Genomic DNA, 130,405 nt, shown 5'->3' on the forward strand with positions numbered 1-130,405 from the left:
GTGAATATATCTTCACACATTTAGGCACCAAATATTTACAGAATCAGAAGCATCAATTATTAAATGTAGTGTGGGAAGGTATTTATTTCTAAACAATACAGAGCAGTAACCGGTGGCAAAAAATAAATCCCAAGGTAGCATTTGGTATTGCTTGTATGTAAAGAAAACATTAAATAAAAAATGTTGCTGTGGAAACAGAAAGAAAGACTCATAAAATAACATCAAAGTGACCTAGAAATTAATTGTGAGATATGTGAATATGAAATTGACCATTCAAACTTACTTGACTTTTTTTTTTTTTCTTTAATATATTTGCTAGTTTCATTCTGTTTCTACTGAATCATGGTCACATTAATAGGGATGCATGTACAGTAAATCACATGATGCATAACCTGCAAGGATGCATTTGTGCAAAATGCATGTTGATTATAGCTACCTTGATGCATTCTCGTCCTAATCTACAGCAATATCAAATCAAATCATTTTCTCGTTCGTAAGAAAGGCCAGTTCGTTCTGCTGTGTTATTGTTTTGATACTGTTACACACCAGAATGATGATAGCATATAGTATTATTGCATTCTAAACCCAGTGATGCAGCTTTTAAGAGGCAATGCACTGTATTTCCTCATATAATAGCTCGTACTTACTCAACTGCTGCGAGTACCAGGCGTTTATCTGACATCCCATCGGAGAGCATGTTTGTGTAACTGTTTGATGAAATACCATATTCCTATTATTGATTTGGAATACAATAAGACCTTAGGTGACAGAGTGTATATGTATACATTTTAAAGAAAGAAGAACAGCCTACATGTCAGCTTTGTGTTATTAGTAAGGGTGCATGATGAATATTGGGTGGATAATTATCAAAATACCAACTTTTTTTTATTTATTAAAGACTATATTGTGCTGTAGGTGGATTCCTTTCCCCCTACTCCTGTCATAAACTCCCCCCATGGCGTCGACCGTTTGGGACTTCTTCACTGTTTCAGAGGAAGATTTTCGCGTTTTGCGATCATTCCGCCAGCAGGAAAAAAATACATTGCGCTTCAACACATCAAACCTTATCAGTGAAACCCCAGAGTCGATGACGGTGTTCTGGAAGTCTACCGCCAAAGAAGCTTCCCCGAAGCCAGTACGACAAGAAAGTACTGCACTGTGGTGCATTTTTAGCTGTATCTACTACAGCTAAAAAAACAACAGATATAAAAAAAATAATCGGTATTGTTCTTGAGAAGCATGGGCCGTATTCCTAAAGATTCTTAGTGTAACCGATGTGTTATTTCAATTGTTTTAATATCACCATAAATAAATGTTTGTCCCAAATATGTACATGTATGTCCCTATATGTACCGTTTTTTAGTAGTCTTTATTTTTTTTATTTTTCATTGAATTTTTATAAAGGTAACTTTTAACACTCTGATGTCATTTCCTGTTCCTGTTGCCTTCGCGCGCTCTTCTTCAGTCACTTCCGGTCTGTCAAAGAGGTAGGCTGCCACTGTGTTTAATGTGATATTCTTTAAAAATGTGTATAAATAACCTGTATTGTGCACTATATTTTATACACATTACTTTAGTACAGCCCATGAAAGTTATGTTTGTCAAAATAATTCATCTTATGTAGTTACTTTTGTCCTTGAAGCGGTGTGTGACAAACATTTTTTTTTTTTTTTCCCCCCAACTTTTTTTTATTGGCATTTTCAAATAGACAGAAAAAAGTGCAAGTCAAAACAGTACAATTTTAAAGTCAGTAAATGATTCACACCCTTTCCCTTAAAACCCAAACCACCCACCCACCCAGGTCCCACTAACGAGGGACAAATAGCACAATTATGTAACAAGTAAGACGACAAAGACAGACACATTCTCACACACACACATATGAGGCCAGAGACAGACAGATATATATATAAAAAAAATATATATAATAATAATAATAAAATAAAATAAAAATTTATAATAATAATAGTAATATATAATAAAATAAAAATAGAATAAAATAATACTAATAAATAAAAGGGAGATTATTCCTCATCTGCGTCTGGGCATAGGTCAAGAGAGTTGACATACAGCAAAAAAGGGCTCCATGAGCTTTCAAATGCTTGAACCGAGCCTTTTAGCGAAAACCTAAGTTTTTCCAGTTTTAGATTGTAGAGAACCTCTCTAATCCAACGGCCGTGTGATGGGGGGCGAGCCAGCTTCCAATTAAACAAGATCAATCGCCTGGCCAGCAAGGTCGTAAAAGCAACAGCGCGTTTTAGTGGTACCGGGCACATGTTATCGGGGCATACGCCAAAAATGGCTGATAGTGGGTTGGGAGGAAAGTTTTGACCGTATGCTTTTCCAATTGTGTCAAAAATGTCCTCCCAAAAGGAACATAGTTTAGAGCAGGACCAGAACATATGGACGTGATCAGCCGGAGATTGTTTGCATCTATTGCAGGTATTGCTAACAGTGGGATAGATTTTGGATAGTTTTGAATTAGTGTAGTGAACTTTATGGATTACTTTGCATTGGATGAGACTATGACGGGCACATATTGAGGAGGAGTGAACCAGTTTCAGGGCCGAGTTCCAGTGTTGATCGGATATGTTGGTATTAAGATCGCTCTCCCACGAGGCTCTTATCACTGATAGAGAGTTTGGAGCAACTGAACTTAAGGAGGTATATAACACGGAGATACATTTTTTATGATTAGGGCTCAAAGATAATGTATCTATAAGAGTTTCCGGAGGACGATTTGGAAAGTGTGGGAACTGCTTCTTTACGAAGTCCTTCGCCTGAAAGAAACGAAAAAGGTGGGAGTTCGGCAAATCGTATTTGGAAGAGAGTTCAGTGAAGGATGAGAACACTCCGTCTGCATAGAGGTCTTTCACAGTGGTGATACCATCAGGGCCGGCCCGTGGCATAGGCCGTATAGGCAAATGCTAAGGGCGCCGTCCATCAGGGGGCGCCACGCCAGTGCCACAAATGTTGGAGAAAAAAAAAAAAGAAAAAAAGTTGGTACTATTATTTCTAAATACAAAAAATAATCCCACGTTAATTAAAATGCAAAGTAAAGCCTATGTAATAGAAATATTATTTGTTACAACATTACGCTAAATTGTTATGGAAAATAATAATGTAACGTTAGGTAATTACAGTACTCCCACCTTACATTCCTCAGGGACATTTGTATTAGATCTTTTAAGCAGGTGTTTTTTGTTTACATTGTTATTGCCTTCTGGTTAGCTAATGTTTGCCCAGCAGGTAATAGTCACTTTTCCACCCCTTTATATATTAGGTATAGTTGTAAGTAAAAAAAAAAGGTCAAAGACAAAGCTATTCGGTTTCTTGTGAGTAAAGTTAAAGTTAAAGTTAAAGTACCAATGATTGTCACACACACACTAGGTGTGGCGAGATTATTCTCTGCATTTGACCCATCACCCTTGATCACCCCCTGGGAGGTGAGGGGAGCAGTGGGCAGCAGCGGTGGCCGCGCCCGGGAATCATTTTGGTGATTTAACCCCCAATTCCAAACCTTGATGCTGAGTGCCAAGCAGGGAGGTAATGGGTCCCATTTTTTTATAGTCTTTGGTATGACTCGGCCGGGGTTTGAACTCACAACCTACCGATCTCAGGGCGAATACTCCAACCACTAGGCCACTGAGTATATACACTTCACTGCCGATGTGGGGGGGGGCGCCACCTAAAATCTTGCCTAGGGCGCCAGATTGGTTAGGGCCGGGCCTGGATACCATGATCGTGCCAAGTCATAAATGCGGGGTCAGTACGGGAAGGTTTAAATAATTGTTTTTTAAGTAGCGGGGTCAATATAGATGGGCCCTGAGAACCCAAGTGTTTTCGTAGCTGGTTCCATATTTTAATGGAGATTGATACAATGGTGTTTGCGCCTTCAAGTTTAAATGGGAAAGGGAGTGATGAGCATAAGCAAGAATGTAATGAGGAGTGTGGGATTGCCGTTTCAAGGGATACCCAGGCCGGGAGGGTCTGAGAACCTCCATCCATCCAGTATAGGAGTTTCTGTACATTAGCCGCCCAATAGTATTGTCTGAAATTGGGGAGAGCAAGCCCTCCTTCAGATTTGGGAGATTGTAGGACAGACTTGCGGATTCGAGCCAATCCGGCCCCCCATACAAATTTAGATATTGATTTGTCTAATTTGTCGAAAAATGATTTAGTAATAAATATGGGGATATGTTGAAAAAGGTAAAGGAATTTAGGCAGAGTGACCATCTTGATCAGATTGATCCGGCCAGCGAGAGATAATGGTAAAACAGACCAGCGGGCAAAGTTCTTCTCCATCTTTTCAATTAGAGGTAAAAAATTTGCCCGGAGCATATCAGACATAGCCGGAGTGTGACAAACATTTCTGATTTGCTCTACTCGCCTGTATGTCGTGAACAGAAAATAAAAACGCCCCACTTGGTGGTCGGCAAGGGTACTGCACCTTTTCTCTTTTATTCAGGCAGACAGGCTGCATTAGTGCAAATATTTGCTCCTAGTGGCCTAAGAAAATTCTTAGAATTATGATGTTTCCTTAGAATTAGCCCTTAAATTAATAAGTAGATCCCAGCAAAGATAAAAGCTATTCCTAAATAATCCTAGCTCTTAGGAGTGCTCCTAAGGTGAGATCTGTTTAGAGAAGGAAAGAGCATTTTTAAGCGACTTAGGAGTTCCCTAAGCAGAGGACGGAAGAGGCAAGAGAAATATTCTCCAAACACTGGATGATTGGATTCAAGATTGGATGGTGCAGGAAATAGTTTGCGGTTGATCTAATTAGAGATGCACTTACTTCTCCAACCCAACACCACAATGCAATACCACCCGAAATGAAAGCCAACCCACACTGCTTCACTTAGGCCGGTCAGCAATCACAGAAATTGATGAAAACTGAGCCAGTTTACACTTGTAAATATCAAATTGAGTTCAAATGTTGAAATACCAGCATGGCAATTAATATGAGCAAATAAATCTAACTATCACAATGTCAATAATGTCCAAGTGGGCCAAAGTTTTCACACATTGGGTAGGATCATTTTAAAGTATAGCTTACTATTCATTTAACGGATATTTTCCTTTCTGTGAAATATTATTTACATTACACAGTCTACATAAGATTATATTCTATGATTAAGTTAATTGATTTTAGGGTGTATCCTTTGCCCATTATCACCAAAGGTATATTGTTTATCTAGCTTTTAGGATCAACCAATCATAGCTTTTGAAATGTTGACTCATTCCTAGCAACAAGGTCAACCACACTTCCTCATTTAGATAGGACTTTCTGTCCATACTTCAGAGTTCTTTGAAAATACTCTAGAATCACTCCTAAGATAAGACTCCTTGCTAGGAATTTTTAGTTTAAGTTAGGAGCTCTTTGAGAGGATTCTCGGAATCTTTAGGAATACGGGCCCCAGAGGTTATCTGCTTGAAAAAAATACATTGTGCATCCCGAGTATTTAGCGTCAACATTTTAACTTTTCTCTTCCACGTTGTAGTGTTTTTTGTAAGAGTGTTTTACAGCGGGTCGTTAGAAAATGTGCTTTGGACACCCATGGTCTAGCGCAGTGTTTTTAAAACATTGTTGAGCTGCAAGCGCCCTCTCAAAGGCTGCCAAAAAATATCTACTCGGTTGTTTTGATTTTTACGAGTAAGACTGCATAGAAAAAGAGAACCATGTGTGTTCTTGTCTTACATAGGCATTGTGAATGGTAAGCAAACTTCCAGAATAAAGTGCAGTTCCCCTTTAAGTGCAAAAATTATGACTAAAATGGTGAGGCTCTATTTTCATTTGCATTTACATTTTATCGGTAGTTTAGTTAAGACACATATTATAGGGACGGCGTGGCGCAGTGGAAGAGTGGCCGTGCGCGACCCGAGGGTCCCTGGCTCAATCCCCACCTAGTACCAACCTCGTCATGTCCGTTGTGTCCTGAGCAAGACACTTCACCCTTGCTCCTGATGGGTGCTGGTTAGCGCCTTGCATGGCAGCTCCCTCCATCAGTGTGTGAATGTGTGTGTGAATGGGTAAATGTGGAAGTAGTGTCAAAGTACCTTGAAGGTAGAAAAGCGCTATACAAGTACAACCCATTTATCATTATCATTTATATTCATTAATAATTTAATTTATTTGAGTTCCTTTTTATATTTCTAATCAGCCTGACATAAGCATATTATTTGATAATCTTTGTGATTAACACATGCTTTTATAATTTATTTGACAATGTTGTTAAACTTTAAGTAGGTTAGATATCTCGTATTTTCTGCTACTTTTTTCCCATGCGTTAAATCCTGCGTCTTATAAAACAGTGCGGCTAATTTATGATTTTTCTTCGCTGACCGCCATAATGTTTTGTATTCAACAAATTGTTTTCATCGAACACTGACAGAGACACTGTAAAAGTGTGTTATTGTTTGTGCTATGGCGCCATCTTTTGGAGAAGTTTGCTCACTACAGGTGTGCGGGTTGAAAATGTACTTTTTCTTGCCTTGAATCGGAAGAATAACCGTCTACAGCGTTTCTGCTCGAAAGGATTCTATATTCATCACTCCAAACAACGTTTTTAAGTTTTACAATGTAACTGAAACAAGTCATATTTACTAAATAGTTCCATGCGTGATGTCTGGAGTGTTTTCATTTATATTTGAACGTGCTATTGTAATGTAATCAAGCTAGCGTCGTTAGCCTTGACGAATATGCTAAAACGTTCACAAGTGTCTGTGTTATTATTAACTTACAATGGCGTTTTTTTTGTATTGTTTCAGTTTTGTAAATTCACCAAAACGTCACCGTGGAGTTATTGAGTCTGTTTAGCTGATTGGAGAGCTAGCTTCCGCAGCGAGTGGGTCCATGACGATGACTTCTGTTTTGTTTGATCAGCCGTTTTACTGTCATGTGACAGGCACCGTTTGGAAACAAATAAGGTATGTAAATAAACATTTACAAAATATTTCGTACTGATATATATCTACGGCTTGTAGTCTGGTGCGGCTAATAAATGTAAACATTTATTTCCTCAAAACTCTGGTTGGTGTGTTAGCCCCGAAAATAAGGTAATTAATGAATATGATTAAAATCATGTGTAAAATTACCAATTCAGTGTTAATATTTAAGTGGGCTCCATGCGCCTCTGTTGTGGAAAAGTGGGGCCCCGAGGTCAAGAAGTTCAAGAGCCACTGGTCTCAACGTTGACACTTTGTACGAACGGTCGTTTGTTTATACAGGTGGTCCTCAAGTTCCGAACGAGTTCTATTTCTAGGTAACTCTTTCTGTGTAACTCAAATTTTAGTGCAAGTCAGAACTCATACCTAAAACAACACTGAAGTCGCTCACAGTGTAAGTGAACTCACGAAATACATCAAATGCTGTAACAAAACACTAAATACAAGAAATTAATGAAACCGCACTACAGTAAATAACATTTTTTACTAATCTTTTATCTTGGTTATGATGTCAGCCAAAGGGCTGCTTTATCATCCCCACCAGCAGCTTCACTTTGAACCTTAAGATTATTCAAATTAGCACAAGCAATAAAGTGCATAAACCATCCCTGACTTCACTTTCACTTCCTTCCCTCTTCTTTCTTTTTAAGGATTCCAACCATTTTTTATTCTTTTATCCTTCTCTCACTGGGATACAGCATTGATTCTTCTCTTCCAGCCAAAGCACTAGCAACCTTTCCATTGTAATAATGAGACACTATGCTGCTTATTTTATTACTTTCGCTTTCATTAGAGCAAAACCTTTAACAAGCTCAAGCACATCTTTATCCGTAATGATGGTCGTGACAGTCGAGCGGTGGAGAAAAAAAAGTGAGGAAAATTTTAGGACAATAAGCTTTGTACAATTTACACTTCCATGGTGATGGCTTTCTTTTTCTTTAACGCACTGACACCAGAAGTGACACAAAAAGAACACAGAACATGTTGAAATGAGGACCAACTGTATTTGAGACCGGCTATGTGGATAGATGGGCTGGTGAGTGCATTTTGTTGCAACTGTGGCAATATCCAGGTTAATACCGCCATGCTTTTATTTTGAAGCTTACTTTGCACTGAACAGGAAGTTCGTACGTCTTAAAATGATTAATGTTCTCAAACTGTGGTACGTGTACCCCTAGTGGTACACCATAGAATCACTTAATTAAAGTACAGTGATTATTCCTATATTTTAACACAATGTTACTGTTCAAATTGTGTGGAATGCTACAGTGGCCAAAAATATTAAATATACTTGTTAAATAAAACCCCTGCCTTGTTTTTATGAATAATTCGGCCTACTACGCTACTGTATTTTGATGTTGGTCATTATGGTGGTATTAGGAAAGCCAAGTTTTTTCTGAGGTGGTACTTGGTGAAAAAGGTTTGAGAACCACTAGCTTTAACCCGTTGGGTCTCAAATTGTGTGTCGACGTCAACTTAAGCGGGTACTGTTAGTACTGTGTAAACATGTAAACCCGTGTTTACATGTTATAATTACTTAAATGAATGTAACACAACTTTGGTAACCTGATGATTTTACCAGACATGATATACAGGCCGACATTGTGCTGATGCATAACACGACCAAAAACTTGATGATGAAATGTTTACCTTTTTTTTAAAAATTTATTGACAAGATGGACAAGTCACTGGCCTGTTTTCCCTGTCAACCTCACAGTGGCAGAACTCCAAGATATCATTACAACAATAACAAAACAAAAATCAGACTAGCTAAACTAAGATAACTTAAGCTTCCGACATTTTAGCAAAAAATTATTTTCGTAAAATATGCATTTTCTTCCATTTTCAGGTTTTGTCGGGACTCCTGATGACGTTTTGAGACATCTCCTACAACTGCAGCACCATAATTGTGTTGCTGAAGCAAGTCCGTTTTTTTAAATTGTTTGTAAGGGTCCCCCCTTACGACATTTTAGCATATTGGTTTTTTTTTTAAATACGCATTTTCTTCCATTTTCAGATTTTGTCGGGACTCCTGATGACGTTTTGAGACATCTCCTACAACTACAGCACCAGAATTGTGCTGCTGAAGCAAGTCCGTTTTTTTTTTTACTTTTTGTAAGGGTCCCTCCTTACGACATTTTAGCAAAAAAATGTTTCCGTAAAATATGCATTTTCTTCCATTTTCAGGTTTTGTCGGGACTCCTGATGACGTTTTGAGACATTTGATACAACTACAGAACCAGAATTGTGCTACTGAACAAGTCGGTTTTTTTGAATTTTTTGTAAGGGTCCCCCCTTACGACATTTTAGCAAAAAAATGTTTCCGTAAAATATGCATGTTCTTCCATTTTCAGGTTTTTTCGGGACTCCTGATGACGTTTTGAGACATCTACAACTACAGCACCAGAATTGTGCTGCTGAAGCAAGTCCGTTTTTTTGAATTTTTTTGTAAGGGGCCCCCCTCACGACATTTTAGCAAATTTTTTTCTTTCTTAAATATGCATTTTCTTCCATTTTCAGTTTTTGTCGGGACTCCTGATGACGTTTTGAGACATCTCCTACAACTATAGCACCAGAATTGTGCTGCTGAAGCAAGTCCGTTTTTTTAAATTTTTTGTACGACATTTTAGCAAAAATTTTTTTTCGTGAAATATGCATTTTTTTTTCCATTTTCAGGTTTTGTCGGGACTCCTAATGACGTTTTGAGACATCTCCTACAACTACAGCACCAGAATTGTGCTGGTGAAGCAAGTCCGTTTTAAAAAAATTTTTTGTAAGGGTCCCTGCTTACGACATTTTAGCAAAAAAATTGTTTCGTAAAAGATGCATTTTCTTACGATTTCAGGTTTTGTCGGGACTCCTGATGACGTTTTGAGACATCCGTACAACTAAAGCACCAGAATTGTGCTGGTGAAGTAAGTCCGTTTTTTTACATTTTTTGTAAGGGTCCCCCCTTACGACATTTTAGCAAAACATTTTTTTCTAAAAATATGCATTTTCTTGCATTTTCAGAATTTTTTGGGACTCCTGATGACGTTTTGAGACATCTCCCACAACTACAGCACCAGAATTGTGCTGCTGAAGCAAGTCAGTTTTTTTTTGTTTTTTTTGTAAGGGTACCCCCTTACAACATTTTAGCAAAAAAATTGTTTTGTAAAATATGCATTTTCTTCCATTTTCAGGTTTTGTCGGGACTCCTGATGACGTTTTGAGACATTTTATACAACTACAGCACCACAATTGTGTTGCTGTGTAGCAAGTCAGTTTTTTTTAAATTTTACGACATTTTAGCAAAAATTATTTTTCGTAAAATATGCTTTTTTCCCATTTTCAGGTTTTGTCGGGACTCCTGATGACGTTTTGAGACATCTCCTTCTACTACAGCACTAGAATTGTGCTGCTGAAGCAAGCCCGTCTTTTTGAATTTTTTGTAAGGGTCCCCCCTGACGACTTTTTAGCAAAAAATTTTCTCATGTAAAATATGCATTTTCTTCCATTTTCAGGTTTTGTCGGGACTCCTGATTACGTTTTGAGACATTTTATACAACTACAGCACCACAATTGTGTTGCTGTGTAGCAAGTCAGTTTTTTTTAATTTTACGACATTTTAGCAAAAATTATTTTTCGTAAAATATGCTTTTTTCCCATTTTCAGGTTTTGTCGGGACTCCTGATGACGTTTTGAGACATCTCCTACTACTACAGCACTAGAATTGTGCTGCTGAAGCAAGTCCGTCTTTTTGAATTTTTTGTAAGGGTCCCCCCTGACGACTTTTTAGCAAAAAAATTTCTCATGTAAAATATGCATTTTCTTCCATTTTCAGGTTTTGTCGGGACTCCTGATGACGTTTTGAGACATTTTATACAACTACAGCACCACAATTGTGTTGCTGTAGCAAGTCAGTTTTTTTTAATTTTACGACATTTTAGCAAAAATTATTTTTCGTAAAATATGCTTTTTTTTTTCCCATTTTCAGGTTTTGTCGGGACTCCTGATGACGTTTTGAGACATTTTATACAACTACAGCACCAGAAATGTGCTGCTGAAGCAAGTCCGTTTAGCAAATTTTTTTTTCCGTAAAACCTTTTTTTTCTTCCTTTTTCAGGTTGTGTCGGGACTCCTGATGACGTTTTGAGACATTTTATACAACTACAGCACCAGAAATGTGTTGCTGAAGCAGGTTTGTTTTTTTGAATTTTTCGTAAGGGTCCCCCCTTACGATTTTTTAGGAAATTTTTTTCCTGTAAACTATGCAGTTTCTTCCATTTTTAGGTTGTGTCGGGACTCCTGATGACGTTTTGAGACATTTCATACAACTACAGCACCAGAAATGTGCTGCTGAAGCTCGTCCAATTTTTTGAATTTTTCGTAAGAGTCCCCCCTTACGACATTTTAGCAAAATAATTTTTCCGTAAAATATGCATTTTCTTCCATTTTTAGGTTGTGTCGGGACTCCTGATGACGTTTTGAGACATTTTATACAACTACAGCACCAGAAATGGGCTGCTGAAGCAAGTCCGTTTTTTTGAAATTTCCGTAACGGTCTCCCCTTACGACCTTTTTAGCTAAATTATTTTTCAGTAAAACCTTTTTTTTCTTCCATTTTCAGGTTGTGTCGGGACTCCTGATGACGTTTTGAGACATTTTATACAACTACAGCACCAGAAATGGGCTGCTGAAGCTAGTCCGTATTTTTGAATTTTTCGTAAGGGTCCCCCTTTACGAAATTTTAGCAAAACATTTTTTATGTAAAATATGCATTTTCTTCCATTTTTAGGTTGTGTCGGGACTCCTGATGACGTTTTGAGACATTTTATACAACTACAGCACCAGAAATGTGCTGCTGAAGCTCGTCCGTTTTTTTAAATTCTAGCAAAAATATTTTTACGTAAAACCTTTTTTTTCTTCCATTTTCAGGTTGCATCGGGACTCCTGATGACGTTTTGAGACATTTTATACAACTACAGCACCAGAAATGTGCTGCTGAAGCTCTTACGTTTTTTTGAATTTTTCGTAATTTTACGACATTTTAGCAAAATTATTTTTCCGTAAAACATTTTTTTTCTTCCATTTTCAGGTTGCGTTGGGACTCCTGATGACGTTTTGAGACATTTTATACAACTACAGCACCAGAAATGTGCTGCTGAAGCTCGTCCATTTTTTTTTATTTTTCATAAGGGTCCCCCCTTACGACATTTTAGAAAAAAATTTTTTCCGTAAAATATGCATTTTCTTCCATTTTCAGGTTGTGTCGGGACTCCTGATAACGTTTTGAGACATTTTATACAACTACAGCCCCAGAAATGTGCTGCTGAAACTCGTCCGTTTTTTGAATTTTTCGTAAGGGTCCTCCTTCCGACATTTTAGCATACATTTTTTTTCTGTAAAATATGCATTTTCTTCCATTTTTAGGTTGTGTCGGGACTCCTGATGACGTTTTGAGACATTTTATACAACTACAGCACCAGAAATGTGCTGCTGAAGCTCGTCCGTTTTTTTAAATTCTAGTAAAAATATTTTTCCGTAAAACCTTTTTTTTCTTCCATTTTCAGGTTGCATCGGGACTCCTGATGACGTTTTGAGACATTTTATACAACTACAGCACCAGAAATGTGCTGCTGAAGCTCTAACGTTTTTTTGAATTTTTCGTAATTTTACGACATTTTAGCAAAATTATTTTTCCGTAAAACATTTTTTTTCTTCCATTTTCAGGTTGCGTTGGGACTCCTGATGACGTTTTGAGACATTTTATACAACTACAGCACCAGAAATGTGCTGCTGAAGCTCGTCCATTTTTTTTAATTTTTCATAAGGGTCCCCCCTTACGACATTTTAGAAAAAAATTTTTTCCGTAAAATATGCATTTTCTTCCATTTTCAGGTTGTGTCGGGACTCCTGATGACGTTTTGAGACATTTTATACAACTACAGCCCCAGAAATGTGCTGCTGAAACTCGTCCGTTTTTTGAATTTTTCGTAAGGGTCCTCCTTCCGACATTTTAGCATACATTTTTTTCTGTAAAATATGCATTTTCTTCCATTTTTAAGTTGTGTCGGGACTCCTGGTGACGTTTTGAGACATCTCCTACAACTACAGCATCAGAAATGAGCTGCTGAAACTCTTACGTTTTTTTGAATTTTTCGTAAGGGTCCCCCCTTACGACATTTTAGCAAAATTTTTTTTATGTAAAATATGCATTTTCTTCCTTACGACATTTTAGCAAAAAATGTTTCCGTAAAATATGCATTTTCTTCCATTTTCAGGTTGTGTTGAGACTCCTTATGACGTTTTGAGACATTTTATACAACTACAGCACCAGAAATGTGCTATTGAAAATAGTCCGTTTTTTTGAATTTTTCGTAAGGGTCCCCCCTTATGACATTTTAGCAAAACATTTTTTTCCGCAAAATATGCACTTTCTTCCATTTTCAGGTTGTGTCCGGACTCCTGATGACGTTTTAAAACATTTTATACAACTACAGCCCCAGAAATGTGCTGCTGAAACTCTTACGTTTTTTTGAATTTTTCGTAAGGGTGCACCCTTACGACATTTTAGAAAAAATTTTTTTCTGTAAAATATGCATTTTCTTCCATTTTTAGGTTGTGTCGGGACTCCTGATGACGTTTTGAGACATTTTATACAACTACAGCACCAGAAATGTGTTGCTGAAGCAGGTTTGTTTTTTTGAATTTTTCGTAAGGGTCCCCCCTTACGATTTTTTAGGAATTTTTTTTCCTGTAAACTATGCAGTTTCTTCCATTTTTAGGTTGTGTCGGGACTCCTGATGACGTTTTGAGACATTTCATACAACTACAGCACCAGAAATGTGCTGCTGAAGCTCGTCCAATTTTTTTAATTTTTCGTAAGAGTCCCCCCTTACGACATTTTAGCAAAATTATTTTTCCGTAAAATATGCATTTTCTTCCATTTTTAGGTTGTGTCGGGACTCCTGATGACGTTTTGAGACATTTTATACAACTACAGCACCAGAAATGGGCTGCTGAAGCAAGTCCGTTTTTTTGAAATTTCCGTAACGGTCTCCCCTTACGACCTTTTTAGCTAAATTATTTTTCAGTAAAACCTTTTTTTTCTTCCATTTTCAGGTTGTGTCGGGACTCCTGATGACGTTTTGAGACATTTTATACAACTACAGCACCAGAAATGGGCTGCTGAAGCTACTCCGTATTTTTGAATTTTTCGTAAGGGTCCCCCTTTACGAAATTTTAGCAAAACATTTTTTATGTAAAATATGCATTTTCTTCCATTTTTAGGTTGTGTCGGGACTCCTGATGACGTTTTGAGACATTTTATACAACTACAGCACCAGAAATGTGCTGCTGAAGCTCGTCCGTTTTTTTAAATTCTAGCAAAAATATTTTTCCGTAAAACCTTTTTTTTCTTCCATTTTCAGGTTGCATCGGGACTCCTGATGACGTTTTGAGACATTTTATACAACTACAGCACCAGAAATGTGCTGCTGAAGCTCTTACGTTTTTTTGAATTTTTCGTAATTTTACGACATTTTAGCAAAATTATTTTTCCGTAAAACATTTTTTTTCTTCCATTTTCAGGTTGCGTTGGGACTCCTGATGACGTTTTGAGACATTTTATACAACTACAGCACCAGAAATGTGCTGCTGAAGCTCGTCCATTTTTTTAAATTTTTCATAAGGGTCCCCCCTTACGACATTTTAGAAAAAAATTTTTTCCGTAAAATATGCATTTTCTTCCATTTTCAGGTTGTGTCGGGACTCCTGATGACGTTTTGAGACATTTTATACAACTACAGCCCCAGAAATGTGCTGCTGAAACTCGTCCGTTTTTTGAATTTTTCGTAAGGGTCCTCCTTCCGACATTTTAGCATACATTTTTTTCTGTAAAATATGCATTTTCTTCCATTTTTAAGTTGTGTCGGGACTCCTGGTGACGTTTTGAGACATCTCCTACAACTACAGCATCAGAAATGAGCTGCTGAAACTCTTACGTTTTTTGAATTTTTCGTAAGGGTCCCCCCTTACGACATTTTAGCAAAATTTTTTTTATGTAAAATATGCATTTTCTTCCTTACGACATTTTAGCAAAAAATGTTTCCGTAAAATATGCATTTTCTTCCATTTTCAGGTTGTGTTGAGACTCCTTATGACGTTTTGAGACATTTTATACAACTACAGCACCAGAAATGTGCTATTGAAAATAGTCCGTTTTTTTTAATTTTTCGTAAGGGTCCCCCCTTATGACATTTTAGCAAAACATTTTTTTCCGTAAAATATGCACTTTCTTCCATTTTCAGGTTGTGTCCGGACTCCTGATGACGTTTTAAAACATTTTATACAACTACAGCCCCAGAAATGTGCTGCTGAAACTCTTACGTTTTTTTGAATTTTTCGTAAGGGTGCACCCTTACGACATTTTAGCAAAAAAAAATTCCGTAAAACATGCATTTTCTTCCATTTTCTGGTTGTGTCGGGACTCCTGATGACGTTTTGAGACATTTTATACAACTACATTACCAGAAATGTGCTGCTGAAGCTAGTCCGTTTTTTTGAATTTTTTGTAAGGGTCCCCCCTTACGACATTTTAGCAAAAAAAAATTCCGTAAAACATGCATTTTCTTCCATTTTCTGGTTGTGTCGGGACTCCTGATGACGTTTTGAGACATTTTATACAACTACAGCATCAGAAATGCGCTGCTGAAGCAAGTCCGTATTTTTGAATTTTTTGTAAGGTTACCACCATACGACATTTTAGCAAAAAAAATTTCCGTAAAATATGCATTTTCTTCCATTTTCAAGTTGTGTCGGGACTCCTGATGACGTTTTGAGACATTTTATACAACTACAGCACCAGAAATGTGCTGCTGAAGCTAGTCCGTTTTTTTAAATTTTTCGTAAGGGTCCCCCCTTACGACATTTTAGCAAAAATATTTTTCCGTAAAACCTTTTTTTTCTTCCATTTTTAGGTTGTGTCGGGACTCCTGATGACGTTTTGAGACATTTTATACAACTACAGCACCAGAAATGGGCTGCTGAAGCAAGTCCGTTTTTTTGAAATTTCCGTAACGGTCTCCCCTTACGACCTTTTTAGCTAAATTATTTTTCAGTAAAACCTTTTTTTTCTTCCATTTTCAGGTTGTGTCGGGACTCCTGATGACGTTTTGAGACATTTTATACAACTACAGCACCAGAAATGGGCTGCTGAAGCTAGTCCGTATTTTTGAATTTTTTGTAAGGGTCCCCCTTTACGAAATTTTAGCAAAACATTTTTTATGTAAAATATGCATTTTCTTCCATTTTTAGGTTGTGTCGGGACTCCTGATGACGTTTTGAGACATTTTATACAACTACAGCACCAGAAATGTGCTGCTGAAGCTCGTCCGTTTTTTTAAATTCTAGCAAAATTATTTTTCCGTAAAACCTTTTTTTTCTTCCATTTTCAGGTTGCATCGGGACTCCTGATGACGTTTTGAGACATTTTATACAACTACAGCACCAGAAATGTGCTGCTGAAGCTCTTACGTTTTTTTGAATTTTTCGTAATTTTACGACATTTTAGAAAAAAAATTTTTCCGTAAAATATGCATTTTCTTCCATTTTCAGGTTGTGTCGGGACTCCTGATGACGTTTTGAGACATTTTATACAACTACAGCCCCAGAAATGTGCTGCTGAAACTCGTCCGTTTTTTGAATTTTTCGTAAGGGTCCTCCTTCCGACATTTTAGCATACATTTTTTTCTGTAAAATATGCATTTTCTTCCATTTTTAAGTTGTGTCGGGACTCCTGGTGACGTTTTGAGACATCTCCTACAACTACAGCATCAGAAATGAGCTGCTGAAACTCTTACGTTTTTTTGAATTTTTCGTAAGGGTCCCCCCTTACGACATTTTAGCAAATTTTTTTTAATGTAAAATATGCATTTTCTTCCTTACGACATTTTAGCAAAAAATGTTTCCGTAAAATATGCATTTTCTTCCATTTTCAGGTTGTGTTGAGACTCCTTATGACGTTTTGAGACATTTTATACAACTACAGCACCAGAAATGTGCTATTGAAAATAGTCCGTTTTTTTGAATTTTTCGTAAGGGTCCCCCCTTATGACATTTTAGCAAAACATTTTTTTCCGTAAAATATGCACTTTCTTCCATTTTCAGGTTGTGTCCGGACTCCTGATGACGTTTTAAAACATTTTATACAACTACAGCCCCAGAAATGTGCTGCTGAAACTCTTACGTTTTTTTGAATTTTTCGTAAGGGTGCCCCCTTACGACATTTTAGAAAAAAATTTTTTCTGTAAAATATGCATTTTCTTCCATTTTTAGGTTGTGTCGGGACTCCTGATGACGTTTTGAGACATGTTATACAACTACAGCACCAGATATGTGCTGCTGAAGCAAGTCCGTTTTTTAAATTTTTTTGTAAGGGTCCCCCTTAAAACATTTTAGCAAAAAAAAATTCTGTAAAACATGCATTTTCTTCCATTTTCTGGTTGTGTCGGGACTCCTGATGACGTTTTGAGACATTTTATACAACTACATTACCAGAAATGTGCTGCTGAAGCTAGTCCGTTTTTTTGAATTTTTTGTAAGGGTCCCCCCTTACGACATTTTAGCAAAATTTTTTTCCGTAAAACATGCATTTTCTTCCATTTTCTGGTTGTGTCGGGACTCCTGATGACGTTTTGAGACATTTTATACAACTACAGCATCAGAAATGCGCTGCTGAAGCAAGTCCGTATTTTTGAATTTTTTGTAAGGTTCCCACCATACGACATTTTAGCAAAAAAAATTTCCGTAAAATATGCATTTTCTTCCATTTTCAGGTTGTGTCGGGACTCCTGATGACGTTTTGAGACATTTTATACAACTACAGCACCAGAAATGTGCTGCTGAAGCTAGTCCGTTTTTTTAAATTTTTCGTAAGGGTCCCCCCTTACGACATTTTAGCAAAAATATTTTTCCGTAAAACCTTTTTTTTTCTTCCATTTTTAGGTTGTGTCGGGACTCCTGATGACGTTTTGAGACAAATTATACAACTACAGCACCAGAAATGTGTTGCTGAAGCAAGTCCGTTTTTTTGAATTTTTCGGAAGGGTCCCCCCTTATGATATTTTAGGAAACATTTTTTTCTGTAAAATATGCATTTTCTTCCATTTTTAGGTTGTGTCGGGACTCCTGAAGACGTTTTGAGACATTTTATACAACTACAGCACCAGAAATGTGCTGCTGAAGCTCGTCCGTTTTTTTAAATTCTTCGTAAGTGTCCCCCTTACGACATTTTAGCAAAATTATTTTTCTGTAAAACCTTTTTTTTCTTCCATGTTCAGGTTGTGTCGGGACTCCTGATGACGTTTTGAGACATTTAATACAACTACAACACCAGTAGTGGTGATGTATTACATGTGCAGTGAAGTCCACATTATTTATAAAATCAGCACGCACTAAGGAAACCATTTTGCATGTTTAAGGGAATTATAAAGCATTTAATCATGGATATAATTAAATGGTACATTAGGCTGACCATATTCTGAAATCGAATATATATATTCTGAAATATATATATATACAAATATATATATATATATACAAATATATATATATCTATAACTATATATATATATATAGATAACTAGTGTAGACACTAGCGCACTCTAGTGTCAAAAACGTTGCCTGTTCAAAATAATGTTCAGTTTCATATTTAATAGTTTATTGTTCTCATAATTTTTCAAATTCTTAAGTTAGTATTTTATTGTTTAATTAACTAAACTTTGTTTATATTTAAAGTATATTTTATTTTTAAAACTTCTAATATTTTAGATCAGGGATGTCAACACTTTTTTCCACATGACTGAGAAGTCAATAATGGGAGGGAGAGCATTTTGTCCACATTTTTGCTTTTTAAAAAATTTTTTTTTAGATAGAAATATTTGATAACACAAAACATTTTAAATGTTAGTAGACACATTAGGCACTGTATATTTGCACAAATTGTACCAGCCTGATATCCCCTCTGTATCGGATCGTAAAGAAAATCAGCTGTATCGCACACGACCAGAGCACAGGATTAGGAAGTGACTTTCCTTGCCAATACTGGATTCGAGACACCTGTGTGTGTGTTTGTTGTTGCATTGTTATTGTGTTTGTACACAGAGGACAGAAAATGGAGCACAAAGACAAGAACTTGGTGTATTTCTTTATTTGTTATTACCTTTATTGCCTTTCCATTCGCGCAAACATCGGCCTTTAACCGCAGACGTGTACAATATGTTGACATTCAACAGTCACATGACCTGATTGGTGGATGTTCACTTCCAGTTTGAAGCCAGATAATATTTACTTTACCGAGACTAATTAATGCACTGGTCCACTGTTAACGGATGTCTTTGGCATTTATATACTGTATATTTATGCACTATATATCCATATACTGTATGCCGGAGTGAATACTTGATGAAGAGTACAACAGATTTGCACATAAAAAGCTTTGACAAGGCACAAAGTCACACGACAGCTACACACTAACCTTCGCCTGCATATTACACATCGTGTCATGAATCCATACGCATGGAACACTTATTGCTAAAAACAAGACGGCACTTAGCGAAAACTAGAACAGCTTTGTATCATATCATAAATGTCAGAAATATTGCTTTTGCATAAAATGTCGAGCGTCACTAAAATACAATTTTTTTTTCTATGTCCACCACACACACGGTACAGTAACACAGACAGTAGAAAAATAGATGCAAGTAAGTGGGGTCACTATCATTATTACCCACTAACATGTTGGCTGGTGTGTGTGTGTGTGTTTGTGTGTGTTCTTGTATTTCTACCCTTCTTGAGACATCAACAAGAAAAAGTACCTTCCATATAAGGACCGGTGAACAAGTTAGGACATAAATCATGGTCCCAATACAGAAAAACATTGCAGCTAATAGACAATGTCTCGTTAGCACCCCCTGGTGGTGAAATTTATCAAAATTAGGGTGGTTTCAAAAAGGAGGGATTTTTCATATTGACTGTTGGTTTTAAAAGGTCAACATATGAAATAACAAGTGTGTGTGAAAATTTGAAGTGCGCCCCCTCTGGCCGAAATATGTAATAACAAGTGTGTGTAAGAAATTGAAATGCGCCTCCTTTGGCCAAAATTAATTAAAAATTTAAAAAAAATGTACATAGAGACATACTGTAGTAACGAAGTAAATAATGAAGATTAAAAAAAACAATTACAAAGAAAAAATTTAAAATAACTAAAAGCTTACCTTTTTATATTTGCATAGTGTGTATATATTATTAATGTTGTAAATACAAATCTTTATATATCTAGAAAGGGTGGTCCTAAAGAGGTAGGCATTTTTCGGAGGACTCAAGAAGGTAAGAAGTACAAGAATGTGTGTGTGTGTAGGTGTGTTCTTGTATTTCTACCCTTCTTGAGACATCAACAAGGAAAAGTACCTTCCATATGAGGACCGGTGAACAAGTTAGGACATAAATCATGGTCCCAATACGGAAAACTATTGCAGCTAATAGAGAATGTCTCATTCGCACCCCTGGTGGTGAAATATATCAAAATTAGGGTGGTCCCAAAAAGGAGGGACTTTTCAAATTGACTGTCGGTTTTAAAAGCGCTCCCCCCTCTGATCAACATATGAAATAACAAGTGTGTGTGTGAAAATTTGAAGTGCTCCCCCTCTGGCCGAAATATGTAATAACAAGTGTGTGTAAGAAATTGAAATGCGCCCCCTTTGGTCAAAATTAATTAAAAAAAATAAATAAATAAAAAATAATATATATATATATATATATATATATATATATATATATATCGAGACATACTGTAGTAACAAAGTAAATAATGAAGATTAAAAAAATAATTGCAAAAAAAAAAAATTGAAATAACTAAAAGCTCACCTTTTTATATTTGCATAGTGTGTATATATTATTAATGTTGTAAATACAAATCTTTATATATCTAGAAAGGGTGGTCCTAAAGAGGTAGGCATTTTTCAGAGGTCTCAAGAAGGCAAGAAGTACAAGAATGTGTGTGTGTGTGTTTTCTGGCAATGCTTACTTAATGGGGACATCACTCTGTTTACACAGTCACCTTTAGGGGACCTCTGGCGGTATGGGGACAAAAAAACAGGTCCCCTAAAGGGAAACATTTTTAAATGATAGTTAGATCCATTCTGAAGATGCCTAAGTGATTTTTTAAAATAGTAAAATAGTAGATTAAGAGATAATCAGCAAGACTGGCTAAGTAGAACAGTTTCGTATGTTCTTTATGTTCAATGTTGTTAAAATTAAAAAGTAAAAATAAAAGTTTAAATTAGTTTGTATTTTATTTCTGTGGTTTAAGGTAAGATAATATAATCCTTTATTGATCCCACAACAGGGAAATTTGGGTTACTTTGTTTAAGTGTTTCAAATATTGGTAAAAGAGAAAATTATTTTTTTTGAAAAGTGAAACATTTGTTATCATGGCATTAATAGTACTGTGATTCTGTATGGTATCCAACCTTAGTTAAAACTAATATATTTTTCCAAAAACTAAATCTGGTTTAGTGTTCCTTAGGATGACATTTTCATACAGCATGATTATAAAACATTATTGCCTTAAAGTATGATTCACATTCAGAATTTTCCATCCTTCTAGATATGGTAGTTGACAACTTCATTACTGCTAAATAGCAGTTTTCAGTAATGCCACAGAAGATGCAGGATTTGCTTTAACATTTAAGTGGTGAAACTTCCTATAAGAGGACAGCTGTAGTGCTGTATTCTGAGGATCATGTCATATTTAATTTGAACTTTTTATTTTTTATTTGATATTTTTTTAATGGTCCTCAGTAGTCACGTACAAATTTGTGCGAATTATGCAAAATTGTTTTAAATTTGGTCCCCATGAACCATATTAACTCTTTTTCCCCACGGTCCCCAGTAAGAATGATCAGCACATTACTTCATCAATCCAGAGATTTAAAGACGTGTATGAGCTAACTGGGCAGTGGCCATTTGACCTCATTTTTTTTATGCCTCCACAACCTGTAGAAAGGGTGGTCCCCACAAGTGATGATCAAAAACTTGGTCCCCATTCCAAATGATAACCAGTATGTGTGTGTGTGTGTGATTTAAAAGTGCAGCAGCAGTTGCCACAAAGATGGCTGATAGTACTGTGGAACCTCAAAAGATCGCATACCACTTCAGCAGCCTCGTTTTGTTGGGCTTCTTCTTTACATTTGTGTGGTTTCCCTCCACAAATCAAAGACCAGCCTCAATAAAGGGTGTTAAAGGCCCCTCTAATGCTGACAACATTGGCACTTGTTTCGTAGCCATGGACCTAAAAATGGTGTTTACAAGTAAAATCCGAGCCCCAAATAGACACAGTGGCCCACTTATAGCTTGAGGTCAGCCTCCTGACCTCACCTACAGAAAAGAGTGGAGGCAATTTCACATTGCATATAGTCTGTTGTTTTTGGTAGCATTTTCATCCCCAATCTGAAGGAATTATCAAATACGTCTGCCAGGTGCGTGGTTGCAGGTTGTAGCAATACAACTAAAGAAGGGGTCATTTCCAAATGATGGGAATATGAGGAAAGTGCGGACCTCTCCGGTCAAAATGGGACGGACCAAGAGAGAGGAGTTTAATTTGCAGCAATTATGTCCGTGATTTAACTTTTAAAAACGAAGGGTTTTGTCGGGGGTTTGGATGGAAAACTAATTTAAAAGGTGATCCCCAAAATCAGGAGCACCCTGGAGGGGCGAACGACTGACAAAGAGCAGACCCGGTGATCAAAAACAAGAGAAAAAGAAGATGAGCCGCTAATAGTCTATTTTGCGTCCTCTTCTACTGATGTTTCCCCCAAGATGCTTGAGGAAATGCTGAAAGAGCATGAGGGAACACATGGAAGAGCAGGAAATAATTATTCAATATTTCCTTTTTGGTCATAATAACCATATCAGTTTTAAAGTACCGTATTTTCCGGACTATAAACCGTTACTTTTTTCTGATCTTTGAACCCTGCAAGGGTGCAGCTAATCTTCGTTAACGGCTGAACTATGGAATGTGTCAGATTAATTGTATCTGAGTTATCACAGAACTTTGTGTTGCCATGAGTTCCCGGCGAGAAGACAAAATCTGTCTTTGATCCTACCAAGAAGAAGGCTTGTAAAACTCCACTGTGTAGGATGGGAAGCAACATGAAGGTGTTCTGTTTCTTTGATGTATTGTAATCCACAGAAAGATTTTGTCTTGACCCGAGAACTACAAAGTGGAGAGGAAGCAGGACCAGACTCCCCTCCAAGCGACCTTTTCTTTGAACTGTTTTGTGACAAAGACGATGGCTGTTTACGACCCCCCTCCCTTAGAAACAGCTGTTGCCATGTAATCAGGGAAAGTCCAAATAAAAGAGGAGGCGTACAATCTTTCGTCAGAGCGTGGAACACTGTACAAGGGTACAGGTGTATGCGTTTCTCCTCATTGAGACAAATTTAATTCTGTCTGTTTAATTCCTTGCTTCTTGTCTTGTTTAATAGATGTCATCAGCGTTTGAACCTGACAGAATGGATTAAGCAAATAAATCTAACAATGTACTAAAATGATCCCCTCTAAGAAAACTGTTAAAAGTGTTCACAAAGTACAAGAAACATCTTGAACCTTACTAAAAAAAGGAGAAAATCTTTATCTCAAAAAATGAAAAAAGACTTCTCTGTTTTGTTTGATCAGCCGTTTTACTGCCGTGTTATAGAGGCACCGTTTGGACACACTTATGGTATGTGAATAAATATTTACAAAATTGTTCGTGTAAATAACTAATTTCACAACGTACAGGTAAATATCTCCGCCTTATAGTCCGGTGTGTGTGAAAAACTTTTTTTTCCCCTCTGAATTTAGTGGGTGCGGCTTATGTCGGTGCTTCTTATAGTCGGAAAAATGCGGTATTTATCTACTAATTACTCAAAAACGAATTAATAATGCGCGAAATGACTGCCAGATTCATTTTAAGTCGGCTGCTAACGTGAACGGCTGGAGCTAGGTGATTATTTTACATGTTAATTAGTGGTTCTGGCAGCGTGACGCACAACCCCTGAGGGGACATGGATGGCGTAATTAATGCACACAGAAATAATGTTTGACGGCGCATGACTTATTTGGGGCTTCAATGACAAAAAATAACTGACTAGGCTATCGGTGTCCAACGTGCAGTACAGAGGCTATTTTCCGACTACAGATATATATTTTTTTATCTTTACAACATGCCTCGGACGAAACGAAACGAAAATGATGAACTTTTGACTTGTGGACGTAAATAATGCAGGCAGAGCTTGTGATGAGTCTATTTCATAAACTGCAATGCAGTCCAGCCTTTGACTCGCATTCATGGCAAGTGATTTGCATTCACATGTTCATCATGTCCTAGTTTGTATGCATTATTAACATATGTACTGTAAATTCCGGACTGTGAGCCACTACTTTTTTATTACGCTTTGAACCCTGCAGCTTATAAAATGGTGTGGCTAATTTATGGATTGTTCTTTGCTAATATTTGCGTCATCTTTCGGACGAGTTCGCTCACTGCAGTTGCTGCGGTGTGAACGTCGACAGCATCTGTTTAGTGCTTTCCACCGGAAGCATAAGTGCCGTTCCGTCGTCAGTCGTCCATAGCGTTTCTACTCAAATGGATTCTTTATTCATTACTCCAAGCAACATTTGCAAGTTTTACAATATATATAAAACTGTTCATAATTACTAAAACATCCAATGTGTGATGTCTTTAGAAGTGTTTTCATGCATATTTATACGCGCTATCGTAATGTAATCAAGCTAGCGTTGTTAGAATTAGCTAATATGCTAACATGTTTACAAGTGTCTGTGTTAGTATTATTAGCTTACAATGGCATTCTGTTTGCATTGTTGCGGTTTTGTAAATTCACCAAAACGTCATCGTGGCGTTAAGTGTGTTTAGCGGATTGGAGAGCTCGCTTCTGCAGCAAGTGGGTTGATGACAATGACTTCTGTTTTGTTTATTCAGTCGTTTTACTGCCTTTTTACAGGCAGTTATTGGAAACAATTAGGAGGTATAAACAGGTACAAAATCTTTCTGTGTAAATAACTAATTTCACATGCCGTATTTTTCGGACAATAAGTCGCAGTTTTTTTCATAGTTTGGTTGGGTGTGCGACTTATACTCAGGAGCGACTTATGTGGGAAAATATTAACACATTACCGTAAAATATCAAATAATATTATTTAGCTCATTCACGTAAGAGACTAGACGTATAAGATTTCATCGGATGTCGCGATTAGGAGTGACAGATTGTTTGGTAAACGTATAGCATGTTCTTTATGTTATAGTTATTTGAATGACTCTTACCATAATATGTTACGTTAACATACCAGGCACGTTCTCAGTTGGTTATTTATGCCTCATATAACGTACACTTATTCAGCCTGTTGTTCACTATTCTTTATTTATTTTAAATTGCCTTTCAAATGTCTATTCTTGGTGTTGGATTTTATCAAATAAATTTCCCCAAAAAATGCGACTTATACTCCAGTGCGACTTATATGTTTTTTTCCTTCTTTATTATGCATTTTCGGCAGGTGCGACTTATACTCCGAAAAATACGGTATATGGGAAAAACTTTTTTTTTTTTAAATGTTGTGGGTGTGGCTTACATACTGGTGAGCTCTATAGTCCGGAAAATACGGTACATTTAATACTTGTATATTTTTTGTGTATTGTTAAAATGAGTGGAACATTTTAGTTGGCATGGAGTCTATCTTTAGTCCCTATTATTGTGTCAGAAAGTTGTTTGTTTTTACGTAAAGGAACATGCAAAATAGTGATCTCATTGTCAAAGCAATAGGATATGGCACCACATGCAAGAACTATCATTGCGGCATTGCGGCTAATAACACATTTCTCCTAATTTCTTAAAAATCTAATAATTCAAAGGTCTTTTGAAACCAGGATTGTCATGTTTTAAAAATAAATGTATTATTCATGATGTACTTCATATTATACATAAAACTAGCTTGCTTTGTCAGCTATAAGATAAAGCTAACGCGTTGATGAGCATATATTGATGTATATTGGATCTGTTATAGCATCTAATGCCCAAAAAGCCTGGTTTACAATATAAATACCTTGTGCGTGTGCAAGCTATAAAATAGCGTATACTATTAGTGGCCGTGTTGCGTGTGATCTACTAAAACTGCATGCACAATTTAAAAGTGGTGATGACCGCCTTATTTAAATGAAGATTTTGCATGTACTATACGGGGCATCACCACGGACACTATCATTTACTGCACACTCATGTTATCATGCTCCTACCTGTGGCGCTTTGCCATCTACCACTTTTTATGGGCATTTTGGCAGCAGTGCATCTACAGTGGCACCACTTTCTTTTTTTTTTTTACCACAGGTGCATGCAAGGGAGGTTGCACTTATGTACTCAATACACAAAAAATGCATAATTCAAACGTTTTTTATAATATAGGATATATATATGTTAGTGATGTATAATCTAGTTTAAAAAAAGAATGTCATCCAAAAAATATGAAATGACACCAAAACGTATCCAATTAATTTATTTTAATCGGCTCCTTAAGTCATTCAGCAGCTATAAAATTATAAAATGATGTTGCTGAATCGACTACGTGTCTAATATTTTGTTTATTTCTGACCGTCCAAATACTGTATGTTGAAACGTAAACGTAGGTCTTTGTAGCCTAAACACTAGTTTCTCACAGTCGTGTGGAACTGTCAGTCTGCGCATCTTTTTCAGACGTGCTAAATAAAACGCAAAATAGTGCTCGCAAAACGGTGTTGATAAATCACATTACATGTGCTGTATATATGCATTTTCTCTTCCCAGTATTGTGGGCCTTTTGATGATCAGCATATATTTTGCATATTACTGAAAACAGAGACGCAAAATGGATTGCACGCCTTGTTCTGCTTACTTAACAGACGCAATCCACTTTGTACATGTTTAGTAGATCAGCTTTGTGTGCTCTATCAAGTTTGCACATGTTTTAGTACACGCAAACCGCCCAAAATGTATCAAAACGCCTCCCTGTGTTCTTAAATCTTTATGCATGTTGCCTTTGATGGAAAAGTTTTGGACACCGGGTCCTGTGTTTGGGTCTAGTATTTTGATGATTCTAAGCATTCCTGTAACTTCTTTCCAATGCACATTAATTTCACAGAGTGCATCGCAACTAACTTTACTTCTGTCAACAAAAGTAGCAAAGAGAGCACTTTCTGTGTTTGCTACCACTAACTGCAGACTTTTTCAAAGCCGTGGAGCATTATCATGTCGCACTATTGCTAAACGTTTCAAATAAAAACATAAAACAGTGACTGACAATGTCCGCTCTCACTGGGATGGTTGTATCTTTCAGCACTTGTGCTGTCCTTCAGCTGCAACATTTTGAATAATCCTCCCTCAGGTAAAAAATGCTTTGTGATTTTAGTTTTTTGCTGTGTTCCATTTGTTGAGAGCCATATATTATCAAGATGATTTTCTTGGTGCCACAACCTACTACTAAACAAGTGAGATACACTATTTGCAATACAGCAGAAGCGCCTTGTGCTTTGTTTATAACCAAAGTATTAGCAGCCCGGCTTCTTTTTCTTTATTTTATGGTGGGTCAGAATTAACGCTCTTAGCAGCTTAAGCCGGAGGAACAGTGTGAGCAAGGCAATGTGTCACGACGCCAAAAAGTAGTCCCTCTGTGTTAGCTCTTACAATAACACATTTTCAATAGCTTGGTTATTATGCAGGTAACGGCATGAAAATGGAGCGTTGTTGCCGCTTTGTGGATGTTTTATTAGACTGCTTTATAGGCGGAATATATGAACCCTAATTACGTAAAAGCAGATTTTCACTACTTAGAACGCACAGAAAAGGGAAAGACGTGTGTTCTTGTCTCACAAGGATTGTGGATGGGCAAAATTCCAAAAAACTGCAGTTCCCATTTAATTACATAAATAGATGTTAACGTCTTTAAAAAAAGAAGAAAAAAGCCTCATTGTTTTAATGTATCAGCAGTACGCTGATTAACTTCATTTCATACTTCTATGACATTTATGAGTGTTAAAATTACCTTAAAAAAAAATCACAGGGCCAGAGGTGCTGTACCATGGTAATTGCTTACTGTCACGATACTGTAGCTGTCCACGTAAAGAGAAAAACGTCAGCTAAAAGCTAAACAACTGATTTTAGGAAAACAAGACAATTCAAACCCCAAATGACCACAAGATGAGCATTTGTCATAAATAACTTTGTAATACAAAACCCTAATAATAGAAACTCGTCCCAGCTTGAAAGCCAAAACTTCCAACGGTATGAGTATCATTCCTCTACCGCTATAACTGACTGAACAAACAGCATATACACTTACATTTACAAAGTAGCATAAATAGCTACATTTTCACATGTGCAGTAAGCATCAACATATCCCCTTTACTTTGATACCAAGATCATCCATGCAGACCTGTGGATACCAGTAGGATATTTGCTTGACGTAAATATACACAAATATGTTAAGTGGTAACGCTGCTTCTTCCCACTCCATTTCAGACATAAACAAAACAAAACTATATCATACAATAAACCCTGTGTCATTTCATAGGAAAAGGTTAAAACATTGGCTTAGCGGTAAATTAAACTAGCAAAAACATGATGATAAATGTACATTAATTTCTACGGAAAAACATTTTTCATCTCTAAATAACTAACTAGCGTCAGGAAACTGCTAATGTTCGACATTTAAGGTTCCACTGTACTTGGCCAAGAAAGCATCACAGCAAAGTAAAAACGAGCTGACGTTAGCATTATTCTCTTCATTATTTTCATTAACGTTTATAATTAAAAGCATTGATTAAAACTATTGTGATACATTAATTAGGGATGCACACTACTTTTTTACCAATACAGATAAGCTGTAACCTTTCTCAATAACTAATATTTTTTTTAACATTGCAGTTTGTGCTCACCTTCAGGTGGCTGATAAGGTTTATGTGTTGAAGGGTTATGTTTTTTCCCTCCACGCGGAATGTTTGCAAAATAGCACACAAAGTACGAACGACGGCATGTTTGTTTACAGTGACCTGAGGGAACGTTTAGTAGGAGAAAAGGAGCGCTTAATTTGCTCACCCTAACCCACCTACAGCACAGCAAGAGTAATCTTGCCTCATTAGAATGTCTTTTTTTTTCTCCATTTTTACCGGTTATCGGAGCTATTTTTCTTTTGAGGTCATAATTCAGTATCTATCGTGCACCCCTAAAGACATACGGGCCAGTATTGCTGCCTTTCGAGAGACTTGTTTAGGTAAAGTTAGGTAAAATATGCTGGCAAAGTGCTTACTGGACAGTACAGACTTCATATGGCCTCTGTCGTCATCTTTTTACATCGTTATCAATGAAACAGTAGAAAAAAACATACATGCATTTATTTTTAACATACAGTATATATATTTATAGATAAAAAGATTCTGATTTTTAAAAAAAACTAATTATTTTTTTAAGCAGCGCTGTTCTGCACAAAGAGAGAACACTACAAGGTATCCTTTTTAGTTACATATGATGCAAAGTACCTCTGTTTTGTTTTGTACAGCGACAGGTAATTTCCACAATATTAGATGGCATGGATAATTCCTGAAGGGCCTGAAGTGAATGGCGCTGGTGCTGCTCACTTTTGTGTTGGAGACGTTTTTACAGTAGAGAGACTAATATCATAAAATTAACAATGACGCCAAGACTGCGGCCCATTCCTTTGGCACAAGAGATGCAAATGGTAAAAAAACAAAAAGTCGATACATGTGGATCTACGGTACATCATTACAGTTCGCCATGGCAACCGGCCAGCCTGGTGGAGCTCACCTGCTGTGCTAAAGATACACTGGCAGGTTTCGCTGTGTGTACAGTACGTTTGGCGTCCCCTCAGTTGTGCTCCGTGTTGTGCGGGAGGAGACGCCATCACAAGAAGGTCTCCACGGTGGAAGTCTCTCCTGGCGTGTCAGGGCTGATGTCCACTCGAACGCAGGCCGCCTTCTCCAGGCTGTTAACATGGGTGCAAAGCAGACGGCGGCGTGGTGGGCTTGAGCAGAGAGCAGTGCAATCCCCAACGGTTTTAGATGATTTGGAAACCAAACATTTTGACCACACAATGGATATCAAGCAACACCAAAGGGCAACCATTCTGACTTCTGAAATAACAAGTTTGCTTCCTTTATATATTGTATTAGCAATATGTATTATTTATTGCAATTTTTGGGGTTTTTTCCGTTGTATTTTACTTTGAGCTAAGTGTACACTGAACAAAAATAGAAACGCAACACTTGTTTTTGCTCTTATTTTTCATGTGTTGAACTCAAAGATCCAAAACTTTTACTGTATACACAAAGGACCTATTCCTCTCAAAATATATCAACATCTGTGTTAGTGAGCATTTCTTCTTTGCTAAGATAATCCAGTCCACCTCACAAGTGTGGAATATCAAGATGCTGATTAAACAGCATGATTATTGCACAGGTGTGCCTTAGGCTGCCCACAATTAAAAGCCACTCTGAAATGTGCAGTTTCATCACACAGCACAATGCCACAGATGTCGCAAGTTGTGAGGGAGCATGCAGTTGGCATGCTGACTGCACAAATGTCCACCAGAGCTGTTGCCCGTCAACTGAATGTTCATTTCTCTACCATAAGCCATCTCTAAAGACGTTTCAGAGAATTTGGCAGTACATCCAACCGGCCTCACAATCGCAGACCACGTGTAACTACACCAGCTCAGAACCTCCACCTCCAGCAGGTGCACCTCCATGATCATCTGAAACCAGCCACCTGGACAGCTGCTGCAACAATTGGATTGCATAACCAAAAAATGTCTGCACAAACTGTGAGAAATTGTTTTAGGGAAGCTCATCTGCATGCTTGTCTCGACCTGACTGCAGTTCGTCGTCGTAACAGACTTCAGTGGAAAAATGCTCACAATCGATGACATCTGGCACGTGTTCTCTTCATGGATGAATCTCTGTTTTCACAGTTCAGGGCAGGTGGCAGACAACGTGTGTGGCATCGTGTGGGAGAGCGGTTTGCTGATGTCAACGTTGTGATTCGAGTGGCCAATGGTAAGGGTTATGGTATGGGCAGGCGTATGTTATGGACAACGAACACAAGTGCATTTTATTGATGACATTTTGAATGCAGACATATCCTGATCCTGTGGCCCATTGTTGTGCCATTCACCCGAGACCATCACCTTATGTTGCAGCATGACGATGCACAGCCCCATGTTGCAAGGATCTGTACACAATTCCTGGAAGCTAAAAACACCCCAGTTCATGCATGGCCACCATACTCACCGGACATGTCACCCATTGAGCATGTTTGGGATGTTGTGGATCGGCGTACACGACACCGTGTTCCAGCTCTTGCAACTTTACGCAGCCATTAAAGAGAAGTGGACCGACATTCCACAGGAATCAACAACGTGGTCAACTCTATGCGAAGGAGAAGTGTTGGACTGCGTGAGGCAAATGGTGGTCACATCAGATACTGACTGCTTTTCTGACCCCCCTAGGTCCCCAATAAAGCAAAACTGCACAATTTCAGAGTGGCCTTTTATTTTGGGCAGCCTAAGGCACACCAATAATCATGCTGTTGAATCTGCATCTTGATATGCCGCACCTGTGAGGTGGGATGGATTATCTTGGCAAAGAAGAAATGCTCACTAACACAGATTTAGACAGATTTGTGACCATTATTTAAAGGAATAGGCATTTTGTGTATATAGTAAAAGTTTTAGATCTTTGAGTTCAACTCATGAAAAATGCGAGCATATCAAAAACATTGAGTTTACATTTTTGTTTAGTATAGAAAGAGCACCGCTGAAGTGGCAGCTGGTTGCATCGGCTCTGTGCTCTTGATATCTTCCATGTCCTTTTTTTCTTTAATTAATGTTTCCTTCTTGTTTTCATGTGTTTATACCTTATTTATTGTGGACTTCATTGAATCTGCACTGCACCCATATAAATTCCTATTGTGGGATAAATTACCGTAAGTATATCCTATCCTCCTATTTTATTATTGATGATAGATTACTATAGTAGGGAAGGGATTCATATGGCCCTATTCCTGGGTGGATCTCATGTGAGAGGAAGGAGGGGGGGTTATTCATTTTGCAATTCAGTCTGCTGAAAATGATGGAAGTGTCACTCCACATTAGGGATTTCCCGATCCAGGTTTTTGCACTTCCGATCCGATACCGATATTGTTTTTGCACTTCCGATCCGATACCGATACTGACCGATACTGGCCTATCCGAGCATGTATTAAAGTTTAAAGTTATTTAGCCTACTTAGTTGTCGGAATCATGTTGAAAAGGGTTTTAGTACTCTTGATAACCACTAGCCAGCTGAATTAGGAGAGTTTGAATAATACACAATGGTTGGTAACAAGAAACTGACCTGTTTATTCAAGGATAAACACAAAATAGACAAAATTATACATGACAAACAGAAATGGCATCATTGAACTAGGGCTGGGCGATAAGGCCTTTTTTTTTTAAATATTGCATTATTTTAAGGCCATATTGCGATACACGATATATATCTCCATATTTTGCCTTAGCCTTGAATGAACACTTGATGCATATAATCACAGCAGTATGATGATTCTATGTGTCTACATTAAAACATTCTTCTTCATACAGCATTAATATATGCTACTTTTAAACTTTCATGCAGAGAAGGAAATCACAACTGAAAAAATCACTATTTTTTTTCATACGGTGTTGATCTGGAAATGTTTGCCTCGGCATTTTGATGGTGTGGGCGTGTGGCACCGAATGGAGATAAGCGTCTCGACAGACGTTACAATATTTGAACAATGATGACGAAAACTGTTTTCTCTGTCGTGTCCGTGTGTCGAAAATTGTTATGCGCTTATTTTTTTTATTTGATTTTGTGCGTGGCATAGAGGCGCACCTTAGAGGGAAGGTTGCTCGCACGGCTGCGCTAGCATCACAGCTAACGTTAGCCATGCTGCTACATCTCTGCTCGGGGAGGACGTATACGTATGTGACGTATGACGTGACAGTATGTGACGTGTGTCGTGACAGTATGTGACGTTTGTCGTGACAGTATGTGACGTGTGTCGTGACAGTATGTGACGTGTGTAAGAAGGTGCGCTTGCTGTCTGTGAGAGGGAGACACAGGAAAGAGTGAGAAGAGCCTGTCGTGTAATGCCAGCAGCTAAAAGCAACTGCGTGAGAATCCACAGACCTGTGGATGTGTTGAAGGTGTGCTGGAAAATGCGGAACGGAAATTAGGGAGCAGCAGAAAAGTGGAATGTATTATTTAAATCGGTGCGTTGGAAAACACGGACCGGAGTTTTTTTATAAAACTGGATCTGGATCGGCATGTTCCCATGCCTTGCCGATATGCATTTTTTTGCAAATATCGGCGGCCGATCCGATCCAAATATCGGATCGGGACATCCCTACTCCCCATTGCAGCTGACGCTGTGGTCAAAGTTGGAATTGCAACAAAACACATTTTAAGATATTAAACACTCTGCCATTTGGCAGCTAAAATTAATAGTCTGAGCAAGGGGTGCCTTGATCAGCTGTTTTACTGCCGTGTTACAGGCACAGTTTGGAAACAATTAAGGTATGTAAATAAACATTTACAAAATCGTTTCATGTAAATATCTTATTTCACAACGCACCGGTATATATCTGCGGCTTATAGTTTGGTGCGGTTAGCTTATGAAAACATATTTTTTTCGTTCTAAAATTTAGTGGGTGTGGCTTATATACAGGATCAGCTTACAGTCTGGAAAATACCGTATTTAACACATTTTATGTCATTTTCAACTTTACGTCAACGCAAATGTGATTCAAAGGAATAGCAACACAACACCTTTTTCAAACGTAACTCACTGGTCAGTGTGCTATTTTTAGAACAGGCTCGTTGGCTACTCATATGGTCCTGGAGGGAAACATGGTGGCATTGGTGACCCCTGAGCTAGACAAAGTAGCCGGGGAGAGGGCGGTCTGGCTTTCTCTGCTGAGGCTGCTAATTATACACAGTATATGAACTAAGATAGTCGATCATAAGTTCAATTTTTTTTTTTAAACTGTGCTGAAACTGCATCTTGTCTAGTGTAACTTAGTCAACAACATGATTGAGTTTACATTGACCATTCTGTCAATGTGTGTATGGACTTAAAATTAACTGTAATACCCGTTTAATAATTATTATTACTATTCTCTATATACTTAAATACAAGCAAGGAAACTTCAACATGCAATGGATTTGTGCATTGTTTTTTGCAAGTTTAGCATGAAAAAACCCTCTCTAAATAGCATGAATAAACTAGATGAAGTCATCATAGGCTGCAAAAGTGCATATCCCATAGAAGCAACATTGTGTATCTTGATATCGCTAGGTATTGTTGGAACTAAGCATTGCTGGTGCTCAACATCACTGATCTCTGACAGCGCATTTTTGGCCATTTTATCAGAAATATTTATAAACCAGGGGGTCAGACTCACAACTCCATGCCAAAATGCAAACAATTAGAGAAGACAGACGGGTGCATAGATATTAAATCAACATTGTAATCACACAAACATGCACAGACACACTCACAGTATGGCAACATCCATGTAAAGTTTCCATATAACCGTGTGGACGTAATGTGAGTTGCATATGCGCACACTGTTAGTTACGTTTACACATTCAAAGCACTTTTAAAGTCTGCGCTTGTGACAGTTTAGGCCATGCATGGTCTGTTGAATGGAGTAAGCGTAAAATATTAGGGCACAGTTAAGTGCCTCAAATGTTCTCCTGCTACCTCTTCTTCCTGAAGGAGGCTGTGGGTCACTACTCCTACCCTGTATCTGTTCAAGATGGACATAAGAACGTTCTGACCTCTTTTTGCTCATTTCAGCCATGAAAGTACTGAGTGTGTGTGGAGGGTGGTTTAGGCTCTATTTACATTTACTATAAGACATTTTAGAAATACTCTACAGCAGTGATTCTCAAATTGTGGTACATGTACCCCTAGTGGTATGCAAGCTCCATCTAGTGGTACGCCAAAGAAGTCTATAAATATGAACTGTATATGGAGTATCATTGTTGATGTTTGTGCATTGTGTGTAATTTTACAGTGGCCCAAAATATTAAATATACTTGTTAAATAAAACCTCTGCCTTGTTTTTTAATGAATACTCAGGCCTACTACACTACAGTATTTTAATATTGGTCATTGTGGTGGTACTTGGAGAGCCAAGTGTTTTTCTGAGGTGGTACTTGGTGAAAAACGTTTGAGAACCACTGCTCTACAGTAAAGAAGGAGCACTATAATAAAGAAACACATGATAATTTACTTTTGCAGAGGGGTTTTATTTAGTGGGGTCACTCACCTCCCTGAGAGCGTCTTTTCTGGGAGGTTGAGCAGGTTTGAGTTGTCGAAGCTGACCTGCAATCCGAGCTCTTCTTGACGAAGTAGTCGAGACTCCTCTTCCTGAAACAAATAGTTTTACACTGGCATTAATTGAACAATACATTTACTATGATGCATCATATGTACCGTACAAAAACAAACATCTCACTAGTTTGCCACAAATCACTGCTATTTTATCATATTACATACCAACATGTCACATACTGATAATAAAAACATTTCCAACAGGGTGGCTGCACAAAACTGCCCTGTTATCTTTCTAAAGGCAGAAATTAGAACATATATAATTATTAAAAGATTGTGCAGATATACACTACAAAAGCTGAAATCTGTAAAAGATAAAATATCTGAAATCAAGGTCTTAAATAATACATTTTACACTTAAACCTAATAAAATTGTGTTTTGGCAAGTCACATTTTCAAAGTATTTGTAATTGTCTCTTTACATTAGATTGTATAGAGCAATACCAATGTTGTGGCTTTTTTTTTTACAGCAAATATTACCTGTCTAGTTATTACATTTGGTAATTGTCCACTTCTGTCTCATTTCGCAGTATGCATTAAGTTCAGCTTGTCCGAGAGGTATTGCCATAGTCAGAAAGTAGTCTGCTACCATTTAATTTAATGTGCCACTCTTGTCTTTTGTTGAGCCCTGCAAAGTGTTGGCCTGTAAGTATTGTACTTTCTACACATCAGCTGTCTGATCGTAATGTGCATCATAGTTGTTGTCCTGATTGTCTAATTTAGAGGTGTTAAAATTGCAAGCGAACCAGTAACATGTATTTGCTGTATCCAATATAAAATAGCATTGAGCGAACGCATTAGTTTTAATGCATTTATTTTATGTTGAATGTCAGATAAGTTATTTTTTATTTTATGTAAGTTATATTGACATACTTTGTTCCTGTATGTGGAGTTTTACATTGCTTGAAGTCAGTTAAGTGCTTCAACTGGAGTCTTGATTGACGACCTGTTACAGTATCTGGGGAATTTGAACAACCATCCAATAAAAAACAAAACATTGAGACAAAAATTGAACACCAATTTTAAAAGTACCAGCTTTGCACGCGCTTTCTTTTTCTTGTCATCTTCTTTTTTCTTCTTGCTCTCCGGCATCAAGTCATCTAGCCAGCTTAACTCTCTCTTTGTGAAAAAGAAATCTAGAAGCTTCCGGATAAAGACCAGCGCTAGAACCTGTAAAGAATTAATAGTTTTACAAGGAAGCATATTTCAGTGCAATAATACATAAATGATAAAACATCGGTGTCTAATTTGTATGGTTTGCCATGTGTATATCCTTTTTTAAAAAGGCTAAAAAAAGAGGTATAAGTTTTGTGTTAATATTAGTTATTAGTATAATCAGATAGCTTTCGTGCACTATTTTTTTATTTTTGTTTTATTACTGTCACAATGTCATGAGCCTACAAAAAAACAAAACAGTTTCTGTCTTCTAAGCACGGTTGCTATTCATGATTCCCGCTGGTCAAATGCTGGGCTGATCCCAAAGTCTTATGTATGAAATGTGTTCGGAAGCAAATGTACACGCCATACTGTCACCTAAACTATTTGTGGCAGTCCAAATGTATACAAGGTCGGCCGCAACAAATAATTGAGCATATGAGAAACACTATTTGTTGACTTAATTGGGACTTCCCTACCATCATGGGGAAGACGACCGCTGCAGCAGAGGCCTTGATGACCCAGAGAAGCACCAGACAAGTGAGCTGCACCAGTGTGAAGATATGGACTTTCCACAAAGGAACGTAGCGCAGGTAAATAAGGTCAGGCTGGTGCTTGGCAGGCATGCCAAACAGTTTGATTCTGTCAAAGAACTGTAGAGGAAATGAAGCAATGCTGAGTATAAAATATTTGAAAACGTTTGTCGTTTTAAGAAACAATACTTACTTGGATGCCTTTGAGAGAGGAGGCGCCCATGTAGAGAAAGACTCCATACAGCACTGGCATCGGAATGAACTAGAACGAGCAAAAGTCATCTAACAATGCAAGCAAATCCACGGTGGGGCTAGTCATTTTCCCCTCACCTTGAGCGCTGATGTCATGAAAACTGAGCAGCCCATGAGGACAAAGATCATGAATCCAGTGACCCGCTGCTCCCGGATACCTAGAAACTTTGGCTGTTCTCCGGGAGCAGAGCAGCCGGATTCCACTTTCAGGCTGTTGACGTGTGAAATGGAGAGGACAGTAGCAGCCACAAACCAGGGCAGGCCCATAATAGAACACACGCCCAGCATTACTGCCACGATCAGTAAGTCCAGGTGATAGCCGCAGCCTTTCTGTAGATTTAAGAGATAATTGTGTGGGACATCAAGTCTGATATTTCCAGAGCATACTGTATATAGTGCTGTGCAAACGTCTTATGCCATTATTAGATATGTGGTTTAAGCGATATTGACCATATAACACAACAAGAATGTCACACAGCAGAGCTGAAATATGGAACAAATATGTTTGCCAATCTATTTGTTAGCAGACTACTTCTTGTTAACAAAAAACACAAACATACTGGAGAGGTAGTGCCAGCGTATTTCTTAGGTTTACTTATTTTGGCTCAGTTTTTAGGCCCTTCCAATTATCTGCTTAGCACCGGAAATGGCGAGCACCAGAATCGGAGGTTTAGAGAATTGTCGAGTAACTGAACTTTTGCAGGGCAGCACGGTGGTAGAGGGGTTAGTGCGTCTGCCTCACAATACGAAGGTCCTGAGCAGTCCTGGGTTCAATCCCGGGCTCGGGATCTTTCTGTGTGGAGTTTGCATGTTCTCCCCGTGACTGCGTGGGTTCCCTCCGGGTACTCCGGCTTCCTCCCACCTCCAAAAACATGCACCTGGGGATAGGTTGATTGGCAACACTAAATGGTCCCTAGTGTGTGAACGTGAGTGTGAATATTGTCTGTCTATCTGTGTTGGCCCTGTGATGAGGTGGCGACTTGTCCAGGGCGTACCCCGCCTTCCGCCCGATTGTAGCTGAGATAGGCTCCAGCGCCCTCCGCGACCCCGAAGGGATTAAGCGGTAGAAAATGGATGGATGAACTTTTGCACCACATATACTACTACAGCGTTTTGATACTTTTTGTAGAAGATATCTACAAAGTAGTGTTCCGATCTTCACTGTGACAATCTCAACTTGACCAACTTTTGGCAGAACAACTCTTTGATGAACTTCATTTTCAACCCCTGCGTCATCAATAGCACATCTCCACATTGATGAGACTTTCATAGAAGCGATGTCAAAAGACGACAGCGGGACATAGCATTGGACATTCGGCACAGCACTTAAGGCGATCAACAGCTGTTCGGGCAAAGCCCAGATCATTTCTCTTGATTCAAGATGCACTTCATCTTTGATATCAAGAATACAGATTTGCCTTGAGTGATGTGGAATGCTAAGAAGACAATGATCGTAGCTGCTACTGTTGACTAAGTTTGTGCAAAACACACGCCCGTGGTTTCAGAACATGAAACCAAGTCCTAACTTGGAGGAATTACCCAGGATATTAAGTATTTCCGAGTAGTGGCCATGTTTTAGTAGCTGGGGAACAGCCATAACGATGACACTCGGAGGATCCTCTACCAGTGAGTACGGCAATCTATAGTAGAACACACTCAAGGTTACTAAATTGGGTAAAAGGAGTGTAAAGGTGACTATATGGGTGTATTTCATGTTTCAAGGGCTGTAATAATGTTAAAAAAAATCAGAAAGTTGTTAACCGTTTTTAAGTTCCTGGTTACAGACGAACATGCAACTCTAACCATGTTCAGTATTTCCTGTTCATGGGATTGAATAAAGAAAAGTAGTTTACATGAATGAAGAGTTTCCAGCATTCTATGATTCAAGCAATCCCGATATTATCTACAAGTCAGATTTGTGCGCGTGATTAACCTTAAGCTTGTGCTCTTTGCGGTTGATGATGACAGCAGTGATCTGTTGATCCATAAAGATGAGGATGGTGCACAGAAGGGCAGGAAGTGCCGCCACCAGCAGTGTCCACCAAGGGTTTTCTCCCAAAGGGTCCATCAGCCAGCCTCTGTTCTTTGACGTTGGCTGCACAAAAAAAAAATCAGAAGTGTGCTACATTTTGTTCAGGCAATGAGCTTGCTTAGAAATATGGTTTTATTTTGCCACACTTGGAAAAAAGACATGTTTGAAAGGATGCCTACCTCAAAACGATCAGGGACATTTAGCTTAGGGGAGGGGATCCCCATTAGGTAGTCCACCAACACCATGATCATGATAGTTATAAAGACAGCAAAGTCACTAATAGTGGATCGCACCTAGCACACACAAATAAAAAATGTGTTTTTATTAATATAGAAAAATAAACCATTGATCTGCAACAAGGTCTCAATTTGATTCACAAATACAGTGATACTTTAGTTGTCTTACACCCCACTTTTTGCATAAAAAGTTTTCCCTAGTTTTGGAGTTCTGTCTCGGTTATCGTACTGCAAAACATTACCACTAACAAACTATGGTAGTCAGTTCGTCCACGGAATCCAGTACCCAAACAAAAAATCCCAAGTGTTGGTGACTCAAGTCTTTGTGTTAAATGTTCATTTACCCATTTCAATCATCATTTAAATGTAGTTTACCTTTTTTTTCTACATGTAAAACTATGATATTTTATAATAAAATGCGTTTTGTACTGTAGTCATATTTATAGTGGTCTAGAATATATGGGGAACGCTTCACAAAATTAATGGTTCAGATGTTGTCGCTGTTTTGTTGTCACCGTTTTCTGTTTGGTGTACATTGTTGTTCTTAACACCCCAGAATAACATATATTCCATGAAACCATTACCATGTATCAGTTGTCAGTTTCAAGGCTGTTTTAAAATAAATAAAAAAATAAAAAAGAGTGCCATCCTGTCTGTACATTGAGCTTGCATTAGTGGTCTTGTCCACAATGACAAAAGCAATTGATATGTGCTGCGTATGGAAGGGTTGTCCTGACTAGCATTAACTTTGTAGTTTGTTCTCAATTGGCCATTTTGAAATTTTTTTGGGGGGGGGGAGTGAGCGGTTGAGTGATTCATGGAAAACATTCCTTCTCCTCACGCTGACAGCATTTCAGTCACATTTATCTAGACAAAAGATTTATTTTTTTATTGGTGTTATTGTTTGTTCAGATTTTTTTCGTACGATTTGGTCTTTGTTGGAACTTTTAGAACGGATTAGCAACAAAAACTGAGGTACCACTGAAATGTGTTTGTCTAGGCTACTTCAACCTCCAGCAAAAGATGGAATGCACCGATGATTTTGGTGTTAACAGTTAAACAAAACAATTCAGACAACGGAATAGGGACCATAATGTGGTTTTGTTCTACAGTATATAATGCTACATTAGGAGTAGTACCAACCTTGGTGGGGAAATATCTCTCTGTTTTGAACTGTTTGAGGAAAGAGGACAAAAAGAAGGTGGTAAAGAAGAGAATGATGGACCAGAAGAGGACATCTGGGATGTAGGGTCCATGGTTACTGCAGGCTGTGCCCACAAAATCTCCATGGAGCACTTTACACATCTAGGGAAAACATAGTACTGTTTTTTATTAACAAAACAAGCACATAATGTGACTCATATGGCATTTCTGTACACATGCTGTAGGACATTGATGATTGCATAGCATTTAAATGGAGCCATCAGTGTAATTAACTGCTTTTGACACTAGAGGACACTGTGTAGCAATCTCACGGAAACATTGAGGCTGCTCCAGGGGATGGAGTCGGGGCTGTATCCTGACTGGTTCCACGTCTGCAAGAGCTGACCTGAGGCGTTAACTGGCGGAGCGCACTGACACCTGGAAACAAAAAAAACAAATAGAAAAACAATTAATATTTCATAGTCAATTTGAAACTTAACCTGCAGCGAAAGCTTCTGGACTTTATTTTGTGTTATTGCTTGAGTGAGAACTCTGTAGATATTATGATAGCAGGGGTTCTCAAACCTTGAGGCCATAGGCCCCTTACAGGACAGACTACTTTCCAAGGAACGCCCTATAATTTTCATGCTTATACTATCTGTTAGTATTATTTTTTATTTTTTGCGCTCTTTGCTCACATTCGCATCATAGTAATATCTGAATGGCTTGTCATTAAAACTGTGTTCTGTAGATAGCGTTGTAACTTCCAGGGAACTGTGTGTGTATGTGCGTGTGCTGCAAAATAACTTTCTTGATCTGTGTCCTTGGACAGGTAGTCAATAACACGTAGGTTGGCCGCCTTTTTGATTTTCGGTACATGTTTACCTTCAAACAATTACGTACGTACACATGTACATGTGCATGTGTCCGGAATTGTAGTAAACCGTTTCTAAAATACAGTTTCGCAAGCTTTCCAAGCTTGAACAGTGCTATTGAATTTAAGCCTGCTCATTGTTGCTCACGTGAATAGAATGCTGTTTTCCATTCAGGCCAGACTTTTGGGGATTAGTCAACTCCGCACAGCTTAGGGGAGCTTCGGTGAGACTTACCGAGTCCCGGCGCGGCTGCATGGTCCTGCTGCTCGCGACCCCCTGGTTGGGATCCCGTTGCGGCCACCGCTAATCCCGCTTAAGAAATTACATTTCACGAGCCTTGGTATGGCAAATTTTGATATCGATGGCCGCTATATGGAGTCAAAAAACTGATTTGGAATGCAAAATGAGTGGCCGCTTTAAACAGATGGCAGCTATAGCCATAGTATATAACACTCCTTTTTGATGCGGGGGAAATTTTTGTGGCTATCGGGAATGGACCGCCATAGACAGGTGCACGCTAACACAGGCTTGACTGTATGTAATATTTCTTTATTCAAAATACGAGGACAACAACAGTTGGCAACAGCGGCGGCCAGTGTCTTCATTGTGGGTAACGTCTAATCGCTACAACTTGAATGTCCCCTACTGCTGCACAGAATGAAAACAATCCCAAGTCAATAATTTCATATTTTATTTGTTAGATAACGTTTAAAACACGAGATCCGTTTTACCACACACAAACACTGAGTTTTGTGTCATGGTCGATTGTACAAATTAGATTATGACATCATCCAGCGCCCCATTGCTGCTAATAAGCTCCAAATCTGTGAGAAACACTCTTGTCTATGGGCCACACTTTGGATAACCCTGACCTAAAGACTCATGGTGTTTATTTTATTGACAGCAGTCAGTTTGACACGACTTATTTTCCAATGCACTCTTTCTGTCTGCTAGTGGGAGTGCGATCATGTGTTTTTGTGTGTCTTTGCGCAGAGGTGTAGTGCTCGATAGAGCACTGTATTCCACTGACTGTGTACAAACTAAAATGCTGTCATGTAAATAAGAGCATTAATGTATTTTCCGGACTAAAAGCTGCTACTTTTTTCCAATACTTAGAACCCTGCAGATTATATAACGGTGCGACTAATTTTAGGAATTTTTCCTCGCTAACATCCGGAGTGTTTTATATTCATCAAATAGTTTTTATGTTACACCAACAGAGACACTAAAAAAGGTGTGTTATTGTTTGTGCTATGGCGCCATGTTTTGGACCAGTTTGCTCCCTGCAGGTGTGGTGGTTTGAAAATGTCCTTCCTGTTTTGGGCCTTGAAACGGAAGTATAACCGTTCATATCGTTTCTGCTCGAAATGATACCTCAGTCATCACTCAAAGCAACGTTTGTAAGTTTTACAATATAATTAAAACAATTTATACTTACTAAACCGTCCCATGTGTGATGTCTGTAGTAGGGCTTTCATGCATATTTGTACGTGCTATCGTAATGTAATCAAGCTAGCTTTGTTAGCAATAGCAAATATGCTAAAACGTTTACAAGTGTCTGTGTTAGTATTACTAACTTACAATGGCATTATTTTTGTATCGTTTCAGTTTTGTAAATTCACCAAAATGTCACCGTGGAGTTACTGAATCTGTTTAGCTGACTAGAGAGCTAACTTCCGCAGCTAGTGGGTCCATGATGACTTCTGTTTTGTTTGATCAGCAGAAAGTTAAAGCAGAAAGTAAGCAGCTATAAACAGGAAATTAAAACGGTCAGCATTGTCACAGCCACTAACAAACACGTAAGAGGAAGACGGATAAATCCATAAATTGGTGGTGTCGATACCAAGGGTAGTATCAGTATATGATCGATACTACAGTATTAAAGTCAATATTTTTATTTTCTCAAAATCTTACATTGGAGACTACTCACAAAACAAAATAAAACCAAACAGCATGTACAATATCAGCACTTACGAATATGATGTGAGGTTGTCGAGGATGTTGTGACTGTTGACAGGGTAGTGTTCTCCAAGATGAAAAAGCTTTTCAAGAGCCTCGTAGATGAAAATAATGCAGATAAGTGCTGCAAAAGCTTCCTCCGTGAAGCGGGTGATGTAGCATACCAGGGAGCTCGCATCTGTGGCAACCAGGACAATACATAGGAAGGCTGTCCACAAACCAATGCTAGTTCGTAACGACAAGTAAGACAGACCATAGTCCCTGGAGTAAAGGGGGGATGACATAAAAAAAAAGAATAAGACATACATAAACAATTGGTGGAAACTCAACTCAATAAAGAGTACCGACTGTTGTTTGCTCGTAAAGATAATGTTTAAAATTTTACTGGATTTAACTTACGCGCAGAACTTAAAGAGGATCTTCTCAAAGACTAAAACAGGCCCTGTGCTGCCAAGAATAGTTAGGGGCTGGCCGGCAAAGAGAGAGTATGCCACCCCCGTCAAGGATGCCCCAAACAGAGACTCAATGGCACTCTGTAGAGACAAAACACAGGGAGGGAGGGAGTGAATACAACAGGGACAATGAGTGTGAAAAATGACAATACGCAGAGAGAGAGAAAGCGAGAGAGAATAAAAGAAGAAAACCAGACCTGAACATAGAGTTTTGAATAAATACACAGATACGCTGTGCAAACGTCCATCCTTGTCTATTGTACCGTCACTGTACAGCCTATTTGCTGCACAGTTTACTTAGATTATACAGTGTCACATAAACATAAACCAGCTCTCTTCTTTAACCCTTCTGAGATAAAACAGGCACATACATGTTGGAAAAAAGGGAACAAGGTAGAAAAAAAAGTGTATTTTTAGGATGGGTGTCCCAATCAGATATTGATATCAGTCTTATATCAGCCAAAAACAAGTATCGGATAATATCGACTTGCATCAATCAATCAAAGTTTATTTATACAGCCCTAAATCACAAGTGTCTCAAAGGGCTGCACAAGCCACAAAGACATCCTCGGCTCAGAACCCACATCAGGGCAAGAAAAAACTCAACCCAATTGGGATATAAGCACTCTGATACAAGCAGTCCTGAAAGCGTATTTACCTGTACAAAGCTGGAGAGCCAGTTAACAGCTAAATTAAAAAAAAATGTTTTGGTCTTTTCTTGTATTTTAGTAAAGTAATTTCCAAAAGGTAAACATGCTAGGCTTAGAGCTAGCAGCTACACAACAATAGCACACAAGCTAGACATACGTAACAAGTGTCCTCAATTGAACAATATTGCGGTCTAAAACAACATTTGTCAATATATATCAAATAATTGTAGTTGCATAACTTACAGACATCTCAAATGTAGATGAGTATTGGAAAGAATCCAATAACAAACGTGTCCAAATCATTCAACTTAGCTTAACTTAATGATATTTTGTGGTCACAGGGTGTCACTAAAAACAATTACTACTTTACTCCACTTTAAATCAATTGACAGCATAAATCAGTGAGTGTTTTCATACCTACCATTGTTCTCTGAGTAATGTTAATTTATCATGCCTTTTCTAACATTCCACACTACCAAATAATAAAGTTTGTGAGGTTTGTGCGGTTAGTGTATCGGATCAATATCAGTAACAGCCAACACTAAAGGCTCCTATACCGCTATCGTATCAAAAGTGGAAAAAGTTGTTACAGGGCAACCCTAATTTGTAACGAGAAATAAAGCAAAATTGTCATGGTATTAAAATGCACCAGTGTTAATGGCAGCAGCAAGTACTAATTTCCATGTTCAGTATTTAACCATTGAGAGAAATTTCACAAATATTTTGGTAATTTGACTAGGATAGCAGAAACTGGATTGTATAAAGAACTCTCAATCGTGATAATATATGTTTATACATACACAGTACAGCAGTATTTTGTTTATTGTTGGTAATCCATTCGAAAAGATCAGACAAAGCCTGAATTGTACAAAAACCGTAGTAATTTCTCCCAATAAGAAATAACGCAAATCCATTTATTAATTGATACAGACATAAGCCGCAGATATATACCCGTATGTGACGAAATGAGATCTCAACAGAACTATTTGGTAAACGTTTCTTTACATACCTTAATTGTTTCCAAACGGTGCCTGTAACATGGCAGTAAAACGGCCGACCAAACAAAACAGAAAAGTTATTGATGTCTTTATTCTTCCTTTAAAACAGGGCTAGGCGATATGAACCAAAACTGATATCCCGGTATTTTTAGGCCGAATGGCGATATACGGTATATAATGGTACTTTAAATAAAATGTGCAAAGTGCTTACTTTGAACTCAACACCACATTAATGTTACTCCCATTATTCTGAGAATTACTTATAATAATTATAGTTACTTACCAAAAAATAAATTTAATTACTAATGGAACTACTCTTTAACAAATGTAATTCATTACTAGGGAATGTAATTAATGTGCTACTTCAAAAAAAAAAAAAAATTTTTTTTTTTTAAATATGTCATATGCTGTTGAGAAGTTTCTGAGAGCGGTGTGTGTGCTTTTAAAAGGCGGTCTTTTGTCAAGCGACGTGTGACGTCAGTGAGGGTTTCATTTGAACTGTTTTTCTTAGTTTTAACAGTTAGCAGCAACAACTGTGTAATCTTTTTAACTGCCTGATTAGTTGCGGCCACGTCGGCTGTGCGCAAAGGCGCATGTGGCAGGGGGTCGTGTCTGCAATCCGCGGTAGCGACTCAGGACGCGTGCAAGACATTTCCTATGTGCTGAACCGTTCCTCAGCTCCGGTGACTCCATGCCGCACTGGCCGCAAACGGCCATAACAGAGGCACATAAAAAAATACAGGTATGGCGGTATTGTTTCGAGCATATACCGCTTTTTCAAAATATACCGATATTAACTATAATACGAGGTACCACTGTACTAGTAATCTGTTGAACTCACTATATTGCCTTTGGTTGCCTCGCCAAGCAGACCGCCGAAAGTAATGACAGGAGACATGCAGGCACAATAGAGGAAGAGGATGGAGGCTAGACATTGCAAGCTGAAGGAATCCCTGATGTCACTCCAGTAAAACGGGGCCTTCCGCTTAATATCCAATATGAGACCGCCAAATATCCTACAAAAGGAAAGTGGTAGAGTTAATTAGACAGTAATAAACCCAACAAGCAACACACAATTTAAATGGGACTGGTCTGTTTTTGGACAGGTTTTTTTTCCAGCCTAAAAGGATCGAGTGTGAATGTAAAACCAACTAACGGGCGTCAGCTTTCTTTAAATTAGGACCTCATATTTATGTACACTGCTGTGACCCCCAATGCCTTCCTCAAGCCACAATCAATTTATAGCAACGCTGAAAATAAGAGTGAATGTTTAAATAAATCACTGTATCGAGAGTATGTACAGTATGTGCGCTGTGGTTTGTATAAAGCTCAACTGTAATATGAAATAATTGAATTAATAAGCCTCCTGAAGTTTTTGTTAATCACTACATACAGTACCTTACAAAAGTGAGTACGCCCCCCACATAAGGTAATAACTTTCATTGAACAACACTGAAAAAATACAGTATGATACATTGTAAAGTAGTCAGTGTAGCTTGCAAAACAGTGCACATTTACTGTTGTCTCAAATGAACTGATGGCAACAAACTGAGTACAGTGAAAGTTAAAACGTCCAAATTGTACCCAATTAGTAATTTTCCCTCCACGGTGGAAAAAATGGTAGTCAGATAAATGTTGACACTGTGGGCCAATTTCAGTCATTTGCCCTAAAGGGTGTACTCACTTTCCTTTAGTGTGTGTAAACATTAATGGCTGCATGTTGAGTTATTTTAAGGGTACAGTCAATGTACCGGTACACAGTTATACAAGCTGTACACTGACTACGTTACACTATATTACAGTGGGATTTCTTCAGGGTAGTCTCAAGAAAAGATTTGAAAGAAACAAGATGGGGTATAATCACTTTTGTGAGGTACTGTATATGAGAATAATAAATCATTGAGGACACGATTTGTCAAATATTTATTGCACATACTTAGCACATACATTTTGATCATCTTTTAGTTAAAAGTGTTTACTGCTGTCCATTTGTGTTCCTCAGTGAATTAAAAGTAAATGACAAACTTTTGCAGAGAGACTTTTGTAAAGAGAAATGAGAATGTGTATAATGTATCTAATTGTATCTGTATATCTGTACATGTTCGAAATAAACTTTAACCATAACCATAAATAAGAATGTTCCCCAGAAAAGTACTCGACTTGCCTGCCAGTCCTCTGAAGCTCTGGTCCTGCATAGTGGTCCCCTTCGTTTTCATGTTCTCCACCTGGAGATGTGGTGCCATTAGGATGGGATGGCCTTTTCCTCTTCAGCTGCAGGTCAGAGTAATTCACGACTATAAAGTCACATAAGGTTAACTATGATATATAGGAACACATTAAATCCACAAAGAGCAAATGGTGACTAAAGAGTATACGGTAATATAACAAAACCATTGAACATATGTAAAATGCTCCAAATATTATATTATATTCCCAACCAATTGCCTTCCTGATTCACAACCAATTGATTCCGCCCGAGTGCAGCTGGCATAGTCTCCAGCCCACCGCAACCCCAAGAAGGACAAGCGGTAGAAAATGGATGGATGGATGCTTAGTGATCAAAGCGTGATGACTGATAAAAGCTACGCACACGTTCTGTAAAAATGTCACATTGAACTAGCCAAACACTTTACATACAACGGTGTTGTACTTTGGCACGCTTGCCAACTAAAGGAAAACAAAAGGCTAATCAGGTAAATAAAAAATTAAACCAGCCCATTGGAAGTGAGCCCATGGTATTGTTTACCCAACAAAACATCCATAAGAGGAACTTCATGTAGAAAAAATCTCACCTGAGATGGTACATTTTTTGGAGGGTCAATCCGGATCGTGGGGTCCCACTCTCCAGGAGGGAGGACAGTCACCTGATCAAGGAACTCGTCAATCCCAGAGAGAAGGTCGGTTCGGTCTTTGGCCTTGTATGCCACGTCATGGAAAATCTACAAAATGAAGATTTTATTAGTGAAAATATGGCAATTTGTTTACATTAAGGACTTATGTGGTACTTTGATTTTCGATGAAAATGATTTCCAATAATATGTTTTGGTTGTCCTGCACTCCTGGTTATCGTATGGCCAAACAATCTACTGTGTTTGCGTATCATTCTGAGGATTTGAGGGCCCAAATTAAAAATCCCACATGTTGGGACTCATTCTTGTAGCGTTATTTAACAGCTTAACTGTGTTTGTAACCTGTTTTTATTACAGAACGTGCCCGTAAGCCTGCTATCCACCCCCCACCAGGAAGTCATTCATCTCCAGCTGTCGCTTCTATAAGGCATAATTACTGGATGACTTTGTAGTTATTCGTAACTAACAGTTACACAAGGCTCTGTGCTTTTTTAAATTAAGTACAGCTGTGAAAAAAGTCACCATGTGGCCATAGACGGTTGCAATGCCAGCCTCAAATTTAATACATATCAATACCGACCTCTTTCAAGCTCACACAATCAATTGATTGCATGACCACGAGGCTAACTAGTTGCCATATATGGAACAAAGCGATGCCTGCTATCTAATACTTTATACTGTATTGGGCTAAAATCCTTACTCGTGGTCCTGCTGTATGTTTAAAATCGCAACCCATTGGCATATTTTCAAATTGGCCCTTGAGGCAAAAAGTCTAGGCACCCTTGATGTCGAGAAAGAAAAGTCGAAACAAGGTTTCTGTAGGTGAACCTGAGGAAAGATCATTACTGTCACCAGAGAAAGGTAGTGTGGGTGTGTGAAACATATTTATTGGTTTCACAATATTTCTGATGGTAAAAAAAATTATTCAGTGTTTGTAAAATTACATTTTGGATGAACTCTTTGGAACAGATGAATAACTAAGACCGAGGTACCACTGCAAATCAAATAATGAAGCTAAAAGCCCCATGAAGTCCAAACCAGCCTTATTAGTTGTGCAGTAAATAGAAGTTAGGGCTGCACAATTAATCGACACCGAATCCACATCAAGGTTTTAATTAGTGCGATAAATAACCGCAAAAAGAAAAGGGTTTTTTTTCTCCGCCGTCACCGGAATTTGAGTGACAGACATGTTCGCCAATTAGAATTGTTGAGCATGCCGTTCTTTGCCTCCTGGCCAATCAAGTGTTTAAAAAAAACAGTAGGTTTGTGTGCGCTGCAGTGCAGCAAGCCAGTATGCTAAAAACAAACACCACTTGCTCCATGGAAAAAGTTTTAATGGGGACTAGGCCTGGGCCGATAAGTCAATCAATCGAACAATAGACAAAAATAAAGCCAAAATACTTTGCCGGCTTTGATAAATTGCTATGTCCGTGTGTGTTTGTTGTCTTCGTCTCCCATTTCAAACAAGGAGAAAGAGGTCTCACTCTCTGCATCGCCCTCAGCACAGCCGTGTATAGAGAGAGTATGGCCAACTCGGTTTACGGGTTGGTGTCTGACATGGCGGCCTGTAGACCGTGAAGGGCTTTCGACCAATCGTGTAAGAGATCGTCTGGCCATAGTCTGATTGGTCAAAAGCCCCTCACGTGACTACAAGATGCCATGTTGGGGACCAACTCTGAAACCGAGTTGGCCATACACTCTCTACACACGGCTGTGTCCCTTAGCACTGAGCGTGCTTATTTAACAGTAGAATTAACTGAACAGAGTGAGCCCTCTTTTCAGTTATTCATAATCTTTGTTTTGGTGGGCCGGGAGCAAAACCGCTTGCCTTTACACACAGGAAGCACAGACATTGCCTCCCTATTTGCGACTCATTTGTGAGAAGTTCCACAAAGTAACAAAAATTGAAAGGGGAAAATATGATTGCAAAGCCAAATGTCCTGTTGTGGAAATATTTAATCTTCAACCCATATGGGCAATATGAGCCTGTCAATACAGATGAACTAGCGAAAACCCAAAGTTGATTTTTATTTCAATATTTATTAAAGTTAATGTTTTGCTTACAGAAATTAGAGTCCATTTTATTTTTTACTTACGGACAGCTAAACATTATTTACCTTTCAATTACAGTACAATGGCAAATAATTCTACAGTAATGCGAAATAACAAATGATATCCTTTTAAATGGTTACTTGCATTATTATTATTATATATAATGATAAACATTACATTAGAAACACTGTACAGTTATTATTGGTTATTTCTTCAGTTTAAGGGCACGATATAGACAAAAGCACTGAGTCTGTCTGCATAATGCCAAATATTTCTGAAGCTGCATGTTGTTCTGTGTGGCACCTTGAGACAATAAAATGTTTGTTGAGAGTCTAAAAGTAACATGTCTCCCTTCACTAGTTATTTTCACAGTTTTATGCATTTATATGTATACGATATAAAAATCGCAAATCGATTTGCAATCGTAATTTTGGAGAGAAAAATTGCATTTTTTTCCCTTAAAATCGTGCAGCCCTAATATAAGTTTTTGATCTTGTATTTTATACATAAAAGCACCTCATCTGTCATCAGAGTGGCCATGGATCTGCCAATCTCATGGTACTGAGGACCCTTTCCATGAGGACCCAAAAGCAGGAACAGAAACCTTTGGGCAAAACACATAAGCATTGTAAAAAAAAATTAAAAATAAAGAAATTACATGTTTTTAAGATATGCATGGTAAAGGCTTCTGTTCTATGTTGAATCTATAATCCAATCATGTCTGAAAATAATGAATATCAGATAAAAAGGAAAAGTACATCTGCCTAACCATTACTGTATACAGTACTGTATATTATTGGTATGGCATGGTTTATTTGTTTCAGACATACAGGTTAGATCAAGGAACATTAAGTGGTTCAAGTCTGAAAAGGAGTAGGAAGATCAAATTTTAAGTAATATTACCCCTTCTCCATATCTATGACTGATTATTTATTCACAACATATCGTTTACATGTTGTTCACAAAAGGAAGGTGCTCAAAAACATAGATCATCAGGTGTTTAAAAAAGAAAGAACGGTTAAAGCATGTGTAGTGTTAAGGACAAATAAGAAATATAATTTCAAAAATAAGGACAAAAATGTAAGAAGTAGTAAAATAGAAATACATTAACAACAATTCAGTTACAATAACTTAAAGGTAGGGCTGTCAAAGTTAGCGCATGAGATTAATCACAAAAAAATGATCGCCTTAATAATGTATAAATGTGAATTAATCAAGGGGGATAAGGGGCCTTAAACGCAAATTGAAACCTAAAAGGCGGCGCTACTGGCCTCACACCGTCCACGGGCAGAGTGTTCACAAGAAGGACTCGGTGAGTATACTTGTATAGCAATTGACTCTATTTACTAAATCAGATAAACTACTTCACTGTCCAAATAGGATTACAATTCCATCAACTGGACAACGTTTTAATTTATATTTCATAGGTGTTGCTGAGATAGGCTCCAGCGCCCCCCGCAACCCCGAAGGGAATAAGCGGTAGAAAATGGATGGATGGATGGAGGTGTATAATAGGTCTATTATAGGTGATTAAATAGAGTCTAAACCTGGTTGTTATACAGTCAGTGATCAAGTCAATGCCAGTGCAAAGATGAGCGAGGAGACTCCGATTAGTGTGCTTGGTGGCAAATTTCGCTTCAGAAGAAACCCTGATGAGGATTCAGATAAAACAGTTACCATTGTTTTAGCAAATAGATGGTATTTATTCAAATGAAACATTTGACATGTTCTGACATGTTGACAATAAAATTGCATTTGTTACAAATTATCAGTTTTTTGTTCATTTTAAATTATGCAAGGAAGTGATTTATGGTGATTAATCAAAATTGAGAAGTGTTATTAATCAGAATAAAACATTTTGTAAACACTAAATTTGATTATATACTGTAAATTTATCTGCAGTTAAACATAAGGATTTCCAAAACAGTGTGTTGATATTAGACAAAAATGTACATACAAATATCTATTATAAAAATATATACTTTACAAATATGTATGTGTGCATGGGTTCAGCTGTTCCTTAATATACAAAATAACTTAAAAGTAAAGGTAAACAACTTGGTCAGTTACAGAAAATATTAATGCTGGCTAACAAAAAACATTCCGTGAGTAAAAATGCCAAAAACTAAAAATAAAGACAATCGTGTTGATTATGTGGTAATGTATTATTCATACCTTGTGGGCACTGGAACCTCAGTAAGGCCAGTGATAAGAACCGCAGGGGACAGGCGAACAAAGGCAATTATGGGTTTCTCCAAGAAATCCACCTCTCCCACCAGAACATTGGACGCTTCGGCACCGGGGGGAATCTTTTTCATGAAATTCATGTCCACCTGAAACAAATGAAACCAACAATACTAATGATTCGGATATGCTAATTGATACAATTGACGTAGAACTGTGAAATTAGTGGGGTGTTAGGGTGAGCAGCAGATAGTTAGGTAGATGAAGAGGAGAGCTAATATCTACAACTTTAAAATCAGAAAAAGTTGGGACAATATGTTTCATTAAAATACAAATTAAAAAAATAAAAAGCTGCTTTGATTGAGTGACCGAGACTAACTAACAAATACATGAATATATACAAATTAGCTGCATTTGACTTGTTTTTTCTGGATGCTGGCAAAATGTACAGTACATATATACACATATTTCCCTATACAGTGCCCTAGGCTGTTTAAATGCTGAACGAGCGGATATTGTAATTAGCATATTACATGTGCTGATAGAATTGACAGTTACTGGTAAAGTAAACGAAAAATCACAGCTTTCTTTAATGTTTTGTAACCCAACTTCTTCTGATAGAGTTGTAGATCAACACCTACAGAGTACTGAGCAAAGATTGTCCAAAGCTGTGACGCTTTTCCTATCATGGCACTTAAATATGTCCTGTGTGGAATGCTTAACAGATCCGACCGAGTCTGTGCCTTCATCCTTTTTTGTACACTATGACTCATAAACAGTGCAGGGTTTTTTTGGCGGACATAACGGGTGGTTTTATAAACCACTAATGGCAGCTTGTAAGCAAGCTTTCCAGCTTTGTGGAGGAGGAATAGAAATGCTGAGATGGAGACCATGCAAAGCAGAACATTTTCAAAACTTAAGACTTTTACTTGGATTTCCTTGACAGGCAGAGTGATGACTGCATGAGTTTCTGAGCCCAAAAGGACAATTTAGATGTTACCCGTAATTAAAGAAAGTGAAACACAATGCCTATGGGAGTCCAGTCATGTAGTCATGGGCCCACCCATTGTGTCTGTGCTCAGCACTATGGTTAGGTTACCTTGCTGAAGTCGACACTGCTGCTTTCTCTACTGACCCCAACTTTGGAAGGCCGCCGCTCCACTGCCTTATCACCGTCCAGGTAATTTGGAACCGAGCTCGGATGCACCAGTGGTCCTGAGAAAGAAGAGGAGCATACACAGGTAATCAAACTTGAGGCATTGTGAGGATAGGTCTGGCACACCAGTCAATTTGGAAATGTATTATAAAATACAATTCACAGCTTTTCTTTCTATGGTATTTCATTATTAATTTTACTGATTGACAATGTTTCCTATTAAACACATAAACCCCACATCTCATACATACTCAATACTGAAAGCTCATTTAAACCCTGTCCAGACCTTACATTAACATGGGTTGCCAGATCTCCATAACCTTGAAGAAATTTGATGACTACTCCACACCCACTTTTATATGTGTATATGCAAATGTATTTGAAGAGAACATGTTTTTTATAGATACTCGTATCAAAATGTCATCGTTTTCTTGTTACATTGCGCCTTTTGCTCTATTTTTCCATTTTTGCCACAAATGGCCCCTGGGCTGCACACTTTGGACATCCCTGCTTTTATAGCTTTTCATTAGGGTTAAGCATGTGACGTCAATTCTGTGAGGAACCACAACTCTCGTTGACTATTTTAGCTTGTTAACTTAATTTGTCACGAGCGAACTATGGTAGATAAAAAGAGAAAGGAAGCGTTACTGCAGCTGGACTTAATCCGTGCGTTACAAAAGTAAATTTTACTGCAAATGTTGATCCAAAATCCGAGCAGAATGCATCCGTAGAACTGGGGCTTACAAAGCGAGTCCCATGCGCACCTGAAATATTTACAAATCACAGCTTTACTCTCCACTGCTCGGTTCGGTTAACAAGTAACTGTTAAAAAAATGGTATTGAAATATGTCATTCCAAATATAAGACAAAAATGAAAAAATTGTAGCATATTCAAAACTATGAAAAAAATATTTTGAATCATATTTCTTTCTGCAAAAAAACATGACCTTTAGTATTTGAAGATTAAAAAAAAAACACGTATTAGGCAGACACAGGAAATGCTAGAACTGTGGTCTCCAACATGTGGGTATTAATGGAATATGAAATGATATCATGCATTTAAACCACAGAATAAAAATACTATTCTGTGTGTGACTTAGTAACCGTTCTTTTACCCATTATTATTATTTCTGCTCTATTTACAGACAACTACATCAACACATACCAGTCATAAAAACTAACATCAAAGTCATCCATGGCCAATTCAAATGTACTTCGAGTAAATGTGTCATTTCTGCCAACATACAGTTCATACCCTTGTAATGTGCCCAGAACTAAAGTACCGGTATGTAGATGCTTGGGAGATGTGGCCAGTGAACGGGATCCTGATTGCTCACATACCTGACAAAGCCTCTAGAAATAAGAGAGGGATTAGCCTAGGTTGCATCCGCTAAAGATCTTCATTCAGGAAGGCTAAACCCTGGAATGCCCACCTACAACATCCTTTTCAACAGTGATGACGCAGCAGATGTTGGTGCAAGAGACATAACTGAAATTGTATGACTGACTGCTAAAAGAAAAACTTGGTTTATCTTATAAAAATAGATATACATATATTGTTTATTCGGAATATGACTGTGTGATGAATGCGATTACAAGGAACATGTAAACACGCACTGTATATACGCCATAACATATTTTTTAAATATTATACAATGCTCAAAAAGTTTTACGGGCAATCCTTGTGTTATTTTTCATGGTTCTGTAAGCACTCCATCAGACTCCTCTAATGGCAGTGCATCAAAGAAAGGGAAAGTGAAAAGTGATGTGAAATTAGATGTGCTCAGAAAGTCTAGAAATGCCAATCAATGCTGGCACAATCAAACATTCAAAGGCCGCGACCATCATCAAGGATAAAGATCCTTGAACATATGAAAGGATATGCAACTAGGAAATTCAAAGTTACAACAAAGCAGTGTAGTGGTCTCATTATTGACACATCTTTGTCCAAATAAGCTTGCCTCTCCCTCCCTCCCTTCAAGGGTGCAAGACAACCACTGGGATAAAAGTAAGACCTTCTGTTTTTCATTACAGTTTCATTTAAATCATTTTCTTGATCTTTTTGTTACGGTGTTGTATGCATGTCCTTCCCGTTTTCTGTGTACAGTGTGAGTGACTTGGGTAGTAATTTAGGTACTGCATAAGTTCCCACTAACACTAAATTTGGGTATTAATGAAAATTGCCATCGTTGGAACAGAGCTCATAAATAGACCTCTTATATTAGCAACACTCATGTTACAAAATCAAACTGTCGACTAATGTAACCTGCCACAGACTCAATTACTAGTCTCTGCTAAACGCACAGGAACTTGTTACTAGCTATTTAAGGATTTCAACATTCAGCAGGGCACACTAATTAGACTAATGATTACAGCTTGATAATCTCATTCAAGTGAGGTAACCTCCACGCTTAAGTCAAGCCACTTGACTCTTGTGAAAGAAACAAATATACATCCAACTTGAAAAGGGGGTACAATTACAGTAGCTTAGCAGCTATAATAAGATGACCCTTTCAAACAACCTCGCAGGTTCAACAAGTGATAGCCAGTTCTAAATGTCCCACACTTTGATATGGAGCCATTCCCAGCACGTGCCGAGAACACATCTACGCACGCAAACACTGTCTAATAATAAACCGACGAGGAGGAAATAAAAGTCTCCCTTGGCGGTATCGAGATTGCTCGTAAAGGACCATGGAAGCCAATCTGCTCTCATGTTCATGCCAAGCTATGTTTGCACACATCATGCCAACTTCAAACTTTGACTGGGTAAAGGAATGTTGTCATAGAACAATTTAAGAGCTGATGAAGAGAATGTGCATGGTACAACATGATGCAATGTCCGTTATAAGTGCAGATACTCTGAATGAAAGGTAATCAAGCATGTTCACACTAAAAACTGAACTGAACTAAAAAGTATGAGAAATGTTGCTTCTCATTCTACATAATACAATACACAGATATGGATGTACCAAGTCTATCACTTCAATAGTAGACAATATTTCCAAGTTCCAACCAGCTTGTAATAAATAAATAAATAAATAAAGTCACAGAGGCCCTAAAGTACCTATAAAATCAGAATGACATGTTTTCCAAATTTGGCTTCTTTTGAGCAGCCTGGGGAATAATCAACAGTTGTTTGAGATAATGATGCTCAAAGAACACACTTGCTCCCTCTTTTACGCAACAGTTTGCGTTCACGTGGCAGGCAACAGCAAATGCGATTTGTCAACATCTCTACAGCCATAATAAAGCTAAAGTGACAGAAACATTATTTATAATTTTTTTTATCCTGAAGTATATATCAAATGTTACCAGGTACAGTTACAGTATACGCTGCACTACCAATATATTAACTTAAAACATGCTGCATGCTAATTTAAACATATGGAGGGTCAAATGGGTGAAAAATAATTGAATACATAAATACTGAATTACTTAAATGTGTCATTAATTAATCATAACTAGAATAACACATTGTGTTATTGAATGTGTCATTAATTTATTCAATGTAAAAGTACATTTATATATTTAATCATTTAATACACTATTTTAATATTTATTTATTAGATAATGATTTATTTAATTATTTCATGAACCTGCATGGCAGCATTTCATGAATGTATTTTATCTGTCAAAGTCAGTGGGCCGTTCCTAACACCTGATTGGTTTCCCGGCACTTCCACTTGTCAATGGAAGTTCGATCAAAGAAGCGGATGATTGCAGCTCTATTTTGGTCTGAAAGGGCGGAATTAACTAGATTCCTGTTAGCCCCGCCCATTGACTTTAATGGGTGAGTTTGACCGACAAAATAAATTCATGAAGTGCGTAAACAGGTTAATGAATTATTTAAATAAATCATGAATTAATTAAATTGGGAAAACATTTATTTAATCATGAAATCATTAATCATGAAATTATTAAATCAATTGAATAAATAGTATTAGTTATTTAAATGGTTAATTACCTGTAATTGTACATTAAATAAAGTAATGACACATTTAATAACTTAATTTAAAATTATGATTAACAAACAAACAAACATTTAGGTAATTATAAAGATTAATTTATGTACTGATTGTTGCTTTTGTAAATTTAGCCTCTTACAAAGAGATGAACAGCCCATATTTTAGGGAAGGTTTACTTTCTCAGCGAGAGAGAATATACCAGTATAAAAAATGTTAACATTTTTACATTATTTTTTTATTCAATTAAAATTAGTACTATAGCAAGAATTGTGACCTATATCAAGTTATTTCTGTCCCTCCAGGAAAAAATTTGGTGAAAAATAAATAGTTGGCCCATTGATTACAAAAATTAAGGAAGCCAACAGTCAACCCCTCACGGGAGTTCTCAAGGGAGTTAGTACCGCATTCTCTCTAAAAAAAAAAAAAACCTTGGTAACACACCGTAAGGGATAGAGATCCCGCAGTGAAAGATCCTCCTGCTTAAGAAGACATGCGCAGGTCCACCTGAAGTTTGCCAGTATGCAATTGAATGATCCCTTCTGAGATGTACGCAATCCTGGTGACCAACTACAAGAAACATCGAACTTGCCCACAAGGGTTTCCTTACCAAGAACCAAGTCATGTTTTAATTGAGAATCAAATACATTATAACTTGTAACTAGTGGTGGACTGGTCATCAAGAATACCTGGAGATTTTACTGTGGGCAGATCAATAATGGGCTGACGTTTTTTTGGTTCTATGGATTTTCTGCTGTGACCTGCCTTGGTAACAGTAACTCATGTGACATGCCACTGCAGACACAACGACAAGGTGGTGCAGAAAAATTAAGTGAAAAGAAAAGAATTGCTCTAGCAACACAGGCTGCTAGAAGCAACAAAAAAAAAAAATCAGAGATGTTTGCTGTGATGCTGCTGCTTCAGCAGGAGCAGCACGTGATGTCGGTTAGTAGAGGAGATTGAGGGAGCTGGTATAATAATAAGTGTTGAGGAAGACTACACCATGTGAAAATGATACTGTGGTAAGCATGTGTGTAATACAAATGGTTTAGAAGGGTTGCTGAACTTACTTGACATAATACATAAATAGCAAACATGGTTAAAGTGACTAAATTTGCCTTCGGTGGTTGAATGTTCAATTGTAGTCAGAGAAAAGTTGCATGTTTTCCTCCAACCACATTTTCTCTCAGTCATTATATTATACAGGTGGAACTCATGGAATTAGAATATTGTGTAGCATTCATGTCAGCAATTAACTTAAAATGTGAAACTAACAGTTGATATTAACTCATTACATGCAAAGTGAGATATGTCAAGCCTTTATTTAATATACATTTGAGGATAATGGCTTACGGTTTAAATCACCAAAAAATTATTCCCGGGCACGGCCATCGCTGCTGCCCACTGCTCCCCTCACCTCCCAGGGGGTGATCAAGGGTGATGGGTTAAATGCAGAGAATAATTTCGCCACACCTAGTGTGTGTGTGACAATCATTGGTACTTTAACTTTAACTTTACAGTACACCACATTTTCTGAGATTTTCAATTCAAGGTTTTCATAAGCTGTATGCAATAAACATCAACATTATATCAAAATACATTTTGAAATATCTTGTATTGCATGTTATGAGCCTACATCATATCAGTTTCACCTTATAAATCTAAACAAACTGTTGCACTGTATATTTTCTAGGTCCATGACAAAGATTCATTAGTTTTTCAAATGTTACATTCTTGTGTAATTTACACATGTTTTATTTTGTTTAATTCTACAGAATTTATAAAAAAAAATGTATTTTCAAAAGTTTTTTTCTATGCTATGTGCCTCTTTAAGATCTCACTGTTGGCTTTGTAAGGCAATGTTAGCTCTAAACTAAACAACATTTATGCTGATCCATCTTTGTTTCCAAATAAGAATCGATAAGGGAACCGTTAAATAACCGAATCGTTAAGCAGAATCGAAAGGGAATAGGAACTTATCTTATGAATTCTCATCCCTACAAGTAACCATTCAAAATAATATAAACTTTTGTTTTTCTCATTATTGTAAAATTTTACCATTATACTGTAATTGGAAGGTAGGTTATCCGAAATAAATAAACAAAAAAATAAAATGGACTTATTTCTGTAAGAAAATTGTAAACATATTGAACATCTTAAAAGTGCATTTTACCCCAGTTGGACAAACTAGTTTGGGCCTTGTATTTTTTTTTGCCATCACGTGATCACAGCATTCTCGCTCATCCGTTCGTGTTGATGGGCTCATACTACCACCCGATTTGAAGCAGAAATATAACCACAACAGTGCATTTGGCTTTGTAATCATATTATTTCCTCCTAATTTCTGTTACTTTGCGGCAAGTTGCGAGTAGGGAGAATGTCCGTCTGTGCTTCCGGTGTGTGTAAACCAGCCGTCTTGCTCTCCGCCCACTGACACCTTTTGTGAATGACTGAAAAGAGAGCTCACTGTGTTCAGTTAATTGTACTGTTAAAAAAAAAATGCGCTAGATGCTGAGAGCGATACACAGAGTGAGACGTCTTTCGACCTGTTTGAAGCGAGAGACGAATAAACGCGGGGCTCAACAATTCTGATTGGCGAACATGGCTGTCACTAAAATGCCGGCGAAGGAAAAGAAACCTCCACCTCATGTGGTTACATAATCGCACTAATTAAAACCTCGATGTCAATCGTGCAGCCCTAGCAGTATATCCCATTAAAAGATGTGGCGGGCCACATAAAGCAATGCAGCATATCACATAAAATGATACGGTGGGCCACATTAAATGATGCGGCAGACTACAGAAAATAACGCTCCAGGCCACCGAAAATTACGTGGCGTGCCACAGAAAATAATGCGGCAGGACCACGTAAAATGACGTAGCGGGCAAAGATTTGGCCCACTGGCTTTGAGTTTGACACCTGTAGTCTACAGAGAGGATATTATAACAAACTGTTGTTCTCTGTTGGTGTGTTTTGGCCAGGCGAACACAACAATTAAAGGGTGGGCAAATCGATTCATAAATCTAATGTGTCGATACAAAGTATAGTATCTGTATATAATTGATACCAGAGTAATTAGATCAATATTTTTATTTTCACAAATTGATTTTTTGTCACTTTTGTTAATGTTTGTTAAAATTGGGCAACAAGTCCTTGGACACAGAAGGACTTTGAGAGCAAAACTCAAAGAATTTCCGTGAGTAGTAGACGGCCATTTTTGATTTTGTTTCTTTATTTTGTACTATTGACTTTGTTTTGCTCTACAAATTGTATGTAATAAATAGGTGAGGGAAACAGTTAAAATATCGTATTGATATTGTCTATGAATGTTCTCATTCATCCAGATCATTGTCATCTCAGGGCATTCAATCAATCGCAACTGGACTGTTTGGTTTGTCTGAGAAGACGTTTCGCCGCTCATCCAAGTAGGCTTCATCAGTTCTTGCTCATAGACTTACATTGGTCAGACCTCGTGTAGATATTGTTACACTGACAATAGCAATCACCAATAAATACACATTAGGGCCATTTTTTTATCGTAAAACTTATAATAATTAATAATTTATGACTTCAATGTGTTTTCTTGCTATTCTCGCTGTTAAAATAAACCTTATACTGTTCACTTGAAATATTTCCTTCACTGCAACATAACATGAATAACCAAAGCATTTTCAGAAGGCAGCAATGACGCCTCTGCCAAAGGGTGATGAACATACTGTATTTTATCAAGGAAGACACTGAGGAATGCTTTGAAAAGGTGCATAGGGACATAGAGGTTTGGATGGCAAAGAGGGGGAGTTGAAGCATATAAGTAGAGATTAGGAGGGTTGTAGGAAATTAGAGGAAGTAGAGCCATGACATGAACAGTACTGTGAGAAAAATCTTGAACCTCCACTCGCTTTGATTTAATGACTTTTTTGCAGCCATTCTCACATATTTAAACAGTGGGGTAGAAAGGGGAGTATAGGGATAAAAGGGCAGATGCAGAAGCTAGTATCAGTCAGTAGGACATCATTAGAACTATACAATTGCCAGAATAATAATTGTATCTACTCATACATTTTCCTGAGGGAACACTCCTGAAGGAATCAATAAAGTACTATCTAGTACTATGATACATAAAGACCCATCCACCACAACATGGTAGTAACTGGCTTCCTAGCATAAGGTGGACAACCAAAACACAAATTGTCCACACTTAATTGCTATAGCTTTACAACAAATAAAGAGTATAAAGCAGAGTTTTGCAAATAAACTCTTCAAATGTAATTGTGACCAAAGACTTTTTGCACAGTACTGACAGTAGTAGCAAGGATGCTTTGGAATGTGGGTGAAGGTGAGATGGCCACACAGAGCTTTCATGCTAGTCCTAGTAATTTCTGTTCAAGCTGTGACTCACACTAGCAAGCTACACAGATAATTGCCTTCTAAGGGCAGCTGCTCAAGCCCCTGGGATGCACAGGATGATTGCCAGCTGAGCTGCGGGGATGCTGCCTCTTCCTCTGCAGAATTTGGTGGGTCATCATCGTTGGGAGGCGATATCACTACCTCTGGGATGCTATGAGAGCCAAAGCCTGCTCCATGGGTGCACGGGGGGCTGGGCGAAGCGTGTCTAAACAAAGCAGGAGTACTTTGAGGGGTGGTGAGCGGAGAGGGACCTGGGGAGCGTCCCGTGTTGGACGAAGAGGAGGGCAGGAGGTGGTTGAGTAGAATGGAAACTCGGGACTCTTGTCTTTGCACCAGGTTGGAAGCAGAAGAGGGTGCTCCTGGCTTGTGGAGGGACAGACGCGAAGAGGACAGGCCCTCTCCTAATAGAGGGCACAATGGCAAAAAGGAGAAAGAAAGCAGGGAAAGGAGAAGAAGGAAGAAGGGTAGAGCAGATAAGGAAAAACATATGAAGTTGAAGTGCATCAAAAGGGTGTGGTATTTGAAGGAGCCAGTCAGAAAGTGCGCGAAGCAAGAACAAATGTTAGAGAGGTTCATGCATCAAGTGAGCAACAAATGGTTTAGTGCAAGACACAGCACAAATGATTCCATGACAAAGGGAGGGGTGTCCACAAGGCCCAAAAACCTGTCTCAGTCAAGCTCGATCGTGTGACTTGTTAGGCACATCTTCAGCTTGCATGCCAGATAATGCAATAGCAATGCAACTACTTGGAGGCAAGCTCCCATTGCAAACCCTACGTAGTTCACACACTTGGCTCACAGCATTCATCTACACTACAGCTGTTACCATCACCAACAATCAATGAGACCTCATTTTGATCACAATCTTATAACAATGTACACCACTGCAGCCATGCACAAGTTCAAACATGAAAAGCATAATTTTCTGGGAATCAATACAACGTGAAAGCAGTCAGTAATTCAAACCAAGCAAGCCATACAGACTATGATAAGCACCCATATTTCTCTTTCACTATGGTGGGAGCTTTTGTCCACTACTTATCGATCTCTAGATGGTACTCACTTTTACCATCCACCTTCTATGCACACGTTGCAGGATATAAATATTGCATATTTAGAAATACTTCTGTGAAATGTAATAATGGAGGAAGAAGAAAAGTGAGTGCAATGTAAGATCTCACCATTTCTTTCAAGCAAGAATGGGTCAGAATGTTTCTTGCCTATGTCAGCAAAGGAGCGCACCAGAGGGATGCGATTACTGAGCTTTCTCTCGTTCTGATGGTGGTGTTTCTTCAACATGGCTTCTCGCACCTTCGCTCGCAGGTCGTCCTTGAGCTGGCCTGACGCCACCATGCTGTCTATCACCATGTCTAAAGTAGACAAACAAGGAGAACCCATTAAATAAACAAACATATATTTATTTAAATAGTGGGCTGAAGAGTTACTCGTTGACTTGTTGAAGTAAGGTCTCGCACAAGGGTAGAAGTAAATGTGTTTTGTTCAAATTGGAAAGGAATGTGTATTTTTTTTCTATTTACCATTAAGGGTCTTATTCCCTTTTAATAATGCTGCACGGTTGGAAACGGAAAAAAAAAGCCCCCAACAGCGTCACAGACCCTGCCTGAACAGTAAGACCAAAGCAGACAAGTGTGACCATTCTGGCGAAGTATGGTACGAGGGGAGTCCACAAGCTGTAGGTAAGTAGCAACAAGACATACAGTAGATATATATATATATTTTTTTTCAAACATTTATTTGAAGTTTTTATAAGACCTAAGCTGTATTGTAATATGTACAGTTGCACTAAAAATACTAAACCTCGTAGCAAACGACAATAATCTTCAAAATGTAAACAATTTAAAAAATGGCAGATTAACAAAAAAGTTTAAGTTTTCCTTTTTTTTTTTATTGAAAAAAAGATTTATGTATTTAATATTTGTTTGCTTACTGTGGTATAATATTAATTTGTTCACTGTTCTGTTACAGAGAACAAAGAAATTGGATAAAATTGCTATGGTATGAAAAGGGTAGGATTAAATAAGCTCTGCTTATTTATCTTATGTGGCGCTATAAGATCAACATTATCCCACACTTCCTAGTTTTTCCCTTTTTCTTAGTTCTATTGATATCGATGACAGCGACGAAAACCGATGTCAAATGCGGCACGCCACACCTGTGATTTCATTTATTACAAGCGGAGACAAAATAATCACTATCTGATATTCACAATGTGGCACTTTGCAGTAAAATGTTGTGTTTTTTTCTAAAAGTGACACAGTATCACTCCTTGTGTTTCATAAGGCATTTAGGCTTCAGTATCGGTTAACCCATTACTAGTAATCACCATGTTTCTGCATCACAGTAATCAGATTTAAAGAAAAAAAATACAGCTGTGTTTATTTTGTAATGTTGCAGCATTTAAAACCAAAGGGCAAATGTAATGAAAAAAGAAAAGATTTACCAGCGATGTCCTCAATACTGTTGGCTCGCATGTCCAGCATGACCGTGCCATTGAGGATGCAGCTACGCAATTCAAATAAACTGTGCAGTGACAGCGTAGCCACATAAGGCTTGCTCCATCTTTCCCCTCCATCCTCCACATCTTCTTCAAACTTCAGCCACCTGCAGACAATACCAAACATAACAGATATTAGCACAGACAATAGCAATCAGACTTGAAAATAAACCTGTCCAACAAAATATGTGTGCGTCACTGGAAGAACTAATGTATCTGGGTTTGATTAATGAGAGTCACTCTCAACACCACTCTAGAAAAACCATTACATAAGAATCCAGGGTTTTTTATCATGAACAAACTCCTGAGGGGCCCCCACCCCAACCTAAAACTTATAAATTAGCACCCCACATACACACACTCAGTATGTTTACATGCACTAAATAACTAATTATTGACTTAATTTGGTTAAAACTAGCACGTGCAACCACACATGCCAAAAAATCTAATTTATAGTAACCAGAATGTGAGTTTTATTATTATATAACCTGTCATCATTCACTTAAATGCATGTATGTCATGTACATGCTTCATACTTCATAGTGCAAGGTAGCGATGATCTGATAGATGTAGAATTATCATTGGTTAATAATAATACTAATAATAATAATAATCCTAATACATTATTATTAGATTTACTGGAGGTTGAGCTTCTCTTGTCTTTACAAACTAGTGACGCCTCTGCTTCAAACTTTAGTCAAGGTTCCTTGAACGCGCCACACTAATGTGCTATGAGATGCAAAAGTGAAACTTAAACATAACTTTGTCTGATGCTGTCCCAAATACATTTATCATATTTTGGCGCGGTGTGCAAATGCATAAAGATGAGCCCTGGTGTTCCATGCTGGGTCTGATTATTTTAAACAGAGTATGAAAGCAAATTTTAGAATGCCGGTCACTTTACATTAAAACATTCTGTCTCCCGTTTTTAAACATTCTTTTTACCGCTGGTGCTGCCAAAGTTTCGAAGAAAGCCTAATATGTAGAGATTTATGTAAAAAATAATCCATAAAGAGTATTAAAGTATTGAAGTATGAAAGTATTATGCATAAAAATCTGAACGGTATTACCAGAGCTTGACTTACTTTTAAGGCCCTTGAACATTTTTATTAACCAGGGCAACAATACTGTTGGGTTTTTTAAGATTACAGCCCTATACAATATCAACTTCTCACTATTGATGGATATTTGATGTTAAGTACTAACAGGTGTGTGCAGTACCTGCACAATCTTTAAACTAATTTACAGTAGATTGTGACATGTTTGGTATGAAGCAGTGTCTGAATATTTAGAATACTTGTGCTGTGTGATAAATGTATTGTGAGGGCAGAAGGAAACGCTATGAACCCTTCCATTGTATACAGTATAGTGCTCTCATCATCCGTTGAGTGTGAAGGAATTTCACTGCCTAATCCGTAATCTCCATTTGAAGTTGATATGGTCTGACAAGAATATGTTGGCAAATATTTAATATAGTATAAGACTATACTGTGTATATATGAGCCATTTTGGTGCCAGATACTTCATAATAAAAACAGTGCGCAGGTTCCGGTCAGAATTGTATATAGACTTACCATGGATTTGAATGTCTGATTAATTTTGATACCTTAATGTATTTGAAAAAAAAAATTCTCAGGATGTAATGACAATATAGAACACATCTTAAATTATTTTTATATATGAGAATTGTATTTCATTTACGCCGAGTCCAAATCATACATAAATGTTCGGCTAAATAAATAAATGTCCCTTAGCAAGTTTTACCTCAACCTTCATTTCTTTAGAGCCACAAATACTTCTGGCTGGATAATGTATTTGGCCACTCTTGGCAGTTGGTAGAGTTCATTTACATTGGTTGGTTTGTTATTATGGCAGACAGACTGCACTGGATTGGCCTATCTCAGCATGCTGTAAAGAGGTTTTCTAATTACTTGTTCGATAGAACCCAATGCATTCAGTTTGCTGAGTCCACCTTGTCTTTCTCCCCTATGGTAAATGGCGTACCCCAGGGTTCCAAATTAGGTCCGTTACTGTTTTCTATCTATGTAAATAATCTCTGTGATAATGTGTCGGATGCTGCGTTCCATTTTTATGCAGATGACGCTGTCATATATTGTTCATCCCCCGCAATAGTGTGAACCATTGAACTCTTGCAGTCTGCTTTTGATGTTTAGTCCCAGCTGACTCAACAGAGACTAGTGCCTAATACAGAAAAATCTAAAGTGATGTTATTTTTAAATGGTAAACGATTGCCACTGAATACTCCAAAAATATCAACCACGCATAAGGTTAAACTTGAAATGGTCTTGGGTATTGTTATTGATGTATTTTAAATCTGACATTGAAAAACACATGGCTAAACCACAATTTTAAGTCCTGCTTTTCACTACAAGTTAGGAAACACTTGATTCTGACCACTTTTATGCCTTTGCTAGATTATGGAGACTTGTTTTTTATGAATGCACTAGACACGCATTTGAAAAAACTTGGATACTGTTTATGACTGTGCCTTATGTTTTATTACTGGTTGTGGCCACCTTGTCCATCATTGCACTTTATATGCAAAGGGAGACTGTCTGTCAGTTCCCAGATTTTTCGATGGATGTTTTTTTTATATATAAATCACTTCTTGGTCTAGTTCCCCCCTTATTTGTGTTCTTTTATGTGTAGAGATTCCAGTCACTACAATTTAAGGTCGCAGAACATACTTAGCATGTTTGTTCCTAGAGCCAACAGCTTTCAGATATGTTGCTCCATGGTCATTGAATAACTTACAAAAGGATCTGAGGTAACCTGAGCTAATCTATTGGGGGGAATTCCAGGCCATCTTAAAAGGATCGAGAAACGGTTTCTACTGGGCATTGTACTTGTCTTTAAGTTGTTTTTACTGAAACAGTTTATACATTGTTTCGACCTATCGCATGCTTTTATGTTAATATACAGTATGTAAGTAGCTTATTTTTAAATTGTGGTGTGTGACTGTTGCTGTTTTTGTGGTTCTTATATGTATTTCTCTAACTTTGAGTTGCTGCTCTCTTGGCCAGGTCACAATCTCAATGTGCTTTTTACCTGGTTAAATAAAGGATATTGATTGATTGATTGATTGATTGATTACTGGCCAACACCTAGATTTTTTTTACCATCATTTACAAACATTCTAAAAGGTTGAGCGTTGAATTTTGGGAAGGCCATTCCAGAAACTTTATTTTAGCCTCTGATGTACGGTTGGGATCGTCCCAAATTGGAACACCCAATTGTCTCCAAGTTTGCACTGTGCAGCTGTTGATTTGAGGTGAAGTTGATAATGTGTACATAGCCGTCCTTCTTCAGAATTCTATCTATTTTGTGCAGTGCACTAGAAGCACTAGTGGCCCTCATTGGAAAAAGTTTGAACCTCCCTGTTTTAAAGGTGTTGGTTTCATAGCAGTAGATTTACTGTGGACAGTGAAACAGGTGATCCAACAGGGTCCAGTTCCAACTTCAAAACCCAGTAGCTTTGGTGGTTTCTGGGTTGTTCTTGAACAATCTAACACATTTATTTTCAGATGAGGATGACGTCTTCTATACATTTGCCAAGTGGTAACAAGTCCAAATAACACTGTTTGAAATGGGGCTGGGCAATTAATGTATACAGTATGATATTGATACATTTCAGTTCGATTGCGGTGATCAACTGTGAGCATATTAACGCGATCAAACATGGCGGAAATGTCCGTGGAAACAGCCTATCAGAGTTTACCTTTTTCCGCTCCGCGTAGCGTTGTAAGGTACCGTAGATATAAACAGAAACACAGAACATGGCACGTAAAGCGCCATGATGAAAACCAACGCTTTCCATCAAACCTGATGGAGCTCGAGAGGTGCTGCAAAGAAGAATGGGCAAAGAGGAATGGGCGGAACTGCCCAAAGATAGGTGTGCCAAGCTTGTGGCATCATATCCAAAAAGACTTGAAGCCGTATTTGCTGCCAAAAGTGCATCAACAAAAGTATTGGGCAAAGGCTGTGAATACTTATGGACATGTGATTTTATTTGTTTTATTTTTTAATTACATTTGCTAAATTAAAAAGAAAAAAAAAACATTTTCACATTATCATTGTGTGGGGTATTGTCTGTAGAATTCTGAGGACAAAAAATAATGTATTCCATTTTGGAAAAAGGCTGTTACATAACAAAATGTGGAAATAGTGAACCGCTGTTAATAATTTCCAGATGCACTGTATGTACAAAACAACCACCATCCAAGTGATTATACGAGTCTCAGTCTGACTGCTATTAGCACACGTAGCATTAGCAATCTATTGTTAATCAAGATTATTCACATTTGCAAGTGGCAATGATGTTACTAGTGTACCGGTATGTAGCAACATCATTTGAAAATGGTTAATGCTTGAAATATGTCTTCATAATTCCCAAAGGGGGAAATGTGTTTATTTTAGGTCTTGCATCACTGGCAGATTAAAAAACACATAAAAATTGCGATATAAATCAAAATATGAAAGACATGAAAACATATACTGTGCTCTTTTTTTTGCCATTTGGCCCAGCCCTAGTTTGCAATGACGATTTCGGAATGTTTACAAATGGCTCTTAAAAATGTTCTCAAAGTGTGTGAATCAACAATTATCTTACGTAGTTTATCACATAGGTCCTTGGACTTGAACTTACGTATTTGCAGTAGTTGGTTGGTTGGTAAATTAGTTAGCAACTAAAACTCAAAAAATGATGGGCAGATTTTGATGACGTTTAGGAAATGTCAGAAATGGGATACAAATCAAGACATAAGACTTTGGTGGTGATCCAGATCATTTCTACTACGTTACCTTACGTTTACGTTACAAGGCTGAACTTGTCAGGGGACCCGCCTCCACCCACAGAGACAAAGAGAGGGCTGACTGAAAGAGTGGCAGCAGATCACAGTAGCTCTAGAGATGTTCATCGTTTTAACAATTTAGCTACTGTGTCAAACAATTTCCCTTTGTGGATTAATTACGTTTGTTTCAGTCTAAGCCTAGGTCTGAGTTTGCTTCGACATTTTCATTTTGCTATAGAACAAATGCACCCAGGTGCTGAGACCAATGCAGAGTGAATCCTCTTGCAGTCTGTTTAGAAGCGACAGGCAAAGAAAACAAACACGCAAGGACATGGCAATTTCATTTATCCTGTAATTAATTAAGATTTTTTTAAAGGATTATTTACTACTAAGAGGTCTGCTCTATGTTATTTAATTGTTCTAAGTATTAGTTGATCCAATGAGCTTTATCAAATCCTGGTATGCTGTCAAAGAGACACTAACAACCGCAGTCAATCATGATCGCAAACAAGAAATTAAGAAGTCATTATACATCATCCCTTATATAAAACCGTATTCCGGTTTGTATAATTTTAACCCTGTGTCAATGAAGAGAAAATCCAAAATAAATTTAAGCCCATGAAAAGAGTATGTAAACTAGTGACCAGCCTAGAATTTCTGAAGATAATTTTTTAGAATATATTGTGCAGAAAACAATATTGAAGTCAACTCATAGTCTTATTGCATGTTTTGCTTGGACTGTATAAAAAAAATGACAACATCAACATTACATAGCTGATTTAGTCTGACCTGGCAGTTTCCTTCCATTCAGTAGCACTACCATCTCTGAAGGAAAGCTCATCCAACTCAGTGAAGAGGTCATGTGGGACATGTTCCAAGTCATCGTCCTCCATGCCCAGAATGAACTGGACCCGCTGGGATGGAGTGTCTGTTGAAATTGTAAGAAAGGAGACTAAGCATCCAACTGATGTAAACACTGGTGCTTCTTTCACACTTTGCATACACAAAGATATACACACTGTATATCCAGTGATAGTCATCATACTGCCAAATCATTTACATGGGCTAACAATTACGACTCAGACATTTTCTGGAAATCATCATTTCTTTTTTTCGCTTCCAGACTTACTTGCCTTACACTGTTGCTGCTTCTTCCTTTACTATAACAAATAATCAAATATGCAGCAAACAACATACAAAATAAAACCACAAAAGCAGAACCATATTAATAAATTAACGTTGCTCACTGCAGGTACTCATCTCACATTTCCTGGAATTTTACAGCAAAGTGGAGGTAACATTGGTATACGCACTCAGTTGGACCTATGAACACAATGTACTCAGCCAGTCAACGTGAGAATGGAATTATGAGTTCAGAAAGGCATTTGGGGCTTAAGCCGATTTGTGCATAACACTTAATAATTTGAAGTTAATTCTTAATGAAGCAATCTGAGAAGCAAGATTTTCACAAGCTCTTTTTTGACTACACTTTGTATGAAGTTTATCGCAATGAACTTGAGTGTGTTATTTCTCATTTATAGAATAAGAGAAGGATCTTGCATCCGAGCAGTTTTAGGATTAACAGCATAAAAAATGGCATTAAGTAACAAGTAATTATCAAAAGTATTATTATTATCCACCTATCTGTTTTCTACCGCTTGTTTGTCTCGGTGTCACGGGGGTGCTGGAGCCAATCGCAGCAGCACTCGGGCGGAAGGCGGTGTACACCCTGGAAAGGTTGCCACCTTATTTTAATTATTACATAGTTATTTTCAAAACAAATTATTTCTTCTGAGGACCCCATGAAGGAGCCCTACGATTAAGACCTCACTGTTGGGTTTTTCAGCTCATGTTTCTTTTCAAGTAAACAAAGTTGATGATATTGTTTATTTTCATTTTTTGCAAATAAGAATCGATAAGAGAATCGATAAAAACAATTAAGCAGATTCAAAAATGGAATGGTAATTGTAAAAACTTCCTCAATTTGCATCTATAGTAACTAGTAACTATAACTAATTACTTTTTTTTTTTTTTAAATAATTTGTCAAACAATAAATCTGAATTTATTTGAATATTAAATGACCCCTGAATCCAGAACAATCACAAGGTTTCTCACATTATTGTCCATAAGATTAACTGTTTATGTCAGAAATATCTTTACCAATTGGCTCCCAAGATGTGTTTTGATACGCATATAACTACATTTGTATATAAGGTATGTTTTTTTTATGGTCTCTGCTTCTTCCTACTCCTTTTCAGACATGCTGTAATGAAACAACTAGAAATATGTGATGCCTTACATTGTATTGAATTCATGTTTGAAATAAATAAATTGAAACTGACTGCAATCTCCCTATGCCTGTCAGAGGCAAGTCCTGGCAGTGTCTGAATGACATAATTGAAGACTATCATATGTACAGTATGCATACTGTATCATATACAGTTTTCACTCTATTATCGTGAGAATTATGTTCGCAAAGTAGGGACACCATTTATTTTATAATTTTTATGAATATTACTCCGGACTATAGAGCGCACCAGGATACAAGCCTCACCTACTACACTTTAGAGGAAAAACATATTTTTCCATATATTAACCGCACCAGACAATAAGCCGCAGATACAGCATATACGTTCCGAAATGAGTTAAGATTCTGTAAATGTTTATTTACATACCTTAAATGTTTCCAAACGTGCCAATAACACGGCAGTAAAACGACTGATCAAACAAAGCAGAAGTCATCTTCATGGGCCCACTAGCTGCGGAAGCTAGCTCTCCAATCAGCTAAACAGACAAATCTCAATGTATTCAATGGTACTTTAAAATCCGCAATGCACTGAGACTGTAGTAAGTGAACCACCAAGTGCCGAGGGAACACTGTATATTAGTAACGATAAAACTGAGTAAGGTCATGATTTTCAGACCAATGTGTTGAGAAATGTATCACAAGAAAAAGGTGTTGTGTTCTCACCGTAAGGTGGAGATTCTCTGTCATTTTCCTTTCCGTCCTCAGAATCTTTATCCCTTCTTTTTCTGTGGTGCTTGTGTCCTCGGTGACGATGCCTCCGCTTGTTTTCTCTTCCAAGAGGAACATGAACGCCTACGTAAACCGCTCTGTGGCCTGCAGGAAACAATTGCAATATATCGTTGAGGACAAACTAAAGGAACAAAACAACTACATTCACATAACAGGAGAAGGGATTTAAGGTAAATCCGTAATTTTACAATATTTTGTATATTACTTACCTTAGATTGCCAACTACTCTCTTCAATGTCAGAACTAAAAAATACATTAACCAACAACGAAAATGACAAACTATAGGAATAAAATAAGATGAATAAAAATAAACGCATGCTGTCAATACAGTCATTGGTATAGTAAGGGTTATATGGCCTAGAATCTATATTGCAGCCTCTTGCGATAACTATCACAATATATAATTTGGCATAGAAATCATAATACAAACATTTCAAAACAGGTTACAAAGGCTTCTCAGTCAGCTGCTGATGTATGCAGTAACATACTGTGTCATTTCCAGCTGGATTATTTTCTCAAAACTACAGTACCGGTACTCTTTGCTACCGTAATTTACTGTTCAATGCTGGTTACTTTCTGCTGTAACGCAGTTCCATTTACACTTCTGTTAAAATATACTGAGCACTTATTCTTCTGTTTGGCCACATTACAGGGGCAGTATTGGCCAATACAATACTGATACGGACACTTAAAATGTTCACGCTCATTGAATGATTATATTTTTGATCACAAGAATCAGACAAAAACAGGATGTGGTGTAACAATATTAATGTAATATTTGAATTATTTCCTTATTCAAATATATTATATACAATACTTCAAGCAAAATAAAGTCAATGATGCAAAATAACTAATCATAAAAAAAGAATAGTGAGTGATACAAACCATTTAAACTCTTAAAGTTTAAAGGGTTTCTCTTAAAATCTTAAAGGGTTTGTGTCCAGGGACTTATTTACTGTGTTTGTAAACAAAAACAAAACTAACAAAAATTATATTGTGCTAACAAATATATTGATTTAATCACTGTAGTATCGACCGTGTACTGATATTATACTTAGTAGTTATCGTTAATGTCGATATTCGTATCAATCTGCCTACCACTGTTTACATTCAAGAGCTCTAGTTTAGAAGTTTGCATGACTTCTTGTATCCTCTTACGGTGTGTGGTATAGCATGTTTAGCTATTCTTAATCCGGTAGTCCTACAGTGATAATATTACTTGTAAGAAACTTTCTTTAATTTGGTGTTCGCACTGTGGCGGGACATTAACCCAATCACTAATGAGGACGCTACATTGTGTTGAGGACATGTTAAATTACTTGTCCTGTCAAATTTGCGGGACACAACCAGAATGTATCGTTAAGATGCATCACAATTTGGTGATAGTATGAAAATCTCCATCATCGGCCAAATTTTTTTCATTTATATCGTGCAACCCTAGCGACAATGTAACCAAATCAAACTCAAAAGACCTAATGAGAAACACTTTGTAATTGATTAGCAAACTATGCATGAACAAAACTCCTAATTGCAGCTCACTAACCTTAACAGAGGCAATGGCATGTTCTTTTATGAAACAGTGATAAAGAATATCTTATCACTTGCCTTTCTCATGCAGCTGTCTTAATTTCTATATTTTCTTATTCATCCCGATTCTAAATAGATTCCTAATTTTCAAAAATGTATTAAAATGTGTATTTATTTATTTTCATTTTCAGAAGAAACTATTTTTAAAGAGCCGTTTTTAGGCTATCTCTATGCAACCAGACAGAAATCATTATTAATTATTATTATACAAATTATTACACCAAATATGCATTGCGAGAATCAGTTTGAAACGAGAACCGCGTTGAATCGAGAATCAATTCTGAATCGAATTGTCACCCCAGGAATCGGAATCTGATCTAATCGTTAGGTGCCTAAAAACTCACAACCCTAGTTGTGGGTCTTCTGAGCTTTTGGTCAGCAAGTGTTTCAAACCCTCAGCTTGTGAGCTACTGTCACCCCAAAATGTTGCCACCACAGATGGTTTGTTGTGAGTTTCTGTGGACAAGTAGTCATCATCTATGCAGCTTGTTGCAAATGAGGGATGCCCCCCTGCCAAGAAAACACTGCTTCTGCAAAGATACTGTAAGAACCGTATCTTCATTGATATGATGATATAGGGGTTAAACTGGAACCCATAATCAAGTTTTTTTTACGTACTTTGGTTTTAAAGGTCACAATTTGGGTCATGTTCAGTGCAGTATGGGAACACCGTGCACATTTGTTAAGTTTTTGTGTTTTAAAATTAAACAAAGTAATTATATAATTCTGAAATAAAATAAATAAAAACAGAGATATTTCATATAGAAGAATTAAAGTATGCGGGAGACCACTTTGATACATTTTGTGCATGAAAGATGCTAAAACCAATCAAATGCAGGTCAATCCTTGAATATATAGTACTGTATTAGCTATATAAGCCTTGTTTTGTCGTTTAAAAACAAAAAATGAGTTGTATCTAATATACATTACCAATAACATTTTTATCTAGAGTAAGGCCACAGGCCAATAAAAAAAAGCTGTGGGCCAAAAATGGCCACACTTTGAAAAACACCTGGTTTACAGCAAAACTTTTTATACAAGTGCAACAGTACGTTTGAACTGTGTGAATTAATATTTTATTTTTGGTAAATTCAAGTACCTTATTGCGTTAACCATAGCATTAATTGTTTTAGTCTGTAGCCCCGTTCTATCTAATTGAACGTTTATGTATTTTACTGGGAGGGCAAGTGTTAAAAAAAACGGACTCTGGATACTCTTTGGCACTATAGCTTGCTTTTGACTCTCGCTTGCCAAAGACTTTGTTGGCCTATAGATCTCCGCTTCAATGCCAAATATCGAGCCTTTTAGTCAGGTTGTAGGCACGCTACCTGGGTATATGGAGGTGCATCTCAACACAGAATGTTCCTCACTTAAAATGTGTAAACTAGTGTGGGAAATCGGTACACAGCTTTGACAAACAGAACGGCTCTATACTGAAAAAAAACGAAATACAAAAACATGCACCGTATTTTTCGGATTATAAATCGCTCCGGAGTATAAGTCGCACCGGCCGAAAATGCATAATAAAGAAGGAAAAAAAAAAATATAAGTCCCACTGGAGTATAAGTCGTATTTTTGGGGGAAATTTATCCAACACCAAGAATAGACATTTGAAAGGCAATTTAATATAAATAAAGAATAGTGAAGAACAGGCTGAATAAGTGTACGTTATATGAGGCATAAATAACCAACTGAGAACGTGCCTGGTATGTTAACGTAACATATTATGGTAAGAGTCATTCAAATAACTATAACATATAGAACATGCTATACGTTTACCAAACAATCTGTCACTCCTAATCGCTAAATCCCATGAAATCTTCTTCCTCGGTGTCGCTTCTAAACAACTCTACCAACTCCAAAGGTAGACAATGCGCTGTTTCCTCTTCTATCTTATTTGATATTTTAGGTAATGTGTTAATAATTTTACACATAAGTCACTCCAGAGTATAAGTCGCACCCCCGGACAAAATATTTAAAAAAATGCGACTTATAATCCGAAAAATACGGTACCTTTGTACATCGAGATGAATTTTATGGTTCCTGTGTGAAAAAGCCTTTCCGAGTTATGAAGTGAATCAACAATATGGAGAGGGTAGAGCACCAGTGAGAGCAAGAAGAGGCGTTAGTAAAGGTGGTAAAAAGCCACAAAACAACCAGTAAACTTTGTGGGCACAACAAAAGCATAGTGAGAGAGATGATGGTGTGCATGTAAAATGGTTTCTCTGCATGTCAACATAACAGATGCTGCAATCGAAGGACCCTTCTTCAACAAAATGATGCCAGACTTACTTTCTGACTCGTCCTTTTCGTAGTTTGATTGCGTGGAGAAGCTCGTCTTTCCATGGTCAACTATTGCCTCCTCATCTAGACCCTGGGAAAGAGACAATTTTGAGATGAGAGTTCAAATATGACACTGATACAGATGCCATCCTTATCACATCAACAGCTTCTACGAGCATCTTAACATGGTCTAAATCAGGGCTATTTTACCTAGGGCTGGACAATTAATCACACTTTGATTTCGATTATGGCTGAACACAATCATAAAAATATTATGATCGAAAAAAACGATTATTGTTCCATGCAACATGCACGCAAATTCCGGCACTTGTGATAACGAAACAGATGAGTGAGCGTATGAGTGAAAACAGGACCACGTCTACTAGAAGTTTGGGGTCTCACCATGGTTGCACCTTTTTTTTGACAACGCTAATATGCCTAACCAATAATCACTAAACTCGACAAAGTAAGGCAATATGATTTCCGCGTTCACGTAACCGCGGATAGAATCACAGAATTGGCCAATAAAACGGAATCCACTTTTAAACGCTGAAAATCATGAAAATGTACTTAAATGTGAGTGAAATGCTTTCATTGTGAGGAGAAGGGACGTTTTTTCAGAAAATAATGTGTCCCGTACCGCTCATTGATCCTCGACACACTCAACTGCCCCGTCTTGAACTAAACCAGGGGTCTGCAACCTGCGGCTCTGGGGCCGCATACGGCTATTTCATGGCTCCCTTTGGCTTTGAAGCCAAATGTCAACAAATAATGGCTACTAAATTATACATTTTAAATAAGTTTATTTTATTTTAACAGTTGTTATTTTGGAGAGTTCTGGGATCATGTCATGAAAATAAAACATTTTAATATATTGTCGATCGTCAAAGCCCCTATGCGTCATGTCTTGCTGCCAAGTAAATGTATTGTTTTTTAGCGGTCAACCCCTGGTAAGCTCGCAATGGACAGATCAAAAAATAGAAACATTTCTGATGAAAATAGAACATTTAAAGTTTCATGGACAGATTAATTTGCTTTCACTAATGACAAGATTGTTGTTTTCCCTTTTTAGTCAAATGAAATATGCCGCAGTTGTATGCTTTCAGAATATTGGAGCGAGTTTGTTTATTTTTTTTATTCATTATTAGAGGGAAGGACATGTGTTGGGCTGGGCGATATATCGATATACTCGATATATCGCGGGTTTGTCTCTGTGCGATATAGAAAATGACTATATCGTGATATTCGAGTATACGTTCTCACGCAATTGCTTTTAGCTGCAGGCATTACACTACAGGCTCTTCTCACTCTTTCTAGTCTCTCCTTCTCAGAGAAACTTAAACAAGCGCACCTTCATACATACGTCACATACGTATACGCCCTCGCTGAGCAGAGAGGTAGCAGCATGGCTAAAGTTAGCTGTGGTGCGAGTGGTAATACGAGAGAAAGAAGGTGCCAATCTGGTAACAAATGAAGGAAGAATTAATTCCTAAGAAAAATAGCAGGGGGTCCATCGTCTGGCGGTGGTTTGGCTTCAAGTGGGAATATGTCGAACAGACAACTGTAATTTGTCAAGTGTGGGGCGAAAGTGTTGCTACAAAAAATAGCATTACTGCTAATATGTAGCATCAAAAGTCACCCACTCGAGAATGAAGAGTGCTTACTCCGCATGTCAACATCTCCGTTCGGTGCCACACAAACACAATGCCGAGGTAACCATTTCCACATCAACACCGTATGAAACAAATAGTCCACGACATAAGGAGATAACGTCCGCCGGAACCTACCACATAGCGAAGGTATTCTGTACAAAAAGTGCACTTTAATTTATTGTTGTTTTGATTTGTCATCTTGAGGACATCATGCACAAAAGTGCACTAATAGCTTGTTTTAAAATGTCTCTGACAATCTTGCACTTTCTGTTTTGAAATGACATGAATGTTTGTGCCACTGCTTAATAACTGTTTAATAAATACAGTTTGGGTAAATTGACTTAGTTGTGATTTCCCTCTCTGCATGAAAGTTTAAAATGAGCATATATTAATGCAGTATGAACAAGAATGTTTTAATGTAGACATATAGAATCATCATACTGCTGTGATTATATGCATCAAGTGTTCATTCAAGGCTAAGGCAAAATATCGCGATATATATTGTATATCGCAATATGGCCTAAAAATATCGAGATATTAAAAAAACGCCATATCGCCCAGCCCTAAACTAGTGTATTTTTTTCTAGTGTTCAAAATAATTTGGTGATTTGCTTCGTTATACCCAGACATAAAATGTGAGTCGTTGTTTGTCAAGTGTTTGATTTCATAAATTCTACAGCTCAATTCTAACAAAACTAGAAGTGGTGTCATTGTAGGAATCGAACAGAGTTTGCAGCTCTAGGTGGGTTTTATTTGGGGGGAAATGGGCTCAAATGGCTCTTTGTATGCTGAAGTTTGCCGACCCCTGAACTAAACAATGTTGAGACGGCCACTTGAAACACTGACTAAATTATGAAGCTAAAGAAAGCAAGACCAGTCCATACACCCACAATACATCTAATCAGCTTTTGTTGTTGTGAACGACTCAATTGATGTTAGATAAATGTACAAAAAAGACAGAAGTCGCAATTTGAGAGGTTTGCTCTTTTTATTTTTATTTTTTTTAAGAGCCCCAAGTTGTCTGTTGTTGCCAAGCTCAGAACAACACACCTCCCCCCTTCACAATAACCTACACATGTGAGCAGCATCCGGTCTGACTGCACTAACAAAATAAAGGTTTTAAAGACTACCTTACACAAGCATAATGTACTTAAAGCACTTATTGATACATTTACAAAATTAGTATGATTTTACTTAAAATACTGGTCAAAATTGTCCAAAGATGTATTGCACCCATAAATGTCAGGATTTTTGCATTTAATCGAGGAACATTTTATCAAATGTATTTTTAGGACAAAAAAAAGCACACACTATTGTGGTGAGTGTAAAAGGTATACAAAAAATGAAATGAAAAAATGAAAATGGAAAAATTGAATTGGATTGTTTTTATACTGCTATTGTTATTCAAATGTACTGTAATTTCTATTATTATTTTAGTTGTTGTTTATTCGTTACTAATTATTCGTTGTTTTTGTAAACTTCATTTAAAGTTGAACTTCGGTAGTACAATAAATACTCATATTTTAAAATCAATGAATAATCTTGTTAATTATCGTGATTACAATATCAACCAAAATAGTCGTGATTATTATTTTTTTTGCCATAATCGTCCAGTCCTAATTTAACTGGCAACTGGGAGGCAAAATCCGGCCCAGGAAAGACACTACATCGGCCCCTGAGTTCAGTTCAAAACTTGATAGAGGAATAATTTTAAAATAGACTTTTATAGACACCAGAGCACTCCTGTTGTATAGAGGAACCTGAACCAGTGTAAACACATTGGCAGGGCCTTGCACTGACAGGGCCGCACAGTTATTCAACATCCAATCGACATTGAGATTTTAAGCGCAAGTGGCTGAGGTTTTTTATTGTTTTCTCTCCTCTGTCTTTGAATCGGAATAGTTGAGCCTTGCGTCCATGTTATGCTGGCCGATCAAAAGTGGTTAAAGGAAACGGCAAGAGTCGGTGCGCTGCAGCGGATGTATTCAGTGTGCTAATAAACACCACTCATGTTGTATAACTGTACTGTACAGTATCTGCAAAAAATGGTGACAGTGTAAGATGGCTGACAGAACTGACAGCAGATGATGAGGCTACGACAAGCGGCCAATGACGATGTAAGCAAACATGGGTATTAATATTTTTCAAAGTAGATTTTTGCATATTGTTCTAATGTGTGGCAACTTGGGAAAATAATATGTTGATTGGCAGCCTAAAAGTAACATGACTTCCTAAATGACACTCATCATTTAAGCAGTTTTATGCATTTCAAATTATGTGAATGTTATCTGTCTATCTGTGTTGGCCCTGAGATGAAGTGGCGACTTGTCCAGGGTGTACCCCGCCTTCTGCCTGAGTGCAACTGGGATAGGCTCCAGCACCCCCCGCAAGCGGTAGAAAATGGACAGATAATCTAATAATAATAAAAATCGCGAATCAAATCGCTATGCCAATTTTTTGCAGAATCGCTCTAAACCTGCAGACCTAATTGACATAACTTCCTAAAGGCCAGTGTCCACTGTAGTTGACACTTGTTGCATAACAGGACATTTTTTTCTGAAACGTGTAATATTGACAAAAAATACACAAAAAACTAAGTATCCACTACAGCAGATGCAGGTTCTACAAATAAGCATGATAGTTAAGGGAGAAGTCCGGCCCCCCAGTTCTTGGCTCTACATTCCCTTCACAGTACATGTATGATGTAACATCATTACAGCTCTTTGCACTTCCAGTACTTACTTCTATCTTATAATATGCTCACATGCTAACTGTTAAAACGTTCAAACAGTCCGACGAGCTGCCATCGTTATATCCTGCCCTCTTCCAGGTTCACTCAAGTAAACTAAGCCCCACGAATACACACATAAACACCAAAAGGATAATCTTATGTTACAAAAACAGTGTTTGGAAAAGCATACGATTTCTCTCACCGGTTACACAGCAATATAGAAACCAAAGCATCGTTTTTTTTTAAATCCTTTCTTTTAAAGATTTTTTTCATGAATGAGCAAGCATGATGGGCAAATGTAATGTGTGGCTCATTCAGCACTTATGATCTTTTTTTTTTCAAATTTGAAAAAAAATCCCACTTTTTGGCATTACTTACTTTCTGTGTGAACATACAAAATCTACAATCCTCAAAACATCTCAAATTCAATATTCATTCTATATTTCAAAAACATCTTGAGCATTTCAGCTGAGCGTCAGTTCTTAAGCATTCACATCTCGTTATTAGTGGTGTCCTGACTCCCTGCCCTTAAGTATCACAACATTTCAGACAGCTGCAGAAAACCACATTTAGTTACCGCAGCATGTGTGGCCAAAGCCAGTACTAGACTGCAACTGAGACGTCGCATGGACGTTACGCCATACTGCAAACGCAGAAATGATGACAGTACCACAACATAACCTTACACTCCCTAAATTGTCACAAATGCCTGCAAAAATAAGAGACTGAAAATGAATCCTTTCAACCTATACACCAGTGGAAAATGATGGGCATACATTTGTAAGCCTACCATGACCCCCAGAAGAAGTTGTTCCTTGATAATCAATGCATGTTGCTGCAAAGCATAATGTGTTAAGACCAGGGAGGAAAGGCCTATTTAAGACACAGTCACAGAGGGTTTATAAATACCATTGGCTGACAGTGACCTAATGCTCGCACAGACTGCCGGTTGATAAGAATGGAATGAATTATGGGTACACACATAGAAAGGGTTAATGAGGGATGGTCATTAAAGAGGACACGGCCTGATATATGTTTTAGTCCAACACCACATTACACTAAAATGTACTATTTGATTGAAATTAAACTCAATTAAACTGAAATCAAATGTTTTTTTTTTAGTAAATGAAGTCATGACACGTTTTTTTGACCAATCGTTTAAATCCAAATAGCACATTAGGTAGATGTTAATGTGATACGCTTCCATGCACTAAATTAATCGTATTTCTCAAATAGTTACTTTTTTTGTATTTTCACACCTATGTCTGAAGGCCAATTGTCCATACACTTTCTCTAATTGGTCATATGCCACAGGGGGCGCTTATTACATTTGCGCGCGGTTAAATTAAATATTTTTCCGGTTGACCTAATGACGTCACACCAGCCATCTGCGGATCCTTGCAACTTGTTTTAACTGATGTCCACTGTAATATTGGCACAGATTACAAATATTAAGTCCCTAATGGCTGTGCTGAAGAAATGATCCTGGATTGCGCAACGAACATGGCGCTACTACCAAGAATGTATCGGGGCGGATGCAGGTCCGATGCAAAGAAAGACTGGCGGAAGAGTTTTTTCGAAGGAATTTAGGGACGAAAATCCTGGAAACAAAACTTTTGAATGTCGCAAAGTTCATTCATAAGGCTCTGTGGATTGATGGCAGGAGTTGTAAATCTGAAGGAAAAGACCGTCCGTGCCCTGACTGATATCCAGAAGAAGGTTGCTATTGTTCTGGCCTATCTTGCGAGTTGTGCGGAAAGTTAATCGGTTTGGAGTGCAGAAATGCAGCATGAAGAGGTTTGTGTACGCTTTATTATTCGCCTTGTAATACACCTGCTTCATTATCTTTTATCTCATTCATATTTCGTTCGGGAATCCACATTTTACATTTCCTTGGCTACCTTCTTAAACAAATCTCAGTTTCTTTTCTTCTACCATCGATGCACTTCGAAATGTTCTATTCTTTTGATTTGTGAAGCAAATAATAACTATCCTCTTCATGACAATTGTTGCTATGTTTTTATTGAATGGTATCTGCTTCCGGGTTTATATGCTGCGCGTTGGGACTGGTGCATGCACCATACGAAGGGTCCTCTCCGGTGCGCACACCCGCTCGAGAGATCTGGTTTCCAATCGCATAATCCAGGTGTTTTAGTCCGACTTTTCAAAAACCAAACACAATCGGATTAAAGTGTTTCCATGGGCTGTAAGAGGCTTATTTCGAACCAAACTATTTGAGAAATCAAACTAATTTTGTGCACGGACACGTACTGACTGCCGTTTGAATTTGTAAAAAATAAGTGGTTTCATGTTAAAGGTGAAGGAAAAACAAGGGTTGTGCACTTTACTTCTGGTTTACGCAAAGTCACCAGGGTTCACTTCTTGTTGAAGACACGCCTACATCTACCATTCTGTCATATAGATTGGGGTGTGACGTAAGGATGCAGCCATTATAGAGTTTCACTGTACAATTATAGTTTGAGTAATAATCACGGTTTCAAAATTATAATGCAATATGCATTAATTAATTTAACAACAAAAAAATGCATACAATCATTATCATTGCTTAGAGATGTTGTGTTAATCATTACTGTTGGATATAACAGTAAGCAAAAAACAATATCATAACAGTACAAAACAATGAATATAAACAAAAAACATTAATACTAAACAAATTAATTAATAATTGTAATATTGAAATAAGACTAATATGCATATGCAACCCAGCAACGCCTATTAATTCATTTTTATAATCTATTTTATGCTAAGTTAATAACGAATGCAAATCATTAGTGCTGTTATTTTACAAGCTTCTGATATTATGTTAATGGTTTACACTTGCTACATTATCTTACAATGCCTGCAGTTTAAGAAATGGTCATGAATAAAGCCCTTATTATTTGTTTACACTAAACTGACTTAACGCTAAGCTACAGATTGTATATAACACAATTATATTTAACGCTTTACCAACTCAATTCTTCATTAAGTAACATGCAACTAGAGGTGGGCATATTTGGGCACCTCACGATTCCATTACGATTATGATACAGGAGCTACGATTCGATTAAAAATTGATTATTGATGCATCTTTAATTTATGTACGGTATATCGATGCAGTTTATATTTATTTTCGTTTCACTAGATGAGTGTTTATCCCTTGAAACATAAAAAAACAAAACATTTGTAATAAGAAACTGTTAAATTAATTCCCACATTTATTAAATTAATTAAAATGTGTGCAAAACTGGACCATAAGTGCCTGATAGTAAAGGAGCTGGTCAAATCTCTCGGTGAGATGGCTCGCTGCAGTCAGCCAAATTTTACAACTGTCTGCAGGGTACTTTATTTACAGTAAATAAATCGATTATCGACGTTTTCTAATCGAATCTATAATCTGCCATGTCCGAATTGCGATGCATCTAAAAATAGATTATTTCCCCCACATCTACTTGCTACTAACATAATTGAATTCAGTTGTTACGTCTCACCTTTACTTTGGCTTGTAAAGCTGCCCCTTATTGTACATATTAGACCATTCTCCGAAACATTCTTTTGCCAGGTTTTGCAAATGGGTGAGCCATTGTTTTCGAGGGCTGTGAATCTTTGGGCACCCCACGATTCGATTTGATTCAATTCCTGCAGGGAACGATTCGATTAAAAATCAATACTTTAATAACATCGGGTGCCAGTTTTATTATAACTACATTCCTGTATAAAATAGACAGATAGCTCTGATGAATTTCTATATTACTTAAAAGAAAACTGGTTTTGTTTACGGTAATACAATTCTACTCAAACATTTATGTCAAATACAAATAAGGCATCAAGAGAAGTAAATCTCTAGATATGGGCATTTCCATCAACAATATGATTTGCCTGAGTGGCTGGAGAGGACAGATCAACAAAAACAAATAAAACAATAAAAAAATGTTTAATCGATTAAGAATTGTAACAAATAAGAATCGCAATTAATTCAAAAATAAAAAATTTGGAACATCCCTATTGCCTTCAATCAGCATGTTTTCATGCACTAAATAAGTCTTATTTCTCAAATAATGCGGCTCAAAATAAGCTTTCTTAAACACACGGAAACACCTTAATCTGATCATGTTTGGCTTTTCAAAAATCATAGTAACACACCTAGATTAAGCAATTGGAAACCAGCATTCTGTGGGATGTAGATGTATCAGTAGATGTATCAGTGCACCAATCTCCTTGGAGGACAAACATGCTGCGCTTGACTACATTTTTCACAAGCGAAGAAGAACAAGCCGGTGGCGAGGAAATGTTTACACCAACAATTTTCCAAGAAAGGTTATAAAAGCTGATATACTGTAAATCAATACTTAAAATATATATTATAAAAACCTACCTCATATAATAAGTGTCAGGATGTCCGTTTAAATACGGATAGGATGCCAGCACATCCTGGCCAGAGGAAAACAGGTGAAGAAAAACCTCTAAACTTTCATTATTACAGAGTAAAAAAATAATATGTATATTTTATTACTCAGTAGACTACAATAGTTAGAATAGCATTGTTATTCAGATTTTATAAAGTGATGCAGGAATTAAATGTTAAAATACAACAACAGAGACAACACTATTGACACGTAAATTAGCAAAATCAGCAAAAGAGCAGTATCACTGTGAGTTTTTCAAGGTGTGCTAATCAATCACAATTTTACGATAATTAAAATTTGAAACAATAATACTTACAATCTGGAATATAACCGTGGTATACCGGTAATCGTTACATTCTAAATACTGTTCAACATATAGGTAATGAGTTTCATTACACTTCTCCAGAGAGGTGTACATTCAATATGAACCATGCAGATTACTGTGATATAACTCCAATTTCTCAGCAAAAAATTAAATAAAGAAGACCTGTACTCAGGTGCAGATTCATCTACACATATAGACATTCATAGGGCATCACAAAAGATTGATAAACAGGAATGTATGGAACTGAACACCTTCATCAGCGTAGATCACAATAGTCCGGAATTAGTTAAGGATATAGATCGGGATCCTTTTTTTTTTTTTTTTCATACCAGGAATATATGTTTTTATTATACAGACGAAAAATTTAACGGAAACAATAAAATCGACAACAAACAATTATGTACTGTATTTAAACAGCAGAAGTTTGTATGCAAACTACCACAACGTGAGGAATTTTTTTGGAACAGAGTTATCGCTTTCTCAGAAACATGGATAGATGCTAAAAAAGGAATGGATTTTGACCTGAAAGGATATGACCTAAATTATATCAACCAAATTAACAAGAATATTGATAATATATTGGAATGTATATCCATTGAAATGTCATGAAAAAAGCACAACGTACTGATCAGTTGTATGTATGTATAGATCACCTAAGTCAAACATTGATACGTTTCAAAACTGGATTAAGACAACTTTTACTGAAATCAGTCAAAAAGTAACTTTCTGTGGAGACTTCAACATTGACCTCTTGAACCTTGAACAAAAATCCATAGATGACTTCATAAACAATAAACACAATGTATAGCCTGAGTTTATATTCTAAAATCACAAGGCCAAGCAGAAACTCAGGACACAGTGCCAAACTTATTGATAATATTTTTACTAATAATTTTGATAATACCAAAAGTGGTCTGCTAATATCCAACCTCAGTGATCTGCCAGTTGTAATAATCTATGACGAAAACTACAAGAAGAGGAACATTGATGACAAAAATACATTTTGAAGAATATGCCCAGAACAAGAATGATCTAAGGATCAAAGTTGGGACAATGTATACAGGGAAAATTGTGTAGAAGATGCATATGGTAATTTTTTAAATACTTTTACAATGATTCATGACAAAAAACAACACTCACAACACAATACGGATACAGAGCCAAAATGTCAACACTAATAGAATTAATAAAAATAATGGAGGAGATCACCAATGCAATACATAGCAAAAAAATTTACTTCTGCAGTGTTTATGGTTTTAAAAAAAGCATTCGACACAATCATAAGATCTCAATCAACAAATTACAACGGTATGTTATCAGATGGTTGGTCTTGAACCGGGTAAGAAGCTACTTAGCCAAAAGGAAGCAATGCGTGAAGATAGAACAAATGTCTACAGAGATTACAATAGCATGTGGCGTACTTCAAAGATCAATACTGGAACCAAAATGGTTCAATCTTTATATGAACGACATTTGTAAAGTTACAAAAGACTTAGTTGGTAATATTCGCAGATGATATAACTGTGTTTTATTAAGGAGAGAACATAATACAAATAACAGAAGAAATTAAAAAATTTAATTCAGTAAAACTAAAATAATGCTATTTGGTAACAGTAGAAGGGAAATTCAAACAGAATAATAAATACAGATAGACAGAGTAGATATTGAAAGGGTGAAAAAACAAGATTTTGGGTGTAATAATAGATGATAAAATGAACTGAAAATCTCATGTAAGAATGTGCAACGTAAAGTTGAATAGGGGACAGCGTGGTGCGGTTGGGAGAGTGGCGGTGCCAGCAACCTGAGGGTTCCTGGTTCGATCCCCAGCTACTACCAACCTAGTCACATCCGTTGTGTCCTTGAGCAAGACACTTCACCCTTGCTCCGGATGGTTCGTGATTAGCTTTGCATGACAGCTCCCACCATCAGTGTGTGATTGTCTGTGTGAATGCGTGTGTGAATGGGTGAATGTAGAAATAGTGTCAAAGCGCTTTGAGTACCTTGAAGGTAGAAAAGCGCTATACAATTATAACCCATTCAAAGTAGCATGAATAAAGTCAATAATGAATAAAGAAAAATATGTTCTGGGCCAAAAATCACTCCATATTCTCTACTGCTCACTAGTGTTACCATATCTGAGTTATTGTGTAGAAATATGAGGAAACAACTACAAATGTTTGCTTCATTCACTAAATGAAAAAGATCATTTGGAATAATACGTAATGTTGGATATAGAAAACATACAAACCCTTTATTTATTGAATCAAAATTATTGAACTTCAACGACTTGGTGCATTTGCTAACAGCTAAAATGATATACAAAGCAAACTTTAAGCTGCTACCCAAGAATGTACAACAATTCTTCTCAAAAGAAAATAAATATAACCTTCGAGGAAAATCTAATTGAAAATATTTGTATGCACGTACAACACTTGAGACATTTAACATATCTGTATGTGGAATTCAATCAAGGAATGGATAAAGCAAGGAAATCAAACAAAGCACTGATATGATTCAGTTTAAGAGACTGTTCAAGTGTTCACAAAGTACAAAGAAGAACAATTATGATAAACATCTTGAACCGTAAAAAAAATTAGATAATGATTATTTATGTATTTAATATTTATTTACTTATGGTATAATTATTTATTTATTATTTGTTTATTCACTGTTCTGTTACAAAGAACAAATAAATGGGATAAAACTGCTATGGAATGAAAAGGGGTAGGATTAAATAAGAGCTGCTTCTTCCTACTCCTTTTTCCGAATGTGCTGTAATGAAACAACTGGAAATATGTGATGCATTACATTGTAATTGTATCGTATGCATGTTCAAGATAGACTGAACTGAAAATATATTAAAAAAAATATGCTAGGTAAGAAGAGGGAGTGGAAGCAGTTGGTGCATGTAAACTATTTTGTCTTCTGGCATAATTGCAGATCTCTGTGCATTGGGGTTGCTTCAAAACTGTTTGTGTAAACATGCTCATTGTCAATACAGCATTGTTCAGTATTCAAGGCTCAAATGTGCTATTATATGGCCTTACTGAGTGGTCCAAGACACTCCACAAATTAAGGATCCCTTCTGTTGCTGCTGCCAGTCACAAAGAAGTACTTGCGCCTGACACAAAGGTGGGCAAGACAAAAGGTGATGAAAGCACGTACTGAAAAGATACATGATACGTTGATGACATCACCGCCTTGTGTCTTGGCGTCAACAAGCGAGTCACCTTCACTGATGACTTAGATATTTTGGTATAATGGAAAGCATGTAGAATATGTCACTGTCTTGCTTTCTATTTTTCTTTCACGATCATGACTTCAATGACTTTCAGATTCCCACATATATTACCATAATTACTCTATTGTTAGATTAGGCCATCTGGATGTGTTTGTGTGCACTAGGAAATTAATTTTCTCTGATGAAAGTGGACACTGACCGTCTCGGTCACAAGTGTTATTACCCTCCCAGGGGTAGGTAAGCCTAAACAATGGTGAGTTAAAGTTGCCTAATCTGTAGCTATTGCTAATTAATTATAAAACATTGTAAAATCAAACTCCAAAAGTAGAGGTATTCAGAAGGCATGTGTACAATTATCATATGTGTAAAGAAAGAAAACAACCCTAATCTGTTGTTGTATTTGTCCTTTACCAATACCCATGAACCAATGTTTACTAACAGAACATTAAGCTGGTTAAGAGAAAATCTTAGTCTTATTCATAAGCTTCTTAGAATGTAATTTCCACAAATATGTAACTTGTTCACATACGAACAAACCGTAGGGGGCATTTTTTGTTGATTACGCACTTGTCTAAATACAGTATGTTAGTAACTCTGTGTGCAAGGTACTATACATAAGAACACATGATGCACTTAACTTTGTTGGAAAAAAAACATGCAGTCTGGCACCTGCAGCACAAAGAGGGTGGCTGCCGTTACGACTCAAAAGCCCAGCTGGTATGGACAGAATATTTACCAATTCATGTCTAATAAAGCATTCATTCATGCATTTATGTTCTATACCGCTTGTCTTCATTAGGGTCACGGATGAGCTGACTTTGGGCGAGATGCGACGCAACCAGCGTCATTTGCAGTCGTATTTGTGTTTTGCTATTTTTTTTCCAAAATATGTAACTTTTGTGACTGTGCATTTTTCAGTCACTCGACCCTGACACCAGCTCTCCTATACTATACAAGTTCATTAGTAATTTTTCACCTCTTCAGTTCTAGTTTATATGCATAAAGTCTGTTTCTGTATGTGACAAACTTAAACATACAGAACAATAATGTTGCTTGGTTACATATGCTAGTTGATTTGTGTTTAGTATGGTTTAAACGGCTGAGATGCTATGAAGAACTTTTAAAATGGTTGCTCAAACTGCAAGGATATGGCAGTTCTAACACACACACACACACTTGTTTTGGTCAATAAAGTGGTCATACTAAAGCTGAACAAACTCAGTAATAGTCAATATATTACAGCTTCTTGCGATAATATATGACCCACTAAATTATTTGGCATAAAACAATGCCAATAGAACCATTTTAAAACAGGTTACAAAGCCTCTTAATTTGGGCTGCTGACTTGACTGACCTTAGTTGTGAGAATATTTTTATAAAACGGACCTTACCTACCGAATTTTTGAAAAAAAAAGAAAAAAATCCATATATTAGCCGCACCACACGATAAACCACAGATAGGTTGCGACATTAGTTATTTACACAGTAATATTCTGTAAAGGTTTATTTACATACCTTAATTTCTTCCAAACGGTGCATGTAACACAGCAGTAAAACGGCTAATCAAACAAAACAAAGTTATCGTCATGGACCCACTAGCTGCGGAAGCTAGTGCTTCAATCAGCTAAACAGACTCAATAAGTCCACGGTGACGTCTTGGTGAATTTACTGAGGAATTTGTGAAAGTGACGCAATACAAAAATAATGCAGTGTTAGCATAAAATATTACAATAACGCATACAAATATGCATGAAAACACTAGAGACATCCCACGAGACGGTTTAGTAAGCATAAACAGATTTAGTTGTACAGCAAAACCTACAAACGTTGTTTGGAGTGATGAATGAAGAACCCATACGAGTAAAAACGCTATGGACGGCTAGAAGACGGAACAGCACTCCGGTTGGAAAACAAAAGCACTACCGATAAATGGATGGACACTGCAGGACGAGAGATAGTTGTCCTTCTGAAAGGTTCACCTTTCTCCACAGAGCAATGCTGCAGCACTGACAAGAGTGGCCATCGGGTTCTTGGTCAAGTCCCTGACTAGAATAAGATGCATGTAGCAATGTAAAGAGACATCCTGGATAAAAAAAAAAAACAATGCTTCCCATCCAACCTGATGGAGCTTGAGAGGTGCTGCAAAGAGGAATGAGCAAAGGGAAATTGGCAAAACTGCCCGAAAATAGTTGTGCCAAGCTTGTGTGTATTCAAAAGAGTGTCCGCCCTGAAATCGGGAGGCTGTGAGTTCAAATCCCGGCCGAGTTATACCAAAGACTATAAAAATGGGTCCCATTACCTCCCTGCTTGGCACTCAGCATCAAGGGTTGGAATTGGGGGTTAAATCACCAAAAGTGATTCCCGGGCGCGGCCACCGCTGCTGCTCACTGCTCCACTCACCTCCCAGGGGGTGAGGGTGATGGGTCAAATGCAGAGGTTCATTTCACCACACCTAGTGTGTGTGTGACAATCAGTGGTACTTAAAAAGACATAAGGCTGTAATTGTTGCCAAAGGTGGATCAACAAAGTATTGAGCATAGGCTGTGAATACGTAAGTACTTGTGATTTTTTTGTTTGAATAAATATGCAAATTGTTTAAAAAAAAAAAATGTAAAAATGTTTTCACATTGTCATTATGGGGGTATTGACTGTAGAATTTTGAGGACAAAAATTAATGTATTCCATTTTTTAATACGGCTGTAACATAACTTTCCGAATGCACTGTAGCATGCACCACCACCTTTGAATTCAGCTACTTTGGCAGACCCATTTTTACCCACCTATCCCTGACACTCTCCTCTATCTCTCCCTTTTCTCCTTGTCCCGCTCCTTCAAGCAGCCATAACTGTCTCTGCCTGTTTCTTCTCATCTTCGCTCCTAAAGATAAAGATTAGAAAGCAAGTGTCCCCATTTCAGGAAGCATGTGTAACAACCATAGGGAAAAACCTAATTGCCCTTTCTTTCACCTTGGATATGACTTCCTAAAACCTCCGATTTCGTCTTCTACCAGACACTGCACTTCACACCTGCCCTGTTTAAATGTGAGGAACACTACATTAGGAAGCAAAAACACTGCGTGTACCATTACCGGAGATGGGATATTGTTTGAGCACTAACCATGATTCATACAAACACAGGACCTACCGTGAGCACATGCTTCCCTTCGACCCGTTTGTCCATTTAGATCCCAAGAAAAGACAGCAAGGACATTCGCCAGATCCCTCTTTCTAGTAACAACCTCACGGAAAACGATATGCCTGACTGTTCTCTATTCCACTGCTTGCGTCTTTATAAAGCGAGAAAGAGAGAGAGGTACTGCTTCAGAAGACAGTGCTCTGCTCTTCCCCGTTGTCAGTGCGCTCTTTGCTCAGCAGCCAATCCCAGCATGGCACCATGAATATTTTATTCTCTCCAGCCAGGAGCTAAAAAAAAAACGCACAACACGAGGGCATACACACATGTTGGGAGCACGAAGTATTCAGGTCACAAATGAAAACCAATCCCCCACATTGATCAATGGAAACAAGCACACGTGTTTGCTGGGCATTCTGCAGACAGAGGCTTTAAATTGAAGATAGGCATGCCTTCATTGAAATTCCAAAAGGTGACATGTCGCTTACAAACATGTCGCCTATGATTCAATGAAAAGCTGTCTATTTCATTACGGATGCCTTACCAAACACAAAATGCATACACTGGGCTTAACGGTGTCAAAAATCACCAACTGTATCACACTGCGCAAAAGGTAACACCAAACTTAAAACAGCGATACGCATTTTTTCCTAATCATAAGGGCCGAGATTGCAAGGTTGTCGTGTGACGCACGGGGGGGAAAAAAAAGAGTTGGAGATTTCAAAACAACTGTGTTCAATACTAAAGATTAGATGCACAGCAGCAGGGTGATCAAGCCTGGGTACAAGGCATTGAGTGGGATTTCACATTGGGTGTGTTCTGACCCATTTAAGTACCGTAAAGTATGTTTGTATTTTTTTAATACTTGGTGCATAATGAATGGCTTTGGAAAATACAATCGTTTCTCATTTATCACAACCAATCGATACCGGACATGACTGCGATAAACACATTTTGTGAAGTAGGATCATTATTATTAAATTGAATATTTTCATTGTTGGAGCATAAAAATATGTTTACGACCAAAATATGTTGTTTCTTACATTTTCAGAGCACTTTATACATGAAATAACACCTATATAGTCAACTTTACAAGTGATAAAATAAAACAGCGGGATGTAGCATTGGACATTTGGCACGGCACTATAGGCTAACTGAGATTTCTATCAGCTATCAACAGCCGTCCGGGCAAAGTGGAGAAGAACTCTCGAGTCAAATGCACTTAATCTTCGACGTCAATGACATCTTTGGCGTAAACTATGCGGAATGACAAGGTAAGACATGGATTGCTAACCAGATCGAATGCTAACCAATAACAACAAAGCTAATGATTGTAACTGCGACTGTTGACCCAAGTTTATGCTGGACCAATAACACCCGTGGTTTCAGCACTTGGAATCCCAGTTCTAACTTTACTTAGAGGACTTACCCAGGATGTGACAACGTATTTTCACATTTTGGCAATGGTTTAGTGGCTGGGTGACAGCCATAGCAATGGATGCTTAGGGCTACCTGTGAGTACTGTAATCTACAGTGGAACACACTCAAGGTTACTATTTTATATTTGTGTTTCATCTGACCACAGAACTTTCCTCCAGAAGGTTTTTATCTTTGCCCATGTGATGTTAGATGAAACAAAAATGTAGCTGTTAGGCCACAAACCCAGCAATATGTTTGGAGGAGAGAAGGTGAGGCCTTTAATCCCAGGAGCACCATAACTACAGTCAAGCATGGTGGTGGTAGTATGATGCGCTGGGCCTGTTTTGCTGCCAATAGAACCGGTGCTTTACAGCGAGTAAATGGGACAATGAAAAAGGAGGATTACCTCCAAATTCTTCAGGACAACCTAAAATCATCAGCCCGGAGGTTGAGTCTTGGGCGCAGTTGGGTGTTCCAACAGGACAATGACCCCAAACACACGTCAAAAGTGGTAAAGGAATGGCTAAATCAGGCTAGAATTAAGGTTTTAGAATGGCCTTCCCAAAGTCCTGACTTAAACTTGAGGACAATGCTGAAGAAACAAGTAAAAAAAACAACACATTTAGCTGAACTGCACCAATTTTGTCAAGAGGAATGGTCAAAAATTCAACCAGAAGCTTGCCAAAAGCTTGTGGGTGGCTACCAAAAGCGCCTTATTGGAGTGAAACTTGCCAAGGGACATGAAACTAAATATTAACATTGCTGTATGTATACTTTTGACCCAGCAGATTTGGTCACATTTTCAGTAGACCCATAATAAATTCATAAAAGAACCAAACTTCATAAAGGTTTTTTGTGACCAACAAGTATGTGCTCCAATCACTCTATCACAAAAAAATAAGAGTTGTAGAAATTATTGGAAACTCAAGACAGCCATGACATTATGTCCTTCACATATTCATTTTATTTTTATTTTTTTTATTTTTATTTTTTTATTTTTTATGTCCTGTCCAGCTTCTCAGGCAAATCATATAGTTGATGTAGATGCCCATGCCGGCTGTTCAGATTTACTTTACAAAAGAGAAGTGTAGGATACTTCTCTTGTTGCCTTATTTGTATTTGACTTTATTAAATGTATTTATATTATCATTTAGTGCAGCCGGGCCGGAGCAGGAGGGGATAGAAAGAGAAAAAAAAGAAGACAGAGGGGGAAATTGTGGGGACAAGAGGGGGATTAGACAGAGAGACAAAAACAACAACAGCAAACAACAACAACAACAACAATAGAGCAACATCAGCAAATATGACATGTACAAATATGATGGTAAAAGTAATAGCAAATAAGCAGTTAGCGAAAAATAAAAAATAATACAGAAATGACAATGAGCATTATTACACTACAAATGGATCAATACAAATACCAATAGAAATAGCGCTATTGATAATGAACAATACCAATAATTTACCTTTATTATCAACAATACAGTTGTTTAAATGCAACAATACATATACGTAATGATAACTTGAGATACGAAAGAATGCAGAAAAATGGAGGGGGAGAAAGAGAAGCAACCTACATTAACCTTGTAGATTGTTATAGTCACAATAGGTTAAGCTTTGTCAGTGTGCCATGTGTTACACCCAGTTTACCCTAGGGCAACAACGTTAATATATGTTTGATGAAACGTGATTATGTGCATGAGTGTAAGTATGCATATGTACTTGTATATGTACAGAATGTGTATATGTGTTTGTACAATGAATGTATATGTACAGAATGTGTATATGTGTTTGTACAGTGAATGTATATGTACAGTATGTGTATGTGTATGTTTGTATATTGAATGTGCGTGTGGATGTACGAACATTAGGTAGGTAAATATGTACTGTATTTGTGTATGTATGTGGGAGCGTAGGTACCTATGTACGTATGTGAGCATATGTGAATTTGCATGTACAATACATTCGACTCCCAGAGTGCGTGGGAGCCAGAGCACGGCCCCATCACCCCCGAGAGCCCAACCCACAAACAGGAGGCGTGGTGCCCAGGGAACCAGGGACCACCGCCCCCACGCAGCCAAACCGGCCAGCGACAGGAACCCCAGAGCCCGACCCACCGTACCGCCCACAAGGGCCAGCAGCAGGCCGCAGACAGACGCACCCGGCAGAGGACAGGGCACGAGAAAAGCAGGGGACAGCCAGACCCCAAGCCAGCGAGAGACCACACCCCACACGGGCAGAAAGGCGAGACGCCCCACCCGAGGGACCCAGAGACTCCCCGCAACCGGACGGGAAGACCGCCCCCGCCCCACCGGCAACCGGGCCCCCACGAGCCCACCCCTTACCCCCGGAGAGCGCGGCGAGGCCATCCCCCGGCCACCCCACCCAAACCGGCCGCCGCAGGACCACCCAGGCACAGGGCCACGGGAACCACCCACCCCACCCGCAGGGACCCCAACGATGGAGATGGAACAACCAGCAACCGCCCCGCCGAGCCCCCCCCCTGAGGGAGGGGAAAAATTAAAAAATAATATTAATAAAATATATTAAAAAATAAATAAATAAATAAATAAATTAATTAATTAATTTAAAAAAAAAAAGAATTAAAAGAAGATCACAGACATGCTGACAAACAAGGTCACTACCCCAGCAACTGGCCGACTCGCAGCACCTCGGAATACCTTGCAGCACCAAGCTACCACAATAGACGCAGGGACTAGGCCCAACAGGCCCCAACCAAGACGGGCACCCGGAAGGGATGGACAGCGGGACCCAGGAGCTCCAGACACGCAGTTCGGATGCAGTAGCCTGAGGCGTCGACCCCCGTCTGACAGGCAGGCCCAGAGCGTACCCCCAGAAATATACATACATACATACATATATACATACACATACACGTATACATACCCACACATACACATATATACATATACATACACATATGTACACATACACATATATAAACATACATACATACACACACATATACATACATATACACAGTTCGTCAGCCCAGACAGCCATCACGCGCGCGCGCTGCCACCAGTCACAACATCAGCCACACCCCTGCACCAGACCCAGCAGCCACGGGCGCCCACACCACAAACAAACGGCAGCAGAAACAGCAGCCGCAATAACCCCAGACAGCCAGCACCAGCCAATCAAATCAAAGCGATCAAAAAAAAACTGCGACCAGCAACCACACGCCACCAGGGCCACGGAGACCAGCCGGCGCCAGCCCGCCGGTCAGCCCGAACGCCAACACGCAAACAAGAGACACCAACAACCCCCCCCAACCAAAAGGCCCCCCACCCCAACCCAAACCCGCACAAACACACCACCGCCCAAACAACCGAGACACAGCATCCAGACCAGACACGGGGGCTGCGCCGCCACCACACCAAGTCACCAACAGAGACCCCACAGCGCAAGGTCGGGCCACACGGGCACGGACCCCATCCAACAGGAAGTGAGACCCGCGCGACGCCACACACAAATAAATAATAAGATTAAAAAATAAATAAATAAATAAATAAAATAAAATAAAAAATAAAATTTAAAAAATAAAATAAAATAAAAATAAGTAAATAATAAAAATAAAAATAATAAATACATTAAAAATAAAAAAATATACATAACAATAATAAATGAATAAAAGCCTGGCAGGCCACCAGACCGCAGTCCCCGCCGGCCGACGAGGCAATGAGGGGTGCGCCGAACCCCAAACCCCCCATGCATGTGTACAAGGCCCCCAGAGTGTCTACTGTGTAGTTAAAATTAGGAGGTCAGCCGTTACAGCCGACCTCCAGTCCCTATTGATGTGTGTACTGTAGCGTGAGTGAGATATGTATGCTTGTGGGAACTATACATATTCATATATCACATATTCATTATTAATATCAACTTGTCAGCTTTTTGTCATTACAGGATGCCTTTATCTCTATTTTTACATTTTGATAGAGGGAGGTATTTTTATTTATTTATTTATGTTTTTAAGTTATGTACATTCATATGTACATGTAGATGCTGTATCGGGACAGTCCATTAAGAGTTTGAGCAGAAATATACCGTATAGGAATTAATTCTACACCATAAAAATTAACAAAATGATGTGTCACATGAATGTTTTTTTAAGTAACACCTTTGTGACATAAAAAAAACACAAGAAATGTAAAAAAATATGGCGTTTACTTTTTGATAATATAACACTCAAAGCAGTTTGGCTAATGACGAAACATCACCTGCTGCATGTTTCCTCACGTCATTAACTCTGTCACAGCAGCTGATGGACGCTGTATTGAGAAAATAAAAGCAGCATCAAATAGTTATCTCCCTCGCTGTAAACTTTTAGTGTGGGCACAAGTGCGTCTGTCTCCAATATTGTCCACACCTGTCTCCATATAAACACAACAGTGCGCTCTTAAACGCACGCCGGGAAACGAGGGAAAATTATGTTAAACCAAGCGCTTGGCTCGGTTTACTCCGAAGGGAAATCTCCGGAACAAAGTCCGTGTAGCTTGTCCGCCATGATTATCAAGCCAAACTACGCCAGTGCGCATGTGCCAGACTTTGTGTTGCCTAAAATGCATTAATAAATGACGTTTTTTCTGTAATTAAAAAATTAGACGGTATTACTAACCGTCGGGAATTTTATCGCAAATTATCATTATACCGTTTACCGTTACATCTCTCGTCCATTAACAAGTAAAAAGTAAAGGGCGGTCACGGCATGTTCTTGCCGGGCGGTCGCGGCTTTTTCCGCAGTTGACGGGGTTAAATTCGAGCCCTGCATATTGTTCAAAAACATTGTAACTATTTTCTTTTCCATCATTAAAATGTAATGTGTACATTTTATCATTTGGGTCTATTATCTATTTAGACAATTATGACCAAACAAAAAATATCACTGTTCAATAGTTTGATAAAAACTATGGAATTCTCTTTACAATGAGATAAAAGTTTGTAAAAAATATATTCCAATTGAAAAAAATATATAAAGACAGAACAATAAGATCATATGGACAGCCATAAGTGTTTACATTTTGCTTTGAATGTATTATTTTACTTATTTGTTGCCTGGTTTTGTATTTGTTTTGTATCATCCCGTGAGGTGTATATTACTTTTGTTTTTTTTGTTCGGTTTGTACTTCATGAAGTTTTGCACTTGTTGTGTTTTTTTGTATGTTTTTTTGTTTGTTTTCGTTATATTTGGATGTAATTGTAGGTTTATATGATATCATTAAGTAAGACTATGTATTATGTTGAAGGGGGCAGGAAAATATAAGATTTTTCTTCATCCTACTCCTTCTCAGTGTGTAAATATATAATTGAATAATTGTGGTATAATTGTCTATCGATCAAAGATGTACATCAATGAAGGAGATAAATAAAAATAAAAAATAAATAAAAATAAAAATAAAAAAAATAAAGGAAGAACACTCAACGCCAGTGTACAGTGCATGAAAATATGCATGGATGGTTATGGTTATATGAAGAAAAAACTAGTCTTATTCTGTATTGTGTATAACTAATTGGCTTCTTGGCCACGGTCCCTTGTAAATAAAGCAACCAGTGGTATAAAACGAACGCATATATGAAAGAGTAGTTCACTTAATAATTTAATTACGTTTTTGGTAAAGTAATGAGGAACTATAATGGATTACTTTTTAAAAGTAATTTTCTGAACACTGATGAGGATACCATGTATGATGAGAAAGAAAGCACAGTGGAAAACAACTAAAGCAGTCACTCTGCACAACACCAAGATGTGTGAATGGAAAAGCCTGCGTTTATCCACTTCACTTACTGAAACTATGGTCTTCTAAATATTTTACTTGATTACTTATTTGCATATAATGTATAATACATTTTATTTACAGATTTTATTAAAGACAGAAGTTTGACGTTTTCACTTAATTAATCTTATTGTAAGAGATAATTATTTATTTGCATGCTATGTGCAATGTTACGTTCTTGTGTGTATGCTTGCGTGTGTTTCTGAAGAAGTTGAAACACAACATTGAGAAGGAGCAGTGACTTTAGTGACAGACTTTAGTTTCACTGCAGCTCACCAGTAATCCTGCCCTGAATGCGGACTCGCAGGCACTCACAGAATGTCTTTGTGACTGAACTACTGTATTGGCATCGAATGGGAGAATAAACACACCCACTAATTTAATCAGAAAAAGGCTGTGGAGAGGGGCGTGGTTCACGCGTTCCCTGCGGGCGGGGTGTGTGCGGAGGCCGGCCATGAAGCAGCAGACAGGTGAGTGGATGACTCAGCTGGAACGAGTTATCTAATCACCTGTTCCTTTATTAAGCAGCGTCGGAGACCATGAGGGGAGAGGGGACCTGGGAAGCAGCTGAAAAGCCACGGAAGAGAGCTGAAAAGCCACGGAAGAGTGCTGAAAAGCCGACAAGAGAGACATTGTGAGGAGGAGGAGAGCTGAAAAGCCGACAGAGACTTGTGTGAGAATATAATTAAAAGAATTGTAAAACGCTGACCCAAAGTGTTGTGCCCTTTCCTGTGGTCCCAGAAGAACCCGAGACAGAGACATCTTCACAGTGGCGCCCAACAAAACGGACCACAGAAAATGTCGACAACATCCCCGCTGGAGGCGCTGGGCCAAGTGCTGGCCGAGGTGTCAACGGCAAGCCGGCAGCAGACACAGGTGCTGCAGGCATTGATGGACAGAGCAGAGGCGGCGGGAGGAATGGCCGCCATGAAACGCATGGTGGAGGGGGAGGACCCCAGACATTCCTCGATGTCTTTGAGGCCACGGCGACATCGTGCAGGTGGCCAGAGGAGGAATGGGGCGCGAAGCTGCTGCCGCTCCTGGTGGGGGAGGCGCAGCGGGCGGCGGTGAGTCTCCCGGCGTCCGCCCGCATGCAGTATACAAACTTGCGCTGTGCCATACTAGATCGGGTGGGCAGCAGCCCCGAAGACCATCGCCGGAAGTTCCGGGCCATGACGTTGAGGCAAGGGGACCGGCCCTTCGTACTGGCATTTCAACTTAGAGACGCAGCAACCCGTTGGCTCCAGCCAAACGGACTCGACCCAAAAATGCTGGAGGCCATCGTCCTGGAGCGATTCGTGGAGGCAATCCCGGCCAGGACCTCCGCGTGGGTACGGTACCACAGCCCCCCGGACGTCAAAGCTGCGGTGAAGCTGGCGGAGGAACACCTGGCGGTACAACGGGAGACAACAACCACAACAGCCAAGGGACCCACCCCAGCACCCCGCCGACGACTCGCCGACGACTCGCCCCGCCCATTTTTCAATTATTAGGGATAGATTATACAGAGTGGGCCGTGACACTCAAACCGGGGAGGAACACACCCAGTTGTTGGTGCCAAAACACCGCCGGGAAATGGTTTTCCAGGCGGCGCATTTTAATCCCATGTCTGGCCACTTAGAGTATGATAAAACACTTAATCGGGTAATGGTCCGATTCTATTGGCCAGGCCTCCGGGCAGACGTGCGCCGTTGGTGCGCTGCTTGCCCGGACTGCCAGCTGGTGAACCCAGCGGCCACCCCAAAGGCGCCCTTGCGCCCATTACCGCTCATGGAGGTCCCGTTCGAAAGAATTGGGATGGACCTCATCGGACCATTCCACCCGAGCACACGGGGATACCGCTTTGTGTTAGTCCTGGTGGATTATGCAACGCGTTATCCCGAAGCAGTACCTTTGCGCTCCATCTCTGCCAAGAGTGTTGCGCAAGCGCTGTTTCAGGTCATCTCCCGAGTTGGAATCCCGAAAGAGATTCTGACTGACCAAGGCACGTCCTTTATGTCGCGCACGATAAAGGAACTCTACGGGTTACTGGGAATTAAAGCGATCCGCACCAGTGTATACCATCCGCAAACGGATGGGCTGGTGGAGAGATTAAATAAAACGCTGAAAACCATGATCCGTAAGTTTATGCACGAGGACAAACAGAATTGGGATAAATGGTTGGACCCCCTAATGTTTGCGATGCGGGAGGTACCCCAGGCCTCTGTTGGTTTTGCACCTTTTGAGTTGTTGTACGGCCGGAGGCCTCGCGGAGTGCTGGACGTCATTAAAGAAAGCTGGGAGGAGGGTCCAAGCTCCAGCAAAAATGAAATTCAATACGTCATGGACATGCGAGCAAAACTCCACAAGGTGGGGCACTTGTCACGTGAGAATTTGCTCCGTGCCCAAGAACGTCAGCGGCGCACGTATAACAGGGGGACCCAACTACGCAAATTCACACCGGGAGAAAAAGTACTTGTATTGCTTCCAACCTCAAACTCCAAATTACTTGCAAAGTGGCAGGGACCCTTTGAGGTCGCACGGCAAGTGGGTGATGTCGATTATGAGGTTCGGCGCTCGGACCGACGCGGAGACACTCAGATCTATCATTTGAACCTGCTGAAGGCATGGAAAGAGGCGGAGCCTGTTTCCATGGTGACAGTAGTGGGGGAGGAGGAGGAGTTGGGGCCGGAGGTCCCGCGCTCTGGCCCGACCCCCCGGCTGTCCTGTGACGACCAGCTCACATCAGCGCAGAGGGCGGATGTGGCTGAGTTACAGCGGCGCTTCTCTGATGTGTTCTCCTCGCGGCCCGGTCGCACGGATCTCATCTGACATCATATTGAGACCAGCCCGGGGGTTACGGTGCGGTCTCGGCCATATCGGCTTCCCGAACACAAGCGCAAAGTAGTTCGGGAGGAATTAAAAACTATGCTTGAGTTGGGGGTGATAGAAGAATCCCACAGCGCGTGGTGCAGTCCCATTGTTCTGGTTGGGAAGAAGGATGGGACTGTGCGGTTCTGTGTGGATTACCGCAGGGTGAATGAACAATCACGGTTTGACGCGTACCCAATGCCTCGGGTCGACGAGCTCCTGGATCGGCTAGGCACTGCTCAATTTTTCACGACACTGGATTTGACCAAGGGCTACTGGTAGATTCCCTTGTCACCAGAGTCCCGCGAAAAAACGGCCTTTTGCACTCCGGACGGTTTGTACCAATTTGTGACACTTCCGTTTGGCTTGTTTGGTGCGCCCGCCATGTTCCAGCGTCTCATGGACCGAGTGCTGCTCCCCCACGCTGCATACGCGGCTGCCTACCTGGATGATGTCATCATCCAGAGTAGCAGCTGGGAACAACACGTGCGGCGGGTGGGGGCAGTGCTAGAGTCCCTGAGGCGGGCAGGGCTCACCGCCAACCCGGCGAAGTGCGCGGTTGGCCGGAGGGAGGTACAGTATCTGGGGTACCACTTGGGAGGGGGGCAGGTACGGCCGCAGGTAGACAAAACAGCGGCAATCGCGGCCTGTCCACCCCCCAAGACAAAAAAAGAGGTGAGGCAGTTTTTGGGACTGGCGGGCTATTACCGGCGGTTCATTCCCCGGTTCGCGGACTTAACCGGCCCACTGACTGACCTCACCCGAAAGGGTGCTCCAGAACTGGTCCAGTGGACGGAGCAGTGCCAGCGGGGGTTTGAGAAGGTAAAAACAGCACTCTGCGAGGAGCCGGTGCTGCACATGCCTAATTTTGACATCCCTTTCTGTCTGCAGGCGGACGCGTCGGGCCGGGGACTGGGGGCGGTGCTGTCTCAGCGGGTGGGGGACGTCGACCGCCCCGTGCTGTATATCAGCCGGAAACTCTCGGACCGGGAGGCAAGGTACAGCACGGTGGAGAGGGAGTGCCTTGCCATCCGGTGGGCAGTCGGGGCCCTCCGCTACTACCTGTTGGGGCGTGCCTTCAGTCTCTGCTCAGACCACAAACCTCTCCAGTGGCTCCACCGCATGAAGGACGCCAACGCACGGATCACCCGGTGGTATCTGGCATTACAGCCCTATAACTTCCGGGTGGTCCACAGGCCGGGCGCGCAGATGGCCGTGGCTGATTTTCTCTCTCGGCCCGCTATAGGGGGTGGGGGAGAGTGAGCGTGGCCGGACGGCTGCCCGGCCTCAAATCTGGCGGTGGAGGCATGTGGAGAGGGGCGTGGTTCACGCGTTCCCTGCGGGCGGGGTGTGTGCGGAGGCCGGCCATGAAGCAGCAGACAGGTGAGTGGATGACTCAGCTGGAACGAGTTATCTAATCACCTGTTCCTTTATTAAGCAGCGTCGGAGACCATGAGGGGAGAGGGGACCTGGGAAGCAGCTGAAAAGCCACGGAAGAGAGCTGAAAAGCCACGGAAGAGTGCTGAAAAGCCGACAAGAGAGACATTGTGAGGAGGAGGAGAGCTGAAAAGCCGACAGAGACTTGTGTGAGAATATAATTAAAAGAATTGTAAAACGCCGACCCAAAGTGTTGTGTCCTTTCCTGTGGTCCCAGAACAACCCGAGACAGAGACATCTTCACAAAGGCATTTTTATTTCTAAATATTTTTTATCAGACTTTTTGTTAATGTGTCTGCAAAGATTCAACTCCACTGATATAACATACTAAAAACCTCTGCAGACAGACACTACGTGTTCAGATCATTTTTGAGTTTGTGGATAAAAAAACATTGTTTGTGAAATAATCATTAAACTTGTTTGATGTGTCGGTACATATTATTTTACAGTACCTTAAATTCAAACTGCACTTTAATGTCCTTTTATTCAATCAACGCTACAGTAGTTGGGTTTAAAAAAAAACTCCACAATCTGGGTCACCGCTTGCCGTTTGACAAACCACTGGTGAGAAACACTAATGGATGTTGTCTTCGTTGTGGCTTGTGCAGCCCTTTGAGACACTTGTTATTAAGGGCTACATAAATAAATGTTGATTGATTGATTGATAATGTATACAATTGATCAAAGAATACAAAAAATTAAATTACCATTTGAAAGTTTTGTTTAGAAAATTTTAACCTTAAATAAAAGTCTTATTGTTTTTAGTACACCAATTATACTTTGTTTGCTGCAGAATGTTTGTGATGACAAACAGAAAAACAAAATAACAGAGGAAAAAAATTGGTCCTATTTACCCCCACAAAACATACAGAAAAATAAGCAAAACCGTGGCCCTAAAACCAGGTAGGACCGTAGCATGGGTTGCCTGTACCGTTGCACCGCTAGTAAACACAATCATAGTTATGAACAAAATGACAGTTGTCAGCTGTTACTAAGGCTGCAGCTAACGATTATTTTTCTATCGATTAATCTATCGATTATTTTTTCGATTAATCGGTTAATCTATAGATTATTTTTTTCGATTAATCTATAGATTATTTTTCCTTTTACCGATTTTTTTTTTTAATTTAAAATGAAGATGAAAAAATAAATGTACGCCAGTTTTTTCAAAAGGCATGGCTTTTATTTACAAAAAAAAAAGTATGGCCACTCAGTCAACATAGACAACAACATGACAAAATATTCTGTAACAATGTAAACATTTAACAAAATTAAAAGTATCTTATTTGCTTTTAATGTGCAAATATAAAAGTAAACATCCAGTGCAAATCTTAATATTCTGCAATAGTATAAGCATTTCAAAAGTAAAAGTATTGCTTATTTTGCTTTAAAATGTGCAAAAATAAAGATAAACATCCAATTCAAAAAAGTGCAAAACGGAAATATTCTGTAACAGTGTAAACATTTCAACAAAAGTAAAAGTATTGCTTATTTGCTAAAATGTGCAAAAATAAAGATAAACATCCAATACAAAAAAGTGCAAAACGAAATATTCTGTAACAACAGTGTAAACATTTCAACAAAAGTAAAACTTTTGCTTATTTTGCTTAATAACACAACAATGATAGTATGATTAAAGTGAAAGTTAATTGTTCGTTTGTACATAGTATACGTAATTGTTAATGTTGTAAAAGGTATTTGCACAACTAATTAACGTTAGCGTTAAAGAGGAGCGCGTCTTTGTAAACACTGAACAGGCACGCCAAACGCTCCTCTCAGAGCGAAACGGTGCTTTAGTTTATGAATTTACAACGCAGATACAAATGACACATTCATGTTTTCGTGTAATGATGACAACGTATACTCACGCGGACGATTGACTAGTTGATGGTGATGGCAAGAACGCTGCCGTTGTGCTGCTATGATAGGCCATTTCCGCTCGACACAGTGTGCATACAACAACATTATTAGCAGAGGTGGGTAGAGTAGCCAGAAATTGTACTCAAGTAAGAGTACTGTTACTTTAGAGATTTATTACTCAAGTAAAAGTAAGGAGTAGTCACCCAAATATTTACTTGAGTAAAAGTAAAAAGTATGTTGTGAAAAAACTACTCAAGTACTGAGTAACATACACACACATATCATATATATATATATATATATATATATGTGTATATATATACACACACATATATATATATATATATATACATATATATATATATATATATATATATATATATATATATATATATATATATATATATATATATATAAAAAATATATATATATATATATATACATACATTGATATATACAGTATATAATTTATATTTATTTATTTTGCCGGTTTTGTTTACATGTTAAAGGTGTTTTAATAATTATACATGCATGTTTAACATATAGATTCCTTTCTTTCATGAAGACAAGAATATAAGTTGGTGTATTACCTGATTCTGATGACTTGCATTGATTGTAATCAGGAAGCAGTGCTGGTAACATCCACGTTTTCAAATGGAGGAGAAAAAAAGTTCCTCCTTTCTGTCTAATACCACATGAAAGTGGTTGTTATTTGGCATCTTATTTGTCCACCTTCCATATTCGTTTTTATACCCTTTACAAGAAATACATTGGCGGCAAACTCCGTAGCTTGCTAGCTTGTTTGCGCTGGCTTTCGGAGACTCTTATTTTGAAAGCGCAGGCGCGATGGAGCGGGACTTTTATTGTGAAGACAGGAACTATGCAGTCAGTCTTTACGGTTGAAATAAAAAAAGGGTCTTTTTTCCTTCACACTTTTGATTGATTGATTGGAACTTTTATTAGTAGATTGCACAGTACAGTACATATTCCGTACAATTGACCACTAAATGGTAACACCCGAAGTTAGCTCGGAGCCAGTCAGGTCATGTGACCCCTGGCTCTGTTTGATTGGTCCAACGTCACCAGTGACTGCATCTGATTGGTGGAACGAAGTGAAACGTCACCAGTAAGGCAGGCACTTTGAAGGTCTGTCTGACAGACCAAAACAAACAAAGCGTGCATTAACAGATCGATAAAAATTAGTAGCGAGTAGCGAGCTGAATGTAGATAAAAGTAGCGGAGTAAAAGTAGCGGAGTAAAAGTAGCGTTTCTTCTTAGGCCGTTTATTGAAATACTCCCACACTTTTGACGACTTTTGGCGTGCTTTTTTCCCCTCGCTCGCACCGCTCGCATCGTCTGCTTTGCGCTCCGCCATGACGGTAGTGTGACGTAAATATGCGACGCGTCGACGAACAAAAACGACCTCGACGTATTTACGTAGACGACTACGTCGACGCGTCGTTTCAGCCCCAGCTGTTACCATATGGTATTACCTCGATCAAACATGACGGAAATGTCTGTTAAGAGATACTGCAGTAGTAAATGGAAGGGATGCAACAGTACTCTGTATGATCTTACACGGGTCAATGTCTTTAATTAAAAAAAATAATAATAATAATATTGAGACCAGATTATATGAAAATGTTAATTGTTTTTTGCCATATCGCCCAGCCCTAGGATCAAAGTGGGTAAAGTGTTTTGCCCAAGGACATCCCAACAGTGACTAGGACAGCGAAAGCTGGATTTTTGGATAAAAAACAACCTGTATCTGAAACATGGTCGAAGGTGCTTCCCATTAGACAATGTTCAATTGAAGATATAAATTGTTTTGACATTTTTGAGGCATCACACGGGTGTTTCCTCTGCAACATTAAACCCAGTGACTTCCACGGCTGGGGGAATACGTAGGAAGTGATCTAATGGGCCATTTTTATTGAGCAACAAAGAGTCATGTTTCCTCACCAGTAAGCGCATGCTCATACATGCACAAATAAGTACGTAGAATCATAGACTGTCACACATAAACATAGCAGTGGGCAACCCTACACTAGCACTTAGATCCAGTCAAGCACTTTAAACTTAGCACTGCAACCAGTTTCTTTTTAGGATTAGTTCACAGCGCGTGTTTGACAGGCACGATCCCATCTGTCACTTAGGTTAAACTACTTGGACAGGTCACAAGGTTCAAGAAGGATTCGGTTAGTCCAAGTCTTGTATAAATCCTTCCATGTTCACTGTAAGTGTATCATTTCTATTTTGTGGTTACAAACTTCATTACAAATCAACATTTCCAACAAGTCGGCAGGCATAAATGGAGTGCGTAGTTTTCTGGAGAGGGGTACTGCGTTTCTCTACTTCTGACAACACAGAGAGCACTAGTGCACTGTAATTTAAGACTTCAAAGATTGTTTGTTTTTCAATATTTTCATACATGCAATGTAATCAGTATAACAATTCTCGCTCACCATGGAGCAAATTACAACAACCTGATGAGAACCAATTAAATCAGCAAATAATGTCCATGAATAAAGTAAAACTCTGTTCATTCATCCATCCATTTTCGACCGCTTATCCCTCTTTGGGTCCCAGGGGGGTTGGAGCCGAGTGCAGCTGGGAAACTCCATACATCCTATTCACCAATCCAATCAATGATGTCATAAATGAGCTGTTGGACACAGCTTTACTGTAAGATGGATTTAAAAACAATACGACAACTACGTGTGTCCTACAATTTAACACTGTTTACATGTGCATCAAACGCAGCATGCACTTTCTTGTTTTCAACCAATCACATATCACCACAACAAGTCATTGCCGACTTAGTAATTTGGAAATACCAACATGAACACCACCACTGACCAATAATTGTCACTGAACATAATCCAGTCAGTTAGTTACTTTATCTTGTGATCAAGTGTTTTGGTGGTTCTGTCATGAGCAGTTAAATAAAAACATTTATTTCAAGTCATGCAACTTTTTAATTCACTCTAACAAATAGTCTCAACCTATGGAAATACAGGTAGTCCTCATGCTTTATTTATGGGCTATGCAGGCCACATACTGTTTTTATGACTGTACCAGAAAAAAAGTATGTGCTAAATGAGTGCGGCGAAAGAATAAGTGGGCAGAATATTGCGTAGTCGTGCATCACTAAACTCAGGAAGGACAACATGGCGTCTGTCTGTAGTCTCTTTGGAGGTGTCATTTTACTGTATTTTTCATTGACAAACTGTTTGGCGGAGCGCTTGGAAACAGCATTTGCGAGTATAGGCAAGAGAAAAACAGTGCCTCGATTCTTCCTTACATCTTGCTTATAGAGTGACAAATAATCTATGAAGTCTTTGAAGGCTTTTAAGTCACTTTTGGGTTTTTTTGTGAACCATGTTTCACTTCATGTCTCTCAAGCACATGGTGAACTCCTCTGATAGAAGTGCATTAGTGAAAAAGAAAGTGAAGAGTGCTGTGAAATTAGACAAGGAAGGGAAGAAATGCCAACCAACATTGGCTGCATGCCTGGTCCAAGCCATTCAAATGCTGCAACCATCATCAAGGATAAAGATGGTATTATGAACATGTGTAAAGATTAGTTCCTAAGAAATGGACAGAGATAAGTAGCAGCATAGTGGTGTCATTATTGAGACGTCCCCCTCCCAAAAAGCCTTGTATTACGTTTTCATTGACTTACTCTTTTAGAATTGTATTACATTTAATTTTGCCTTTCAGTCCTTATCATAACCCTTGCATTTTAATCTGGGGTAGGGCTGCAGCAAATGATTTTAGTAATCAAGTATTCTATCTATTGGTTTGTTTGATTAATCGAGAAATTAGATAACACACTTTATATTCTCTGTTTACTTTAGGGAAAATAGTTATATTAACAATTATTTTCTGCTAGCCATAACCTTCATAGTCTTATTCTAATAAATGCAAATCATCAACATTGAAATTGCACTTTTAAAATGTGTGTAAAACTATCCATCCTGTGTTCTATCGAAATGAGCCCGCTTTGTCGAAAAAAGCTACCAGCTGTGTCATTGATTTACACTGCTGGCGCATCAAAAATTGATAGCTTAAGTTTTGAAATGCCGATTTATGTTTCAAATAACAATAAAATAATCACTTACTTGTAGCAACAGTGACAAGTCAACACCCCATCTGCAAGAGGTAGCTAATTTTAACAGATCAACTTACTTTGTTTACACTTTATCGAACTGCGCAATACAAGTTACGTCGCAGCCTAATTGGGGCAAAATGGGGGCCGATGCACCTTTATACTAGAGTCTGATAAAAAAATCACATTTTACTTGCAGTGTAAACAGTCAGCTGAAAAATCGGATTTAAAAAAAAACTGATTTTTGTGTATATGTAGTCTATAGGCTATATTATGTGAAAATAAATCAGATATTTATGCAATGCGTCCTCAATATAAACGCTCCATGGCTCAGGTCGCATTCATCCAACCGGAACGTCATCAAAGAGCGATAACCGCAATACTTAATTGCCAAAATAAACGCTTACAAAATTATAAGTTGGCAAATGAGCAGAAAGTAGGCAAACAATATGTTTTAGGAACTCACGTAGAAGTTCCACTCCTCCTGTCTCTGACTGCTTGCCCGCAGACACGCTTTTCAACCAGACATCGAAGCAAAGTATTCCGTAAAACTGCCAGAACCAAGATACTTGTCCCTCTTTTTTCTTAAACGCGCAATAATTTGCTTCAGAAAATCCTAGAAATTGCCACAAATGTGCCAGTACTGAGACCGACTCGAGTGAAGCTATGTTTACATCCGTAAACACTGCAGTGCATGCAACGTTATCCATCCATCCATCCATCTTCTTCCGCTTATCCGAGGTCGGGTCGCGGGGGCAGCAGCCTAAGCAGGGAAGCCCAGACTTCCCTCTCCCCAGCCACTTCGTCCAGCTCTTCCCGGGGGATCCCGAGGCGTTCCCAGGCCAGCCGGGAGACATAGTCTTCCCAGCGTGTCCTGGGTCTTCCCCGTGGCCTCCTACCGGTCGGACGTGCCCTAAACACCTCCCGAGGGAGGCGATCGGGTGGCATCCTGACCAGATGCCCGAACCACCTCATCTGGCTCCTCTCGATGTGGAGGAGCAGCGGCTTTACTTTGAGCTCCCCCCGGATGACAGAGCTTCTCACCCTATCTCTAAGGGAGAGCCCTGCCACCCGGCGGAGGAAACTCATTTCGGCCGCTTGTACCCGTGATCTTGTCCTTTCGGTCATAACCCAAAGCTCATGACCATAGGTGAGGATGGGAACGTAGATCGACCGGTAAATTGAGAGCTTTGCCTTCCGGCTCAGCTCCTTCTTCACCACAACGGATCGATACAGCGTCCGCATTACTGAAGATGCCGCACCGATCCGCCTGTCGATCTCACGATCCACTCTTCCCTCACTCGTGAACAAGACTCCGAGGTACTTGAACTCCTCCACTTGGGTCAGGGTCTCCTCCCCAACCCGAAGATGGCATTCCACCCTTTTCCGGGCGAGAACCATGGACTCGGACTTGGAGGTGCTGATTCTCATCCCAGTCGCTTCACACTCGGCTGCGAACCGATCCAGCGAGAGCTGAAGATCCTGGCCAGATGAAGCCATCAGGACCACATCATCTGCAAAAAGCAGAGACCTAATCCTGCAGCCACCAAACCAGATCCCCTCAATGCCTTGACTGCGCCTAGAAATTCTGTCCATAAAAGTTATGAACAGAATCGGTGACAAAGGGCAGCCTTGGCGGAGTCCAACCCTCACTGGAAACGTGTCCGACTTACTGCCGGCAATGCGGACCAAGCTCTGACACTGATCATACAGGGAGCGGACCGCCAAAATCAGACAGTCCGATACCCCATACTCTCTGAGCACTCCCCACAGGACTTCCCGAGGGACACGGTCGAATGCCTTCTCCGAGTCCACAAAACACATGTAGACTGGTTGGGCAAACTCCCATGCACCCTCAAGGACCCTGCCGAGAGTATAGAGCTGGTCCACAGTTCCACGACCAGGACGAAAACCACACTGTTCCTCCTGAATCCGAGGTTCAACTATCCGGCGTAGCCTCCTCTCCAGTACACCTGAATAGACCTTACCGGGAAGGCTGAGGAGTGTGATCCCACGATAGTTAGAACATACCCTCCGGTTCCCCTTCTTAAAGAGAGGAACCACCACCCCGGTCTGCCAATCCAGAGGTACCGCCCCCGATGTCCACGCGATGCTGCAGAGTCTTGTCAACCAAGACAGCCCCACAGCATCCAGAGCCTTAAGGAACTCCGGGCGGATCTCATCCACCCCCGGGGCCTTGCCACCGAGGAGCTTTTTAACTACCTCAGCAACCTCAGCCCCAGAAATAGAAGAGCCCACCACAGATTCCCCAGGCACTACTTCCTCATAGGAAGACGTGTTGTTGGGATTGAGGAGGTCTTCGAAGTATTCCCTCCACCGATCCACAACATCCGCAGTCGAGGTCAGCAGAACACCATCCTCACCATACACGGTGTTGATAGTGCACTGCTTCCCCTTCCTGAGGCGGCGGATGGTGGTCCAGAATCGCTTCGAAGCCGTCCGGAAGTCGTTTTTCATGGCCTCCCCGAACTCCTCCCATGTCCGAGTTTTTGCCTTCGCAACCGCTGAAGCCGCACACCGCTTGGCCTGTCGGTACCTGTCCGCTGCCTCAGGAGTCCTATGAGCCAAAAGAACCCGATAGGACTCCTTCTTCAGCTTGACGGCATCCCTCACCGCCGGTGTCCACCAACGGGTTCTAGGATTACCGCCACGACAGGCACCAACTACCTTGCGGCCACAGCTCCAATCAGCTGCCTCGACAATAGAGGCGCGGAACATGGTCCACTCGGACTCAATGTCCAGCACCTCCCTCGTGACATGTTCAAAGTTCTTCCGGAGGTGGGAATTGAAACTCTCTCTGACAGGAGACTCTGCCAGATGTTCCCAGCAAACCCTCACAATGCGTTTGGGCCTGCCAGGTCTGTCCGGCATCCGCCCCCACCATCGCAGCCAACTCACCACCAGGTGGTGATCGGTTGAAAGCTCCGCCACTATCTTCACCCGAGTGTCCAAAACATGAGGCCGCAAATCCGATGACACAACTACAAAGTCGATCATGGAACTGCGGCCTAGGGCGTCCTGGTGCCAAGTGCACATATGGACACCCTTATGTTCGAACATGGTGTTCATTATGGACAATCTGTGACGGGCACAAAAGTCCAATAACAGAACACCACTCGGGTTCAGATCCGGGCGGCCATTCTTCCCAATCACGCCTCTCCAGGTTTCACTGTCGCTGCCAACATGAGCATTGAAGTCCCCCAGTAGAACGAGGGAATCACCCCGGGGAGCACTCTCAAGTACTCCCTCGAGCGAATCCAAAAAGGGTGGGTACTCTGAGCTGCGGTTTGGCGCGTAAGCGCAAACCACAGTCAGGACCCGTCCCCCCCACCCGAAGGCGGAGGGAAACTACCCTCTCGTCCACCGGGTTGAACTCCAACGTGCAGGCTCTGAGCCGGGGGGCAACAAGAATTGCCACCCCAGCCCGTCGCCTCTCATTGCCGGCAACGGCCAGAGTGGAAGAGAGTCCAGCCCCTCTCGAGAGAACTGGTTCCAGAGCCCTTGCTGTGCGTCGAAGTGAGTCCGACTATATCTAGCCGGAACTTCTCAACCTCGCGCACTAGCTCAGGCTCCTTCCCCCCCCAGCGAGGTGACGTTCCACGTCCCAAGAGCTAGCTTCTGTAGCCGAGGATCGGACCGCCAAGTGCCCTGCCGTCGGCTTCCGCCCAGCTCACAATGCACCCGACCTCTATGGTCCCTGCTATGGGTGGTGAGCCCATTGGAGGGGGGACCCACGTTGCCTCTTCGGGCTGTGCCCGGCCGGACCCCATGGGGACAGGCCCGGCCACCAGGCGCTCGCCATCGTGCCCCACCTCCGGGCCTGGCTCCAGAGGGGGGCCCCGGTGACCCGCGTCCGGGCGAGGGAAATCTGGGTCCTTTGTTTTTATTCGTCATGGAGGTCTTCGAGCTGCTCTTTGTCTGATCCCTCACCTAGGACCAGTTTGTCTTGGGAGACCCTACCACCCTACCAATGGGGCATAAAGCCCCCGGACAACATAGCTCCTAGGATCATTGGGACACGCAAACTCCTCTACCACGGTAAGGTGGCAGCTCAGAGAGGAGCATGCAACGTTATATAAAATGATAATAAAATAATAATAATAATAATAAAAATGGGACCCATTACCTCCCTGCTTGGCACTCAGCATCAAGGGGTTGGAATTGGGGGTTAAATCACCAAAATGATTCCCGAGCACGGCCACCGCTGCTGCTCACTACTCCCCTCACCTCCCAGGGGCTGGAACAAGGGGATGGGTCAAATGCAGAGGGTAATTTCACCACACCTAGTGTGTGTGTGGGACTATCAGTGGTACTTTAACTTTAACGTTATGTCCACATATAGGTCAGGTTGCATTCACATTAGAAATCACTTTTTTTATTTTTTTATTTTTTTTATGTGGACGGCCACATAAAAATATCGGATTTGAACAAAAAATCCGAAATGGACATTCGACCCTGCCGTGTAAAGGTAGCCTATGTCCGCATATTTAAGGTTCTGGTCACTCCATGTGGTCTGGATTTGATCGATTTTCTTAGTTACACTCTAAACGATTATTCGAAGCAACAGAATATGAATCAAAACTTTTTTTCAAATTTAATTAATCAGTTAATCATTGCAGAAATGTCCCAGAAATGTTGATATGATGCTGCAAAATGTAAACTATAAAATGTATTTATTTTTTGGTTAACGTTTTAGCCCTGTTTCAGCCTTGTCGTATAGGAAAATCCTCAGTATCATGTGCCATGTATTCATATGTGTACAGCTCTGATAATGGGTACATTCGCACCCACCTGCACAAATGTACTTCAAAATGTAACAATCAAAATAAATATGACTTTTTTTTTGTTTACTAGGGCATGCATATATAATATGCATTAGTTTGACCATTTAAAATCAACGATAATAAAAAGGAGATGCTTGGAAATAGCATACAAATGACCCAAAAACTTGGAAAAACGCGATTCATAGCGTTACTTTTTGGTGCAACCATCATGAGCGTTCTGTTCAGGTATATTTCTTTTATATTTTTGATAAATCATCATAAATAGGTATTGATCAATCTTTAAGCTGTGTGTATTTGATTTCAGTTTGCTTTTGACATCTTATTTAGAATTGTAGTTGAAACTTTTACAACCTTGTGTTGCGCTCATAATGGCGTAACCAAACTAGATTATTTTGAATATTTATTCCCTTTTTTACATTTAGTATATTTAAAAACTACTGTGTTTTATGCTTTTTTCTTTTTGGAACATGTACTATGCATATAATACAATAAAGTCCCATATAAAATTATGTTTCTAGCAATACTTGAATTTTGCCTTTGAAAGTAACACTCCAATGTCCATTAGTGGAGCTGTACACATACCAAAATGATTCCCGAGCGCGGCCACCGCTGCTGCTCACTGCTCCCCTCACCTCCCAGGGGGTGGAACAAGGGGATGGGTCAAATGCAGAGGTTAATTTCACCTCACCTAGTGTGTGTGTGTGTGTGTGAGTGACGATCAGTGGTACTTTAAATATCGTATTGTGAGTAGGGATGATACTCGAAACCGATTTTCCCGGTTGTTCGATATGAAAAGAACAGAGTCCTCGAAATCGAATCCCTTTTTGAGAACCGGTACCCGTTATCGAGACCACTATAGTAAAGAAAAAGAGTTGGTTCTTTATTCGAATTCCTCGGAACGAATCCCGTCCCGACCAGAAATGCTCCGTGTGACATCACAAGAAATGACGTCACGTAGCTCAGTCATTAGGCGCAGATAGCGAAAGCAGGAAAAAAATGGACCGGAAAAATCGCTCCAAGGTGTAATAAAGTTCAAAACAAAAGGTATAATCCAATGAATAACTTTACTGAGAGATTTGAGCAGGGTACAAACACATGACGAAAACTTTTACGACCAACCGGAAACATAGCAACCAGGCTAGCAACGCACCTCCTTTACGGCAGCTGTCACAACGTTCTTAAAGCAACCGCAGCACATACATATATATACAACATATATCTCCCTTTTTTAACTTTTGTTTTTCTTTCCTTGTAAACAAAACAAAATCACACTGTATATGTGTTGTCTGTCTAATTATAAATAATGCAGACGAGGCGTGTTGGCTGAGTTCTTGACGTTTACTTTCACAGCGTGTTTATAACCTCATTCTTAGCTGCCGGGGTGACGACATGCAACAACACTTTTCGGGGCTACCGCGCATGCTCGTCACTCCCGTTGCATGCTGGGTAGTGTAGCTGTTATATTCCCTAGCTCATAACATCTTTCCCCCGAAAATAAATAATGTCAACTCAATAAAGTGTATTTCTTTTTTTAGCTTTAACTTTTCATTTTTTTAGCATTGTAACCACATTTGCAAACACGTTTTCTCTTCATAGAATTTTCTTTCAATAAAGAAATAGAGTGCAAAAATGTCAAAGCATCATAACAAACAGTTATGTCAAATAGCAGCAGAGTTGCACTTTTTGGAGAGCTGAATTATTTTCAGTTTTGTGCCCAAGGGACTGATTTTATTTATCCATTCATCCATCCATTTTCTACCGCTTATTCCCTTTTGGGGTCGCGGGGGGCGCTGGAGCCTATCTCAGCTACAATCGGGCGGAAGGCGGGGTACACCCTGGACAAGTCGCCACCTCATCGCAGGGCCAACACAGATAGACAGACAACATTCACACTCACATTCACACACTAGGGCCAATTTAATGTTGCCAATCAACCTATCCCCAGGTGCATGTCTTTGGAGGTGGGAGGAAGCCGGAGTACCCGGAGGGAACCCACGCAGTCACGGGGAGAAAATGCAAACTCCACACAGAAAGATCCCGAGCCCGGGATTGAACCCAAGACTACTCAGGACCTTCGTATTGTGAGGCAGATGCACTAACCCCTCTGCCACCGTGCTGCCCTGATTTTATTTAACACTATATTATTATTTATACACCTATAGTGATCACAGAGACAGGTTGTTTTTGTGTTACTGTATATATTTGTTTTTCTGAAAAATCCCACTTAATATAATTTGGGTAACAACAGTCAATATTTATTTATTTTAATTTTATTTTTTAGGGGGGGGGGGTAACAGTCAATATTTATTTATTTATTAGATTTTTTTTCTTATATAATAAAAGTGAGCTTTTGTTAAACCAAATATTGTGTGTTTTTTTCCATATACAACAACCTATCTGGACTCGATAAGAGAATCAATAAGGAATCGGTTCGATAAGAGGATTCATTAGGCTCGAACTCGATAATTTATTATCAAATATCATCCCTAATTGTGAGGCCCTGAGATTCTTAGCCCGGTAACTACAGAAGTTCTTTAAATAGACGTATTTCACCGTCACGTGATCAGTGTGGTTAACGGTTTATTTCAACTCGCTAATTGGCTCTCAAAATCGAGTAAAGTAAACGGAGAAAAAAAAAAAAAAAGCGGAAATACTGTACTTTAAACACCATGTGCTTTTGTAGCATAGAATGAACAAAGTAATTATTCCAAGTTTGACATCTTCAAATGACTTTCGCAAACATTAACTCGCTTATTTAAACTAAACCACGTCGTTCTCGGCTAGCCCTTAGCTAGCAAGTAACATTTTACTCCCAAATAGCAACAATACCACGCCGGGGGGGTGGAATAAAAACAGAACACGTGTTTCTAAAAAAAAACTTTTTCGCTACTAGAGCAGCGCTAACAACGTATTAAACCATGCCACGCGTCAGGGGAAGAAAGCCGGCTAACAATGCGGAGAAACATGGTTGAATTTGATGGAAAAGCATCTCTTTAACCAGCTGCCGGGCAAACACAAGGCACAGGCGGACAAAGAAGTGGACAGACGTGGCCGTAAGTTAACGGCGTGGGTACGTACGGTTCTCAAGAAGGGTCGCGTTTGTTCCGATGATTCATCCATCTCACTCCCAGCCGAACTTTTTTTGGGTCAGCGTTGAGTTTTATGCCGGTAATGTAGCGAAGAGGAAACCGGGGTTGACACTTGAGTGAACTGAGGACTGGCTGTGCGTTTCTGGTGACGTAGTAAGGCCACGCCTCTAAAATGACTGCCAGTGGTTGATTGCCAATAGGATTTCACCATTCAGACTTTTAACCAACCAAACCTTGACACGTCATCGTGAGGTTAGACTTTGGGTACCGACCGGACGTCAAAGCGGGCTTTTTGTGTTCTTGGATGCTTAACTAACATCCTGTCATTTCTATCAAGTATATCCAAAAAAGCTTTAAATTAATTCAATTTTAAGTAGATAATGTGTGTCCACGAGAAGGCAATATATATTGATGGTTTCAATTACGACTCAATGGTACAAAACCCAAAAACAGGGAAGTTGGTACATTGTGTAAATCGTAAATAAAAACAGAATACAATGATTTGCAAATCATTTTCAACCTATATTGAATTGAATAGACTGCAAAGACAATATACTTAACGTTCGAACGGGTAAACTTTGTTATTTTTTGCGAATATTAGCTCATTTGGGATTTGATGCCTGCAACATGTTTCAAAAAAGCTGGCTCAAGTGGCAAAAAAGACTGAGAAAGTTGAGGAATGCTCATCAAACACTTATTTGGAACATCCCACAGTTGAACAGGCTAATTGGGAACAGGTGGGTGCCATTTGATTGGGTATAAAAGCAGCTTCCATGAAATGCTCATTATACATCCATTATAAAGCATGATGGGAAACATGCAAAACACTCTCCACACTCATCCATGTTTGGCACATTTTAGCTGCTTGATATATCTGATTGATTACAACACTTTAAGAAGGTCGTCCTGGAAGTAAACAAGGTAGAAGTCAAACTATCACATACTTTTATAATCCAATAATATTAAGTATTTATCCATTTTATTACAAAACACAAACCCAGTGAAGTTGGCACGTTGTGTAAATCGTAACTAAAAGCAGAATACAATGATTTGCAAATCCTTTTCAACCTATATTCAATTGAATACACTGCAAAGACAAGATACTTAACGTTCAAACTGGTAAACTTCGTTATTTTTTGCGAATATTAGCTCATTTGGAATTTGATGCCTGCAACATGTTTCAAAAAAGCTTGCTCAAGTGGCAAAAAAGACTGAGAAAGTTGAGGAATGCTCATCAAACACTTATTTGGAACATCCCACAGGTGAACAGGCTAATTGGCAACAGGTGGGTGCCATGATTGGGTTTAAAAGCAGCTTCCATAAAATGCTCATTTACATCCATTACAAAGCATGATGGGAAACATGCAAAACACTCTCCACACTCATCCATGTTTGGCGCATTTTAGCTGCTTGATATATCTGATTGATTACAACACTTTAAGTAGGTCGTCCTGGAAGTAAACAAGGTAGAAGTCAAACTTTCACATACTTTTATAATCCAATAATATTAATTATTTATCCATTTTATTACAAAACACAAACCCAGTGAAGTTGGCACGTTGTGTAAATCGTAACCAAAAGCAGAATACAATGATTTGCAAATCCTTTTCAACCTATATTCAATTGAATACACTGCAAAGACAAGATACTTAACGTTCGAACTGGTAAACTTTGTTATTTTTTGCGAATATTAGCTCATTTGGGATTTGATGCCTGCAACATGTTTCAAAAAAGCTGGCTCAAGTGGCAAAAAAGACTGAGAAAGTCGAGGAATGCTCATCAAACACTTATTTGGAACATCCCACAGGTGAACAGGCTAATTGGGAACAGGTGGGTGCCATTTGATTGGGTATAAAAGCAGCTTCCATGAAATGCTCATTATACACCCATTATAAAGCATGATGGGAAACATGCAAAACACTCTCCACACTCATCCATGTTTGGCGCATTTTAGCTGCTTGATATATCTGATTGATTACAACACTTTAAGAAGGTCGTCCTGGAAGTAAACAAGGTAGAAGTCAAACTTTCACATACTTTTATAATCCAATAATATTAATTATTTATCCATTTTATTACAAAACACAAACCCAGTGAAGTTGGCACGTTGTGTAAATCGTAACTAAAAGCAGAATACAATGATTTGCAAATCCTTTTCAACCTATATTCAATTGAATACACTGCAAAGACAAGATACTTAACGTTCAAACTGGTAAACTTCGTTATTTTTTGCGAATATTAGCTCATTTGGAATTTGATGCCTGCAACATGTTTCAAAAAAGCTGGCTCAAGTGGCAAAAAAGACTGAGAAAGTTGAGGAATGCTCATCAAACACTTATTTGGAACATCCCACAGGTAAACAGGCTAATTGGGAACAGGTGGGTGCCATGATTGGGTATAAAAGCAGCTTCCATGAAATGCTCATTATACATCCATTATAAAGCATGATGGGAAACATGCAAAACACTCTCCACACTCATCCATGTTTGGCGCATTTTAGCTGCTTGATATACTGTATCTGATTGATTACAACACTTTAAGAAGGTCGTCCCGGACGTAAACAAGGTAGAAGTCAAATTTTCACATACTTTTAATATCCAATGATATTAATTATTTATCCATTATATTACAAAACACAAAACCAGTGAAATTGGCACGTTGTGTAAATCGTAACTAAAAGCAGAATACAATGATTTGCAAATCCTTTTCAACCTATATTCAATTGAATACACTGCAAAGACAAGATACTTAACGTTCAAACTGGTAAACTTCGTTATTTTTTGCGAATATTAGCTCATTTGGAATTTGATGCCTGCAACATGTTTCAAAAAAGCTGGCTCAAGTGGCAAAAAAGACTGAGAAAGTTGAGGAATGCTCATCAAACACTTATTTGGAACATCCCACAGGTAAACAGGCTAATTGGGAACAGGTGGGTGCCATGATTGGGTATAAAAGCAGCTTCCATGAAATGCTCATTATACATCCATTATAAAGCATGATGGGAAACATGCAAAACACTCTCCACACTCATCCATGTTTGGCGCATTTTAGCTGCTTGATATACTGTATCTGATTGATTACAACACTTTAAGAAGGTCGTCCCGGACGTAAACAAGGTAGAAGTCAAATTTTCACATACTTTTAATATCCAATGATATTAATTATTTATCCATTATATTACAAAACACAAAACCAGTGAAATTGGCACGTTGTGTAAATCGTAACTAAAAGCAGAATACAATGATTTGCAAATCCTTTTCAACCTATATTCAATTGAATAGACTGCAAAGACAAGATACTTAACGTTCAAACTGGTAAACTTTGTTATTTTTTGCGAATATTAGCTCATTTGGGATTTGATGCCTGCAACATGTTTCAAAAAAGCTGGCACAAGTGGCAAAAAAGACTGAGAAGGTTGAGGAATGCTCATCAAACACTTATTTGGAACATCCCACAGGTGAACAGGGCTAATTGGCAACAGGTGGGTGCCATGATTGAGTATAAAAGCAGCTTCCATGAAATGCTCATTATACACCCATTATAAAGCATGATGGGAAACATGCAAAACACTCTCCACACTCATCCATGTTTGGCGCATTTTAGCTGCTTGATATATCTGATTGATTACAACACTTTAAGAAGGTCGTCCTGGAAGTAAACAAGGTAGAAGTCAAACTTTCACATACTTTTATAATCCAATAATATTAATTATTTATCCATTTTATTACAAAACACAAACCCAGTGAAGTTGGCATGTTGTGTAAATCGTAACTAAAAGCAGAATACAATGATTTGCAAATCCTTTTCAACCTATATTCAATTGAATAGACTGCAAAGACAAGATACTTAACGTTCAAACTGGTAAACTTTGTTATTTTTTGCGAATATTAGCTCATTTGGGATTTGATGCCTGCAACATGTTTCAAAAAAGCTGGCTCAAGTGGCAAAAAAGACTGAGAAAGTTGAGGAATGCTCATCAAACACTTATTTGGAACATCCCACAGGTGAACAGGCTAATTGGGAACAGGTGGGTGCCATTTGATTGGGTATAAAAGCAGCTTCCATGAAATGCTCATTATACATCCATTATAAAGCATGATGGGAAACATGCAAAACACTCTTCACACTCATCCATGTTTGGCGCATTTTAGCTGCTTGATATATCTGATTGATTACAACACTTTAAGAAGGTCGTCCTGGAAGTAAACAAGGTAGAAGTCAAACTTTCACATACTTTTATAATCCAATAATATTAATTATTTATCCATTTTATTACAAAACACAACCCAGTGAAGTTGGCACGTTGTGTAAATCGTAACTAAAAGCAGAATACAATGATTTGCAAATCCTTTTCAACCTATATTCAATTGAATACACTGCAAAGACAAGATACTTAACGTTCGAACGGGTAAACTTCGTTATTTTTTGCGAATATTGGGATTTGATGCCTGCAACATGTTTCAAAAAAGCTGGCTCAAGTGGCAAAAAAGACTGAGAAAGTTGAGGAATGCTCATCAAACACTTATTTGGAACATCCCACAGGTGAACAGGCTAATTGGGAACAGGTGGGTGCCATTTGATTGGGTATAAAAGCAGCTTCCATGAAATGCTCATTATACATCCATTATAAAGCATGATGGGAAACATGCAAAACACTCTCCACACTCATCCATGTTTGGCGCATTTTAGCTGCTTGATATACTGTATCTGATTGATTACAACACTTTAAGAAGGTCGTCCCGGACATAAACAAGGTAGAAGTCAAATTTTCACATACTTTTAATATCCAATGATATTAATTATTTATCCATTATATTACAAAACACAAAACCAGTGAAATTGGCACGTTGTGTAAATCGTAACTAAAAGCAGAATACAATGATTTGCAAATCATTTTCAACCTATATTCAATTGAATAGACTGCAAAGACAAGATACTTAACGTTCAAACTGGTAAACTTTGTTATTTTCTGCGAATATTAGCTCATTTGGGATTTGATGCCTGCAACATGTTTCAAAAAAGCTGGCACAAGTGGCAAAAAAGACTGAGAAGGTTGAGGAATGCTCATCAAACACTTATTTGGAACATCCCACAGGTGAACAGGACTAATTGGCAACAGGTGGGTGCCATGATTGGGTTTAAAAGCAGCTTCCATGAAATGCTCATTTACATCCATTACAAAGCATGATGGGAAACATGCAAAACACTCTCCACACTCATCCATGTTTGGCGCATTTTAGCTGCTTGATATATCTGATTGATTACAACACTTTAAGAAGGTCGTCCCGGAAGTAAACAAGGTAGAAGTCAAACTTTCACATATTTTTAAAACCCAATAATATTAATTATTTATCCATTATATTACAAAACCCAAAACCAGTGAAGTTGGCTCGTTGTGTAAATCATAAATAAAAGCAGAATACAATGATTTGCAAATCCTTTTCAACCTGTATTCAATTGAATACACTACAAAGACAAGATACTTAACGTTCAAACTGGTAAACTTCGTTATTTTTTGCGAATATGAGCTCATTTGGGATTTGATGCCTGCAACATGTTTCAAAAAAGCTGGCACAAGTGGCAAAAAAGACTGAGAAGGTTGAGGAATGCTCATCAAACACTTATTTGGAACACCCGAATACGTTTTTCAACTTGGTTAAGTCGGGGTCCACGTAAAGCAATTCATGGTAAATACATAGTCAGGTTGTGTTCTTCTGAATTAACACACACCCAAACGCAGGAAGAAGGAATATAAGATTGTGGTTTGGCCTCTCCAGGTTAGGAGTGCCTCATTTTTTTGTACTTAACCTCCTCCGGGCACTGCAGTCCTGAATAATGACGCTCGCTTGTAATAAATCAACTTTTTGTTCAGCAAAGCATCTCACTGATGTGTCGCCCTTCTGCCCGGGAGAAGATGACAAGACCAGAAATACACTTCAGTTGCATCAGCACTGGTAAGTGGTGTGGACTCAAGCTGCCTTGATGAGGTGGATGCAGACTCGGCCATGGTTTCTTCATCTTTGTTCTCCTCATAAACTTGAGGTGACTTTGATGGCACTGTTGGAAAAATAATAATTAATTTATCAATCGCATTTAGCATGCATAACAGTGGAGCACTTGTTACATAGATATTAGCAAAGGCCTTACATTTGAAAATATGAAATGTCCTGAAGTGACTGGTATGGACAGTATGAATATGCAAAAGAAAATGTGAAATATGTCAGGCCATTTAACATGTACTGTAGGCTATTGGAATAGGGCACTATTAACTTCCACATAAGAGAATTACACAGGGATGTCAAACATGCAGCCCGCGGGCCTGATCCGGGGGCCGCATGTTTCAATCCGGCCCACGAGATGACTTTGCTAAGTGTGAAATTGAGATGCATTTTTAAATGAAAGAAGCTGCTGTTCTAAATGTGTCCGCTGGATGTCGCAATAGCAATTCTGTTAGGCAAGCAAATACTTTATAGGGGGGAGAGCAAGTTTATCAAGCAAGAGGTACACGGTAAAGCGGAGTTGCGACTGCTCCCCCTCGACCCAACGTAAAACAAACAGGAGTAAAATAAACAATTGGTAATAGGGCTGTGAATCTTTGGGTGTCCTACGATTCGATTCAATATCGATTCTTGGGGTCACGATTCGATTCAAAATCGATTTTTTTTCCAATTCAACGCGATTCTCGATTCAAAAACGATTTTTTCCCAATTCAAAAGGATTCTCTATTCATTCAATACATAGGATTTCAGCAGGATCTACCCCAGTCTGCTGACATGCAAGCAGAGTAGTAGATTTTTGTAAAAAGCTTTTATAATTGTAAAGGACAATGTTTTATCATCTGATTGCAATAATGTAAATTTGTTTTAACTATTAAATGAACCAAAAATATCACTTAATTTATCTTTGTGAAAATATTGGACACAGTGTGTTGTCAAGCTTATGAGATGCGATGCAAGTGTAAGCCACTGTGACACTATTGTTCTTTTTCTTTATTTTTACAAATGTCTAATGATAATGTCAATGAGGGATTTTTAATCACTGCTATGTTGAAATTGTAACTAATATTGATACTGTTGTTGATAATATTCATTTTTGTTTCACTACTTTTGGTTTGTTCTGTGTCGTGTTCTGTGTCGTGTTTGTGTCTCCTCTCAATTGCTCTGTTTATTACAGTTCTGAGTGTTGCTGGGTCGGGTTTGGCTGTGGAATTTGATTGCATTGTTATGGTATTGCTGTGTATTGTTTTGTTGGATTGATTAATAACAAATAAAAAAATAAAAATGAAAATAATTTTTTTTTTTTTAAATAAAAAATAAAAAAAATAGATTTTTTAAAATTGAGAATCCATTCTGAATCGCACAACGTGAGAATCGCGATTCGAATTCAAATCGATTTTTCCCCACACCCCTAAATGGTAACTCCACTTAAAATGCTGCATGGGATACTGCACATTGATTTAATTCTGTGAAAATGATTGTGTGGAGGGGAGCATGGCCCGCGGACCTGCAGCGAAGCGGGGTGTGCCGGGACCGGCTTCGAGATCAGCGACAGGTGCGTAGATGGCCCACCTGGGCCTGCTTGTCTAATTACCTGTCGCTCTGTTAAAAGGCAGCAGCCGGGGAGGAGAGAGGGGGTGGAGTTGGAGCGAGAGCGAGAGACAGAGACAGCCAGACAAAGACAAATGCTGAAAAGCACCGGAGAGACTGAAATATTGCAAAATAAAACAGTGTTCTAAACCCTGAAAAGAACTGTCATGTCAGTGCTTGGTGGTCCGAAGAACCCGGAAGGGAGAAACCTCCACAGATTGCCTTCTGTGCAAATTAAAATTTAGAAAGTAAACAGTGTGTGATTTACTGCAATACTATCAGTCTTTTAGGTTTTTGTATTTGGTTTGTTGAAATTGCACAGCTTTTATTGTTCTATCGATACACAGTGATGCCGAGAAGGCAGGGAGCAACTCAACCCTCTTGAAAAGTTTCTACCTCTGTTAGTGCAAGATTAATATGTGGAAATGACAAATGAGGTAGTTGATACGTACAATAGTTTTTATTTATTATTTATTTTTGGTTTTTGTTCAATCTTAGATGGACTGTAACTTAAAGTTTAATTGCTGTGTAGATACACTGAGATTAAGTCTAAATTCATTGTGTTCTACATGATGTTTTTGAAACTGCAAAAATGAGAGATGTCCGATAATATCGGACTGCCGATATTATCAGCCAATAAATGCTTTAAAATGTAATATCGGAAATTATCGGTATCGGTTCCAAAAAGTTACATTTATGACTTTTTAAAACGACGCTGTACGGAGTGGTACACGGACGTAGGGAGAAGTACAGAGCGCCAATAAACCTTAAAGTCACTGCCTTTGCGTGCCGGCCCAATCACATAATATCTACGGCTTTACACACACACAAGTGAATGCAAGGCATAATTGGTCAACAGCCATACAGGTCACACTGAGGGTGGCCGTATAAACAACTTTAACACTGTTACAAATATGCACCACACTGTGAACCCACACCAAACAAGAATGAGAACATCCGCACCGTAACACAACAGAACAAATACCCAGAACCCCTTGCAGCACTAACTCCTCAGGCACGCTACAATATACACCCCCCGCTAACCCCCCCTCCCCCCAACCTCAACCCGCCCACCTCAACCTCCTCATGCTCTCTCAGGGAGAGCATGTCCCAAATTCCAAGCTGCTGTTTTGAGGCATGTTAAAAAAAAATAATGCACTTTGTGACTTCAATAATAAATATGGCAGTGCCATGTTGGCATTTTTTTTCCCCATAACTTGAGTTGATTTATTTTGGAAAACCTTGTTACATTGTTTAATGCATCCAGCGGGGCATCACAACAAAATTAGGCATAATAATGTGTTCATTCCACGACTGTATATATCGGTATCGGTTGATATCGGAATCGGTAATTAAGAGTTGGACAATATCGGAAATCGGCAAAAAAGCCATTATCGGACATCTCTAGCAAAAATGTTTTCCTCAGAATTTTCAACTAACTTGAAATGTTTTGTCAAGACGATTATTGATGATATGTACATTTTCAGAATGTGCTTGTTCTGTTTTGGGCTGAAGTAAAACAAAGAAAACAATCTGAAGTTGACGTAGTTGAGGGGAATTCCTATAACAGTGTCATTGACACTGTTATAGTGTGCATATGAAACTCTAAGCTGCTGGGAGGGGCTGCTCGAGGGGGATCCCTTTAGTGTCTTTGACATTATTCTGACATTGTCATCGTATTTTCCAGTCATAGAATCACAAAGTGGTTGTTGCTATTACATTTTAATACATAACTAGTGGTTGTCAGGGCCCCCCCCTTTAAGTTGGGGTTCAAATTGCCAAGTTTGCCTACCCAGTTGTAATGGGCCTGAAAATATAACAACACGGTGCATCATAAAAATAAAAAATGCAAAAGGAAAATGCTGGAAATTAAACATTCTGAAATCACATAACAGATCCAGAATTTAAAAAAAAGCAAAATAAAAATGCTGCAAATGCCAAAAACGCACAAAAACGCCAAAATATGTGGAAGCCCGTTTTGAACACTGGAAAAAAATAAAAAAATACATGGTGAGGCATAATCATGAGATAATAAATCAAAATGATGAGATAAAAAAGTTGAAATTATGAGATAAAAATCATTGTCATAAGATAACAGTCCAAAATATTAGATAAGAAGACTGAAACTATGATATGAGTTGGAATTTCAATGTTTTATCTCATCACTATGATTTTTATCTCATAATATCGACTTTTTATGTCATAATTATGACTTTCATCTTATAATTTTAAATATTTATCTCATCATTATTTTTTTTTTTATAAAATATACTTTTTTATCTAATACATTTTACTGTTTATCTCATAATGATCTCTTTTTACTCTCATAACTGTCACTTTTTTATTTAATAATTTTGACTTTGATTTCATAATTAGGAACAAGCAGTAGAAAATGGATGGATGGATGGGTTTGGTAAAACTCTCAAAATACATTTGAAAATGTCCCAATGTTTTCTTAAAACTCTAAACCTAATAATGAAATTTGCCTATCTCAGGCAGAAAAAAATAGCATTGCTATGCAACAATGAGCCATTTAAGTGACAGGAGGGAATTTGTAGCATTGAATTAGCAAATACATGAAATATAGCCATGCACATTTATTGCATCTATGCTCATAGAATTTTGACACTAAGCGCATTTCAGTGTTTCAACAAAAAATATTTTAAAAATAAACAAATAATATTAAAACATGGTTGAAATAGCCTGCAGGGTATTTGGACGACACAACTTCCCATTGACCATGTAACTTGTGTAATATATAGGGGTAATGTGTTAGGGTAACAGGACTGAGTGAACTGCATGGGCACTACTAAAGTGTGTTTATATATATATATATATATATATATATATATATATATATATATATATATATATATATATATATATATATATATATATATATATATATATATATATACATATATATATACATATATATACATATATATATACATATATATATATATATATATATATATATATATATATACATACATATATATATACACAGGTAAAAGCCAGTAAATTAGAATATTTTGAAAAACTTGATTTATTTCAGTAATTGCATTCAAAAGGTGTAACTTGTACATTATATTTATTCATTGCACACAGACTGATGCATTCAAATGTTTATTTCATTTAATTTTGATGATTTGAAGTGGCAACAAATGAAAATCCAAAATTCCGTGTGTCACAAAATTAGAATATTACTTAAGGCTAATACAAAAAAGGGATTTTTAGAAATGTTGGCCAATTGAAAAGTATGAAAATGAAAAATATGATCATGTACAATACTCAATACTTGGTTGGAGCTCCTTTTGCCTCAATTACTGCGTTAATGCGGCGTGGCATGGAGTCGATGAGTTTCTGGCACTGCTCAGGTGTTATGAGAGCCCAGGTTGCTCTGATAGTGGCCTTCAACTCTTCTGCGTTTTTGGGTCTGGCATTCTGCATCTTCCTTTTCACAATACCCCACAGACTTTCTATGGGGCTAAGGTCAGGGGAGTTGGCGGGCCAATTTAGAACAAAAATACCATGGTCCGTAAACCAGGCACGGGTAGATTTTGCGCTGTGTGCAGGCGCCAAGTCCTGTTGGAACTTGAAATCTCCATCTCCATAGAGCAGGTCAGCAGCAGGAAGCATGAAGTGCTCTAAAACTTGCTGGTAGACGGCTGCGTTGACCCTGGATCTCAGGAAACAGAGTGGACCGACACCAGCAGATGACATGGCACCCCAAACCATCACCCAACCATGCAAATTTTGCATTTCCTTTGGAAATCGAGGTCCCAGAGTCTGGAGGAAGACAGGAGAGGCACAGGATCCACGTTGCCTGAAGTCTAGTGTAAAGTTTCCACCATCAGTGATGGTTTGGGGTGCCATGTCATCTGCTGGTGTCGGTCCACTCTGTTTCCTGAGATCCAGGGTCAACGCAGCCGTCTACCAGCAAGTTTTAGAGCACTTCATGCTTCCTGCTGCTGACCTGCTCTATGGAGATGGAGATTTCAAGTTCCAACAGGACTTGGCGCCTGCACACAGCGCAAAATCTACCCGTGCCTGGTTTACGGACCATGGTATTTCTGTTCTAAATTGGCCCGCCAACTCCCCTGACCTTAGCCCCATAGAAAATCTGTGGGGTATTGTGAAAAGGAAGATGCAGAATGCCAGACCCAAAAACGCAGAAGAGTTGAAGGCCACTATCAGAGCAACCTGGGCTCTCATAACACCTGAGCAGTGCCAGAAACTCATCGACTCCATGCCACGCCGCATTAACGCAGTAATTGAGGCAAAAGGAGCTCCAACCAAGTATTGAGTATTGTACATGCTCATATTTTTCATTTACATACTTTTCAGTTGGCCAACATTTCTAAAAATCCCTTTTTTGTATTAGCCTTAAGTAATATTCTAATTTTGTGACACACGGAATTTTGGATTTTCATTTGTTGCCACTTCAAATCATCAAAATTAAATGAAATAAACATTTGAATGCATCAGTCTGTGTGCAATGAATAAATATAATGTACAAGTTACACCTTTTGAATGCAATTACTGAAATAAATCAAGTTTTTCAAAATATTCTAATTTACTGGCTTTTACCTGTATATATATATATATATATATATATATATATATATATATATATATATATATATATATATATATATATATATATATATATGGTCACTTGTCCTGTAACTTAACTGCTAACTTTGTTAGTGTTCCAATCACATCAATACTAGCTAAAAAGTTTTGTCATCTCATCGAATTGAACTCAGGCTGAGTTGTCAGTGAGGCACAACGATTGTGTATTAGAAGTAAGAGGTATCACTCCTGTTTATTTTTGTTGGCCAAACTGTTGCACTGAAGCACGTGGTGTTGTGGGAGAAGAACATAGCTTGTTTATTTGACTTCATCTTCATAAGCCAAACTGCTTTGTGTTTTATATTGATATAAAAAAATAAACACCATGTATTTTTCATTTCACATAGTAATTACTTTAAAAACCATTCATGTGACATAGCATTTTGTTAATGTTTTAGGGTGTATAATTAATACCTATAAGACCAATTAGATCTGTCCCAATACAACATGTACATGTACACACATTAGTACATGAAAATGTATGTACATAACATAAAAATACCTCTCTCTATGAAAATGTAAAAATAGAGATAAAGGCATCGTGTAATGAGAAAAAGCTGACACGTTGATACTTAACTATTAATGAACAAATGTTTCTCTTTAAATATATGGATAACGTTTATCTATAGCATTTTTTATTAGATATTACAAATTACATGATGGCGAGTGTTCACACCCCAACACTGTTTTACCTAACATAATGAATAATCCTGATTAATAATCGTGATTTCAATATTGATAAAAATAATT

The 130,405-nt window shown here is 38.7% G+C and overlaps 1 protein-coding gene across 7 annotated transcripts; it reads right to left on the bottom strand.

Moving 5' to 3' along the window:
* Positions 1-26,344: 26,344 nt before the first annotated feature.
* LOC133621019 (sodium bicarbonate cotransporter 3-like) lies at positions 26,345-117,591 on the bottom strand. 7 transcript variants are annotated; one of them, XM_061982793.1, is made up of 25 exons: positions 117,421-117,591; positions 76,588-76,669; positions 72,643-72,792; positions 70,460-70,598; positions 64,806-64,966; positions 63,526-63,714; positions 62,362-62,745; positions 53,915-54,030; positions 52,807-52,964; positions 51,148-51,235; positions 48,523-48,669; positions 47,895-48,001; positions 46,572-46,746; positions 44,030-44,163; positions 43,646-43,891; positions 41,129-41,234; positions 40,797-40,958; positions 39,597-39,710; positions 39,319-39,480; positions 37,464-37,715; positions 37,327-37,395; positions 37,080-37,253; positions 36,478-36,615; positions 35,381-35,481; positions 26,345-30,010 (listed from the first exon to the last, which is right to left on the bottom strand). In XM_061982793.1, the coding sequence occupies exons 1-25, from the start codon at positions 117,460-117,462 to the stop codon at positions 29,929-29,931; spliced, it is 3,678 nt and encodes a 1,225-aa protein (XP_061838777.1). In that variant the 5' UTR covers positions 117,463-117,591; the 3' UTR covers positions 26,345-29,928. The 7 variants fall into 7 exon arrangements, with proteins under 7 accessions (XP_061838777.1, XP_061838775.1, XP_061838774.1 ...); XM_061982791.1 differs by lacking the exon at positions 62,362-62,745 and having other exon boundaries at positions 53,951-54,030; positions 63,565-63,714; XM_061982790.1 differs by lacking the exon at positions 62,362-62,745 and having other exon boundaries at positions 63,565-63,714.
* Between the last annotated feature and the right edge of the window lie 12,814 nt (positions 117,592-130,405).

This window comes from Nerophis lumbriciformis, linkage group LG21, assembly GCF_033978685.3.
Source record: "Nerophis lumbriciformis linkage group LG21, RoL_Nlum_v2.1, whole genome shotgun sequence".
In the NCBI taxonomy this organism is placed as follows: Eukaryota; Metazoa; Chordata; class Actinopteri; order Syngnathiformes; family Syngnathidae; genus Nerophis; species Nerophis lumbriciformis.

Bases quoted from the DNA above. Each gene is read 5' to 3' on its own strand.
- LOC133621019 (XM_061982793.1), bottom strand. From the start codon at position 117,462: ATGGATGAATCATCGGAACAAACGCGACCCTTCTTGAGAACC. The intron at 43,892-44,029 runs GTAAGTTAAATC...CCTTTACTCCAG, and splicing joins ATCCTCTTTAAGTTCTGCGC to GGACTATGGTCTGTCTTACT. The intron at 37,716-39,318 runs GTTAATCACGCG...TTAAATCTACAG, and splicing joins GCAAAGAGCACAAGCTTAAG to AAAGGCTGCGGCTATCACCT.